The 123558-nt window shown below is 42.8% G+C and overlaps 5 protein-coding genes, 1 non-coding gene and 1 pseudogene across 11 annotated transcripts; 4 read left to right on the forward strand and 3 right to left on the reverse strand.

Moving 5' to 3' along the window:
- The first annotated feature begins 18897 nt into the window (after positions 1–18897).
- Positions 18898–20495, forward strand: LOC106590389 (corticoliberin-1-like). Its single transcript, XM_014181363.2, has 2 exons — positions 18898–19048; positions 19580–20495. The coding sequence occupies exon 2, from the start codon at positions 19599–19601 to the stop codon at positions 20100–20102; it is 504 nt and encodes a 167-aa protein (XP_014036838.1). The 5' UTR covers positions 18898–19048; positions 19580–19598; the 3' UTR covers positions 20103–20495.
- Positions 20496–22484: 1989 nt separating this feature from the next.
- Positions 22485–32266, reverse strand: LOC106590397 (tripartite motif-containing protein 55). 3 transcript variants are annotated; one of them, XM_014181373.2, is made up of 8 exons: positions 31347–32266; positions 30774–30943; positions 28668–28848; positions 28356–28451; positions 27418–27651; positions 27288–27310; positions 27047–27171; positions 22485–25175 (listed from the first exon to the last, which is right to left on the reverse strand). In XM_014181373.2, exons 1-8 carry the CDS (start codon positions 31464–31466, stop codon positions 25075–25077), a joined length of 1050 nt encoding a protein of 349 aa, XP_014036848.2. In that variant the 5' UTR covers positions 31467–32266; the 3' UTR covers positions 22485–25074. The 3 variants fall into 3 exon arrangements, with proteins under 3 accessions (XP_014036848.2, XP_014036849.2, XP_014036847.2); XM_014181374.2 differs by having other exon boundaries at positions 27418–27585; positions 28668–28851; XM_014181372.2 differs by having other exon boundaries at positions 28668–28851; positions 31347–32258.
- An 882-nt stretch (positions 32267–33148) lies between these two features.
- On the forward strand, positions 33149–33233 carry trnay-gua (transfer RNA tyrosine (anticodon GUA)). The gene is given in 2 exon segments: positions 33149–33185; positions 33198–33233. It is a non-coding gene; the product is annotated as a tRNA-Tyr (tRNA).
- Positions 33234–34815: 1582 nt separating this feature from the next.
- Positions 34816–39677, reverse strand: LOC106590388 (dnaJ homolog subfamily C member 5B-like; annotated as a pseudogene).
- A 4908-nt stretch (positions 39678–44585) lies between these two features.
- On the forward strand, positions 44586–74577 carry LOC106590394 (high affinity cAMP-specific 3',5'-cyclic phosphodiesterase 7A). 3 transcript variants are annotated; one of them, XM_014181368.2, is made up of 13 exons: positions 44586–45643; positions 65116–65176; positions 66691–66723; positions 67181–67270; positions 69954–70141; positions 70256–70319; positions 70607–70803; positions 70972–71103; positions 72004–72095; positions 72218–72362; positions 72489–72585; positions 72667–72747; positions 72856–74577. In XM_014181368.2, the coding sequence occupies exons 1-13, from the start codon at positions 45506–45508 to the stop codon at positions 73146–73148; spliced, it is 1611 nt and encodes a 536-aa protein (XP_014036843.1). In that variant the 5' UTR covers positions 44586–45505; the 3' UTR covers positions 73149–74577. The 3 variants fall into 3 exon arrangements, with proteins under 3 accessions (XP_014036843.1, XP_014036844.1, XP_014036845.1); XM_014181369.2 differs by lacking the exon at positions 66691–66723; XM_014181370.2 differs by lacking the exon at positions 66691–66723 and having other exon boundaries at positions 67184–67270.
- Positions 74578–74971: 394 nt separating this feature from the next.
- On the reverse strand, positions 74972–92557 carry LOC106590396 (mitochondrial fission regulator 1). Its single transcript, XM_014181371.1, has 9 exons — positions 92418–92557; positions 91395–91497; positions 79681–79782; positions 77878–78020; positions 77459–77697; positions 76813–77062; positions 76494–76689; positions 76246–76308; positions 74972–76130 (listed from the first exon to the last, which is right to left on the reverse strand). Exons 2-9 carry the CDS (start codon positions 91428–91430, stop codon positions 76083–76085), a joined length of 1077 nt encoding a protein of 358 aa, XP_014036846.1. The 5' UTR covers positions 91431–91497; positions 92418–92557; the 3' UTR covers positions 74972–76082.
- A 207-nt stretch (positions 92558–92764) lies between these two features.
- On the forward strand, positions 92765–105095 carry LOC106590393 (armadillo repeat-containing protein 1). 2 transcript variants are annotated; one of them, XM_014181367.2, is made up of 7 exons: positions 92765–93262; positions 94061–94269; positions 95883–95974; positions 99744–99936; positions 100559–100675; positions 100792–100866; positions 102522–105095. In XM_014181367.2, the coding sequence occupies exons 2-7, from the start codon at positions 94108–94110 to the stop codon at positions 102714–102716; spliced, it is 834 nt and encodes a 277-aa protein (XP_014036842.1). In that variant the 5' UTR covers positions 92765–93262; positions 94061–94107; the 3' UTR covers positions 102717–105095. The 2 variants fall into 2 exon arrangements, with proteins under 2 accessions (XP_014036842.1, XP_014036841.1); XM_014181366.2 differs by having other exon boundaries at positions 92778–93157.
- The last annotated feature ends 18463 nt before the right edge of the window (positions 105096–123558 follow it).

Genomic DNA, 123558 nt, shown 5'->3' on the forward strand with positions numbered 1-123558 from the left:
ACCCCACCCCCATATTATTACTTACCCTCTTGCTCTTTTGCACCCCAGTATCTCTACTTGCACATCATCATCTGCACATCTATCACTCCAGTATTAATGCTAAATTGTAATGATTTCGCCTCTATGGCCTATTAATTGCCAACCTCCCTACTCTTCTACATTTGCACACACTGTACATAGATTTTTCTATTTTTCTTTTCTATTGTGTTATTGACTGTACATTTGTTTATGTGTAACTCTGTGTTGTTTTTGTCGCACTGCTTTGCTTTATCTGGGCCAGCTCGCAGTTGTAAATGAGAACTAGTTTTCAACTGGCCTACCTGGTTAAATAAAGGTGAAATAAAATAAATAAAAAAATGTTGAGTAAGACAAAATGATTGTTCCACGTATGCATGGTGTGGAAATATCATTAATAATCATTAAGTCTGATTAAGACGAATGTAGCAATGTAACAATAGATGTGGAAATTGCCTTTTACATTGTAGAATAACCAGTTTATTGGTTGTAATTGCCAATTGGGTGCTTATATTATGTAGGTCTACCTGTTTGAGCTCCTCTGGTTCACAGATTCCATTTGGTTTCTCAAGGGGAGGCTGTACACTCTTGCCCTCTACCAGTGTCAGTTCAGATAGGACAGGTTCAGCCTGATACAGAGGCTATTTCTTTTGAGCTATTGCCCATGTATATTTGGTGAATCCACTTGTATATTTTGTATGATATGGTGTTTGTGACTTGACTGGACTTGGTCTTAGAATGCACGACTTGGACTTGACTCGATTTTTGACCCGTTCAACTTGGGACTCGACTTGAGACTCGAACCTTGTGACTCGAATAGTGACTTGTTCCCACCTCTGGCCCATAGTAAAGCTCAGCCATTCAATAAAAATAGAACTGAGCTCCACATTTCATCATATACCCTTTACCTGATACACAAATGACAGTCTTTATTACAATTATCCAGAATGCAACCAACCATGTCCCTTGACTGATCATTAAATCAAATTGTATTTGTCACATGCGCCAAATACAACAGGTGTAGACCTCACCGTGAAATGCTTATTTACAAGACCTTAACCAACAATGCAGTTAAAGAAATAGAGTTAAGAAAATATTTACTAAATAAACTACATTTAAAAAAATGTAATCAATCAAGAAGTAACACAGGAAATGTGCATAACAATAACGAGGCTATATACAGGGGTTACCAGTACCTAGTCAAAGTCAGGCTGCTTAGCTGAAAAAACAATGGATAAATATGGGCAGAAAACACAATTCATCTCCATCGTTCATTGAAGTTTATGGGTAATTTATAACAAAACCTTTAATAGAGCCAATCATTTCAGTAACCACTGGTAAAGTTGAAAAGCGGAGAAATAACATGACATTGAACAGTGAACCATCATACTGTATGTGGGTATTGAAGATCTAATAATTAAAGAGAAGTATTGCTGTTTTCAATTTGGTCAAGTATGTGTGGAAGAGGTGGAAAAACAATTGTTATCCATCAATTATGTTACACGACTAGGTATAGACAACCAAGATGGGAAACTATTGAGAATGGTAGTAGACTGTATTGCCACCCCTATTTGCCATGTCATTAACCGAAGCCTAAAGGAGTGTGTGTGTGTGTCCACAGTTGTGGAAGGAATCTAAAGTAATTCCACTACCTAAAAATAGTAAAGCACCATTTGCTGGCTCTAACAGCCGACCAATCAGTTTGCTGCCTGTTCTTAGTAAACTGATAGAGAAAATTGTGTTCGAACAAATACAATGCTATTTTTCAAAGAACAAGTTAACTACTGACTTTCAGCATGCATATAGAGAAGGGTACTCAACTTGCACTGCACTGACTCAGATGACTGATGATTGGCTAAAATAACTGGATAATAAGATGATGGAGCTGTATTGTTAGATTTCAGTGCAGCCTTTGATGTTATTGATCATAATGTTATTGAAAAAAACTCACTTGTTATGTCTTTACATCTCCTGCCATCTCAAGGTTGGAGAGTTATACAATACAACACAGAGAGTGTACTTCAATGGAAGCTTCTCTAACATCAGATATGTACAGTGCCGTGTCCCTCCGGGCAGTTGCCTTGGGCCGTTACTCTTCTCTATTTGCCTCTTGTCTTACAAGAAGCTAAAATGACTATGTACGGTGATGATTGCACACTTTACACATCAGCACCTACAGCCAGTGAGCTCCGACTCTCAGCAAGGAGTTCCAGTGAGTGTCAGAATGGGTAATTCACAATACATTGGTTTTAAATGAATCTCAAATTAAAAGCATTGTATTTGGTTCAAAGCATTATGTTAGACCTAAACCTCAACTGGAGTTGTTTATAAAGGATGTGACATTGAACAAGTTGAAGAAGCTGAACTCCTAGGAGTGACATTGGTTGGTCAGTTATCATGGTCAAGTCATATTGACAAAGTAGTGGAAAGGTGTGTCTGTTATAAAAATATGTTTTGTGTTTTTGACACAAAGAACAACTGTACTAGTTGTTCAATCTCTGATTTAGTCCCATCTTGATTACCGTCCAGTAATATGGTCAGGCGGAGCAAAGAAAGACCTTGCAAAGCTGCAACTGGCTCAAAACAAAGCAGCACGCCTTTCCCTTAACGGCACACAGATAACTAACATCAACAACATGCATGTCACGTCCTGACCAGCAGAGGGCGGAATTGTGTTAGTTTTGGTCAGGATGTGGCAGGGTTTTTGTGTGTGTTAAGTGTTGTGTTGGTGATTGGACTCCCAATTGAAGGCAGGTGTGTTGAGTTGCCTTTGATTGGGAGTCCTATATAGTAGTGTGTGTTTTTCTTTGGGGTTGTGGGTAATTGTTTCTTGTTTAGTGTGGTTGCACCTGACAGGACTGTTGGCTGTCAGTTTCCTTGTTTTTGTTTTTGTATAGTGTTCGTTCTAATTAAATTGAAGGATGAATACTAACTCTGCTGCATTTTGGTCCATTTCTGAAGACAGCTGTGACAATGCATGATAGTCTTTCATGGTTGAGGAGAAATTGACTACTTCTCTTCTAGTCTTTTTAAGAAACATTTGAATACACTTTCAAATAGACATACCCCACCAGACACATGAGTTTCTTTATTGTACCCAAACCAAAAGCAGATTTAATGCATCGCTCAGTTATGTATAGAGCCATGTCATCATGGAATGCTCTGCCACCAGAGGTTACTCAGGCAAAATGCAAGTTTAGTTCAGAAAACATATTGTATCACAGCTCCTCCCCTATTTCTAAAGATCTAATTTAACTGTACTGTATACAAGTGTGTAAATAGTATTTTTGTGTCTTGGTGTCTTTCAAATATATAACTCTTATGTGGTTCTTGTTCTTGTCAATAACTGTTCTGTACTTTGTCATTCATTTGTAAATGTACAATGCATTCGGGAAGTATTCAGACCCTTTCCCTTTTTCCACATTTTGTTACGTTACAGCCTTGTTCTAAAATGGATTAAATAAATGTTTTCCCTCATCAGTCTACACACAATACTCCATAATGACAAAGCAAAATCAGAAATAGTTTATTTCCATAAAGTTGAAGTCAGACGTTTACATAGACCTTAGCCAAATACATTAAAACTCAGTATTTCACAATTCCTGACATTTCCCTGTCTTAGGTCAGTTAGGATCACCACTTTATTTTAAGAATGTGAAATGTCAGAATAATAGTACAGAGAATGATTTATTTCAGCTTTTATTTCTTTCATCACATTCCCAGTGGGTCAGAAGTTTACATACACTCAATTAGTATTTGGTAGCATTGCCTTTAAATTGTTTTTACTTGGGTCAAAAGTTTTGGGTAGCCTTCCACAAGCTTCCCACAATAAGTTGGGTGAATTTTGGCCCATTCCTCCTGACAGAGCTGGTGTAACTGTGTCAGGTTTGTAGGCCTCCTTGCTCGCACACGCTTTTTCAGTTCTACCCACACATTTTTTATTGGATTGAGGTCAGGGCTTTGTGATGGCCACTCCAATACCTTGACTTTGTTGTCCTTAAGCCATTTTGCCGCAACTTTGGAAGTATGCTTGGGGTCATTGCCCATTTGGAAGACCCATTTGCGACCAAGCTTTAACTTCTTGAGATGTTGCTTCAATCCAGTCCCTCCTGCAGCAAAGCACCCTCACAACATGATGCTGCCAGCCCGTGCTTCATGGTTGGGATGGTGTTCTTCGGTTTGCAAGCCTTCCCCTTTTTCCTCCAAACATAACGATGGTCATTATGGCCAAACAGTTCTATTTTTGTTTCATCAGACCAGAGGACATTTCTCCAAAAAGTACGATCTTTGTCCCCATGTGCAGTTGCAAACCGTAGTCTGGCTTTTTTATGGTGGTTTTGGAGCAGTGGCTTCTTCCTTGCTGAGCGGCCTTTCAGGTTATGTCGATATAGGACTTGTTTTACTGTGGATATAGATACTTTTGTACCTGTTTCCTCCAGCATCTTCACAAGCTCCTTTGCTGTTGTTCTGGGATTGATTTGCACTTTTCGCACCAAAGTACGTTCATCTCTAGGAGACAGAACGTGTCTCTTTCCAGAGCGTTATGACGGCTGCGTGGTCCCATGGTGTTTATACTTGCGTACTATTGTTTGTACAGATGAACGTGGTACCTTCAGGCGTTTGGAAATTGCTCCCAAGGATGAACCAGATTTGTGGAGGTCTACAAATTATTTTCTGAGGTCTTGGCTGATTTCTTTTGATTTTCCCATGATGTCAAGCAAAGAGGCACTGAGTTTGAAAGTAGGCCTTGAAATACATCCACAGGTGCACCTCCAATTGACTCAAATGATGTCAATTAGCCTATCAGAAGCTTCTAAAACCATGACATCATTTTCTGGAATTTTCCAAGTTGTTTGAAGGCACAGTGTATGTAAACTTCTGACCCACTTGAATTGTGATACAGTGAATTATAAGTGAAATAATCGATCTGTAAACAATGTCCTAACCGACTTGTCCTAACCGACATGTCGATGTCCTAACCGACTTAACAAGAAATTTGTGGAGTGGTTGAAAAACAAGTTTTAATGACTCCAACCTAAGTGTATGTAAACTTCCGACATCAACTGTAAGTATTCAGACCATTTGCTATGAGCCTCGAAATTGAGCTCATGTGCACTCTGTTTCCATTGATCATCCTTGAAATGTTTCTACAACTTGGAGTCCAGCTGTGGTAAATTCAATTGATAGGACATGATTTCGAAAGGCACACACCTGTCTATATAAGGTCCCACAGTTGACAGTGCATGTCAGAGCAAAAACCAAGCCATGAGGTCAAAGAAATTGTCCGTAGAGCTCCGACACAGGATTGTGTCGAGGCACAGATCTAGGGAAGGATACCAAAACATTTCTGCAGCATCAAAGATTCCCAAGAACACAGTGGCCTCCATCATTCTTAAATGGAAGAAGTTTGGAAACACCAAGACTCTTCCTAGAGCTGGCCACCCTGCCAAACTGAGCATTCAGGGTAGTAGGGCCTTGGTCAGGGAGGTGACCAAGAATCCGATGTTCACTCTGACAGAGCTCCAATGTTCCTCTGTGGAGATGGGAGAACATTCTGGAAGGACAACCATCTCTGCAGCACTCCACCAATCAGGCCTTTATGGTAGTGGCTAGACGGAAGTCACTCATCAATAAAAGGCACATGACGGCCCACTTGGAGTTTTCCAAAAGCCTCCTATAGGACTTTCAGACCTTGAGAAACAACATTCTCTGGTCTGATGAAACCAAGATTGAACTCTTTGGTCTGAATGCCAAGTGTCACGTCTGGAGGAGACCTGGCATCATCCCTACGGTGAAGCATGGTGGTGGCAGCATCATGCTGTGGGGTTGTTTTTCAGTGGCAGGAACTGGGAGCCTAATCAGGATCGAGGGAAAGATGAACAGAGCAAAGTATCCTTGATGAAAACCTGCTCCAGAGTGCTGTCACGTCCTGGCCAGTATAAGGTTAATTGTTTTGTAGTTTGGTCAGGACGTGGCAGAGGGTATTTGTTTTATGTGGTTCGGGGTGGTGTGTTTGTGTAAAGGGTGTTTGATTTAGTATTTCCGGGTTTTTGGTTGATGGTCTATGTGTTTGTATTCTATGGTTAGTCTGGTGTGTGTGTTTCTATGTTTGGTTAATTGGGGTTGGGACTCTCAGTTGAAGGCAGGTGTTGTCTATCTGCCTTTGATTGAGAGTCCCATATATTAGGGTGTGTTTGTGTGTGTGATTTGTGGGTGATTGTTCTGTGTATAGCCTTGTGCCTTACCAGACTGTTTTTTGTCGATTGTTCGTTCTTTGTTATTTTGTATGTTCATTTTTGAAGATAATTAAAAATCAAGATGAGCATACACATACCTGCTGCGTTTTGGTCCTCCATTTCCAACGACAAGCGTGACAAGTGCTCAGAAGCTCAGACTGGGGCGAAGGTTCACCCTCCAACAGGACCCTCCAACAACCCTAAGCACATAGCCAAGACAATGCAGGAGTGGCTTTGGGACAAGTTTCTGAATGTCCTTGAGTTGCCCAGCCAGAGCTCGGACTTGAACCCGATCAAACATCTCTGGAGAGACCTTAAAAAAGCTGTGTAGCAACGCTCCCCCTCCAACCTGACAACACTTGAGGGGATCTGCAGAGAAGAATGGGAGAAACTCCCCAAATACAGGTGTGCCAAGCTTGCAGCGTCATACCCAAGAAGACTTAAGGCTGTATTCGCTGCCAAAGGTGCTTCAACAAAGTACTGAGTAAAGGGTCTGAATACTTATGTAAATGTGATATTTCACTTTTTGCTTTGTCATTATGGGGTAATGTATGTAGATTGATTAGGCAAAACAATTATTTAATCCATTTTAGAATAAGGCTGTAACGTAACAAAATGTGTTAAAATTCAAGGGGTCTGATTACTTTCTGAATGCACTGTATGTGGAAGAGTAGCTGCTGCATATACAGTAGCTAATGGGGAACCTACTAAATTAAACTAAACTTCAGATGATCACAGAGAGACTGTGGTAGAGAGAAAACGAACAGACGGCCCCAGAGTTAACGAACAGCAATTAGAGAAGAGAAGTAGCTCTGCAGTCTTTTACACCCTTCCACATGTCACCTTCCTCAAATTTTACCTGGAGTGGAAGAGAGAAAGTTGTACAATGTGTCATCATAAGACTTTAATGAAGTATAATACTATCTCTACGTACAAGGAAAGAGAAAGGAGGACCCATCATATCGTTTGATACACTAATAATGTCTCACCCTGGCCGAGAGGGACTGTAACTAAACTAAGTTCACCCTAGGATTACACCAAGAGCATAGGGAGTGACAGCTTTACCATAGATAACACAGGTTCTTTGAAAATGGGCTTGAGTGGAAATTCATGAAAGTAAAATCAGAGGCAGGTAATGGTTCATTTATTTCTCTCCCAATTTTGGCTTCCATCAACCAAGTAATACTTCTCTTAGCAGAACCAAGGCTTAAAAAAAATCTAAAAAGCTCTGCCACAGCCTCCATACAAATATAGTTAACCTCTCACCTGTACTTTCCCCTGGACAGCCACACCTCAACCAATGGAAACAAGGGTTATAAAGGGGCAGAGAAAAACAGGGAGCCCATCACATTACTCAATGAATCAAGAAATAAACAAGCGCTCAATTAAGAGCACATGGTTAGAGACATGCACAATAATTAAGAGCATTTGTCAGACCTGTGACAATAAGATCAGCACTAGATTGAGTACAGTTACATGCACACAATAATATGATTATTGTGGACAGTCAGATTAATATAATAGTTCGATTAAAACGTTTACATGCTTTGCAAGAACAACGATTTCCCTAATAATCCTGTTTACATGGACACATCTGAAATCAGGCTAGCTGATGGGACTTGGATGAATGCCGAAAATCTCAATCAAAATGAACGTTTTACCACTGCAACATGTTCTTTTTGGGAAGCCTATTTGATTCTGAGTTCTTACATAAATAACGTTTGTATGTGAAAACTATTTCTAAGATGCATACTTTCAGTTGTTCCCGAACTCACTTCACTCGCGCTAGAGGGACGCTTTCTCGGCTGGTGCTAGCACATGCGCAGATCAAATACACCGCTGAAACTCGGACGATTAAGGGGTTTACATGTCCTAATAATTCGAAAGATTTCTCAGAAAACCGGGTGTTTTAATCATCGTACGCTTACTTTGATTATGACCGTACACCGATTAAGATAAGGAGACTAAGGTGTTTACATAACCAATGCAATACTCGGCCTACTGCCATAATCAGTTTATTATTAGTGTGCGTGTAAACCTACTCAATGGTTCTAAGAATACCAGGTTTTCTTCTGGATGGTGTCAATCAAGGTCACTTTTGTTTTGAGCTTTTATATGGGCAATTGTGACTCTTAAATTCTCCTTTTGCTTGATCACATTTTGTCCAAAACAGTTAAAAGCATAACTGGCATCACCCACCAGAAGTTAAAATGACACCTTTATGGAGATAAAGAGGATTGTGGTCTCATGATGGATTGTCCCCCTTTGGCAGTGGTCATCAAACCTGATCCTAAAGCAATAGCATGCAATCCTACTGCATTCTGCTCAACTATGAAGTTACTGGGTCAAAACTCATTTGACTTTTTTAATGCAGTTTTGTTTTCAACAACAATGACTTTTGACCGTGTACTAAAAATATGTCCTTGTTTTCCTCACTGGGCAGCATCTTGTGTAACATGGCGTTGTGCAACCATTATGGGTACTGTGGGACAAATACTCACAGAGCAATCATCTGCAAAGACTGATGGGAATTATGCAAATGTTCTGTGACTGAAGGGGACACTAAGCATCTGTGGTCGCCTCATGAGTGTGAGACGGACTTAGCCTCTGATGTCACTTAGATGTTGTCTTGGCCACTCATGGCCAAAAAGTGTTACTTAAGTAAAGCTGACCCAGGAAGCGCCATAGGAGACATATAAACTTGCTACTAAGCCTCAAGGGCTGATACGTGGTCAGTGTTATGATTGGCCCCTTTATGGTCAAGGTTAGGGTTGAGGCAGGATAAACTAATCCTATATCTGTGGAAAGACAAGTGGTGTCCTATTGGACTGCAGCTGGTAAGAAAACAATCCCAGCTCTGATGCAGTTATCAGCCATCCTCAAGTCCTCTTATTACAGATTCAACTCAGCATTCACTGTTTGTTCTTATGGAAGCAAACAGAGATGGCAAACATGGTTAAGTCACAAGAGCGAGAACCTGGAAAGATAAATAATGGGAAGAGGCGACACGTGCAAATCCTAAACAGAATTAGTGAAATGCATTAAGATTAAAACTGTGATGTCATCACACAAAGACTGCATGGTTCAAGGCTCAAAGTTCTGAGATGGATCCTTGCTATCCGGGATCATTGGGACATCCAACTCTGACGTAAACCCATCGACGTTGAAATGTAAAATGGTTAAGTAAGGGTTAGGTAAGGGTTATGGAATAGGTTAGGTTTAGGGTCGGGGTTAAGGTTAAGGGTTTAGGTTAGGGATGTCCCAATTTACATTTACATTTTAGTCATTTAGCAGACGCTCTTATCCAGAGCGACTTACAGTAGTGAATGCATACATTTCATACTTTTAATTCGATCTTTTTCCCGTACTGGTCCCTTGTGATCTTGGATAACACTAATGGTACTGAGACGTGGTGGCAGCCAGCTTCCATTGTGGGTAGGATAGAAAAGGCCAAACGGCATCGACAGCCCTCACCAAGACATGATGGAGGAGCACAGGAACAGATGGAGGAGAAATATCTTTCTTTTTCCACAAACACTTCGTATACATTCTCATATACACCTCGGAGACTGAGAACTGTGAAAAACATCAAGTCAAATGAAATGTTATTCATCACATGCTTCGCAAAACAACAGGTGTGGACTAACAGTGAAATGCTTAACTTCCAGACTTTTACCAACAGAGCAAGAGAGAAAATAGAGAATTAATAGAAAAGTAAAACACGTAATAATAAAAGTAATAACAAATACACAATGAGTAAAGATAACTTGGCTATATACACAGGGCACCAGTACCGAGTCGATGTGCAGGGGTAAGAGGGAATTGAGGTAGATATGTACATATAACTAGGAATAAAGTGACTAAGCAACAGTTATGGTCAACAGAAAAAACACTTAGAAATCAACTACAATCACTTCCAGTGAATGCTTAAGTCGTATTATCAAGCCTTTCATAACAAAATTACCATATTATGAAATAAATCAATAAACAAGTTATGTAATACAGGAATAAAAGCAATCTCATTTGAATGGTGTTGATATGCTTTGACACGGACATCACTAGTCAAACGAGTCTCTGCGAATGCGTACCCAGATCAGACACTCAGTGTCCCAGGACTAAATCAGATTATTAGTAGTCCACTGCCCACCGCTGTGAGGCAGAAAACAGGCCTGACTGAAGCCACTCTGGGGTGGCTGAACAGGAGTCACAGAACAATGACGAAAAGAGGAAGACCAGCAATAGATAAATGTCTATTTTGGGGGAAAATCTTTTAAAAAACAAACTAGTAACCCGTCCATGCTCCACATTTTTAGCCGTAGATTCACATGTGAAGGATATGTGCAGCCACACATACAGTACCAGTCGAAAGTTTGGACACACTTAATTATTCCAGGATTTATTTTTATTTTTTTACTATTTTCTACATTGTAGAAGACATCAAAACTATGAAATAACGAATATGGAATCATGTAGTATCCAAAAAAGTGTTAAACAAATCAAAATATATTTTATATTTAAGATTCTTCAAAGTAGCCACCCTTTGCTCGATGACAGCTTTGCGCACACTTGCCATTCTCTCAACCAGCTTCATGAGGAATGCTTTTCCAACAGTCTTGAAGGAGTTCCTACATATGCTGAGCACTTGTTGGCTGCTTTTCCTTCACACTGCAGTCCAACTCATTCCAAACCATCTCAATTGGGTTGAGGTCGGGTGATTGTGGATCAGGTCATCTGATGCAGCACTCCATCACTCTCCTTCTTGGTCAAATAGCCCTTACACACCCTGGAGGTGTGTTTTGGGTCATTGTCCTGTTGAAATAAAAATGATAGTCCCACTAAGTGCAAACCAGATGGAATGGTGTATCTCTGTATAACATGTAATAGAAGACAGTGATGCTCTTCTTTTTAGTAAAAGAGGAACGATCTCAACCTGTCACACATAGCAGGAGTGAGATGGGGATAACTCCAACGTTAGCACACCCACTCCACCTGCATGTCACCCTATTCATATCATCAAGCTACACTTTATTTACATCCTTATTATCATTATTAGAATGACTGGAGATCTCCACCAATCCCCTGGGAAAATCAAAGAGACACATCTCTGTTTCCATTGATCATCCTTGAGATGTTTCTACAACTTGATTGGAGTCCACCTGTGGTACATTCAATTGATTGGACATGATTTGGAAAGGCACACACCTGTCTTTACAAAGGTCCCACAGTTGACAGTGCATGTCAGAGCAAAAACCAAGCCATGAAGGAATTGTGCGTAGAGCTCTGAGACAGGATTATGTTGAGGCACAGATCTGGGGAAGGGTACCAAAAGATATCTGCAGCATTGAAGGTCCCCAAGAACACAGTGGCTTCCTTCATTCTTAAATGGAAGAAGTTTGGAGCTCTTCCTAGAGCTGGCCGCCTGGCCAAACTGAGAAATCGGGGGAGAAGGGCCTTGGTCAGGGAGGTGACCAAGAAACCGATGGTCACTCTGACAGAGCTCCAGAGTTCCTCTGTGGAGAGGGGAGAACCATCCAGATGGACAACCATCTCTGCAGCACTCCACCAATCAGGCCTTTATGATAGAGTGGCCAGACGGAAGCCACTCCTCAGTAAAAGGCACACGACAGCCTGCTTGGAGTTTGCCAAAAGGCATCTAAAGGACTCTCAGACCATGAGAAACAAGATTCTCTGGTCTGATGAAACCAAGATTGAACTCTTTGGCCTGAATGCCAAGCATCACATCTGGAGGAAAAATGGCACCATCCCTATGGTGAAGCATTGTGGTGGCAGCATCATGCTGTGGGGATGTTTTTCAGCGTTAGGGACTGGGAGACTAGTCAGGATAGAGGGAAAGATGAATGGAGCAAAGTACAGAGAGATCTTTCATGAAAACCTGTTCTCAGGACCTCAGACTGGGGTGCTCAGGACCTCAGACTGGGGCAAAGGTTCACCTACCAATAGGACAACGATCCTAAGCACACAGCCAAGACAACGCAGGAGTGGCTTCGGGATAAGTCTCTGAATGTCCTTGAATGTCCTAGCTAGAGCCCGGACTGAAACCCGATCGAACATCTCAGGAGAGACCTGAAAATAGCTGTGCAGCGACGCTCCCCATCCAACCTGACAGAGCTTGAGATGATCTGCAGAGAAGAATACTCGAGGCTGTAATCACTGCCAAAGTTGCTTCAACAAAGTACTAAGTAAAGGGTTTGACTACTTATGTAAATGTGATATTTAATTTATTGTTTATTTTTTTAATTTGCAAAAAATTCTAAAAACCTGTTTTTGCTTTGTCATCATGGGGTATTGTGTGTAAGCGATTTAATCAATTTTAGAATAAGGCTGTAACGTAACAAAATGTGAAATAAGTCAAGGGGTTTGAATACTTTCTAAAGCGCAGTATAACAGATACTGACAGACAACAGGGAGTTGATATCTAGTTAATTCAGCTGATCAGTTGGCCTACCTGTGCATAATTAATGTACCTGTCCTCAAGGACACATGCGTAGTGTTGTATCTGTCACTCATTTATTTTAAGCATTTACCAAGTGTACATGTAATTAACCAAACAAAGCAGGGACTTGATGTGTAAAAAGTAAAAAATACTGGAGAGGCTAAAATGACAGAGAGAGGGATAACTAACAAACAAACAAACAAAAACACACAGCACAATGAGTTAAGTTTGTTCCTGCATATGCCAGCCTGGCTGTGCCAAAGTTAGGACTGTTTATATTAGTCATTAAATAAACCAAGATCCATTCATTGGCAGTAATACCAACTTGGAGGTAAATGTCTCACCACTAACATTTGGCCTATTTGTCTTCCCACTCCTCTGTAAAATAGATGTCAGAGTCCACCACCAGTGTCACCCACCTCTAGTACCTCGTTAAAGTGGAGGAATACATTCGAATACACTCTGAATTCAATTACTGTCTGTTTTAAACCAGGCCGTATCACTGCTCTCTATATTTCCTGGACACATGAGCTTTGCCCATTAATGTCAGGCATTGCCTCTGGGGACCCTTGGGCCTAGCCACCTCATATAAAAGCAGTGGGAGGAGGACCTGTTAACAGTCATAAGGCCACTGTCACCTCCTTTATTGAGATGAGTTCCTCCAAGTCGACCACAACACTGACTGCATTAAGTAAACGTGGTACGCGGTGGCTGGTACCAGGGGTGGCAGATCTAGTAATCCAGTTATTAGCATGGCACCACAGATAAGTTCATGTACCTGCAGGCTGTTCCACATTACAATTATGAAAGCAAATGGTCATCAATTAAAGGACATCTGTTTCCATGGCGAATTAGTGTCCTCTCTATGGGTCATTTACTGTAGCCGATGCTCTCCACAGACTTACAGCGGGCCAGTGTCTCAGTCTCACATAGTCATTTACTGTAGCCGATGCTCTCCACAGACTTACAGCGGGCCAGTGTCTCAGTCTCACATAGTCATTTACTGTAGCCGATGCTCTCCACAGACTTACAGCGGGCCAGTGTCTCAGTCTCACATAGTCATTTACTGTAGCCGATGCTCTCCACAGACTTACAGCGGGCCAGTGTCTCAGTCTCACATAGTCATTTACTGTAGCCGATGCTCTCCACAGACTTACAGCGGGCCAGTGTCTCAGTCTCACATAGTCATTTACTGTAGCCGATGCTCTCCACAGACTTACAGCGGGCCAGTGTCTCAGTCTCACATAGTCATTTACCTGTTGTCAGTCTCACTTTCTCATAACAGGACCTCATCACTGTGTTGGGTCAAATTCTACAATACAAAAAAGGATGGCTAGTGATTCCATCATCCGGGCCTTGAGCCCTTCCTGTTTTGCATCACACGATTTAGTGATTGGTTGAGCAGGGCGTTGATTTGACAGTGAGGTGACCGAAAGCGCTCACTCCCCCAGTCTGACATGGTAGTGTGTTCTATTTGTGTCGGACAGCATGTGCTTCTCATGATGGGACCTGACACCGCTCCTGGAGGAGAGGGGGGAAGGAGATGGAGAGAGAAGGGGGCAATCACTATTACACACAGTGTAGTATGATGAAGATGCTACGGGACAGTGACTCCCTTCAATGTTTTCCTTGGCAGGGCGCAGAGGTCCCCTAAGCAGGACTACATACACCAACATTTAAAATGTATAGTCAGTCAAGTCGGCTAAGATTTTTTTAGACGAGGGAGGACAGAGCTACGTTGGGATTGGGATCCTTCTACATTATTCTAAGGCAGGGGTGTACAGATCCAGTCCTGAATAACTACAGGTGTACAGGATTTAGTTCCAGCCATGTACCAATATGACACCTGATTCAGCTTATCATGGCTAAATTTGCAATCACGCTCTGCAACTGGAAATCCTCACATCTCCCATTTTCTCCAGCTATGCTGTCAGACTGTCACCTTAGTCAGAAGATGGATGCTGTTATCAAATGTAATAACATTAAGATATTCTGGAGAAGAATCCACTTCTTTCATGTTATTTCATTGCATTATTCCCTAGGATTCCTTGTAAACCACAGATATATTGTTTTCCCTGCTTTTTCATACCCAAGACGTCTGAATGATGTGAGAGAGATAGACATGGTATATAGAACATTGTCCTTTTCTCAAAATGTGGGGATGTAAGATGGATTTTCAAGATGGAGTGCAAGATGGATTTTCTATTAGGGTTCTAATGGAAATAGAGAAATGATAGAAAACTACAATGAAGGGAAACGGGCAACACTCGCTCACCATTAAAACATTTATGATTTATTTAAGCAAGGTTAAAAGATAAAACATTTCGGCCTACAATGGCCTTCGTCAGAGTCCATTTTTTTAAAAACTTTGTTTAAATAAAACATTGAATTTTTAATGCTGAGCGAGTGTTGCACCTTTTCCTTTGCAATGCTGATTACATTTCCAGAAAACTACTATGAACCAGAACTAAAAGAAATCCATGAGTGTGTGGGAGAGAGAGAGAGAGGGGGGAGGGGGGAGATAGATAGATATAAAGCGACAAACTGGCAGAGAAAATGAGAAACGGAGATAAGAAAGAACCAGAAACAAAGCGAGGCCTAAGCAGACAGAGAATGGAAACAGCGGAGTTCTACTCCGTGCTCTCTATGAAGCTGATTGGGATTCGAATGGCAGTCACTGTGAAACTTGGATCAAGTGCTCCATCTTGAGAGCATCACTCCAGGCCAGGTGCTTGTCTGGCAGGCATGACAGAGCTAGTGATGTGCAGCAGTAATGAGTCATTGATAAATGCTATTGATGGTCTTGGTAAACTGAACTGATCTCTCTGATCTCTGACACACTGAGATATTTTTATTTAACTAGGCAAGTCAGTTATGAATACATTCTTATTTTCAATGACGGCCTAGGAACAGTGGGTTAACTGCCTTGTTCAGGGGCAGAACAACAGTTTTTTACCTTGTCTGCTCAGGGATTCGATCTTGCAACCCTTCGGTTACTAGTCCAACGCTCTAGGCTACCTGCCGCCCGTTTGCAGGGTCACCTCCAGAAGGCAAGACAGGTCAGCTGGAAAGGTTAGGAGAACGTTAACAAACAGTAATGTCTTTGCTTAGTTGAGATGGGTGAGAATGGCTCTGTAGTGCAGCATGTATGCTATTTCTACCCACAGTAAATTATGGAGGAGACCTTAAGAAGAACCAGGTCATACAGTAGCTATTGAAAGTCTACACACCCCTTGTAATCTTCCCATTTTGCTGCCTTTAAATAATTTTTTCTTTGTTTTAATCTCTAATAATCTATAACAACATACTCCACATTTTCAAAGTGAAAGAAAGTTATAGAACATTTTCCAAATTAATAATCTAAATTAAAAACAATGTATTGATTGCGTATGTCTTCAAACCCCAGAGTTAATACTTGATGGAAGCGCATTTGGCAGCCATTACAGCTGTGAATAATTTTGAATAGGATTCTACCAACACACCTTGCACTTTTAGGGGAACATATATCTATTGTTTTTGTCAAAACTGCTCAACCTCCATAAATATGGTTGGGAATCATTGATGGATAGCAAAATTCACATTTTGGCTAAAAAGATTTATGCAGATTTTAATCAGGACAAAGAATGGATGTTCAGGAACACTCAACACCTCTTGGAAAGCCATTGTGGTGTATCTTTGACATTCAAATATGTGCAATTGTGTTGTGGAAATAAAACTCTATTCCAGGGTTTTCAGAAGACTGAGGCAGGTTTTCCTCTAGCTTTTTACCTGGGCTTTGCTCCTTTTGTCACGCCCTGATCTGTTTCACCTATCTTTGTGCTTGTCTCCACCCCCCTCCAGGTGTCGTCCATCTTCCCCATTATCCCCTGTGTATTTATACCTGCGTTCTCTGTTTGTCTGTTGCCAGTTCGTTTTGTTCGTTGAACCTACCAGCGTTTCCCCCCTTGCTCCTATATTGTCTAAGTTCCTGTTGTCTAGTTTTTCCCGGCTTTGGCCCTTCTGCCTGTCCTGACCCTGAACCTGCCTGCCGTCCTGTACCTTTGCCCCTCTACTCTGGATTACCGACCTCTGCCTGACCTGACACTGAGCCCGCCTGCTGTCCTGTACCTTACACCCTCTCTGGATTATTGACCCCTGCCTGCCTTGACCTGTCGTTTGCCTGGCCCTGTTTGAGGAATACACTTTTGTTTCTTCACCACTGTGATACCTTTCAAGTTTCTTTTGATCCTGACAAAATCCCCAGTCCCTGCCGACGACAAGCATACCCATAACATGATGCTGCCACCACAATACAAGAATATACAAAGGGATCAAGATGATTCACAGCTGTAATGGCTGCCAAAAATGCTTCCATCAAGAATAAACTCTGAGGTGTGAAGACATAAGCAATCAATACATTGTTTTTAATTTTGTCTATTAATTTGGGAAATGTTCTATAACTTTCTTTCACTTTGAAAATGTGATCTGTAGGGAAAAAATGAAATCCTTTATAGATTTAATTTTAGGACAGCAAAATATGAAGACTGTACAAGGGGTGTGTAGATTTTCACTAGACTTCACTAGCTTACATTGTGTACATCTACATCAATTTATTAGGTACACCCATCTAGTACCAGGTCGGACCCCCCTTTGTCTCCAAAACAGCCTGAATTCTTCGGGGCATGGATTCTACAAGGTGTGGCATTCAACTATTGCTCAATTGGTATCAAGGGAATTAACGTGTGCCAGGAAAACATTCCCCACACCATTATACCACCGCCTCCAGCCTGTACTGTTGACACCAGGCAGGATGGGGCCATAGACTTGCTAAATCCTGATTCTGCCATCAGCATGACGCAACTGGAACCAGGATTCGTCGGACCAGGCTATGTTTTTCCATTCCTCAATTGTCCAGTGTTGGTGATTGCGTGCCCACTGGAGCCAATAGGAGTGGAACCCGGTGTGGTCGTCTGCTTCAATAGCCACCGCCACCAGTCCACTCTGAGCTATTGAACCATTATTTGCCTGTTTGTAACAAACACAATGCTTGGTTATTATCACTTAATCTTATTAAGTTTGTCTCTTAATAAGACTTTACACTCTCTTTGGATAATTCTTTCCAATCATTTAAAATTTAACAGCAGGTATTTTGCATGTAAGTTTAAGTATTGTGCAAGCCTGTTAGCTTGCACAATTCATTCCATTCTCCTTCGACCTCTATCATCAACAAGCTGTTTTTGCCCACAGGACTGCCGCTGACTGTTTTTTTTTTGTTTGTCACACCATTCTCGGTAAACCCTAGACACTGTCATGTGTGAAACGTCCAGGAGGCCGGCCGTTACTGAGATACTGGAACCAGCGCGCCTGCCACCGATGATTATACCCCACTCAAAGCCGCTTAGGTCACTCGTTTGCCCATTCTAATGTTCAATCAAACAGTAACTGAATGCCTTGGTGCCTGTCTGCCTGCTTTATATCGCAAGCCACAGCCACGTAACTCACTGTCATTTTGTGAATGGGGTGGTGTATCAAATAAACTGGCCATTCAGTGTATGTTGGTGTGTAATCATGCTTAAGAAAAGTTGAGGAACTCTAATCCACAGACAGTGCTTGAAAAGGGCCATATATATATATATTTTTTTTTTAAGTTGAGCTAGTAAGCTCCTATAGCATTCCGAACATTCTGTTCAAGACATTTTAAGGGATTGCCATGAAATATTGGACAATGCATTTCAGACCAATCTGTTGTTCTTGAAGTTGATTAGTACAATTATATTAATTTAGAATGTACTCTGAGGTAATCTGTTATAAATATTAATAATGTCTCAGCAAAATATATTTATAATTTCTAATTCAGGGCACAAAGTCTGGCATTTGATTGTCTGAGTGAGAATCATTTTGACAAGTGCACCACCAAAATTACAATTCTGTCCATTTTCTGAACACGACTTGTGCATGACATAATACAGGTCTCCTTTTTGTAGAACAGACCAGCCACTGAGATAAAGAACAACTATGGACAAATAATTATGTCTGCATCCAAGCCTGTGTGCGTGTTGGAAAATATGTTATATTCTAAACACACACACACACGCACACAACCAACATTTATGACTCATCTCATTCAAACTACCCCAGACTTTCACAGATGCGTTCATTCAAGTTACACCAATGTAACTCCGCGCAGACGCAATCTCTGAGCTCAGAGCGTGACACTTGTCGCGGGTCTTGGCTATATAAATACAAACTCCCGTCCTTTATTTGAAGAACTCCTTATACACATTTCTTGATCCATCACTCGTGGAAAAGGAAGAGAGTTCTCAACAAATACCTAAAATCCAGGGACACAACGACTCAACTGAAGGTATGAGACCATATATACTGGCAACAAGTCCATGCATAGATCATACTTCATTTTAAAATGTTATTTTCATTTGTGTGTTAGCAGGTACCATTACATGTTATTCCTCAACATAGAAAGCTGTTCATAGATTTCCACATTAACTTGATGGATACTCAAAGATGCACGCATAACTCATATATTCCCTCTCTGCTATCTCGTTTTGATTTTGTGGACGTTTCACCAACCCCTGGATTTATGGACCACCAAATGGATTACTTTGCATGTACATATTCTATTTAATTTATTTCTGGCTGTAAATTCGTAGTCTGATAATGGTAGAGATGACAGGAATTTAAAATGATAGACAGTGTATTCTCATCACATTTGAAAACTTTAACTTAAGTCATGCATGCACATGTAGTTTATATTATCCTGCAACTTCATCGCATGCAACGAATGCCTCTCAACTTTACGAACAAATTACGCATCAACGTATTGTACAAAAATGATAATGATTGAGACGTGGAGTTAATTGTCTCCTTTCTTCCTCAGATCTCGTTGAACCCCTGACATGAAGCTCAATTTACTCGTCACCACCGTGGTTCTGCTCGTTGCTTTCTTACCGCGCTATGAGTGTAGGGCTATCGAGAGCCCTGGCGCTGTCCAGCGCGCCACCGTTCCACATCACGACGCGCAGCAACAGTCTCTTCCCCTCCTGACGCGACACGGAGAGGAATACTACATCCGACTGGGCAACGGGAACCGCAACTCTGCTGCGTCCGCACCGAAAGGCATGTATCCAGAGGGCTCCCCAGCGGTCTACAACAGAGCCTTGCAGCTCCAGCTGACGCAGCGTCTTCTACAAGGCAAAGTTGGGAACATCAGCCGGTTCATCAGCGGCTTCGCGAACCAGCTCGACGACTCGATGGAGAGGGGGAGGAGGTCCGATGATCCGCCGATATCTCTAGATCTTACGTTCCACATGCTCCGACAGATGATGGAGATGTCCAGAGCTGAACAGTTACAGCAACAAGCCCATAGCAACAGAAAAATGATGGAGATCTTCGGGAAATGAAAACTACATCCATCCATCCGCCAAAGATTTGTTTTTACATTTAGCACAAAACACACAATATTCTGTACCATAGTGCTGCTTTTCCATCTTTGTTTATAATTATTTATTTTATAGCTTTAACCTCCGACGGTGGAGACTAAATGGGCTTGTAGGCTACTTGTAATTATGATTGTAGCCTATATCGTGCAAGATGAAGTATGTCCTATGAATTTGTATTAGGCTATTGTTGTTAAAGTTCTACGTCAAAACTGTAGAATATACACGATTCTGTCTCTCTTTAAGATAAGAACATATTTTTTGGGTAGATCTTATAGGCGTAGGAAATTAAGTTTTATTGTATGTTATGTTATTTAAGTTTGTTAATAAACTTATGAGCAACCAGTACATTTTTTGTTGTGCAAGAGAATATCTTATACTTATATTTTTCAATAAAATCTGAAAAGTTGTTTGCACTTCTCTGTGGATATTTGTAGATTCTACAGTTTATCGCCCATATAGTTAGCCATTTGAATCTAAATTTGGTTTTGTATAAATACTGCACACAAACATTTCACTGATCTGAAGTGTCTAGCAAAAAAAACTAAGCATGATTATCTGTATAGCCTACAGTAGTCCGTGCAATAGCATAAAGTTTGAGGATGGAGCAAGAGCGTTTCTTTCCATCCTGCAGATGTCTAATTGCATGTCCTTTTCAAACCAACGGCAATAGTCGCTATACCATGTGACATGCAGTGAGAAAAAAGTCCAAAAAGAAAGAGAGATTAGGTCTACTCTTAATCATAAAGATAAACAGAATTTGTTTTTCCTGTCCTTGAACTGATTTAGGATCAGCTCGCTGCCACAAGTCTGAAACACTCACACAAAAGGATACAGAATTCAAAACAAAAAGCCATACAGTGAAATGACTATTGTTATTGCTTTTATATTAGCCTACTGATGATTTGTGCCACCAAATTGATCCAGACACGGTAAAGAAAAAATTACATTCGAATCAAAGTCAGAGAATCACTGGAAATGTGAGCAAAATAACAAGCTCAGAGGAGTTAGTGAGATGACCATTGCCTCAAAGGAGCCTCCTTACAATTCAAGCCTCCTCTACCTAGCTGTTTCAAAGCACTCCTCTATGAAGGAGCGCCACTCATTACACAGTCCAAGCCACTGCTTCGTTAGTGACAAGACAACAAAAACTCAGGAACTTGTTCTATGGCACCAAATGAGCTCTTTCTTGTGTGAGATGAGAGTGGCACGTGTCTGTGTGCCCTGATCCTTGATCCGTAGTGTCAACATAAACAAAACAACTGTGTCTGTGAGTCATTCGACTTATTGTATGCCCTACATAGCAACAGGGGGCTCATTACAGTGCAGAGCCTAAGTTGTAAATGTTGCAGTGAACCATGCTGTAAACAGTGAACCATTATGTAAACAGTGAATCCTTATGCAAACAGTGAACCATTATGTAAACAGTGAATCATTATGTAAACAGTGAACCATGCTGTGAACAGTGAACACTGCTGTGAACAGTGAACCGTTATGGGAACAATGAACCATGCTGTGAACAGTGAACCATTATGTAAACAGTGAACCATGCTGTGAACAGTGAACCATTATGTAAACAGTGAACCATGCTGTGAACAGTGAACCATTATGTAAACAGTGAATCATTATGTAAACAGTGAACCATTCATTATGTAAACAGTGAACCATGCTGTGAACAGTGAACCATTATGTAAACAGTGAACCATTATGTAAACAGTGAACTATTCTGTGAACAGTAAACCATTATGTGAACAGTGAACCATTATGTGAACAGTGAACCATGCTGTGAACAGTGAACCATGCTGTGAACAGTGAACCATTCTGAAAACAGTGAACCATTCTGAAAACAGTGAACTATTCTGTGAACAGTAAAGCATTCTGTAAACAGTGAACTATTCTGTGAAGCGTAAAGCATTCTGTAAACAGTGAACTATTCTGTGAACAGTAAACCATTCTGTAAACGTGATTGACAAGATAAGTAAATGATGGATCTGGATCCGGGTGTGTGGATTGTTAAAGCACCACCACAAGATTCACATCACACACACACACACACACACGCCCTCCACTGGGCTGGAAGAAGCTATTTGGATTACGCAATAAGCTCCCTGACATCGTTAGCTGAACTGAGGCAGTGAGATGTGTGAACTAATGCCTGTTTACTGCTAAGAAGGGGAGGCATAAGGGAAATACCTCATAGAGAAATGGTGCTGGAGGCCAACGGAAATGACTTTGGCCCACATGCCCTGAATGGTCTATACTCTGCTGGAATACAAAGTCTCTACAGTGAGGCAGTAAAGACAATGGTGCATTACGATTTTCTGCACAAAGGAAGAAGGACACCTGAACAAACAAGTTGTTTTATTCACACACTTTGTGCATGCAATATAATGTACACTGTACCAAATGCAGGCAAAATATCTTCTTGAAAAGTTATATTTTTTTAGGAGAAAAGTCTGCTTGCCATCTCTTACAGTAATTGAAAAACCTAGCCATATATATTAAACCTAGAGTGCCTTCAGAAAGTATTCACATCCGTTGACTTTTTCCACATTGTGTTGTTACAGCATGAATTTATAATAGATTACATTTCGATTTTGTGTCACTGGCCTACACACAATACACCATCATGTCAAAGTGGAATAATGTTTTTAGACATTTTTAAAATGTATCAAAAATGAAAAGGTGAAATGTCTTGAGTCAATAAGTATTCAACCCCTTTGTTATGGCAAGCCTAAATAAGTTCAGGAGTAAACATTTGCTTAACAAGTCACATAATAAGTTGCATGGACTCACTCTGTGTGCAATAACAGTGTTTAACATGATTTTTGAATGACTACCTCATCTCTGTACCCCCACATACAATTATATCTAAGGTCGCTCAGTCGAGAAGTGAATTTCAAACACAGATTCCACAGATTCCACAAACCACAAAGACCGGGGGTTTTCCGAAGCTTCGCAAAGAAGGGTACCTATTGGTAAATGGGTAAAAAAACAAAACAGACATTGAATATCCCTTTGAGCATGGTGAAGTTATTAATTACATTTTGGATGGTGTATCAACACACCCAGTCACTACAAAGATACAGGCGTCCTTCATAACTCAGTTCTCGGAGAGGAAGGAAACCGCTCAGGGATTTCACCATGAGGCCAATGGTGACGTTAAAACAGTTACAGAGTTGAATGGCTGTGATAGGAGAAAACTGAGGATGGATCAACAACATTGTGTTACTCCACAATACTAACCTAATTGACAGAGTAAAAAGAAGGAAGCCTGTACAGAATACAAATATTCCAAAACATGCATCCTATTTGCAATAAGGCACTAAAGTAAAACTGCAAAAAATGTTGCAAAGAAATGTACTTTATGTCCTGCATACAAAGCATTATGTTGGGGGCAAATTGAACACAACACACCACCAAGTACCACTCTTCATATTTTCAAGCAAGGTGGTGGCTGCATCATGTTATGGGTATGCTTGCCATCAACAAGAACTAGGGAGTTTTAGGAGGTATAAAAATAAACAGGATGGAACTAAGCACAGAGAAAATCCTAGAGGGAAACCTGATCCAGTCTGCTTTCCAACAGACACTGGGAGGAGAATTCTCTTATCAGGACAATAACCTAAAACACAAGGACAATTATACACTGGAGTTGCTTACCAAGACGACATTGAATGTTCCTGAGTGGCCTAGTTACAGTTTTGACTTAAATCGGCTTGAAAATCTATAGCAAGACTTTAAAATGGCTGTCTAGCGATGATCAACAACCAACTTCACAGAGATTGAAGGGTTTAAAAAAAAAAAGCTAATATTGTATAATCCAGGTGTGGAAAGCTCTTAGAGAGGTACCCAGAAAGACTCAGCTGTAATTGCTGCCAAGGTGATTCTAACATGACTCATACATTTTTCATAAATATTTGACAAATGTTCTAATTTTATTTTTCACTTTGACATTACAGAGTGTTTTATGTAGATCGTTGACAAAAATTAAATCAATTTTATTCCCACCTTGTAACAACAAAATGTGGAAAAAGTAAAGGGGTGTGAATACTTTCTGAAGGTACTGTATATATTATTATCCTATGTGAATTCAAAATGTAACCAAATATATATATATTTTTATACTTTTTCATTTAAAAAAAAGAACAATAAAAGGCAAAAAATCTCTTGGAAGTTCTTGTTTGAGATATTCTCTAATGATGTAGTTCAGACGGTGGCATCTTGCCAACTTCATTAAAGAAACACAACACTGCTGCTTAGACAAAACGCTACAACGGCAGTCTGAAGGAACACTAAAATTAGCCACAAAAAAACTACCTTGTTAGCATATTTCTTTAACAAATAAAATAAATAGGTAAACTCAGACGTCAATTTAATCAGGCTAAAAAGTCTTCCTATAGTGAACTTCCTGACTCCTGAAATGCACTCCTATTGGGAAAAAAACATGTCCACATCCAGCTGCATCCAGCCACAGCTTTGTCAGAAGGCTCTGTCCATCACCTGTGCAGGTGTGCTTCAGGTAGATGTTGTCCATAGCCACTGATCATGGATCAGCTTAGCCTCCCCCAATCCTAACCTTAACCATGAGGGAAAACTCAAAACTGACATTAGACCAATGTCTAGGGGCAACTTCATCCTACTCCTGCAGGAAGTATCTATGAGTCTGGACCAAAGATGGTGGATAAATTAAGATGTCCCTCTCAGGCCGTTTACCACTGAAAAAAATAGGATCAGTTCCGGTCTGCTTAACGAGGTGGCTCTCACATAGGCTTCAATGCATTAGCAGCTGGGTCTGGTCTGCTTAGTTCATTGACTCTATATGAACCAGAAAAAATGAGAGTGGGATGTCCCGCTTCCTCTCCAACTCTGTCTGGGCCATGGCTGATGGTTAGGTTGAGGCAGCAGGCTTGGCTGTGCTCTGTGGTTGGCTGAGTTAAGGGGCGGGGGATGGGAGTGGGGCAGCTGTTGAGGCTCCACCTCCTACTCCAGCCTCTGCCTTTCCCCCATCTACCTCCTCATACTCATCTTCGTCATCTACAGACAGAGGGATACGGAAGTGAGAGATAAATGTCTGATAAACAACAAAGCAAGAACTACATATACTGCCCATGGAAAGCTTAATATACAGTTGAAGTCGGAAGTTTACATACACTTAGGTTGGAATCATTAAAACCCGTTTTTCAACCACTCCACAAATTTCTTGTTAACAAACTATAGTTTTGGCAAGTCGGTTAGGACATCGGCAAGTCGGTTAGGGCAAGTCGGTTTGGGCATTGTTTACAGACAGATTATTTCACTTATAATTCACTGTATCACAATTCCAGTGGTTCAGAAGTTTACATACACTAAGTTGACTGTGCCTTTAAACAGCTTGGAAAATTCCAGAAAATGATGTCATGGCTTTAGAAGCTACTAATAGGCTAATTGACATAATTTGAGTCAATTGGAGGTGTACCTGTGGATGCATTTCAAGGCCTACCTTCAAACTCAGTGCCTCTTTGCTTGACATCATGGGAAAATCAAAAGAAATCAGCCAAGACTTCAGAAAACCAATTGTAGACCTCCACAAGTCTGGTTCATCCTTGGGGGCAATTTCCAAATGCCTGAAGGTACCACGTTCATCTGTACAAACAATTGTACTCAAGTATAAACACCATGGGACCACACAGACGTCATACCGCTCAGGAAGGAGACACGTTCTGTCTCCTAGAGATGAATGTACTTTGGTGCGAAAAGTGCAAATCAATCCCAGAACAACAGCAAAGGAGCTTGTGAAGATGCTGGAGGAAACAGGTACAAAAGTATCTATATCCACAGTAAAACAAGTCCTATATCGACATAACCTGAAAAGCCACTCTGCAAGGAAGAAGCCACTGCTCCAAAACCACCATAAAAAAGCCAGACTACGGTTTGCAACTGCACATGGGGACAAAGATCGTACTTTTTGGAGAAATGTCCTCTGGTCTGATGAAACAAAAATAGAACTGTTTGGCCATAATGACCATTGTTATGTTTGGGGGGAAAAGGGGATGCTTACAAGCCAAAGAACACCATCCCAACTGTGAAGCACAGGGCTGGCAGCATCATGTTGTGGGGGTGCTTTGTTGCAGGAGGGACTGGTGCACTTCACAAAATAGATGGCATCATGAGGAAGTAAAATTATGTGGATATATTGAAGCAACATCTCAAGACATCAGTCAGGAAGTTAAAGCTTGGTCGCAAATGGGTCTTCCAAATGGACAATGACCCCAAGCATACTTCCAAAGTTGTGGCAAAATGGCTTAAGGACAACAAAGTTAAGGTATTGGAGTGGCCATCACAAAGCCCTGACTTCAATCCTATAGAAAATTTGTGGACAGAACTGAAAAAGCGTGTGTGCGAGCCAGGAGGCCTACAAACCTGACTCAGTTACACCAGCTCTGCCAGGAGGAATGGGCCAAAATTCACCCAACATATTGTGGGAAGCTTGTGGAAGGCTACCCAAAACGTTTGACCCAAGTTAAACAATTTAAAGGCAATGCTACCAAATACCAATTGAGTGTATGTAAACTTCTGACCCATGTGATGAAAGAAATAATAGCTATAATAAATAATTCTCTGTACTATTATTCTGACATTTCACATTCTTAAAATAAAGTGGTGATCCTAACTGACCTAAGACAGGGAATTTTTACTAGGATTAAATGTCAGGAATTGTGAAAAACTGAGTTTAAATGTATTTGGCTAAGGTCTATTTAAACCTCTGACTTCAACTGTAGCTTTCACCTAGCCTGTTTTCAGATCAATAAAGATGACAGCCCGGAAACAAGGAAAGGAAGCCACACAAGACAATTGAGATGCACCCCACCCTGCAGGGGCAGACAGAAAGAGACCCAGTAAGATGTTTCACTACCAACTCTTCCTACCTGAGATGAAGTCAATGCTACGCAGGGCCCTGCCCTCTCTCCAGAAGTTAACGGTGTAGTGATCCATCGCCTCATATCCTTGCTCCACCTTCTCCAGGTGGGAGGTACTCGACGCCTCCCCAGTCCTGACACACAAACACAGGGAGAGAGTCAGGCTTTACCTTATTGTGTATAGTTTTTAGAGATATGTACATAATGTGGTACATGATACACACTTTGTTCCATCAGCATGTGTACTCACCTTTTAAGGAGGTCTTTTACAGTCTGTAAGACAAAGAAATGGAAAGGGTTACTATAAATTCCTGATTTATGTGAAAAGTTGAATCAGGATTCAAGCCTGAATGTTAAGGGAGAGTGTTTGTGTCAGTCACCTGTAAGAAGACGGCCATCTCTGGTTCCTCCAAGGTCTGTATGCCTGTCTCTACGGTCTTACTGCTCTGCTCCAGGTGCTCTTTGTACTTCTTGGTTAGACCCCGGATGTAGTTAAGCTTCTCTTCCTGCTCGGCCGCCACCTTAGAACTTAAGTCCCTCTTCCTCTCCTCCAAGATGGCGTACAGATGGTCAAACTTCTCACACAGCTGGGACTTCTGCCTCATGCCATTCTCCTGTGCGCAGGCAACCACACACACATGGACGGACAGACCGACGGACACAAACACACAAGCGTTTTCTCCCACTGCCTTGCCTAATGATCATGACCCAGCTCTGAACCTGACCCAGCTCTGAACCTGACCCAGCTCTGAACACGACCCAGCTCTGAACACGACCCAGCTCTGAACATGACCCAGCTCTGAACCTGACCCAGCTCTGAACACGAACCAGCTCTGCATGGCAATCCTGGGTAACACCACCACGGGTGACACAGAGGGGACTGGAGCAGCTTCCTCCCCAGCTTCCTCCCCAGTACAGTTGTTACTAGCTCATCAACCCCAGTGTGTGTGTGCGTGTGTGTGTGTGTGTGTGTGTGTGTGTGTGTGTGTGTGTGTGTGTGTGTGTGTGTGTGTGTGTGTGTGTGTGTGTGTGTGTGTGTGTGTGTCCGCTCTCTCCCCATCAACTCTCCTCCTGGTCTCAGTGTGAGAGAGAAACGGCAGAATAATTAGTGTGTTTCTTGGTATGTGTGAGGGAGGACAAAGTGTCCGACCTTATTAGTTTATTTTTGTGGGTGATAGAAACAAACAGACTTAGAACACCTTCTCATTTTTGTATAGGGGGGCTCAATACAGTAGCATCCTGGTTTTAGTTGGCTGTGTTAGTGAGAGGCAGACAGACAGAGACAGAAATACAGGTGCTGCCACACTGGCCCAGTCACCTCTACGGTCCGGCAGGTCTCCTTTAACTGACTGATGATGCCCTGGATCCTGTCGTTGTTCCCCACCATCATCGCTATCCCGTCAGTCAACTCCGTCTTGAGGCACACACGCACGCACACGCACGCACACGCACACACACACACACACACGCACACACACGCACACAGAGAGCCAAAACGGATCAGTCACTGAGAGAGTTGCAATGCACTGACATGCGCAGTTGGCAACTGTCCCATTTGACCTACTGTACAGCTCTTGAAGATGTTTTCCTACATCAGTCAAGACCATACAGCAGATAGTTAGGTCCTCACCTTCTGTGTCTGGTACATGCTTTTGAGCGGCGCCACCTCACAGTCCTGGTGGGCTCCAAACACCTTGCACATGGAGCAGGTGGGCACACTGTGGGTCACACAGTAGATGTTGATCTTCTCCTCCTCGTGCTCTTGGCACATGGCCTGCTCCTCTGTCCTCTCTGGGGTCGCTGGCTTGGCGCTGCTGGAAGGGGAAGGGAGACATGATGAGACTCCCAATACTAGGGGTGCATCTAACTGTTATAGTTTAGTGGCTTCCTCTTCTGATCAGTTTCCTTCCACTGGCTGTTATGAATCAGGCTGCCTGCCCATGATAACTGAACTTCATTCAGTCATGATAGCCTACCAAGGTCATGATAGGCTACATCACATCCTAAGCCTCAAGCATCTGTACAAACAGTATCTAAATGGAGTGCCGTGTGTGTCATACCTTAGTTATTAGTCACCCTTCCTCCCAACGCGCACGCTCGCTCGCACACACACACACACACACACACACACACACACACACACACACACACACACACACACACACACACACACACACACACACACACACACACACACACACACACGTCGGCTGGGGGTATATCATTGTGTGACTCGGACCAGAAACCTCCTGCCAACCAAATCAACCCTCTGACTCACTGTGGGACCATGGGTTAATATGGGCACCAGCGACTGAGTGCTCTGCCTTTAAGCATGCAAAACTACACAATAAGCAAGTGTACCTCTCCTTCTCTCTTTTTTCCTCTATCAAGCTAGCGAATGTCCTCAAACACACAGAACACCCCTCACCTCCATTCCACTCCATCCCTCTCTATGTCGAGCGAAAGAGTTTTGTCTCATGAATAAAGTTTGAAGCGTGATGTCGAGTGAAAGGACAGTAGAGAGCTAGATTACATTGCCTCAGGGTTCCTATTCTTCAAAGCAACACATTCATCTGATGGATTCTTATAGCACTAAACCCTCCAACAGACACCAAAGATAAGATGACACTCTCACTACAAAAACGCTGACACTTAGCTCCTTTTAGCTAGCGGGAGTTAAATATAAACAGTAATCCTTCATGTAAATGTGATGTTTGTGATCTACGTACTTCCTTGACTGTATTTAGCTCCAGCTGTTGTCATCGCTGTGGCTTCTGGAGGGAGAACATCTGATTGTAGGACGTCATCTACTACTGTATTTCATTATTCGTTTATCAACACTATTTTATGATCTACTACTAGTCACCTTCATCAGCCACCATTTGTCTTTATAAGGCACCCTGGAATACTTGTATACAAGGCCAGAAAAGTAGTCAAGATTGTAGAAAACATTCATTATGAGTGGCAGCAGGAGTTTTTCCACAGGACATGACATGACCAGTAAAGATTGAGGCCCAGCTTTGTCTTGGTCAGGTGTCAGGTCATGTGATGAAGAATCAGGAAAAATAACACGTTTCAACACTGGAGTTTCAACACTGGAGTTTCAACACTGGAGTTTCAACACATTTTTAATGTAGGCTGTATGTAGTTTTTCAGAGAAGAAAATCTCACATTGCTATCAGTATATATGTCACTGTTCAATGCCCTAACTGGGCGACTTTTACAATTCACTGTTCGTCTTCTTGTAAGCAATTCACTGATATATTGCAAGTATTAGAGCCTGGGAATGTAACAAGATGAGTGAATAAGATAAGGAAATGACACATAAAAAAGCATTTTCCCCTGAACTCACAAAATTGAGTAACTGGATGTTTGTATTTAGTCTGTGATACAGCAGGATCGTGATGTAGTGGTAGTGGAGGTAGTGATGGTGGTGGTAGTGATGGTGGTGGTAGTGATGGTGGTGGTAGTGATGGTGGTGGTAGTGGTGGTGATGGTAGTGATGGTGGTGGTAGTGATGGTGGTGTGTTTCTGAGACAGACTCTATTTATTTTATAATTAATACTTCAAATTATTCCTGTAACAAGTACTGTACTGTAACAAGCTAGTGAGAACATGGAGAAAATGGTTTCCCCCCAGTTTGCTCATCTGTTCATGCACCTTGGCTGGAAAGTCAAGTACAGGCACTGGAAGTATTCTTTTTCATTTGGACCCCTATAGTGTACAACTCTCTCACCTGGTGGACTCCTGTTTGAACATGTCGATGATGTTCTCCACCAGCAGGTTCCTCTGGAGCCCATAGACCCCATGGCGGTCCAGGACCACCTCGTGCCTGCAGGACGGGCACCGGAAACGGCCACCGGAGGTCACTGACCCCCCTCTGGTTGGGAGGTATGGGTTGGAGGCCTACACAGGAGAGAACAGACAGGGGCATATTAAAATGTATACCAAATGTAATACCTGTTATTGTCTATGCCTAAGATTTCATGTGTAATACTATAGTCACATTTGAGGCTACACAAAATGACATGGGTGCACATAGCTGAGATTGAACACTGCAATGGCTCATGGGAAACAACAACAACAAGATAAAATAAAGCACAAAATGAGAACAGTGCAGAGGTTTTGGTGTACATAGCCTATGGGCCTGGACAAGAAACAAACAAAAGCAATATCCCTGATATACAGTAAAACTAGTTGTTATAAATAGACCATCAAATAATATAGTTTATAGATTAAACACGGTTTAATCTATATGTCTACCAGAAAATACATAGCTATTACTTACGTTATTGCAGGACTACTTTACCTGAAAGATATCATTGGCACACTTTCTACACAGGTTGTGTTGACACGGTAAAATGACCACCGGTTTGGTAAATATTTCCAGGCAGATGGGACAAATCAACTGCTTCTCCAAATTGTCCATGACGTTTCTCTTCTGATACCCACTCTTCTCACACTCCGTTAAGACGTTAAAAGTGACAAATTAATAATAAGAAATGGTTAATTCGGCATTATAACGTCCCAAGCCGCTTATTTCGGAGTAAAATTGAAAGGTAGGCCCACGGTAATTGCTCCGGTTCAAGCTGTTCCTCACACAGAGTATACTGTGGCACCCAAACTGGCTGCTCCAGCGGGTGTCAGGGCTGTTTTTAGAAAGTGTCAGGTCGAAGGTTGCCATGTTTACTTGCCCATATATGAAAATGAGTCTAGATAGGGCTTGGGCAGTTGATGATTCCTCGCAGTAGTCTTCAAACTGACCCCATTTAATGTAACGCTGTGTGTCATCAAACTGTTAGCCTATATGCAAATATCATTGTATAACAAAAGTGTTTGAGGATGTGTTGTTCAGTGGAACAACATGAAAATGTGACATAATAGGCTATTTATATTGGCTATGGTAGGATTTACATTTTGGACTCAACTGATGTGCTGATGAGCATCGCAGTTCGTTGGTAATCCTAGGCGAGTTCAGTAAAACTACTAGAATTTCAGTGGGCGCCCTGAAACAGTGTAAAAATTGACGAACGCTCTACCATTTGAGCTGAATCCCCTTGTGGTTATTACATTTGCAAATTAGAATCCACCTGTTTCTCTGATGAACAGTGGCATACACACTATGTTTGAGTATAAAAGCAGTATAATGAGGCAACTTGATGTATTATGGTATTTTAAAATAATATCTACCCTTATAAAACGTATCAGAATATATTATCAGCATCATGAACAGTATCTCGTAGTGTAAAAAGTATAGTATCTCGCAGATCACGGAAGGAACGTTCATCCAGTTCATGTTTCAAAACATTCTGTTAATTTTTCATATGAATACATAGCAACACATGACTGGCTACAAAGTAATTTCAATGTTTATTTATGGAACATAGACAAGAACACCGATTAGGACAGTCGGGAAAATATTTGGAGAATGCGGGCATCGATCCCGCTACTTCTCGCATGCTAAGCGAGCGCTCTACCATTTGAGCTAATTCCCCTCCTATACTCACTAACAGCAGTAACTAAGATAAATGCATCAGGCTATTTAGAATGACGTTGAATGTGGGTGGTTGGTTAGATACAATGTTGCCACCTCCCTCTCGAAGTGCAACTTTTTAGGCTGTTCGTCGTCAGAGTAACAATGTTGGAGGCTAGCTTCTATGACACTTTAATTTAGGAAACAGTTCATTACCACCATGTCAACCTTATTAGAACACTTCGCTAACGTCGTTACAGCTAGTTTAGTTTTAGTCGAGGAATATACAGAGTACGGTCCTAGATTTTAGTAATGGTTGCACACGGCTTCGGTACATTTGACACGGCTCATGCTTGCTAGCTCGTAACGTTAAATCGTAACGTTAAATGTGTTGAGAATGCGAGATGTCTCTAGCTACCGTTAGCTATGTGCATATCTCGTTTGTTTTTATAATTCGCAATCTAAATATGTGACTGCTAAAATGTAGTCTACTGAAATATATTATTCGACGCTGAGTAATTAATTGCAGAAAGTTAACTAGGACGCTAACCAGCCAAATACATATACAAACATGTGTATATACAAACACACGCACTGCAACTTATACATAGCCCGCTAGTCAACAGTTTTATGTATCCCCTTCGATAGCTCAGTTGGTAGAGCGGAGGACTGTAGAGGTTTATAGCGATCCTTAGGTCGCTGGTTCAAATCCGGCTCGAAGGAGGAATTTTTTTGCTCACCTGATTTGTGAAACCAGACCTAACAACGTATTTAAGTATGATTTGTACGGCTACATGTTTGACAGATGCGTAATGTCATTACAAAAAAAAAGATGTTGAAGTAACTTTTCAAAAAGAGAAGTCTATTGCCATATGACACAATTCTAAATCTCTCAATCCTTTCACAGCCATACTTACGCCTACTATACTCTATAACAAACAACACAAAACAATAACAAACACAAAACACATTACATTGCACACAAACGAACACTGATTCATAATTTACAAAGTGTAGTCAAGGGGTGGAATGGAGGCCGTCTGGGATCTACTACATCAGGGAATGAATCCCCCTTAGACCTGGGTTCAAATACTATTTAGGGTGTTAAGGAAGTAAGCGTTTAGATATTTTTGTTGTTTTTGAAAAGACAAGTTTTTGAATATGGAATTGATTTGGAAATATACACTTGGAACGTCTGCATCCCATGCATTCAACCCAGGTATTTGAAAATAGTATTTTAAATAACTATTTGAAAATACTTTCAAATAGTAGGCTATTTATAGGGAATTATTTGAAAATACTTTAAAATACTTCCAATAGAAGTAGTTAATTCAGGCCACATTATTTGAAGATGCTAAAACACACAGAAAATAAGTATTTACAGTGCATTCGGAAAGTATTCAGACCTCTTGACTTTTTCAAACATTTTGTTACATTACAGCCTTATTTTATAATGGATTAAATAGTTTTTTTCCCCATAATCAATCTACACATAATACCTCATAATGACAAAGCAAAAACTGTTTTCAAAAATAAAGTTATTCAAAATAAAAAGTTGAAATATCACATTTACATGTACATACTCTGTTGAAGCACCTTTGGCAGCAATTACAGACACAAGTCTTATTGGGTATGACACTACAAGCTCGGCACACCTGACTTGGGGAGTATCTCCCATTCTTCTCTGCAGATCCTTTCCAGCTCTGTCAGGTTGGAAGAGGAGGGCCGCTGCACAGATATTTTAAGGTCTCTCCAGAGATGTTCAATTGGGTTCAAGTCTGGGCTCTGGCAGGGCCACACAAGGACATTCAGAGAATTGTTCCGAAGCCACTCCTGCGTTGTCTTGGCTGTGTGCTTAGGGTCATTGTCCTGTTGGAAGGTGAACCTTCACCCCAGTCTGAGGTGAAGGTGAACCTTCGCCCAACCACCATGCTTCACCGTCGGGATGGTGCCAGGTTTTCTCCAAACGTGATGCTTGGCATTCAGGCCAAAGAGTTCAGTCTTGGTTTCATCAGACCAGAGAATCTGGTTGAGTCCTTTAGGTGCCTTTTGGAAAACTCCAAGAGAACATTTCTAAAAACCTGTTTTCGCTTTGTCATTATGGGGTATTGTGTGTAGATGGAGCAGGAAAAATATTTATTTAATCCATTTCAGAATAAGGCTGTAACAAAATGTGGAAAAAGTAAAAGGGTCTGAATATTTTCTGAATGCACTGTAAATAACAAATACTTAAATACACGTATTTGAACCCAGGGCTGGAATCCCTATGACATCACCAGTCCTCTAATGTCTGCTCTCAGGTGTGTTAGGTATAGGCCCGTCATCCGTCACCAATCAACCTGGTATTCTCGCTGGTATTGGTTGGTTGCGGTATTATGGGGATGTCGTCAGCATCTGGCGAGGGTAAGATCAATTTATCAGTCCATTAGTTTTATGTTGTAATGTTACACAGAACTGTGAAAATATGGCATATCCTCCAAAACTCCTATCCTCCCTAGAAATAGGCCTACTACAGATGTAGGATCTTAATTTGAGCCAGTTTGATACAGCAGGAATAATCCTGCAGCAACAGGAAATGTGAATTATTATGTGGATTATAATGAATGGATTTTTTTTTTGAAGGGGCAAATCAAGTCTAATATTTAAATTACAAACTTTAGAAGCCTTTTAAACCTTGAATACTCTACAAGTTTGCAAAAAGAGTGATCAAATTAAGATCCTACATCTGTACACTAACTATAGGAAGTGACGTCTAGCCACCTGCCTCCTGCTGCCGGTTGTCCTTTTGGCACCACAGACTAGGCACACTTTGTCACAGCCTGGCTGGCTTGAAGGGCCGCTTTAATCACTTCAATTACACTGGGCTATGCCTACAGTAGTAGGTACAATTCCTATTGGTACATGCTCACAATAAATATGTTATCATAAGCAATGTGTTCTGAAGCCAAATATATGAGTAGGCCTTCTTATCATCCCCCCATGATGGCTGAGAGACTTTGCAGTGAGTGCTGGAAACAAAGGCCATTGTTTCCCTTTAATCGTGAGATGGGGCTCAAAATAACTGGTATGGAAACACATTTGGAGATGTGACTCAGAGGCAGTAATTATCAGTTATGTTGGAGAACTGCAGCAGACATGAAGAATAAAATCACACCCAACCTCCCACAGCTAACTGGCACCAGAGCAATGTATCATATCCAAATATCTGGCCCAAATATATCAAGTGTCTTTATTTTCATTAACAGGCTGACTTGGTGCGTTGGAGAAAACATCGTATTCAAAGTCTATGCCATTCCGCTGTCTTCGTGACTTTGCTTTCACATCAAAGTCACTTCGTAGCATCAAATGCTTTCCCTTTAATAGATGAGGAAGTATTGATACGGTAGGAGACTGATGTAGGAAGAGCTTATTAAAATGGTTGCTGCTGTTGTTTCAACAGAAGGATAATAAAACTGCGAACTCTAGGCTAATGGTGAAGCAGTAAGAGATAGTGTGTGAGGCTTGCTCAGGGTAGAAGTTGCCCTTAGGCACAGCATCAGCTTACCCTCCCAGAGTCCTAACCTTATTAGGAAGATGAAAGGCAAAACTGACCTCAGTTCAGTGTCAAGGGGCAATTTCATCCTTTTCAGTGGGGCTCACCTGGCTCTCTGTTACAAAACCCTGCTGAACACTGTAGTGTGTGCTGCTCACCTGTCTCCATGTCTGTGCGGATCTGCTCCTCCAGGTTGCCAGGGAAAATGTTGGTGTCGGGGTCCTCCTCCCCAGGGGTTTTGGTTTTTACACATCCCACAGCAGCAGTTCAAGCAGCAGCACAGGCAGCAGCAGAAGTAGCTGCCTATTAGCACGCTACAGACCACAAACAGGATGGACATAGACCACTCACTATTAACACATGAACATAGACTAGATTTCCTTTTTCACACACACACACGACACACACACACACACACACACACACACACACACACACACACACACACACACACACACACAATTTCTACCTGACAAAACCCACCTTTGCCTACCAACTGGAGAGCATGAAATAAACGTTGACGTTCTCTCAAAACTGCTGAGCCACGTACAGCCCGAGGGAGACATAGCTGTCGTAGATGTTCCTCATGGAAGCATCTGGCAGGACGGAGTGGGCATTGTTGAGCTCCTTGAATTTATCTGTGGCGTTCAGGTTCTCTGGGTTCTTGTCTGGATGATATTTCAAAGCAAGCTTTGAAAAAAAAAAATATTACAAAATTGAAAATATTATTCACTCCAGAAGGCTAAGCTAGCCGAAATGCTATCTTCTTCATTGTTACTATCTTGCTACTTTATGGTCTTATCTAACGCTTTCAGTAAGAGGCTGCACTATTATCTCTCATTTCCAAGTTGAGATCTTTTCCCATGTTTCAGTGTGTATCCTGGCATCTCTAGACGCATTCCTGTCTACACTCTCAATACCTGCAGATCACTCTCAATACCTGTAGATCACTCTCAATACCTGCAGATCACTCTCAATACCTGCAGATCACTCTCAATACCTGCAGATCACTCTCAATACCTACAGATCACTCTCAATACCTGCAGATCACTCTCAATACCTGCAGATCACTCTCAATACCTGCAGATCACTCTCAATACCTGCAGATCACTCTCAATACCTGCAGATCAGATCCAGTCAGCAGTCAGCACCTTAGCAACTAGTGACAAAAATGTGGTGAGAACCCTTAATCCTCACACCTGCCAGGCATTAGTACATTAGTACAATACTGATGGAAGCACAGTTATTGTTGGAATAGCACGTATAGCACAATTAAAAGTCTTCTAAGTCAGGCTAGAAAATGTGTAGATATTGTTGACAGACACCATGAAATAAATATAACTACAGTCAGCTTTGCATAAAACAATAAATATAACTAGTCAGCTTTACATAAAACTATAAATATAACTACAGTCAGCTTTACATAAAACTATAAATATAACTAGTCAGCTTTGCATAAAACTATAAATATAACTTGTCAGCTTTACATAAAACAGTAAATATAACTACAGTCAGCTTTACATAAAACAATAAATATAACTACAGTCAGCTTTACATAAAACAATAAATATAACTACAGTCAGCTTTACATAAAACAATAAATATAACTACAGTCAGCTTTACATAAAACAATAAATATAACTACAGTCAGCTTTACATAAAACAATAAATATAACTACAGTCAGCTTTACATAAAACAATACATGTAACTACAGTCAGCTTTACATAAAACTATAAATATAACTACAGTCAGCTTTACATAAAACAATACATGTAACTACAGTCAGCTTTACATAAAACTATAAATATAACTACAGTCAGCTTTACATAAAACTATAAATATAACTACAGTCAGCTTTACATAAAACTATAAATATAACTACAGTCAGCTTTACATAAAACTATAAATATAACTACAGTCAGCTTTACATAAAACAATAAATATAACTACAGTCAGCTTTACATAAAACAATAAATATAACTACAGTCAGCTTTACATAAAACAATACATGTAACTACATTCAGCTTTACATTAAAAAAATTGTTCTCGCTCTCTTTTTTTCTGTATATTGTAATTTGTCATTAACATTTGATGATGCTCCGAAGCACGTCTGCTTGTTCATTTTTCATGATGCCAACAGGCTCGGAAAATGCCACTATGATTACATATTCATTAACAACAAACAAGGGCTGCTCAAAAGCCAACCATTTGGATGGTTCCTGAAAGCGAATTCCAATTAGACTAATTAAGAACGACTAATTGTGATGGCACCTGTATGCATCTGAAGTGAATTCATATTATAAGTCATTAGATTCTGACTTACTACTGTACGTGTCGGAGTGCTTCGAATGGAAACGTATTGGTGAAATGAGAGGTATAGGTATAAAAGAGGTCTTGACAGGCATATTTTGATTGAAATGTAGGATACAGTATGTAGGTTGAAATAGTTATCCTAAACAAAATCTACATTAAAATGCAGAATTACATTGCAAAATATAATTGATAACGGCTCGGGTTATAGCTGAGTGAATTGATATGGAGTAAGCATCAAAGGCCCCTGTCATACTAATGTCATGACACAATAACTAGATTAAGGTTGAGTACAGAGACCAGTAGGTTTTTATCTGCAGCTCTTCATGTCGTAGGAAGTCTGTTCTTCTGTTTAATTGTAAGGTTCAGGTACTACTTGTTGTGTGGGTACATAGAAAGTGGGGCTGCAGCCATAATGCTAGGGTCTATTCCCAACGTGTTCTGACAAGCTTCCGAGTACACCCACCCTTGCATATGGGGGGCACACACACGCACGCACGCGCACGCACACGCACACGCACACACACACACACACACACACACACACACACACACACACACACACACACACACACACACACACACACACACAGGAGTCTTTTATAAGCCCTGACCTGAGTACAAGGGGTACCATCTGTTCTGTAGTATTAATATTTTAGTTTTATGGAAGTAATATTGTATTCATGCAGCTGTCTGACAATAATTGTCTGTGATTATAAAAGGTCTTGTAGCAGTCAGTCAGAGTGTCTGTCTGACTCACAAAGTCTTGTTTTTTGTCTCTTAAAAAACGGCCCATGAAAATCATTCCCCCTGACCTCCATAGACATTGGTTGTTACGTGACATTTGTTTGCGCTTTCCAGCACACGTTGCATGGTCACAGATCAATGTAGAACCTGCTTCTGTGGAGAAAATTATCTTCGTATACTAACAAAAACAGTGTTTAGAGTATATAGAGTTAAATGGATGGAACTTTTTATATGGGTTAACATGCTCAAAGGGTTGCTGTCAGTGATGTAATATGCAGTTCAGTTCAGTTACGGTTATCTGTTGTTTGTCTGGTTACTCCACTAACTAGCCCAATGACTCCCAAATTGTGTGTCCTATAGAAACAACCTGATGGGTCGGCCCAAATATTTAAGTGGGTCACCCAATGGTTTAACCAAGCACACAGCTCAAGAAGTGAGGTGAAAGTGTGTGTGTGTGTGTGTGTGTGTGCCTGTAGGACTTATTGATGTCATCCAGTGTACAGGTCTTTTGGAGGCCCAGGACTAAATATGGGGCCTCTCCTGAGGTGGACAGGGAACGCTGCCTTTGTTCCGACATATTCTCTCACCATTACCTGCACAACACAGCAACCACAATGATTTTCATATGATTCCTGATATTGACTGTGTGGTTGTTCAGCTGGTCCACTGACCTATCAGTAATGGTATACTGTTCACACAGCATCTCTATTCATTATTGATAGAACTGCTATAAATAGTAACAAAGAATTTTCCACAGGGATTGTACCGTTCAATTGTTTTATCACTATGTTATCTCCAACACTCTATTCGATCTAAGAGTCGCTAAAGACATTGTCAAAATTCATCAGAGAACACCAACATGAGAGAACTTGTCACCTTACTGTTTTAACATGGACTACGAACGCAAACACCAAACAACAGAACTCAAAAAACTTAACTAAGAGAACTTTTAGCCAATCACATCCTCTGCATTTGTCCAGTTATTCCTCTTTCTGTGTGACTTTCCCGTTCCTCTCTTTCCTAACTGTTCCTCTGTCCAGGCCGTCAGCTCCAGTGCTCCAGTCGTCCCTGGGAGAGACAGACAGGTGTCTGCTCTGTGGAGGACTAGATCAGCGGATGAGATGAATAAAACATACAGGCAGATAGTCATGTGCTCACGTTTCAGCAGGCCCGGCCGTCAGTGGCCCGGCCGTCAGTGGCCCGGCCGTCAGTGGCCCGGCCGTCAGTGGCCCGGCCGTCAGTGGCCCGGCCGTCAGTGGCCCTAACATGATTAGCTGGATGTTGGGTTGGGTTTAAAGGGGAGTTGGAAGTAGGTCTACTATACTGCAGGATACTGAGGTGTCTGGGTGGAATAGTAGTAGTGTCAACGGATTGATGACTTTCTGAGAGAGGGTGAAAGATAAGGTCAAATATTGAACGTAACGCTGTGCTTTTTAGTCTACTATCTTTTTAGTAGGCTTGATAGGATTACACCATGGGTTTCACAAAGCCTCTGCATTCAGTGACAGAAGACCACCACCTAGTGGAAGATAGAAGAAACGTAGAAAAAAAGTATTCTCCTGAATACTCTTCTTCCACAAGATGGCGATACATACATGCAGATTTTACAGAGTGACATGACAAGGGGGTAAAAACGTAGGTCGAAAAGGGTTTGCAAGAGGACACAAAGTTTACCATAACCAATATGTATTATATTCACCTCAGCTCCATGTATATAAAGACTACAGTAATGATAGTAATATTGTATCTTATAATTTAGTTTGGGTAAAGTTTGCAAACCAGTAATTATCTCAAGGAGTGGCATATCGCAGTTGTAATGTATTGTTTATGGTGTTGAAAGTCCATACAATACAACAGATTGGAATCACATTTTATTGACGGTTTATTTCCTGATCTGCAAGAAGATACTTGTGGCCCCTGGGGAAACAGCAGGTAAGCAGCACACCTGTCCCTGGACCCCCTTCTCTATACTCCGTGTCTCCTGGGCTAGCACACTGACTTGTGTGGCTAAGCATGTCTACCTAGGGACCAATATGTGTGTGCTTTAAAGAGACCGTAGGAGGAATTAATTAAGAAATGCTTTCCTACCCTTTCCCACAGACAGTCACACTCATGGGAGTGTGCACACACACCCACATGCGCACACACACACCCACATGCGCACACACACACACCCACATGCGCACACACACACACCCACATGCGCACACACACACACCCACATGCGCACACACACACACACGCACGGGCACGCACACACGCACACACACACACACACACATCTAATTTTAGAATGGACAAGTGTTTTGTTGAAAACATTTTGTAAAACCTACCAAATCAACACCAACCTCCACTACACTTTTAGAAATGTCTATAAAAAAATGCAGCTTAATAGCCACCACAGCTTAACCCGGTCCTTCTCAGTTGATATCCAACCGATTGAGGCGAGATTGTCTTGTCCTTGGCTAAGGGCAATATGGGGTTCCACTATCATGTGCCTAGCCTTCGCCAAGGGTGAGTGACTGGCTGGTGGAGTGATTTGGCACAATGTTGCTTTGGTTGCCTGGAAAAGACGCAGGACCTCGTGGCAGGGAGTGTGGTTGTGTGGAATTGCATTCAGAGTGCCGTAGAAGAGAGGGAGGGATGGAGGGATGGAGTCGAGGAGAGGGGGATAGCCCTACTCATTATGCCCTTCAACTGGCATTCAGCCTGACTGTTGCCATGGTGCAGTTTAGGATTTCCCCCCCAGCGCTCCTACATAAGGAAACCAAAAAAATTGTCTAATTGGAATGTAAGTAGAGGTGGTTCTTAGAACAGTGTTTTCAGGGGAGAAATCTGGAATGGAATGGTGCGTTCCTTGACTTCCTGGAAATAAGGTCTTATTTACATCTAGCCTACTACTCACACAACCGGACAATTTTTTTTTTTTTTACCTTTATTTAACCAGGAAAGGCTCATTGAGATTTAAAATCTCTTTTTCAAGAGCGTCCTGGCCAAGATAGGCAGCGCCAAGTCATTACAAAAATTAGACAAACAACATGAAAAACTACAAGTAATCTAGTAAAAACCATAGAATTCACAAGAATATAACAAAATCAAAAACAGCAAATTAAAAACATTGACTGGTCAGGGAATCAGTCTCAAGATCATTCATCAGTGATTTAAAAACACCAATCGGGACAAGTTCTTCCAGTTTAAAAGTATTTTGTAAGGCATTCCAAGACGATGGCGCAGAGTACATAAAAGCCCTTTTACCAAATTCAGTTCGGACATTTGGAACAGTTAGCAAGATAAAGTCCCTCGAACGAAGAGAGTACCCACCACATTTCTGAACAATAAAAATGCCCAAATAAAAAGGTAGTAAACCCAAAATGGCTTTGTAAATAAAAGTATACCAGTGACTGAGCCTACGAGTGACTAGAGAAGGCCAGCCAACCCTGGTATACAAAGTGCAGTGGTGCGTAAGGGTTTTGCAATTTAAAATAAATCTCAAAGTGCCATGGTAAAGGGTGTCAATTGATCTCAAACACTGAGCGGAAGCATTTATATATAAAATATCCCCATAGTCTAGTAAAGGCATAAATGTAGCTGATACTAGCCTCCTTCTGGCTTCAAAACAAAAACAAGCCTTATTCCTAAAATAAAATCCTAATTTCAGCTTCAATTTTTTTGTAATAGAGACATACCGGACAACAGAGACACACCGGACAATAGAGGCACAACCGGACAATAGAGACATACCGGACAACAGAGACACACCGGACAATAGAGGCACAACCGGACAATAGAGACATACCGGACAACAGAGACACACCGGACAATAGAGACACACCGGACAATAGAGGCACACTGGACAATAGAGACATACCGGACAATAGAGACACACCGGACAATAGAGACATACCGGACAATAGAGGCACACCGGACAATAGAAACACACGGGACAACAGAGGCACACCGGACAATAGAGACATACCGGACAATAGAGACACACCGGACAATAGAGGCACACCGGACAATAGAGGCACACCGGACAATAGAGACACAACCGGACAATAGAGACATACCAGACAACAGAGGCACACCGGACTATAGAGACACACCGGACAATAGAGGCACACCGGACAATAGAGGCACACCGGACAATAGAGACACAATGGACAATAGAGACACACTGGACAATAGAGACATACCAGACAACAGAGGTACACCGGACTATAGAGACACACCGGACAATAGAGGCACACTGGACAATAGAGGCACCCCGGACAATAGAGACACACCAGACAATAGAGACACACCGGACAATAGAGGCACACCGGACAATAGAGATACACCGGACAATAGAGATACACCGGACAATAGAGACACACTGGACAATAGAGACACACCGGACAATAGAGACACACCGGACAATAGAGGCACACCGGACAATAGAGATACACCGGACAATAGAGACACACCGGACAATAGAGACACACCGGACAATAGAGACACACCGGACAATAGAGACACACCGGACAATAGAGACACACCGGACAATAGAGACACACTGGACAATAGAGACACACTGGACAATAGAGACACACTGGACAATAGAGACACACCGGACAATAGAGACACACCGGACAATAGAGACACACCGGACAATAGAGACACACCGGACAATAGAGACACACCGGACAATAGAGACACACCGGACAATAGAGACACACCGGACAATAGAGACACACTGACAATAGAGACACACCGGACAATAGAGACACACCGGACAATAGAGACACACTGGACAATAGTCACTGTCTGCAGGTACTAGTTGTTAGGTCAGCCTGACATTGATGGAGGAGTAGTATGAATTCCTCTCTCTCTCTCTCTCTCTCTCTCATACATTTGTGGGAAGTTCTCCTCCCTACTGAGTGTGACAGACATTCACTGTGATCTCAAATTAATTTAATGAATAATATGTGTATTTGATAGGGGGACTGTTCAAATACTGTTCCTACCCAGACACCTGTCTAGGAACAATAAAAACCTTTCAGATAATTAATGAAAGTAGGGTAGTCAATAAGTCACTTTTCAAGTAAGTAGCCTATTATTATTTGTATTATTAATGTGAACTATCCGACACCATAAAGCTTTTATTAACAGATCATAAAACATTTTTGAAGAGTATTCCACTAAATTCCACCATAGCCTCACATTGAAAACTGTTGAGTAGTACTTCTCAAGTACAACTGGGTGACTCATGCAAGAAAGGTAATCACAGGCAATGATGTGGACCGCTCTAGGGCAAACCCCATTCTGGTGGAATACCCTTGTGGAGGTCTGCGCCGTCGGTGTACGACTGCTCAAATCGGTATTGGGGATCGCCCTGGACATGTAGCCAATAGTGTGGCTTGTTGCAAACAAAATCTACGCCGTTGTCCAATCACTATAGATGTGACACTGGTAGCCATGCTGCAATTGGATAAGTCGGGCAAGGGCGTCTTGTTCTCTCTCTAACAGCTCCATCTCTGGCAGGTGGTGTTTCGAGAGAAGACTAATGTTTAGAAAGGTAGCTAGGTAGTTAAAGGAAATCATTTTACCTTGGTTCACATTTTTTCTTTTTCGTTGCAGTTTATTTTTGCTTGATGCCCCAATATACTTTACCCGGACGACGGGTTTAGGTGAGATGGACGTCGGGTTTCCCCTTGAGCCAGCCACTTTCTTTTGAAATCACACAGTGCTGCATTGAGTGAGACCGATGTGTGGTGAATCACGGGTGCTATTTATGCTTGCATTGAGGAAAAAAAAGATAGATATTGATAGTTTCTTGTCGCACCGAAAATCTTGAATGAATACCACCGAACCACTGTAAAGGCAAGTGCTCCAATATGTTCCTCGTCTGATTCCTTTCACTTCACCCACTAGTGATGTACATCGGTAGCTGTTTTTTTGAAGTGGTCTTGCCTTTTTGTTTTGATTTGGAGACAATGCGGAGCCATATCACGACGAAGCACGTCTGAGACGAGTTTTGGAGAAAACAATGAGGAAACGTTTTTATGAAGATAGAGAAAATATAGAGGCCTCGTCCTTTGAGGGCCCAAATCTGTGTAGAAAAAGGTGCTAAGTAGCAGCATGAATAAAATCCCCGGATAGAATGGGAACAAACGAGACTAGCGACATAGACAATGTATTAATGACGGCGATTTTGGCAAGTTTAAAGTCGCCTAGAACAAAAATAAGTAGCCTTCTTCACTGCTGAAGTATTACAACGGATTCCCTCCACACAATACAGGAGGAATACCGCTCTGCAATCAACCCTCTTATTTTCCTGCATTTTACTTTCTATTTGATCAATTCATTTCCACTTTTAACTTATTTTTATTAGTTTTTTTTATCTGGATCCAACTCTGACTTTGTTCAATGGAAGTATGTTATCAGCTGCCGGTTTTGCCTCTAGACAGGCCGGTTCCTAAGCATGTCCTCAGCCGGAGAGGTGCCATCAGTTTCAGCTCCAGCTCGTCTCTCTTCGGCGCTCCTGATCCAAGGCAGCTGTCACAGGTAATGCCTCATTACTTCAACTGGATCCGTTTCAAATGAACTGTCTCGGCTCTCCATAATGACACTACATAATCATTTTGATGACATCTCATGCACTACCTAATAACGAACTATTTCTTTCAGATTCATGAGTGGTATGGGAATCCTGCAGGTGATAGCCTATCAATTTGCAATGTCACTCTGAAACTACAAAATGATCAGTAACAATGTTCAAGTGCTTAAATGCAGTCACTCTTCAACGCAATGTATTATTAAGCTACATTGTCTGAATTGTTGCAACGCCTTCAGTTGTTAGTTGCAGCTTGCAACAGCTGTCTACTTGTTACATTGTGCGCCAAGGAACGTGCTGCCTGTATACTTTTGTTTGTATTCGATCTAGTGTGTTCCAGTCTAGACACATTGGCTACTCCTTGATTTCTCATCACGTTGTATAGTAGGCCTATTCATGGCATAGTTGTGCAATGTAGCTTAGGCTCATGAGTTACAGTATTTTGTTAAGCAAACTTTGTCGCACGGAAACCAATAATGATATGAGCGGGAACTGAAAACACAATCACCAAATGAGGACATTGACTCACATGTTTGGTAGTTGCTAGTTAGCCATCCTACAGAGTAATTGTATGTTAAATTAGGGGTGAATAACTCTTGTCCCACGTTCACATGTCATTGTATACCTAACACATTAACCAGGCAGTGAGGTGTGTGTGTGTGTGTGTGCCGCATCCCTCTTCGGTGGGATATCCATTAGTCTTTTGTCAAGCCCACTGCTCCACGTCACATAACCATCCCTGTGTCTGCGTTCAAATGGCCACACCATTACCCTCCACTCAACAACAGATATACAGCCCCTCTGTCAAAGGCTATCAATGTCCTGGCATAGAATTGGTATTACTAGATTGCATAAAGTCCTGGTTAGTTTTCTGATGCGATGATCATCAGTTTATGGAATATTCCAAATGGCTGCCATGTTGCACTATGGAATGTTGTTTTGAACGGGGAACGCTGGTTCTATGTGCCCATGTGAAACCTGTAGACAGCAGGGCGCTAGATCAGACGGGCACTGTGTACAAATACACTGTAGGAGCCATTGTGCTCCTGGGTCGTGTTTGCCCCTTGTTTCTCTTGAGTGTGCCACAGTTCATTTGTAATTGGTGGGCTGTGTTTAAATTATTATCATTTTGGCCCTTTTGTTGGGAGAAACGGCTCACTTGCAACGAGCCACAGGCTTTGTAGTGTTAAGTGGGGTTCTTTTTAAACAATGATTTGCATCAGGTTTTGGTTTGTGCAGCAGATGAGAACGGGTGCAAAAGTGAAGACTTTCCCACTGTAGTTGGACACCAGGGTATGGAATGGAGACGTGTTTGCTATATGGGTTTTTTCCACACACACTACTTGCCATGGAGGGACTACTGTCCCTCTCTAAACATCATTTCTCTCCCTCTGTGTGGCCATAAGGGTGAGTCTTTTCCTCTGTGGTCGCTGCTGTGCTCTGGTTCCAGTGTGCTCGCTTCCTGGTGTTTGTGTAAGCGGGGACAGGGGACGGGCCAGAGCTAGCATTACTGAGGGAGCCGGTTCAACATGTGCCTGAGGGTAGTGGTTTGGCTCTCCGCCAAAATCCCAGATGGCCGGAGTTTCAGGCCCTCTTGCTCTATGATGAAGACATTTCCTCTTGTAAACAGAGGGTGAAAGTGTAGGGTTTAAGAAAAGATGACATCAGAGAAGTGTGTTTTTGTGCTCGCCGTCTGCATGTGGATGGGTGTAAAATGTGCTCTAGTAGAGGACAATGGCCAAAGGACGCAGCTGGTTTGTCTGTAGGGCTTCCAGGTTTTTTTTTTCTGGGCTCGACGGCAGAGTGGCCAATGGCTAGGTCGCCCACTGAACATTGAGGAAGTGTATGTGTGACACACACGCAGGCAGGATTGCCTCATCTGACTCCTGAGTTGGTGTTGACATCCAGAGAGCCAGGCCAATGCAGGGAAGAGTGCAGCTGTCAGTACCATGTGCCTGGTGCATTGATTGATAACTGAAACACACACCTCTCCACTGATAAGGCCAGGCCACAGAGCCAATTGACATTTGTCTTGTGTGTAACCGAGATATATAAAAGTCAATATGTAAACAGAAACACAGTATTGATGAGTTGGGGCGGTTAGTCCCATGCTGATTTACGACAGGAAAAAGGAGATTTGGCAAATATGATCCAGCATGCTACGCAACAGGACGAGACGGCACCACTTGTTGTTCTGCAGGCGGAGGGGATCACATGAGCACGCGCGTTGATCTTAACTGAAGCGATAAGGTTTTGACGTAGTGTTGTGCGTGGCTGGATTGACGTAGTTTCAGGATGTGGTAAGAATGCTGAAGGAGCTGTTAAGAGTCTTGCTGCTATTCTTTCACAACCACATGACTTTAACCCCCGAGGTGCCACACTGACACAACCTTCATGAGAATAGTCTCTCTGAATCAGTGTAGACCTTATAGGACTAATGCATCGTCTGTGCGCTGTCCCTTTTTCATTAGATTTGTCTTCACATGACTCTTCTGCTTGTGGTTCCTTGTCAGCTTTTGGTGAAATGCTGTACTCACCTGATCAAGGCATTCAACTGGAAAGGTTTGAGATGGGTCTAAACTCATTTAACAGTCATCTCTATCTATCCCTGGAGGAGTGTAGGACCTAACTTCAGGAGCTCCTTTATAGTTGGAAGGAATGGACCTTAACAAACCATACAGTTCTCACCAAGTCTCTGTTATTTGGCCAGGTATAGACTAAGTTGACTGACACTAACACATTCTGGAAACATTAGTGGTGGAATGGAGGTTTTGAATAATTCAATTTCTACCTTGATTCACTTCACATACTACAGGTGTTTCAATGCCTGAGCCACTTCCTGCCTATGAAATCACCCCCCCCATCTCTGATCATGCTTAGATATGGCTCGACACAGAGCACATTTACAACCCCGTTCTAAACCTCTCCCTATAAAAGTATTTTCAATGACTGACAGTTTTCCAGAGTAAAAAGCCCTGGTTGACTATGCCTGTCTGTGCAGTGGTCTCTCACCATGGGTCTGGAAGTGTTCTACAGGAACACCATGACCTGGCCTATAGTAGGATGACCTGATCCCAGATACCCGGTGCACCTCTTCTTCACAGGCCAGTGAACCCTTCTAAACCCACCTAATGACCTCTGATGCTGGAGTGGAGTGTGTCCCCATAAACCAGTGTTAGTAGGTAGACTCAATCTGTGGCTTTGTGTAAGCAGTGGCTGGCACACACATGCAGCAACCTGCGTTGCAGTAAAGTCCAGGTTTATGGCTTTAGCATTGCCTTACTGGAATGTGCCATGGCGTATTACAGCATTGCACCGCAAGGGTATAACTCTTAGGAGGAAGTTTTCACGTTATGAAGCTCTGCTGACTCCAGCTGCTTTTAGCTCTCAGTTTACAGACACTGTTTGTGGCTGATATTCCTGAATGTATTGGCATACTGCTGGCTTCCTCTGTAGTTTAACGTGCTGTCTCGCTGGACTGACCTCAGCTAGGGCTGGGTGATCTGGACTAAAAATAATTTCTTTAAAAAACTTTTTTTTTTTTTACTTTTAATGATTTAAAAAAAATGTTTTTGTATTTTTTTTTCTATAAATAAGCTTGGTTGCACAATTAAAGATCAATACACTGCATTTCAAGCAGTCGGGAATAATCAAATGAATTGGGGGCTTGTCATTTATTATTATTTTTTATAACTATGCTATATATAAGCCTTCAACCCTAAGACCCCCTCCAAGTGTTTTAACAACATGGCCTGTTCATTTTGTTTAGATGTTGAAATCAAGTGGCCTACCTGGATAAGATGCTTATCACATTTTATTTGTCACAGTCTACACCTGTTTATGACGTATAACAGTGAAATGTTTACTTACGGGCCCTTCCCAACAATGTAGAGAGAAAGAAAATAATCAAAATCCAGATTTTCAAAAATTATATATTTTTTAATTCTGTTCTACTGCCATCCTGGGATTTACTGTATTGCTGGCATTGCACACAAAGGGGCGCTAAAAACACCAACATGGACGAGTTAATAAAAAAGCCCTTTGGCCGTCTACCAGTAATAGCTAAATCACAGACGCTGTTAGCTATTTGCTAACGAGCAGAAACAAACAAATGTATTGCAAATCCAGCACACAGTTATACAAGCATTGCTAGTAGCTACTGAATGTCATTTTACGAGAAATTGCACAAAGCGAACAAAAGTTGTGACGCATGCTTTTCTGAATGAAGAGCAGCAGGTGTACACGGAGCATGGGGGGAAAGTATTTTGCTACACTACAAGTGTTTCACAACACCTGCAATAACATCTGCTTAGTATGTGACCAAAAAAATTTGATTTGAAGGTGGGGAATGGCAGCTGTACAGAACTCATCCAGAGCTCTTGGAAATGCATACAAGTTTATCAAATTGTATTTGTCACATGCACGGACTACAACGGGTATAGACCTTAATGTGAAATACTTACTTACAAGCCCTTAACCTGCAATACAGTTAAGAAAATAGTTTATAGTTAGTAAAATAACACAATAGAATAATATTGAGGCTATATGCAGGGGGTACCGGTACTGCGTCAATGTGCGATAATAATAGAAAAATCCTGATTTATTTTTTCCTATTTTTTTTTATTATTTAAAAAAAAAAAATTAATGAAAAGGGAAAAAAAAGAAGTGTTTTTTTAAAAATTCCGTTCTAGGTTAGTCGAGGTAATTTGTACATGTAGGTAGGGGTAAAGTGACTGCATAGTTGATAAACGGTGAGTAGCAGCAGTGTAAAAACAAAGGGGGGAGGGGTCATTGCAAATATGTTAGCTGTTCACCGGTCTTATGTTTTGGGGGGGGTAGAAGCTGTTAAGGAGCCTTTTGGACCTAGACTTGGTGCTCCGGTAACGCTTGCTGTGCGGTAGCAGAGAGAAGTCTATGACTAGGGTGACTGGAGTTTTTGACTATTTTTTTTTTATTTTTGGGGGGGGAGGCCTTCCTTTATTAACACTGCCAAGTGTATATACAGTACCAGTCAAGTTTGGATGCACCTACTCATTTTTATCTTTATTTTTTACTATTTTCTACATTGAAGACATCAACTATGAAATAAGACATCAACTATGAAATAACACATGGAATCATGTAGCAGCCAAAGAAAGTGTTGAACCAATCAATATATTTGAGATTCTTCAAAGTAGCCACCCTTTGCCTTGACAGCTTAGTACACTCTTGGCATTCTCTCAACCAGCTTCACCTGGAATGCTTTTCCAACAGTCTTTAAGGAGTTCCCACATATGCTGAGCACTTGTTGGTTGCTTTTCCTTCACTCTGCAGTCCGACTCATCCCAAACCATTTCAATTGGGTTGAGGTCGCGTCATGCAGCACTCATTACTCTCCTTGGTCAAATAGCCCTTATACAGCCTGGAGGGGTGTTGGGTCATTGTCCTGTTGAAAAACAAATGATAGTCCCACCAAGCGCAAACCAGATGGGATGGCATATCGCTGCACAATGCTGTGGTAGACATGCTGGTTAAGTGTGCCTTGAATTCTAAATAAATCACTGACAGTGTCACCAGCAAAGCACCATCACACCTCCTCCTCCATGCTTCATGGTGGGAACCACACATACGGAGATCATCCGTTTACCTACTCTGCGTCTCACAGACACGGCGGTTTGAACCAATAATCTCAAATTTGGACTCATCAGACCAAAGGACAGATTTCCACCAGTCTAATGTTCATTGCTCGTGTTTCTTGGCCCAAGCAAGTCTCTTATTGGTGTCCTTTTAGTAGTGGTTTCTTTGCAGAAATTTGACCATGAAGGCATGATTCACGCAGTCTAAAAGGTGTTGTCGTGCCCTCATGACTTTCTTGGTGTGTTTGGACCGTGATAGTTGATGTGGACACCAAGGAACTTGAAACTCTCGACTCGCTCCACTACAGCCCTGTCGACGCGAATGGGGGTGTGTTCGGCCCTCACTTTTCCTGTAGTCCACAATTATCTCCTTTGTCTTGTTCACGTTGAGGGAGAGGTTGTTGTCCTGGCACCACACTGCCAGGTCTCTGACCCTCTCCCTATAGGCTGTTTCGGTGATCAGGCCTACCATGTGGTGTTACCTACCCTTACCACCTGGGGTGGCCCGTCAGGAAGTCCAGGAACCAATTGCAGAGGGAGGTGTTTAGTCCCAGGGTCCTTAGCTTAGTGACGAGTTTTGTGGGCACTGGTGTTGAATGCTGTTCATTGAATACAGCTCAGTGTTCAAGTCCCCGGCCATTAGGAGCGCCGCTTCTGGATGAGCAGTTTCTTCTCTTCACCTCATGTGCACGGCACAACAGACTTGCTGATGGATATAACTCTATGGACTCACTAGCTCCTGCTTTCTTCCGTTGCGCTATTTACAAACACGTGACTAGCTCATCTGGTCTGTGGAGCTACGGTAAGCTTCATAATGAAAAACGCAAAATGCTTTATGTCCTAACATATTGTTGACTTCAGGTATTAACTTAAGTAGCTACAAATATTCAAATTTATTGAAAAACGTAAGATTGTTTTGTTTTGACATAGTTGTTTCCAAAAAATAACTATGTACATCTAGGTAGGGCTGGGTGATATCGGCTAAAGTATCATATCACAATTTTCTTTTAAATTTATTACGTTATTTTATGTATTTGAATAATACAATGAGTAGTGTGACCCTAGGGTGGCAATACATACATTCTAAGTGATTGCAATGGGTCTGTCTCCATTCTGATTGGTTTATACTGTTTATCGGGCTGCATGATATTGGCAAACAATCTAGACCTTATTTTTAACGAAATGTTACAATTGATCTAAATCACAAGTCAAATCATAAAACACTTGGGTGAACTGTTGGAATCATGGAAATAGAATGATTATAATTCTATAGTTAGATTATAATAGTGGGCACTTTGAATACGTGTTTGACAGGACAATGAATGAAAATGCCAGGGAGGAGTTACAGTGTCGGTCAGTGTTTCCTAGGGGACCTTATGATCTGTGGCTACATTAAATGTTTTCTCTTAGTTATTTCATGTAGCTAACATATTCATGCATCGCCTAACCATCTTTTGGTTTAAAAGTTACTGTTGCACAAACATGCTGATTTTAAGCCTACACCAACACTTGTATCGGGCTGTATAGCTAGCTACGTTTGTTCTGACTCAGTACTTTTTATTAGCTAGCTATCAATTTAACATTAGCAGCTAACACAATTTTGCCACAACTTGTATTAAGAAACAAAGGATGTGGTTTCTACTTATCAACATTGTTGCATATGTTGCATTGACCATGCAGACTGAATGCAAGTTTTTAGTGGTCGAGCAACAACAAATGCGCTTTGAGTGGCGGGGCTAGTTCTATGTGGTGAGTGAACTCAAGTAGAGGATTAAATAAAAAAAATGGACATTACACACGGTTTATCACATTTAACAAACCAGACATTGAAATACCGTTTATATAAGGTAAAGTAAAAACTAGAGGTCGACCGACTAATCGGAATGTCAAGTTTTCATAATTGGTATTTTTGGACACGGATTTGCAGACTATTTTTATATTTTCTTTAACTAGGCAAGTCGGTTAAGAACACGTTCTTATTTTCAATGACGGCCTAGGAACGGTGGGTTAACTGCCTTGTTCAGGGGCAGAGCGACAGATTTTTACCTTGTCAGCTCGGGGATTCGTTTTTGCAACCTTCCAGTTACTAGTCCAACGCTCTAACCACCTGCCTTATATTGCACTCCACGAGGAGCCTGCGTGGCAGGCTGACTACCTGTTACGCGAGGGCAGCAAGAAGCCAAGGTAAGTTGCTAGCTAGCATTAAACTTATTATAAAAAAAACAATCATTCTTAACATAATCACTAATTAACTACACATGGTTGATATTACTAGTTTATCTAGCGTGTCCTGCGTTGCATGTAATCGATGCGGTGCCTGTTAATTTCTCATTGAATCACAGCCTACTTCGACCAATGGGTGATGATTTTAACAAGCGCATTTGCGAAAAAAGCACTGTCGTTGCACCAATGTACCTAACCATAAACATTAATGCCTTTCTTTAAAATCAATACACAAGTATATATTTTTAAACCTGCATATTTAGTTAATATTGCCTGCTAACATGAATTTCTTATAACTAGGGGAGTTATGTCACTTCTCTTGCGTTCCGTGCAAGCAGTCAGGGTATATGAAGCAGTTTGGGCCGCCTGGCTCATTGCGAACTGTGAAGTCCATTTATTCCTAACAAAAGCCGTAATTAATTATGACATAACATTGAAGGCTGTACAATGTAACAGCAATATTTAGACTTAGGGATGCCATCTGTTAGATAAAATGCGGAACGGTTCCGTATTTCACTGAAAGAATAAACGTTTTGTTTTCGAAATGATAGTTTCCGGATTCAACCATTTTAATGACCAAAGGCTCGTATTTCTGTGTGTTATTATGTTATAATTAAGTCTATGATTTGATAGAGCAGTCTGACTGAGCGATGGGTAGGCACCAGCAGGCTTGTAAGCATTCATTCAAACAGCACTTTTGTGCGTTTGCCAGCAACTCTTCGCAATGCTTCAAGCATTGTGCTGTTTATGACTTCAAACCTATCAACTCCCGAGATTAGGCTGGTGTGAAATGGCTAGCTAGTTAGCGGGATGTGCGCTAATAGCGTTTCAAACGTCACTCGTTCTGAGACTTGGAGTAGTTGTTCCCCTTGCTCTGCATGGGTAACGCTGCCTCGAGGGTGGCTGTTGTCGATGTGTTCCTGGTGCGAGCCCAGTAGGGGCGAGGAGAGGGACAGAAGCTATACTGTTACACTGGCAATACTAAAGTGCCTATAAGAACATCCAATAGTCAAAGGTATATGAAATACAAATTGTATAGAGCGAAATAGTCCTATAATAACTACAACCTAAAACTTCTTACCTGGGAATATTGAAGACTCATGTTAAAAGGAACCACCAGCTTTCATATGTTCTGAGCAAGGAACTTAAATGTTAGCTTTTTTAGATGGCACATATTGCACTTTTACTTTCTTCTCATACACTTTGTTTTTGCATTATTTAAACCAAATTGAACATGTTTCATTATTTATTTGAGGCTAAATTGATTTTATTGATGTATTATATTAAGTTAAAATAAGTGTTCATTCAGTATTGTTGTAATTGTCATTATTACAAATAAAAAAAAATTGTCCGAATAATCGACTTTTTTTAGAAGTTATTTAGCTCGTCTAATAGGCTCGCGCCACTGGGCACCTCGTGGCTTGTTTTCCCTTTTGTAATTCATGATTGTTTGCAAGCCCTGCCACATCCAATGATCGTCAGAGCTTGTGTAATAGGACTATCTTGGTCCTGTGACGCTTTCCCTGTTTGATGGTTCGTTGGAGGGCGTATGCAGACTTTTTTGACCCGCTCCTTAAAAGCGGCAGCTTTAGCTCGGTGCAGATGTTGTCTGTAATCCATGGCTTCTGGTTTGGATATGTAGGGATGCATGGTATATCGGTGAACATATTGGAATTGGACGACATTAGCTAAAAATGCCAACATTGATATCGGCCCGATGTCTAGTTTAATGCTGATGTGCAAAGCAGACGTGCATACCTTAATGACGCCACGTTTGCGCTACATCTGCAACACGGCATTCCTAACCTTGCCCACAATGTCTGCTGTGTGGAAAGAGTAAGAATATCAGTGCGACAACTCAAAGGCGAAATCCATTAATGCCAATATAATGGAATTCATTGCCCTTGACAATCAAACGTTCTCTGTCGTTGGTGATGTTGGCTTTCGCGACTGGTCGAGCATCGGTACACACTAACGTTACCATGTGCGCTATTGTTCAATGTTGCCCTACCGGAGTTCCACAGTAATTGCGTCACTGCTATTAGCTTCACGACATACTATGGCACGCTGTTTGGGTCTTTGCGTGTCAAAAAAGATGCACGTCAAATAACACTGACACGTTATAAGCTTTTAATTTGACACGTCAAGTAACACTGTTCTATTATAGAATGTTGTGTGTTCTGAATTTGCACGTGCAAGCCAATCACAGCCACTAGTATGAGTAGCACTGTCAAAGCTGTACAAAACAATTCTGCAAACACCGACCACGAACAATGTGTTTACAATACCGCGTTGGTAATAAAGCATTATTTGTTCGACCACAACTTCTGGGGTAGCTAGCTTTAGCTTGGTACCTAGCTAGCACCAATACAACCAACCTGAAAAAATGACCAGTAGAAACTGCAATCATTTAACCTCTCTGGGGTATGTGGGACGGTAGCGTTCCACCTCGCCAACAGCCTGCGAAATAGCAGAGCGCCAAATTCAAAACAACAAATCTCATAATTCAAATTTGTCACACATACAAGTATTTTACATTTTAAAGATAATCTTCTCATTAATCCAACCACATTGTCCGATTCAGGAAGGCTTTACGGCGAAAGCATAGCACTAGATTCTTAGGACAGCACCTAGACAAAAACCACACAGCCATTTTCCAAGCAAGGAGAGGCGTCACAAAAAACAGAAATACAGCTTAAATGAATCACTAACCTTTGATCTTCATCAGATGGCACTCATAGGATTTCATGTTACACAATACATGTATGTTTTGCTCGATAAAGTTCATATTTATATCCAAAAACCCCATTTTACGTTGGCGTGTAAATGTTCAGAAATGTTTTGCCTCCAAAACTACCGGTGAATGAGCACATCAATTTACAGAAATAATCACAGACTTTGATACAAGTGTTATGCACAGAATTATAGATACATTTCTCCTTAATGCAACCGCTGTGTCTTTCAAAAAAGCTTTACGGCGAAAGCAAACATTGCAATATTCTGAGTACAGCGCTCAGACATCAAAACAAGCCATACAGATACCCGCCATTTTGGAGTCAACAGAAGTCACAAATAACATTATAAATATTCACTTACCTTTGCTCTTCATCGGAATGCAGTTCCACAATAATGTTTTTTGTTTCGATAAAGTCCATATTTATGTCGAAATACCTCCTTTTTGTTCGCGCGTTCAGTCGAGTAATCCAAATGCACTGTGCTCGCGCAGTAAGTTCAAAGTCAAAAAAGTTCTATTACACTTCGTAGAAACATGTCAAACGATGTATAGAATCAATCTTTAGGATGTTTTTATCATATATAAAAATATATTCCAACCAGACGATTCCTTTGTCTTCAGAAATGAAAAGGAACACGCCTAACTCACGGGAGCGCGCGTGATTGAGCTCATGTCATTTTCTCAGTCATCTGACTCCATATGCTCATATTCTCTCCCCATTCACAGTAGAAGCATGAAACAATGTTCTAAAGACTGTTGACATCTAGTGGAAAACTTAGGAAGTGCAAAATAACCCCACAGACACTGTATTAGATAGGCAATCACTTGAAATACTACAAACCTCACATTTCCACACTTCCTGGTTGGATTTTTTTTTTCTCAGGTTTTTGCCTGCCATATGAGTTCTGTTATACACAGACATCATTCAAACAGTTTTAGAAACGTCAGAGTGTTTTCTATCCAAATCTACTAATAATATGCTTATCTTAGCTTCTGGGCCTGAGTAGCAGGCAGTTTACTACAGGCACGCTTTTCATCCGGACGTCAAAATACTGCCCCCTACCCCAAAGAAGTTAAACTATTCTTAGCAATGATTTAGGAATCCTTGTAAGTATTGTTGTTCACCTATTGAAATTCAGTTCATGACAATAAATAGCTTGCCAGCTACTTAGCTATGGGCAACAGGGTTAACGTTATAAGCAGCCAGCTAGCTTCATCTGGCTAGTGAGGGTCGACCTGACCGGGTTATGTTGTGAAGCTAGCCACAATAAGGTTTGGGCACAATTGTGGAATTTGTGGTTTGCCTTCAAAATAAAAGTACCTCTTTTTTAAAGGTGACGCAGAAGGTTACAATTGGTGGAATCATGCCATATTTAGACTAGATAATGTTAAACAAGGTTGGAATGTGACGCAATGAAATGGGGTATCAGTCTACTTGGTGACACCCACAGAACACAACTGTGAAGAGTTTACGCAAATATTAGCGTTGTAGCTCTTATCGCGTGACTGAAATCCCCTCCGCAGTCAGCCTATTATTCATAATGCACTGTACAGCATTACCTAAGGATTGGGGGTCAATGAAATGGGCTAACAGTCTACTCAATACCAAATAAAAAAAATTCCTAACGTCCTCTGCGTTATCATACTCCGACATCCACACAGTATTGTTTTTCCTCAGGAATAGTGTTCAATACACATAGGTTGACAATAAATGTGCCTCAATTCAGTTTCAGAGTCCTGCAATAAGAGCTACGACGCTAATGTTCTCGGTGTCACTGAGTAGACTGATACCCCATGTGATTGATCCACAATCCATAGGTAAGGCTGTACAGTGAAATGCATTACCGTTCAAAAGTTTGGGGTCACTTAGGAATGTCCTTGTTTTTGATAGAAAAACACTTTTTTTGTCCATTTAAAATGACATCAAATTGATCACATACATTGTTAATATTGTAGCTGGCAACGGCTGATATTTAATCTGTTGGGGATAGGGGGCAGTATTTGCACGGCCGGATAAAAAACGTACCCGATTTAATCTGGTTACTACTCCTGCCCAGTAACTAGAATATGCATATAATTATTGGCTTTGGATAGAAAACACCCTAAAGTTTCTAAAACTGTTTGCATGGTGTCTGTGAGTATAACAGAACTCATATGGCAGGCAAAAACCTGAGAAGATTCCTTACAGGAAGTGGCCTGTCTGACAAGTTCTTGTTCATCTTGGCTCTGTTTATTGAAGACTGAGGATCTTTGCTGTAACGTGACACTTCCTACGGCTCCCATAGGCTCTCAGAACCCGGGAAAAAGCTGAATGACATCGAGGCAGCCCCTGGCTGAAACACATTAGCGCGTTTGGATAGTGGCCTGTCAGAGGACCATCAGACTGGGGCTCGTGCACGAGATGTTTTTATTTTCTCTCTCTTTGAACGTAAACACGCTTTCCCGGTCGGAATATTATCGCTTTTTTACGAGAAAAATTGCATAAAAATTGATTTTAAACAGCGGTTGACATGCTTCGAAGTACGGTAATGGAATATTTAGATTTTTCTTTGTCACAAAACGCGTCGGGCGCGTGACCCTTATTTACCCTTCAGATAGTGTCTTGAACGCACGAACAAAACGCCGCTATTTGGATATAACTATGGATTATTTGGGACCAAACCAACATTTGTTATTGAAGTAGAAGTCCTGGGAGTGCATTCTGACGAAGAACACCAAAGGTAATCAAACTTTTCTAATAGTAAATCGGAGTTTGAGTGCCAAACTTGGTTGGTGTCAAAATAGCTAGCCTGTGATGGCTGGGCTATCTACTTAGAATATTGCAAAATGTGCTTTCACCGAAAAGCTATTTTAAAATCGGACATGGCGAGTGCATAGAGGAGTTCTGTATCTATAATTCTTAAAATAATTGTTATGTTTTTTGTGAACGTTTATCGTGAGTAATTTAGTAAATTCCCCGGAAGTGTTCGGTGGGAATGCTAGTCACATGCTAATGTTAAAAGCTGGTTTTTGATATAAATATGAACTTGATTGAACAAAACATGCATGTATTGTATAACATAATGTCCTAGGGGTGTCATCTGATGAAGATCATCAAAGGTTAGTGCTGCATTTAGCTGTGGTTTGGGTTTATGTGACATTATATGCTAGCTTGAAAAATGGGTGTCTGATTATTTCTGGCTGGGTACTCTGCTGACATAATCTAATGTTGACATAATCTAATGTTTTTCTTTCGTTGTGAAGCCTTTTTGAAATTGGACAGTGTGGTTAGATTAACGAGTGTCTTGTCTTTAAAATGGTGTAAAATAGTCATATGTTTGAGAAATTGAAGTAATAGCATTTCTAAGGTATTTGAATATCGCGCCACGGGATTACACTGGCTGTTGAGTAGGTGGGCGTCCCACCTAGCCCATAGAGGTTAATGGAATATGTACTTAGGTGTACAGAGGCCCATTATCAGCAACCATCACTCCTGTGTTCCAATGGCACATTGTGTTAGCTAATCTGAGTTTATTATTTTAAAAGGCTTATTGATCATTAGTAAACCCTTTTGCAATTGTTAGCACAGCTGAAAACTGTTGCTCCAGATACTCAACTAGTCTAAAGAAGGCCAGTTTTATTGCTTCTTTAATCAGAGCATCAGTATTTGTGGGTTCGATTACAAGCTCTAAATGGCCATAAACAAAGACCTTTCTTTTGAAACTCTTCAGTCTTTTCTTGTTCTGAGAAATGTTGGCTAGTCAATGTAAGAAACTGAAGATCTCGTACAACGCTGTGTACTTCTCCCTTCACAGAACAGCACAAACTGTCTCTAACCAGAATAGAAAGAGGAGTGGGAGGCCCCGGTGCACTACTGAGCAAGAGGACGAGTACATTTTTAGTGTGTAGTTTGAGAAACTGGCAGCTTCATTAAATAGTACCCACAAAACACCAGTCTCAATGTCAACAGTGAAGAGGTGTCTCTGGGATGCTGGCCTTTTTTATATGTTGGACCAAACCATAAACGCAAATAGCGAGTTGAAACTGCTTGTTGTCAGAGAGGAAGATGATCTTTTGTCGTTGTGAGTGCCAGGGGGAGGGGCTTGGTGTGCGAGTGGAAAGGTGCACCGAAGGAGCGACTGGGATGAGACTAAAAAGACAACCTCGATTCTTGGAACATCGTGCTAAAACATTAATTCGATATCACCCAGCCCTAGCTAGCACCCAGTGTTTTTATGCTGTCTATAGTCTGTCCTCAGCTAGCACCCAGTGTTTTTACCACTGACAGCGCAAGGAAGCATAGTTTTATCGCTGGGGGTCATTTCAATGTAAAATGAGCACAAGTGAAGTTTATAGGAGCATATTAAATTGGGTCTAATGCTATGCTTTCACCGTAAAGCCCTTTTGAAATCGGACAAGGAAAGGTAGAGTTTTCAATTAGTTAGTGTTTTTACTGATATCAATTTTGTTTATAAATTAAGTGAATAAAACAAATTCTGGTTAAAGAAAATGGGTAACGGAATTTCTGCATTTGAATTGGCTACAATGGGAAATCGTAGTAGTCACAAACCACAGTTTGGTTTACAAGTTTGGACAGTACAGCTCAGAGTAGTGTACAGAGCACACAAGTTGAGTACACTAATGTGCTGTACTTTGTTGTCCAAACTTGTGAAACATAGACGACTATGATTGGTTCAGATTTGTTTCCGGTCCGGATAACCCAAATTTGGTCTTGTTTGGGGACAGAGTTCATTAAAACAATTATCCAGTGTGGAGAATGATACCCAAATATGCAGAAGAGGATCTTGCATATTTATACCTTTTTTGTTTACCTATTTATGATCCATCACCATGACGCTAATGACATTCATATCCATAATTATGCATTTCTGTGTAGTACAGATCAGGGACCCATGATTAAATTCAGTTAACGGGTGTAAATCACTTCACTTACTCTATTTCAATAACCAAAAGAGGTTTTTCAAAGTCGGTGTGTACGTAATAGCTGACACACCATTATTTCTGCAAACATCATTGAATCTTCATTTGGAACAGATATTTTAAGAGTTTCTGGAATGCATGGACACAAGATTTTACAGAAATGATGTTACCAAATGTTGCATCTGCACAGCTCTTCCAGTAAATGTGTTGTAAAATCGTCAGTGTAAATTGTTAAAAGTAGTACTTGTTCATGAGTTGTATGGTTTGTTCAACTTTGAAATCAATGGTTTTTGTTTGGCATACATTTTAAGTGACACTGCCCTGGGGCTAAAACAGGGAAGTGTGGGTGGATGAGCTTTGACCAGGCTCTACTTAACACCACTTTAAAGGCCTGGAGCTGCTAGACTTGGCATCAGTGATCATTCACAGGGTTAGCTGTGTAGAGCTGTCTGGTTGGGTTTAGATGTAAGTACACCTACAGTAGTGTCAACTAGGCTACACATGATCACCTCAATGTCTAGATGTGTTCCACTTGCATTCCACCTAAAAACGTTTTGTTTTAAACTCTTCTCTCAGACAAAAGGTACGTTTAGGACACACCTTTTGTTGGTTTGTCATTTACTTGTGTAAAACTGAACAAACTACAGACACTAAGCTGACCTCTGGTTTCACAGGCAGCCCTCTACACCTCTGATTCAGAGGGGTTGGGTTAAATGTGGAAGACTCATTTTAGTTGAATGCATTGTTGGGCAACTGACTAGGTATCCCCCTTTCCTTTCACATGGTCCGAGGTTGATGCCTCAGGTCAGAGGTCACTGGACTATCTTGGAGAAGTTGCCTGACCCTGGCCTGAGGGGGACCTGGTAATCCTGCCCGTTGGCTGGTAACTGACACTGAAGTGATGAGTGACGGTACAGGCCAGATCAGACACGCCAGCAATAGCTGTCAGCTAAGGGGGGGGGGTCTGTGATTTGAAAAGGTTATATGCAGTAGTTTAGGGTCTTTCTGCTTATGGTTATGCCTGTCTGTTTATCCCCACGCACACAGGGGGGATATTACTCACGCTAAGCGGCGGTGCTGTGTGTAAACACAGCGGCGTGTTGACAGTAAAATACTGCACCACATGCCTGTTTGCAAGCCGGTCAAATATTATCTTGGATTGGCCGTCGCCGTCATGGGAGCTTAGAATTAGAGGACACTTGGGGTCAGAGGGAGATGGACACACCCAGAGAGGGTGTCTGTGGCGACAAACCCTGATCCTTATCTGGGTTTCTAAGTGGTTACAGTTGGACGGGTGTGCGAGACAGTGGTTGTTAAACTGGTCACCAGACCTCTGGACTGTTCAGATGTGATCAATCCCAATGGGACTAGGCCATAACAACCTGTTAGACATTTTGTTAATAACTCTGTCACCTTCAGTTGACACCCGTAAGCATCAATAAATGTATGTTTTCATGGCCTCTACACTGTGAGAATATGGCTTCAAAGCGTTTTGTTTTTCATTCGAGAGTGGAGCTCAGAGGGGATGCAAGGGAGAGAAATAAACGGAGTGAGGGAATGAAAATGGGTAAAGTATCATGAATGCAAATGAGGCTGAGCCGATTGACGTCACGGGCCTGAGTGATGTGCCATCTGGGGACACCCTGGCTGGAGGGGAGGAGAGCCTGGGAGAGCCAAGGCAAGCTCAGCCCAGGGAGGGTGGGGGAGGGGGAGTCCTGTGGGGAAACTAGCTCTGGAGACACCACCCTCCCCTCTGGATCGTGTGTGTGGCGCAAGGGGAGGTGAGCCAAGGCCGTGTACAGGCCTGAGCATCTGTCTGTGGATGACAGCAGGTTGAGGATATCCCCTGGTTAGATCCTCTGTTACTGCAACCTTCTGATTAGGGCCAGGCACCAGTGTACACCTACTAGGGGTATATATATCTATCTCTCTCTCGCTCTCTAGTATTGTCCTAGGTCTACAATTGTGTGCATTTTTTAAACCATGTTTGACTTGGCTGTATGAATACTCTTGCCCTCCCTCTGGGCTGTATGAATACTCTTGCCCTCCCTCTGGGCTGTATGAATACTCTTGCCCTCCCTCTGGGCTGTATGAATACTCTTGCCCTCCCTCTGGGCTGTATGAATACTCTTGCCCTCCCTCTGGGCTGTATGAATACTCTTGCCCTCCCTCTGGGCTGTATGAATACTCTTGCCCTCCCTCTGGGCTGTATGAATACTCTTGCCCTCCCTCTGGGCTGTATGAATACTCTTGCCCTCCCTCTGGGCTGTATGAATACTCCTGCCCTCCCTCTGGGCTGTATGAATACTCTTGCCCTCCCTCTGGGCTGTATGAATACTCTTGCCCTCCCTCTGGGCTGTATGAATACTCCTGCCCTCCCTCTGGGCTGTATGAATACTCCTGCCCTCCCTCTGGGCTGTATGAATACTCTTGCCCTCCCTCTGGGCTGTATGAATACTCTTGCCCTCCCTCTGGGCTGTATGAATACTCCTGCCCTCCCTCTGGGCTGTATGAATACTCCTGCCCTCCCTCTGGGCTGTATGAATACTCCTGCCCTCCCTCTGGGCTGTATGAATACTCCTGCCCTCCCTCTGGGCTGTATGAATACTCCTGCCCTCCCTCTGGGCTGTATGAATACTCTTGCCCTCCCTCTGGGCTGTATGAATACTCTTGCCCTCCCTCTGGGCTGTATGAATACTCCTGCCCTCCCTCTGGGCTGTATGAATACTCCTGCCCTCCCCTCTGGGCTGTATGAATACTCTTGCCCTCCCTCTGGGCTGTATGAATACTCTTGCCCTCCCTCTGGGCTGTATGAATACTCTTGCCCTCCCTCTGGGCTGTATGAATACTCCTGCCCTCCCTCTGGGCTGTATGAATACTCCTGCCCTCCCTCTGGGCTGTATGAATACTCCTGCCCTCCCTCTGGGCTGTATGAATACTCTTGCCCTCCCTCTGGGCTGTATGAATACTCTTGCCCTCCCTCTGGGCTGTATGAATACTCTTGCCCTCCCTCTGGGCTGTATGAATACTCCTGCCCTCCCTCTGGGCTGTATGAATACTCCTGCCCTCCCTCTGGGCTGTATGAATACTCCTGCCCTCCCTCTGGGCTGTATGAATACTCCTGCCCTCCCTCTGGGCTGTATGAATACTCTTGCCCTCTCAGTACCAGCCAGAAGGAATGCCTGGTCTGTTGGTTAGTGGGTTTGCCTAACTTTCTCTTTTTCCGTGTGGTTGTCTCGCTGCCACTGTCCCCCCCCCTCCCTCTTTCTGTCTTGCGTGCTTGGTAAGCCAAGAGTGTTGTTGGGAGTGTTGTCCGCTGCTGTCCTAATCAGCAAGCAGCTTTGCTCTATCGTCACGGTAACAAGGAGCCTATTACTGGGGAAATGAGGTGTGATTAACTCTTAGGTTTTACCAGATGGACATCTCATCCCAGGCTGTCAGGAGCAGCATGTTCCCCCTACATGTAGTACAGAGCTTCCCACACATATATCCCACACATATATCCCACACCATATATCCCACACCATATATCCCACTACACGCACCGTGCATATGTCATGTGTACACACGCGCTCGCACATGCTCCGTGTGAGTGTTTGCGTGTGCTTATTCAGCATGCATGTTTCTCACACTAGCTGATAAATAGATGGGTTTGTGTGTGTGTGTGTGTGTGTGTGTACCATCACAAAGATGACGCACCTTGTGAGCCTGTGTGAAAAGTCTATCAGTTGAACCCAACCGTTCAGCAGCCTAACAGTCCTCAGCGGAATGAAATGGATGGTTGAACCCAGATGACGTTAGTAGACGAAGGCCAGCACCACCAGTATTATTCAAGTGTATAACATCGCTGCATATTTCTCTGGTGCTCTTCTGATTTGCCAATGTTTTGGAAACATAAATGTATTTTTTTTTTGTCTTTCCTCTCCTTCAGAGACGAGGGGCCATCTCGTATGACAGCTCAGATCAGACTGCTCTGTACATTCGTATGCTTGGTAAGTACTGCCCCCTGTCACATACAGTACACACCAGCTAGCGTTATGCTAGTTACTGTAAGTACTGTCCCCACCCACCCACACTCACTCAGCAGCACAAACAGCCATTTTGTTGTAGCACAATTAGCATTTCAATACTAGCAACTGTAAGTACTGTCCCCACATTCAGAATGAACAGGCATCAGGCCTTTAGATTGCACATCAAGGAAAGGGTTGAAATATTGTTATTTTTCTTGTCACATTATATAATGGCTTAAGTAACAACGTAAAAGGGATAAATACATTTTAGAAAGGGATGGAGGAATTCAGGCAGACTGAGAGATGGATGCAGAGGGACTCACTCGTCTAAGCTCTTTGATAATCTCTCCATCACATAAGGTTTAAGTCATGTCTGAGTCCGTCCAGCCGGCCAGGCCAGCCGTCCAGGCCAGCCATTGGTCCACAGAATTAAGCCTCTGAATTTTGAGCAGATTTACTGAGGGAGAGGTTTAATTCTGTGTCATGCTGGGCCCATAGGTCTGTGGAATGTTCTGGGTCCTCTATGTGGATGCTAGGTTTAGTCCAGTATGTCCGTGGTTGTTTGTAACAGTCTGTCCTGTCTTGTTGGTTATGTGTATATATTCTGTTGTCTGCAATGCCATGCAACATTTGGAGATAATAGTTTATTGAATTGGATTTAGCCCTGCCTACCCAGCAGTCAGTCTAGCAGACCAGACCAAGACAGATTAGACCCTTATGCCTGTTCTGTTGTCATGGGAGATGATATACATAGGGCCAGGAGTTTTCCAGGAAATACTCTGGGGCCCTGTTTATAACCTACAACTGGCCAGGTCACTGACCTCACTTCCTGTCCGGTGGAAACTGATGGTTTGTGCTGCAAATAGTTTGATGTAACTATTTTTGAATAAACTTCCACAGAATTGTACTTAGATTAAAAAAAATAAACAAATAATGAAACACCAATTACTGATCCCTTCAGTAGTTCAATCATCTCAAGAAGACAATCTAAATGACCATTTTACTTAATGACGTAACAACAATTTGCTGCTACTAGCGTTCCCCTGGTTAGCTCTGGTATTAGCCTCATTTGAGAGCATGTGTTTTTGTGGAGTTGGTGGATATTAAAATTCATAGTAAGAGGTGCTGCAGCATCCCAGTTCAGGACATGTAGGCTATTTTCCAGGGCCTGTGATAGTAACTTATGTTGTCATACAGTGTGTTTAAAAGCATTATAGCGTATAGGTCAGTGCACATTGCAAATCAACTGTCTGACCCATATTCCCCTGACGTCAAGGCCCGCTGGCACACAGAATGGGAAACGTGACTCTCCACATCTCATCACACATTTTAAACGTGCAGCTCACATACAGACACCAAATGACTTGGATGTGTGATTGCATGCATGTGTGAGTTTGTGTACATCATACATACCTTTTTGTATATTTAAATGAAATCTGTGAAAGTTGTATGTGACCATTCTTTAATGGTAATGCCCAGTTTTGCTATTTTGCTAGGGGCTTGTGTTATATTCAAACAGCTGTTCCCAAGTAAGTAAAGCTGGTGGGAGTGAGACTGTACTGAATGACTGATCTGATGTACAAATCAGTGCTGAAGAGCTGCATTAGCCTGTCAGACTGTGCTGCTGAATGACTCATCTAGGAGACCAGTATTGACTGGGTTGCCTGGACCAGTGCCATAGTACCATAGCAATAGTCAGTGTTCGCCTCTGAGTATGAAGCACAAACCTGTCTACTGTACTCTACTGTAGGTTGCTCTGCGCCTGTCTGACTACTAATACTAGTGTTACTGTAGCCTTGCCTGGCATTGCATGCTCAGCTGTTCCTAGTTATCTTAGTGGTCTACATGCTGCTGCCCTTTGGAGAGAGGGAGAGTGCATGTGTGTGAGTACAGCATGTTGGTGACCTGTGTGTGTGTGTGTGGGAGCGCTCTTTCTCCACTGTATGTTCCATGACTCTTGAGGACGTGTGTGTTGCTTCCCTCTAGGAGATGTTCGCGTGAGAAGTCAGGTAGGATTTGAACCAGAAGGAAGAGGTTCCTATCCGTACCTGTGCATTGACTTCCGGACCCTACACTGTGAGTATGAACCATGACGAAAACAAAAAAACGTATTTCCTCAGTGCGTAGCAGTGGTGTGAATTTTCTCTAGTTACCCTCACTGATCAGTTAAGAGATAGATGATACAGCCCTGCGGGCGCTACCTGTCTTAACTCAGTAGATCTGCTACACCTGACAGATGTTGGTGAATATCTTATTTATTTCACACACTGATTAGTCGTCATCATTGTATAAATAAGTCAACCTGAATAATCCTTATGTGGCTGAGCAGAGTGGGGTGATATTTCATTTGGTCACAAAGTCTTGTAGAGGAAATGCTGTACAACTTTCTATTCATGAACTGAATGTCAATCTCCTAAATGTTTTAAATTGACCTCCAACCCTGAATGTGAGTCCTGCTACGTTAGTGACTCCCAGCCCAGTGGAGTTCTCCCTGACAAACGTTCTGTGTGTTCACTTCCTGGTTTAAAAGTAATTGCCCTCCTCGGAATGCTGACATGCTTCCTGAGTTGTACCATGTCTTTCCAGCCATGGGGTGGGTGTGTGTGTGTCCACTGACAAAGCATGACTTGTGACGTGTGTGTGTGTGTGTCCAGGCAGTAGGCTACGTGTAGGCAGTGTAAGTGTGTGTCCAGGCAGTGGTGTTCATAGTCGACCAGTCTTGAATCCAGTGTGACCTCACAGGAATGCAGTGTGTATATACATCATTTGGCCACGTCTTTCTTTCATATTGATTACATTTTTATTGGTTTCATCAATGTTCTTATTGGTATCAAAGTTTTTGTCACGTGCGCCGAATACAACAGGTGTAGACCTTGCAGTGAAATTCTTACGTGGGGGGGAAACATGGCACAATTCATCAGTGTTCTCATTCACATTTTGGACATTTGGATAGCCCTTAGTCTCAATTATAAGTCCACCCAAACATTTGTTGTGCAACATTCCTGATTTAAGATTTGGAGCAGATGTCTGAGACTCTTGTGCCTGGGGATTATCAAGCAGAGTACATTACTAAATGATTAGATAGACCTCTACTGTTTCTTTCTGTACAACAGGAAACTGTTGAATCTATGCATCATATTTCTATCCACGATGTTGTAAACCTTGTACTGCAAGTGGTCCTCGGCCGTATCTGTGTTTTTGACGACAAACATTTTATGACCATTACTAACAGATTAAAAAATATATATCTATGGAATAGTTGAGGGTGTAATATAATATTAATCCACAATTCATGTTCTTAACCCTTGGTAACATGGGCCTGGGAGGCTCACAGGGATATTGGTATCCACTGTACGCCATACATTTTTCAATTTAAAGGCCCAGTTTAGTCAAAATTGATTTTTCCTGTGTTATATTTCCACACTGAGGTTGGAATAATACTGAAAATTATGATGCTCTTTTAGTGAAAGACCGGTTTGAAAAGACTGCTTGAAATTTCATCCGTTTTGGAGGGCTAGAGTTTTGGCCTGCCTGGTGACATCATAGGTGGTACATTAGAAAGAGTTCCTAAACAGGAGGTTGGTGGCACCTTAATTGGGGAGGATGGGCTCGTGGTAATGGCTGGAGTGGGAATAGGTGGAATGGTATCAAACATTCCATTCGCTCCGTTCAAGCCATTATTTTGAGCCGTCCTTCCCTCAGCAGCCTCCACTGCTGCCAACAGCTAGTGTTCAGTTTTCTCCTCCCCACTCACACCACTCCCAGACAGTCCTAGCTAAATTCTTGCTTGAGAAATTGTACTTCGCTAAGAAGGTATGTTTATTTCTTACCATTTTTGTCATTGAAAACAGTCACAGTAAGGTACTTAATTCTTTCAATATTTTTTGGGGCAATGCACTAATTTTAAGCTTTAAAACTGCAACATGTTCTGTCTCATGACAAAATGTGTAGAATTGCAGGACATTCGCTTGAAAACTGCACATTTTTCTCTCTGCTAAGAGGTGGGCCTTTAAAATGATCCTTCCCAGGGCCTGAAGGTTTGTCTGGCCATGCACTGCCAAAGTCATAGTCAGTGGTGGAAAAAGTAACCAATTGTCATACTTGAGTAAAAGTAATGACACCTTAAAAGAAAATGACTCAAGTAAAAGTGAGTCACCCAGTAAAATACTACTTGAAAGTATTTTGTTTTAAATGTACTTAAGTATCAGAAGTAAAAGTATAAATAATCTCAACTTCCTTATATTAAGCAAACCAGACGGCACCATTTCATTTTTTTTTTCAATTTACGAATAGCCAGGGGCATACTTCAACACTCGGACATAATTTACAAATGAAGCATTTGTGATTAGTGAGTCCGCCAGTTCAGAGGAAGGATGACCAGGGATGTTCTCCTGATAACTGTGAATTAGACAAGGTTCCTGTCCTGCTAAACATTCATCATGTAACTAGTACTTTTGGCTGTCAGGGGAAAAGGTATGGAGTAAAAAGTACATTTTTCTTTAGGAATGTAGTGAAATAAAAGTTGTCAAATCTAAATGGTAATGTACAGATACCCACAAAAATACTTTAAAGTACTACTTAAGTACTTTATACCACTGGTCAAAGTAACACTCTTTGTATACTGGTTTTATATCACCTGAGTTATGAGGGGGTCCCTGATGAATTTGCTATAACAAAAAGAGTCCTGGACCCAAAATGTTTGAGAACCACTGTTTTTAAACAACTCCAATGTTCTGAACATACCTTTATGTGTTTTCAGCCTGCTCAGAATCAACCTCTAGTCTTATCCCTGGTCCTGGCTTCATCTCGGCTGGGCCCGTGTCTGGTAGGCGGCTCCGCAGACTGCTCAGCTTCCAGAGATACCTGCACTCGTCCCGTCTGCTCTGGGGAACAACCCACCTCAACCCCCTCCACATCCTGGATGAGGACTACATTGGACAGGCCAAGGTCTGATGCTCACACAGACCATACGCTCTGAGCCAATCATGCACTCGTATGCATACACAATTCATGTTTATGTGCATGGCTTAACACACATTTCCGTGTGTTTTTCTCTTGCAGTGTATGCTGGAACGGGTCGGGAGCTGGAATTTCGACATTTTCCTCTTCGACAGATTAACGAATGGTATATTTCTAACAGATGTCCATCTTTACTCCCAGAGATTTACCTACATTTTTGTCATGTCATCATCCTCACAGAATGAGTGTGACATGACTGCACAGGCCTGCTTTCAACACATCAGACATTTATAGACAATGATGCCCTCTGGTGTTTGTTTAGCTGTATAGAACTGGGATGTGGGGACTCGTAAGTCATTCTCCATAGATTTTCACTGCAATGCTCAACTACCCACACCTGAACACTATTCCTGACCGGCTCTTAAACTAAATCTCACATCCCTCTCCATGCAGGAAACAGCCTGGTGACGATGACCTTCCACCTCCTGAACCAGTATGGTCTGCTGGAGCTGTTTCAGCTGGACATGGTGAAGCTGTGGCGCTTCCTGGTCATGGTGCAGGAGGACTACCACAGCCTCAACCCCTACCATAACGCTGTGCACGCTGCTGACGTCACACAGGCCATGTACTGCTACCTGCGAGAACCCAAGGTAGCAGACGGATTGACAGTGCTAGTTTTCTGTTGTACAGAAAGTATTCAAAAGTAGCTTTCTGGGTGTTGAACTGGGCTTTTGACAACATTATCACACTGAGCTAAAGCCTAGTCATTTGCTCCTGAAGCAGAGAAAAGTGAGCTGACATTCCCTGTCTCTCCATAGCTGGCCAAGTCCCTGACGTCCTGTGACATCCTCTTGGGCCTGCTAGCAGCTGCCACTCATGACCTGGACCACCCGGGAGTCAACCAGCCCTTCCTCATCAAGACCAACCACTACCTGGCCAAGCTCTACAGGGTGAGAGCCCATAGCTGGAGCAGTCCACAGCTACTTTAGAAGCCATATTAGACCAGAGTGTTATACTACAAAGCAGGATCACTGAGTTGGCTAACCATTGATTTTTCTGGTTAATTCAAAAGATAAACTTGGGCCTCCTGAGTGGCACAGCGGTCTAAGACACTACATCGCAGTGCTGAGGCGTCACTACATACTGGTTCGATCTCAGGCTGCGTCACAGCCGGCCATGACTGGGAGACCCACGAGGTGGCGCACAATTGGCCCAGCGTCGTCCGGGTTAGGGGAGGGTTTGGCCGGCCGGTATTTTCTTGTCTCATTGCGCTCTAGCAACTCATTGTGGCGGGCTAGGCACCTGCAAGCTGTTGTCAGTTGGACGGTATTTCCACCGACACATTGGTGCAGCTGGCTTCCGGGTTATGCGAGCAGTGTGTCAAGAAGCAGTGCGGCTCGGCAGGGTCGTGTTTCAGAGGACGCATGGCTCTCCATCTTCAACTCTCACGAGGCTGGAGGGGAGTTACAGCGACGAGGCTGTAACTACCACTTGGATACCACAAAATTGGGGAGGGGGAAAAAGGGGCATAAAGATTAATAATAAAAAGCTCATCTTAGATATCATTTGTTGAAACAATTAGCCCAAACCCATCTTTCCTAAAAAATCAAATGTTATATCAGAATATTTAGGGCAACTTTTTGATCCGGCTTTGTAGTATAACCCTCTGGCTCACGCCACGCTGTCATGTTGGCCAAGCTCTAGAGGGGAGAACGTAAAGCAATCCAAGCTCCTGTAGCTTTAGACCTGGCTGGAGATCGCTAGATGGCCATGTAATGTTGACGGCCATGATTGAATGCAGTAAGTAGCTCAAGATGACAGCATTCTCAAAATCTGTCTCTGGTCTGTAGAACTCCTCTGTTCTGGAGAACCACCACTGGAGGTCTGCAGTAGGTCTGCTCAGAGAGACTGGCCTGTTCTCCCACCTGCCTGCTGAGGAAGGGTCAGTCGAGTTCTTTTTCCAGTGCCAAGCGTTTGATTAATAAATGTTACTCTGTTGTTAAAGAGCAAGGTAATGAGTTGGTTGTTGTAGTATAAATGTATTTAAACTCATGATCTCATCAGGCTGAAGATGGAGCGCCAGCTGGGTTCTCTGATCCTGGCCACGGACATCAGCAGACAGAATGAGTACCTGGGGAAGTTCAGAACACACCTGAACCAGGATGACCTGTGCCTGAGCAACGCCAGCCACCGACACTTCATCCTCCAGGTCAGTTACCAGCTGGGCCATATGCTTAGAGTTGGGCCTTGGGAAACTGTGTAGAACTGGCCATTTTGGCTCTTACCAGCTGGAAACTGTGGGGTCTAACTGGCTGTTTTGTCTAACTCTTTGCAGATGGCTCTGAAGTGTGCGGACATCTGCAACCCCTGCAGACCCTGGGAGCTGAGCAAACAGTGGAGCGAGAAAGTGACTCAAGAGTTTTTTCACCAAGGTAGCCTCTTGTTAATCTCTCATTCTCTCTTCACCTATCCTGTTGATTTCTGATCACTGTGTGTTGTCTCTCCCTCTGTAGGAGACATTGAGAAGAAGCACAAACTTGAAGTCAGTCCACTGTGTGATAGCCAGAGAAACTCAATGGGAAACATTCAGATTGGTAAGTTATGATGACTTCTAGGTAAATACTAGCTACATTCCATTGATAGAACCAGAAGCTCTAGGCCTGCCTTTCTAACCCTGTGTCTCCCTGTCTTCCCTTCCCCAGGCTTCATGACGTACGTGGTGGAGCCTCTGTTTGCCGAGTGGGGTCGGTTCTCTGACACGCGTCTGTCCCAGACCATGCTGGGCCACCTGGGGCTGAACAAGGCCAGCTGGGGTGGGTTAGTACAGCAGGAGCGGCCGTCGAGCCCCGACGAGCTGGAACCTAGCAGCCCTGCCTCCGCCACCGAGTCAGAACCAGAGTCTGCCTCGGCTGCGGAACCCACAGCCGACACCACGGCAACAGCCACGGGAGCAACCAACTCCAAAGAAATACCTCAGGGAAGCAAAGAGTCCTGACACTCTACGTTTGCCCTTACAACCCCGACCCTTAACCCCTGGCCTCACCACACACTGGGTAGAGGGTGGGAGGGGCAGGGTGTGGACTTCAAACACCACCCCACCTGAACCTTAAGTTTGTTGCTTTTGTGTCCCGTCTTTGACAAACCACTGATTTTATTTAATTTTTAATTCCTTTCCTTGACATGGAGAAACACCTAGATACCTCATTTGGCTACTGCTGTATTTGTTGTTTTTATTAGCTTGTTTTATTTATTTGTCCTCACTAATTTGACACTATTTTGGTGGCCAAGTGAATCTAAGGGAATGGCAGTAACTGAAGAATACACTTTTCTAGTCGAAGTGCCATTTTCAAACCAAGTTCTGCAGGATGCTAATTTGAAATGCATTGAGTGTTGAGAAGAGGCTCTCTAAAGACTGCACAGAAATTACATGGTGTGTGTTGCTTTTATAACGAATCTTCTTCCTCATGTAAAAAAGTGACAAGCCCAGTCCTTTTGCTGCCTCTACGAAGACTGTTTACAGACGTCTTTGTTGTCAAATTGAAATGAATCATTTTGGTTCTGCGATATGCCTTCTAAGCACAGATGCGAAGAAACATTAGCGTTTGAACGATCGCCCCACTGCTGAAGTCGAGCACAAAGCCTCCGTCTGACAGACGGACAATCACCAGGTGCCATAAAGAGCACAGGTGGTGTTCATTGTATGCCTCTTCTCCTTGCACTCTCAAAAGACTGAAATGTTGGACACCGCTTCTGTTCTGAAAGAATTTGGGACATAATGGTATTGTAGAATGGAACCAACATGAAAAGCATTGTGGACTCTGACTGTAGAGCATGGGTGATCTGTCACAGCACACGCATCTAAACTCCATCACAATGCAACTCGCTCAGGGTTTTGCCATTCTCTATCCCGAGGTATAGGTTGGACTGTAGTAGTTTAGCTACCTGGTAAACATGTTTACTTCTACTGAATGGGACTCTCTCTCTGAATGTCTCTAATCATCATAGCCACATGCAACCTAGAGGACTGCTCTACCGATGCCTTAACTATGCACAAACTACGCTAAGTGACCAAACCAGCTTCTACTACTCATTAAGTGCATCGTATGCTTGCACTCTCTGATCTCCTTTGCCTTGTGAGTAAACTCGATCCTTGTTTTATATGGAAACATTCCATCTAATTTAGGTGGTTTTCTGATTCTGTACAGACGCCACAGATGTTTTGAACAATAACGGGTGCTTTTTATTTTAGCTGATTTGTAATTTTGCTGTAAGACTGTTGATAAACTGTTTACAATGTTTTTGCAACAACCATTTGGGGAAGATGACTTCATCAAGCCATTTTGTAAAGGCTTTGCTGTATTGACCTTTTGATACATGCCTGTTGCAGTTATGTTTTTGATTAATAAACAGTTGACAAATGTAAATGATCCAATTGAACTTCAGTGTCAAACAGGGCTGTATTGAGTGAGATACTCAACATTGCAGCTTGAAATGTAATGAAGAGCTGACATGACAGGCAACACTGTTCTACATCATAGTTCTGATCTAATGTGGAGCTGAGGACAAACCGAAGGAGCTTCAGGGCTGGACAATGTAGACTGAAAGGCAAGGCTCCCATGTTAGCGGAGACTGCATTCACGGTAAACGCTGCATATTGACTCATTTGGAATTGACCTTAAATCGATCGTTGAAGTGTTACAGAAATTTAAGAGCCCTCGTTCAACCACTCAAGGTCTCTGCTTGGGCACAGCTTACTCTCACTGTACAAACAGATCCTATTTACCTGAAATGTATCTTGAAGTGATTGAGAATTGGAGAAACACTTTCATTGGTTTTATTCATGAATTTGATTCTAGGTTTGTCAAATGTGGATGACATTTCCCTTCACACAATCCCTGTTTGAGTTAGGGATTTACATCAAGTATTACTGACAGTTGTCCATGTTCCCTTATACTCCCACCATTCAAAGCGTATTTTTCCTGCTCTGTCTTCACTTTAACCAGTTCCACTGATGGTAAACACATTTTCTGTGGTTTAAAAAGAGGGCTACAGTCAGCTGGTGATGGAGTAGCATTACCTCACAGAATGAAAACGGGCTTGTCATGGATCTGGAATACACACAGATTGGAACTAAACATTCTCCTGCCCAGCAATGGATAAAATGACTGGTAGAGTCTCCCTGTTTTACAGCAATGAGCATAGTATTAAGACTCACCATATTGTAGATTAGTGTAAGTTTGGTCCACTCTGCATAGTGAGGTACAGAACTAGTCCCAGTGCAACTCATTAAATCAACCATGGATGCTTTGACAATTGGTATTAACTAGAAATAAATTAAACCGACTAGGATGCAATTTACAAAAATAATAAATTGCCTAATTAAATAAGTGATCCATCTTCTGCCCCAAGTAAGAAGTAGACAGCAAAGACCCAGTGGGGCAAAAATAAATACAACTGCCTTGAAAAGGGCATGCAAAATGGGTAAGCCTTTGTCGCTGTGCATTTAGATTCAATCCCATAAATCCCCTTTAATACACATAGTTGAGAGGAATGTATGGATTCTGTAGTGTTACAGCCTATATCCAGAACACACACTTTGGAATTTAGTTGTGGTACAGAAATCTACATTAAAAGAAAATCTGACAACCAATCTTGGACTGTCCTAATTTAAGATCAAAGACTTTGAAACTGGCATCAATTTAACAAAAATAGCACATTTAAATGAAACAAAAGTAAAAAATGTTTTACATGGTACACCTGAAAAATGTATACTGAAGAAGACTGAGGCACTGCAATACTGTTGGTGAGTAGGAATGGAGAGCAGATTGATTGCATATCTAGTCAGAGACAGCTGACAAACAGATTGATAAGGCACTTGAGTGTCCATGGGTGTCTGGAGGTCCAGAACTCAGACCATCTCTGTGGGTGCTCAGAGGAGCTTTCTCTGGCCAGTAGACTTCAACATGTGCTGCCCAAACTACAGGTCAGGTAAAAGAGAGACAGGAGCAAATTAGTTTCCAAACTCGCATCAAATATTCGATCAGATCGCTTTATAAAATTTAAGATTTTAGTCATGCTTGCACTTCTCTTACCAAGGGTGTGTCTGGGTGTAGTTTCACTACAGGGGCTGGGGTTTTCAACCGGTGCTGCCTTACCTAGAGGCCAGAGAAAGTTAAGCAAATGACAACCCAGACACACAACAGCCAGAAATTCATAGATCTAAGGTTTTACACATCTTTGTTGTTGCTGAACAAACACCGTGTAGTTTGAAACTATAAGGCCCAAACTGGGGATTCGTGGTTGATGTAATAGACTAATGTAGTATCAGTGTTGCTCTTACCAGGGGAACCTCCACTTTGTCGGTCTTGGGGAATTCAGAACAGAAAGGTTTCAGTTCAGAGGCTGGGAAGTCAAACTCCTTGTCCTCATTGCTGTTGTGGCGATAGCGATGGGCAAACTTGCGTTTCAAGGCATTAGCGATGAGAGACGCAGCATCTGTGGCCACACTAGGCTTGGCTTGGCTCTCCTCTGGCCGGCTGGACAATACACAGGAAGTAAGGAAAATCTGTTTTAGCTGGAAATTAGTCAAGTTTTCAGTTAGTAAAACAAAGTTGTGCCCATCTTCTGTAATGTAGAAGTCAGATGAACATGGTGCCCACCTCTTAGCGGGGCGCAGCTTGACTTTGCCGATGTCTTTAAGCACATCCAGCATGTTGGGGACCTCTGCCTGCTTGGGCCTCTGGTTCAGCAGTGTCTGGCTGTCTGTCTTCTTCCCACGGCGCTCCTGGATGAGGTCAATGACCGAGAAGCTCCGCTGGAATCCCATGAGTGGGGGTGGAGGAGGGGGAGGTGGAGGTGGAGGGGCGCAGGGTGGTGGAGGGCGACCTGGGGCAGGAGGACCACCTGGTGCTGAGGTGAAGGAGAGAGCTTGGTGAGACATGTATAGCAATTATGCCATGAAAAGCTTCCATCTTCAGGCAGATGGGTCATTAGAGGAACATGTAGAAGTACTGTATCTTACCCAGCAATTTTTATTTAACTAGGCAAGTCAGTTAAGAACAAATTCTTATTTACAATGACGGCCAAACCCCAACGACACTGGGACAATTGCGCGCCGCCCAATTACGGCCGGTTGTGAAACAGCCTGGAATCGAACTAGGGTCTGTAGTGACACCTCTAGCACTGAGATGCAGTGCCTTAGACCACTATGAGTTGTTTGAACTTTGTGTGTTTGTTTTGAGGATTCTTCTTTACCCTTTGTGTGCGCGCGCATGTGTGTGTGTTCCTGGGTTCTCTGTTCCATACCTGGTGTCTCTGCGTTCTGCTCCTGGGTCAGTACTATCTGTGCGATCTGGGCTCTGAGTTTGGCCAGCTCCGTCTCCAGAGCACTGATCTTCTGGATGGCCTCATCGTTGCTGCGGGTCTGACCCTGGGGCTCTGGCTCGGCCTGGTGCAGGCTGGGTAATGATCTACGTCTGGGTAAAGGTTGTTGTTTGGGCTGAGGCGGGTGAGAACGGAACATGAGCCCTGACGGTGCTTCTGACCTGAATGGGACCAATGGTAAACAAGCACCATATTAGAAGAGGGGAAGATGTTATAGTTAACACATGAGCAAAGGAACTGCCTAATGAGCACAGTGTGGGTCAATAAACAGTAGCTTTCTAAGGGCAGCATCACAGCTTGAGAATGTCTGGTCGTTCCGCGGCCCACTCTGCTCTTCTTACCTCGGTCTCCCAAATCCAAACCAGTCATTTTCAGCTTCCTCCTCTTCCCTGTCCATCCAGACGACATCAGCCAAAGAGGCCACCAGTCCATTCTGTCTCCCAGCACTGTTCAGGACACTACGGTCTTCAGCGTAAGGATTGAGCTGAGACACAGGGCAGCCATATTAAACAATACACCTAAACATTCTCCTTACATACCAGAGGATTGGGTCAACAACAAAAAACTCAACTGTAAAACACGGTCCTGTTTAGCCACACGTGTGCCATTCTCATCTTATGACTCAAACTGCATTCACACTACTTGGAAATGTATTCTGACAGACATTTGATTGGCTTTGGTTGACTAAGAAACAGAGAGCATGCAGGGTACAAGACGGCAACAAGGCCGATCCCTATGCTGTCTATCAATAGCCTGTCAAGGCAGATTCTTATGCTGTCTATCAATAGCCTGTCAAGGCAGATTCTTATGCTGTCTATCAATAGCCTGTCAAGGCAGATTCTTATGCTGTCTATCAATAGCCTGTCAAGGCAGATTCTTATGCTGTCTATCAATAGCCTGTCAAGGCAGACTCTTATGCTGTCTATCAATAGCCTGTCAAGGCAGATTCTTATGCTGTCTATCAATAGCCTGTCAAGGCAGACTCTTATGCTGTCTATCAATAGCCTGTCAAGGCAGACTCTTATGCTGTCTATCAATAGCCTGTCAAGGCAGACTCTTATGCTGTCTATCAATAGCCTGTCAAGGCAGATTCTTATGCTGTCTATCAATAGCCTGTCAAGGCAGATTCTTATGCTGTCTATCAATAGCCTGTCAAGGCAGACTCTTATGCGGTCTCTTAACTCAGCATAGGAAAGGTAAGAAAACAGAAGAAATAAGGACAGTGGAAACATTTCAGCGGACAGTCCTAATAAGAGGACGTAATAAGAGCATGTATGCTACCAGAAATGTCAGCAGCACAAGGTTACTGTTACAGGTTTCCAGGTGAACTGACCTAAAGCAGACATAATGCATTCCTCACAGGAAGGAAGGACAGCTAAAGAGAGGGAGAGAGAAAACAGTGTTGAAAAGACAGAAAAACAGAATCTAAAGATTGAGAACAGGGAACTAACATGACTACCTGCGACTAACGCACATTTAACAGACTTATGTTCAATCTAAACATTCAAAAGGCCCCGTAATATGTTTTCACCAAATTGGAGCAAATAGCAAAAACAAAAAACTCTTTGGTCCTTTAAAAACCTTATGAATGTAAAATAGTATACTATAACTTGGAAAATAAATAGGACTCAGAATGAGAACATATTGATGTTTCCAACATTAGGGCTGTTTTTCTAAAGAAGTTAAATCCGGTTTGTGTTTCATTTCTTTTGCCATGAAACTAATGAGTATCGCGATACTGGCATCGTCCCAGTCCTACTAATAATCCCAAGTAGGTTCATGTTTTCCATTCTGTTTAGAGTTGGAGCATCAAAACAGATGAACAAGCAGGAAAAGACTCTTGATGAGAGTGACTTGACCATTAAATCAGAATACATCAGGCCAGAACGCTAAGAACACATGACACTTGAGCACAAGGCTTAGAGGGAGAGAACAGAAAAAGGCAGAGGACAGATAGTCACTGTAGCAAGTGCTGACTAACAGTGATAGATACTGAAACATCACACACAGATCATACTCTGTCAAAGTATGGCAGCAGACCGTCTACAAAGAATATTATCACTTTTAGTTCTATAACATGTCATAGATCATTGGAGACTTCCGACATAGTATGCCTGCCTTCTCTGTCGCAGATACAGTCTTACCTGAAAATGGACCCTGGGGCATGGTTTAAGGGGAAGATTGGTGGCTATTCTTCTCACAATACTCCTTGATGACCCATACGCCTTGCCTGAAAAGCCAAAGGCCTGCCAAAAATAAACACATAGGCTTATGGTTACGTACTACAACCAAGATAATGGGTACGTCACAATTAAATCCTGCCTTAAAGACAGTATAGTGAAAGAGCCACGAGGACAAGATGTACAACGTGGAGACTTTAGTGATCCACAAATAACATACAGTTGAAGTGGGAAGTTCACATACACTTAGGTTGGCGTCATTAAAACTATTTTTTTCAACCACTCCACAAATTTCTTGTTAACTATAGTTTTGGCAAGTCGGTTAGGACATCTACACAAGTAATTTTTCCAACAACTTTTTACAGACAGATTATTTCCCTTATAATTCACTGCATCACAATTCCAGTGGGTTAGAAGTTTACATACACTAAGTTGACTGTGCCTTTAAACAGGTTGGAAAAATCCAGAAAAAGATCATGGCTTTAGAAACTTCTGATAGGCCAATTGACATAATTTGAATCAATTGGAGGTGTACCTGTGGATGTATTTCAATGCCTACCTTCAAACACAGTGCCTCGGTTTGATATCATGGTAAAATCAAAAGAAATCAACCAAGACCTCAGAAACAAATTGTAGACCTCCACAAGTCTGGTTCATCCTTAGGAGCCATTTCCAAATCCCTGAAGGTACCACGTTCATCTGGACAAACAATAGTACGCAAGTATAAACACCATGGGACCACGCAGCCGTCATACCGCTCAGGAAGGAGACGCGTTCTGTCTCCTAGAGATGAACGTACTTTGGTGCGAAAAGTGCAAATCAATCCCAGAACAACAGCAAAGGACCTTGTGAAGATGTTGGAGGAAACGGGTACAAACGTATCTATATCCACAGTAAAACAAGTCCTATATCGACATAACCTGAAAGGCCGCTCAGCAAGGAAGAAGCCACTGCTCCAAAACTACCATAAAAAAAGCCAGACTACGGTTTACAACTGCACATGGGGACAAAGATTGTACTTTTTGGAGAAATGTCCTCTGGTCTGATGAAACAAAAATAGAACGGTTTGTCCATAATGACCATTGTTATGTTTGGAGGAAAAAGGGAGAGGCTTGCAAGCCGAAGAACACCATCTCAACCGTGAAGCACGGGGGTGGCAGCATCATGTTGTGGGGGTGCTTTGCTGTAGGAGGGACTGGTGCACTTCACAAAATAGATGGCATCATGAGGAAGTAAAATTATGTGGATATATTGAAGCAACATCAAGACAGTCAGGAAGTTAAAGCTAGGTTGCAAATGGGTCTTCCAAATGGACAATGACCCCAAGCATACTTCCAAAGTTGTGGCAAAATGGCTTAAGGACAACAAAGTCAAGGTATTGGAGTGGCCATCACAAAGCCCTGACCTCAATCCCATAGAACATTTGTGGGCAGAACTGAAAAAGTGTGCGCGAGCAAGGAGGCCTACAAACCTGACTCAGTTACACCAGCTCTGTCAGGAGGAATGGGCCAAAATTCACCCAACTTATTGTGGGAAGCTTGTGGAAGGCTACCAGAAACATTTGACCCCAGTTAAACAATTTAAAGGCAATGCTATCAAATACTAATTGAGTGTATGTAAACTTCTGACCCACTGGGAATGTGATGAAAGAAATACAAGCTGAAATAAATAATTCTCTACTATTATTCTGACATTTCACATTCTTAAAATAAAGTGGAGATCCTAACTGACCTAAGACAGGGAATTATTACTAGGATTAAATGTCATGAATTGTGAAAAACTGAGTTTAAATGTATTTGGCTAAGGTCTATGTAAACTTCCGACTTCAACTTCACGCATGACTAAGTTGGTTTGGATAAAAGAATCTGCTAAATGGCATATATTATTATTTTGATCTCAAGAAGCTTTAACTTTGTCTTTAGCCCCATGCTGCTTATGAGTATACTGTAAAAATAAAAACGTGAAAAAGTCTGATCGGTGACAGTTGAGATGACAGATATCTGGTCTGACCACGATAGGGCTGTGGCGGTCACGAAATTTCCTCAGATGGTGATTGTAAAGCAAATAACTGGTACTTGAGCGTTAATTAACAAACGCATTTAGCATCTCCTGGCTTCCACACATAGCCTACAAGCCACTGATGCAGACCTTTGGAACAGCTACATTTTAAAAAGTGATAAATCCATATAATATAGCCTACACCATCACAATAAATCCATTATTTTTTTTAGACAAGTCTAAAGAAACATGATATGAAGAAAATGTTGTCCATTTCAGAAGAACATACTCTTGAGTTGTCCTTATATGTTCGGGTCCTGATCTGGCTATGCCAAATGGCTGTGGGCTACACTAGTTCCTTTAGTAGACAAGATTTGCTTAGAATTCCATGGAATTATTTTCTAGAATGGAGATATAGGTATTCCTATATGCTTAATTTAGAGTTATTAATGTAACTTTAGTTGTTCTACAAACATTGGGCTATATGTTTTGATTTTTAATACATTGCAAGACTGCATGAAGCAACTAATGATGATTTGAAAAAAAGTCACTTGAAAGGCATAAGCTCTGCTTTGTTTTTTGCGCAGGCTGTACACACTACATCAGTCTCTCATTCACAATTTGACAAGCACTTGATAATAGCTTGAATTTCATGGCCGCATACCCTTTGTGTGGCTGTAATGTACACACAAAAAAATATCTATGCCTTTTGCAGCCAGTGGCTGTTAAGCTCCCTTCTCCCTGAGTGCTCCAAAATCACCTCTCACTCACATGGCTCTCCATCACGTCTCTTGACACATCTCCGGTTTGGAGCGAGCAGTCGCACTACGCTTCGCTCCACAGGTAATATTACACTTCACTACATTACAACGGCTTGATTTGTTTGATCTGAGCAATTCTTCTTAGCTAGCTAGCTACATAGCCGTCTTTGTATCAAAGATAATTGTGTAGTTTAGAGTAATTAGAGTAATTATCGAGGCTAGCTATCTTCGTCCTCCTAACGTAGTCAACACTGCTAGCTAGCTAGTCATCACTGCTAGCTAGCCAACTTCTACCGACTAGCAGCACTGTAGAAACTATTACATTACAACGTAACGACTTGACTTGTGTGGTGTTAGTGTTAGTTAGCCAGCTACATAGTTGTCTTTGCTGTCTCTGTATCTAAGATAATTGTGTAGTTTGAGTAATTATCGAGGTGAGCTAGCCAGCCGCGACGCCAGACTTAGTCAACACACCTAGTCATCATTAACCCACTGCTAGCTAGCCAACCGTTACCGACTAGCAGCGCTGTAGATACTAATACTTTACAACGGAACGATTTGACTAGTGCAGTGTTAGCTAGCAAGCTACTTAGTTGTCTTTGTCATAGCTTGATAATTGTGTAGTTTAGTAATTATCGAGGTTAGCTAGCCAGCCATCGAGGTTAGCTAGCCAGCTATTTCCGTCCCCCGCGACGCCATTTCTCCTAACCCAGCCAACTATTACCGACGAGCAGCATTGTAGAAACTAAATACATTACAAGGAACGTCTTGATTAGTGTTATGTTAGCTAGCTAGCTACAAAGTTGCTTTGTATCATGACAAGGTGTAGTACTGAAACTATCAAGGTTACCTAGCCAGCTACACGTTCAAAGTCAACAACGCAGCCACTGCTAGCTAGCCTACTCCACCAGCCAGCAGTACTGTATCATTTTCGTCATTTTAGTCAATAAGATTTTTGCAACGTAAGCTTAACTTCCTGAACATTCGAGACGTGTAGTCCACTTGTCATTCCAATCTCCTTTGCATTAGCGTAGCCTCTTCTGTAGCTTGTCTACTATGTGTCTGTCTATCCCTGTTCTCTCCCCTCTGCACAGGCCATACAAACGCTCCACACCGCGTGGCCGCTGCCACTCTAACCTGGTGGTCCCAGCGCGCACGACCCACGTGGAGTTCCAGGTCTCCGGCAGCCTCTGGAACTGCCGGTCTGCGGCCAACAAGGCTGAGTTCATCTCAGCCTATGCTACCCTCCAGTCCCTAGACTTCCTGGCGCTGACGGAAACATGGATTACCACAGATAACACTGCTACTCCTACTGCTCTCTCCTCGTCTGCCCACGTGTTCTCGCATACCCCTAGAGCATCGAGCCAGCGGGGTGGTGGCACTGGAATCCTCATCTCTCCCAAGTGGACATTCTCTCTTTCTCCCCTGACCCATCTGTCTATCTCCTCATTTGAATTCCATGCTGTCACAGTTACCAGCCCTTTCAAGCTTAACATCCTTATCATTTATCGCCCTCCAGGTTCCCTTGGAGAGTTCATCAATGAGCTTGACGCCTTGATAAGTTCCTTTCCTGAGGATGTCTCACCTCTCACAGTTCTGGGTGACTTTAACCTCCCCACGTCTACCTTTGACTCATTCCACTCTGCCTCCTTTCCACTCCTCTCCTCTTTTGACCTCACCCTCTCACCTTCCCCCCCTACTCACAAGGCAGGCAATACGCTTGACCTCATCTTTACTAGATGCTGTTCTTCCACTAATCTCATTGCAACTCTCCTCCAAGTCTCCGACCACTACCTTGTATCCTTTTCCCTCTCGCTCTCATCCAACACTTCTCACTCTGCCCCTACTCGGATGGTATTGCGCCGTCCCAACCTTCGCTCTCTCTCTCCCGCTACTCTCTCCTCTTCCATCCTATCATCTCTTCCCTCTGCTCAAACCTTCTCCAACCCATCTCCTGATTCTGCCTCCTCAACCCTCCTCTCCTCCCTCTCTCTCTGCATCCTTTGATTTCCTCTGTCCCCTATCCTCCAGGCCGGCTCGGTCCTCCCCTCCTGCTCCGTGGCTCGACGACTCACTGCGAGCTCACAGAACAGGGCTCCGGGCAGCCGAGCGGAAATGGAGGAAAACTCGCCTCCCTGCGGACCTGGCATCCTTTCACTCCCTCCTCTCTACATTTTCCTCTTCTGTCTCTGCTGCTAAAGCCACTTTCTACCACTCTAAACTCCAAGCATCTGCCTCTAACCCTAGGAAGCTCTTTGCTACCTTCTCCTCCCTCCTGAATCCTCCTCCCCCTCTGCGGATGACTTCGTCAACCATTTTGAAAAGAAGGTTGACGACATCCGATCCTCGTTTGCTAAGTCAAACGACACCGCTGGTCCTGCTCACACTGCCCTACCCTGTGCTTTGACCTCTTTCTCCCCTCTCTCTCCAGATGAAATCTCGCGTCGTGACGGCCGGCCGCCCAACAACCTGCCCACTTGACCCTATCCCCTCCTCTCTTCTCCAGACCATTTCCGGAGACCTTCTCCCCTACCTCACCTCGCTCATCAACTCATCCTTGACCGCTGGCTACGTCCCTTCCGTCTTCAAGAGAGCGAGAGTTGCACCCCTTCTGAAAAAACCTACACTCGATCCCTCCGAAGTCAACAACTACAGACCAGTATCCCTTCTTTCCTTTCTCTCCAAAACTCTTGAACGTGCCGTCCTTGGCCAGCTCTCTTGCTATCTCTCTCAGAATGACCTTCTTGATCCTAATCAGTCAGGTTTCAAGACTGGGCATTCAACTGAGACTGCTCTTCTCTGTGTCACGGAGGCTCTCCGCACTGCTAAAGCTAACTCTCTCTCCTCTCATCCTTCTAGACCTATCTGCTGCCTTTGATACTGTGAACCATCAGATCCTCCTCTCCACCCTCTCCGAGCTGGGCATCTCCGGCGCGGCCCACGCTTGGATTGCGTCCTACCTGACAGGTCGCTCCTACCAGGTGGCGTGGCGAGAATCTGTCTCCGCACCACGTGCTCTCACCACTGGTGTCCCCCAGGGCTCTGTTCTAGGCCCTCTCCTATTCTCGCTATACACCAAGTCACTTGGCTCTGTCATATCCTCACATGGTCTCTCATATCATTGCTATGCAGATGACACACAATTAATCTTCTCCTTTCCCCCTTCTGACAACCAGGTGGCGAATCGCATCTCTGCATGTCTGGCAGACATATCAGTGTGGATGACGGATCACCACCTCAAGCTGAACCTCGGCAAGACGGAGCTGCTCTTCCTCCCGGGGAAGGACTGCCCGTTCCATGATCTCGCCATCATGGTTGACAACTCCCTTGTGTCCTCCTCCCAGAGTGCTAAGAGCCTCGGCGTGACCCTGGACAACACCCTGTCGTTCTCCACTAACATCAAGGCGGTGACTCGATCCTGTAGGTTCATGCTCTACAACATTCGCAGAGTACGACCCTGCCTCACACAGGAAGCGGCGCAGGTCCTAATCCAGGCACTTGTCATCTCCCGTCTGGATTACTGCAACTTGTTGTTGGCTGGGCTCCCTGCCTGTGCCATTAAACCCCTACAACTCATCCAGAACGCCGCAGCCCGTCTGGTGTTCAACCTTCCCAAGTTCTCTCACGTCACCCCGCTCCTCCGCTCTCTCCACTGGCTTCCAGTCGAAGCTCGCATCCGCTACAAGACCATGGTGCTTGCCTACGGAGCTGTGAGGGGAACGGCACCTCCGTACCTTCAGGCTCTGATCAGGCCCTACACCCAAACAAGGGCACTGCGTTCATCCACCTCTGGCCTGCTCGCCTCCCTACCTCTGAGGAAGCACAGTTCCCGCTCAGCCCAGTCAAAACTGTTCGCTGCTCTGGCACCCCAATGGTGGAACAAGCTCCCTCACGACGCCAGGACAGCGGAGTCAATCACCACCTTCCGTAGACACCTGAAACCCCACCTCTTTAAGGAATACCTGGGATAGGATAAAGTAATCCTTCTAACCACCCCTTAAAAGATTTAGATGCACTATTGTAAAGTGGTTGTTCCACTGGATATTACAAGGTGAATGCACCAATTTGTAAGTCGCTCTGCATAAGAGCGTCTGCTAAATGACTTAAATGTAAATCACGTGATTGGGTCTTTCTCACAGGCTACAAAAGACAGACACAAATACATTGGGGACGCAACTGCACGCGTCCTAGGTGCATATTGAAGATATTGGAAGAACTGTCCACATTTATGTTTCGTCAGCCAACAAGATGAGTCGGCCTAACGAACAGCAAAAGCACTATCCTATGTCAATCTACTATCCCCCATAGTACAAAAGTTGACCTGCTCAATTCTGTGCGATAAAAAAATATTCCAAACATAGTCTGAGACAGTTGTGGGATGCAATAGAGCCCAAATTAATACAACCACTAGCATTAAAAAAAAAACGTTTTTATGCAATGTGGCTGACGCAACAGATCAGAACATTAATCTTAAAAATGTTGTTAAACCATTAGGCCATTTCTTCACATTATAAGCGCAGCAATGCGCACACGGTAGCGCACACATAAGCGCAAATGTTCCATTAGCGTAAAACACCATTATCAAATGTGACCGTAAATGTAATTATACATGTAATGTTTTTATTATAAAAAGGTGCATTTTGTTTTTTTATATTTGCCCCCCCTTTTCTCCCAAATTGTTTCTCTCGTCTCATCGCTCCAACTCCCCAACGGGCTCGGGGGGAGGTGGAGTCATGCGTCCTCCGAAACATGACCTGCCTAACCGGCACGCCACAAGGAGTCGCTAGAGAAGGATATGCCAAGTAAAGGCCCACCAGTCAAACCCTCCCCAACCCAATTGTGCGCCGTCCTATGGAGCGGTGTTGCAATCTACTGCAAAGATAGTAATACAGAACTCTGCAGGCTATCCAAGTCTGTACACAAACAATTCGAGCTTCTACTTCCAAAAATGTACCTTTCCAGAAACAAGTCTCACTGTTGCCGCTTGCTATAGACCACCCTCTGCCCCCAGCTGTGCCCTCGACACCATATGTGAATTGATTGCCCCCCATCCATCTTCTGAGCTCATGCTACTAGGTGACCTAAACTGGGACATGCTTAACACCCCGGCCATCCTACAGTCTAAGTTTGACGCCCTCAATCTCACACAAATGATCAATGAACCTACCAAGTACAACCCCAAATCCGTAAACACGGGCACCCTCATAGATATCATCCTAACTAACTCGCCCTCCAAATACATCTCTGCTGTTTTCAATCAAGATCTCAGCGATCACTGCCTCATTGTCTGCATCCGTAATGGGTCTGCGACCAAAACGACCACCCCTCATCACTGTCAAACGCTCCCTAAAACACTTCTGTGAGGAGGCCTTTCTAATCGACCTGGCCGGGGTATCCTGGAATGACATTGACCTCATCCCGTCAGTAGAGGATGCCTGGTTATTCTTTAAAAGTGCCTTCCTCACCATCTTAAATAAGCATGCCCCATTCAAAAAATGTAGAACTAGGAATAGATATAGTCCTTGGTTCACTCCAGACCTGTCTGCCCTTCACCAACACAAAAACATCCTGTGGCGTTCTGCATTAGCATCGAATAGCCCCCGTGATATGCAACTTTTCAGGGAAGTTAGGAACAAATATACACAGGCAGTTAGGAAAGCAAAGGCTAGCTTTTTCAAACAGAAATTTGCCTCCTGTAGTACAAACTCAAAAGTTCTGGGACACTAAAGTCCATGGAGAAAAAGAGCACCTCCTCCCAGCTGCCCACTGCTCTGAGGCTAGGAAACACCGTTACCACCGATAAATCCACTATAATTGAGAATTTGAACAAGCATTTCTCTACAGCTGGCCATGCTTTCCACCTGGCTACCCCTACCCCAGTCAACTGCCCGGAACCCTCCACAGCAACCCACCAAAGCCCCCACCATTTCTCCTTCACCCAAATCCAGATAGCTGATGTTCTGAAAGAGCGGCAAAATCTGGACCCCTACAAATCAGCCGGGCTAGACAATCTGGACCCTCTCTTTCTAAAATGATCTGCCGAAATTGTTGCAACCCTTATTACTAGCCTGTTCAGCCTCTCTTTCGTATCGTCTGAGATTCCCAAAGATTGGAAAGCTGCCGCGGTCATCCCCCCTCTTCAAAAGGGGGTGACACTCTAGACCCAAACTGCTACAGACCTACATCATCCTACCCTGTCTTTCTAAGGTCTTTGAAAGCCAAGTTACACAGATCACCGACCATTTCGAATCTCACCGTACCTTCTCCCCTATGCAATCTGGTTTCCAAGCTGGTCATGGGTGCATCTCAGCCACGCTCAAGGTCCTAAACGACATCATAACCCCCATCGATAAGAGACATTACTGTGCTGCCGTATTCATTGACCTGGCCAAGGCTTTCGACTCTGTCAATCACCACATTCTTATCGGCAGACTCGACAGCCTTGGTTTCTCAAATGATTGCCTCGCCTGGTTTACCAACTACTTCTCAGACAGAGTTCAGTGTGTCAAATCGGAGGGCCTGTTGTCCGGACCTCTGGCAGTCTCTGGGGGTGCCACAGGGTTCAATTCTCGGGCCGACTTTCTTCTCTGTATACATCAATGATGTCGCTCTTGCTGCTGGTGGTTCTCTGATCCACCTCTACGCAGACGACACCATTCTGTATACTTCTGGCCCCTCTTTGGACACTGTGTTAACTAACCTCCAGACGAGCTTCAATACCATACAACTCTCCTTCCGTGGCCTCCAACTGCTCTTAAATACAAGTAAAACTAAATGCATGCTATTCAATCGATCACTGCCCGCACCTGCCAGCCCGTCCAGCATCACTACTCTGGACGGCTCTGACTTAGAATACGTGGACAACTACAAATACCTAGGTGTCTGGTTAGACTGTAAACTCTCCTTCCAGACTCACATTAAGCATCTCCAATCCAAAATTAAATCTAGAATCGGCTTCCTATATCGCAACAAAGCATCCTTCACTCATGCTGCCAAACATTCCCTCGTAAAACTGACCATCCTACCGATCCTCGACTTCGGCGATGTCATCTATAAAATAGCCTCCAACACTCTACTCAACAAATTGGAGGCAGTCTATCACAGTGCCATCCGTTTTGTCACCAAAGCCCCATACACTACCCACCACTGCAACCTGTACGCTCTCGTTCGTTGGCACTCGCTTCATACTCGTCGCCAAACCCACTGGCTACAGGTTATCTACAAGCCTCTGCTAGGTAAAGCCCCACCTTATCTCAGCTCACTGGTCACCATAGCAGCACCCACTCGTAGCACGCACTCCAGCAGGTATATTTCACTGGTCACCCCCAAAGCCAATTCCTCCTTTGGTCGCCTTTCCTTCCAGTTCTCTGCTGCCAATGACTGGAACGAACTGCAAAAATCACTGAAGCTGAAATCTCCCTCAATAGCTTTAAGCATCAGCTGTCAGAGCAGCTCACAGATCACTGCACCTGTACATAGCCCATCTGTAAACAGCCCATCTATCTACCGCATCCCCTTACTGTATTTATTTTATTTATCTTGCTCCTTTGCACCCCAGTATCTCTACTTGAACATTCATCTTCTGCACATCTACCATTCCACTGTTTAATTGCTATATTGTAATTACTTCGCCACCATGGCCTATTTATTGCCTTATCTTACCTCATTTGCACTCACTGTATATAGACTTTTCTCCCTATTGTATTATTGACTGCATGTTTTGTTTATTCCATGTGTAACTCTGTGTTGTTGTATGTGTTGAATTGCTATGCTTTATCTTGGCCAGGTCGCAGTTGAAAATGAGAACTTTTTCTCAACTAGCCTACCTGGTTAAATAAAGGTGAGAAAAAAACAAAATGGGACTCAGCCACGGCCGGTTGTGGCACAGCCAGGGAAATGAACCCAGATCTGTAGTAACGCCTCTAGCACTGCATGCGATGCAGTGCCTTAGACCACTCCGCCACTCAGGAGACCCATAAAAGGTGCATTTTTATGGTGAAAATTATCTTCCCCAAACTTGAAACTCACACGCTGTTTATGTATGTCAGTTAGGCTCTACACCCTTTGTAAAGTGGATTAATGTGCATAATTTTAATAAGTTATTTGGCCACTTTATTTGTGATACAAACCTTATCAAACATATAGGCCTAAGGGTTTAGGCTACATGAGGTGTGCGACTAAGTCAAAAAATTGTTTTCGAAAAAAAGCCTGGTTTTTTTATACCCCGCATCATTTACAAGTGATAATATATAATTCATAAGTGATAGGCTAATATTGTCACCCATCAGACTATTCTTGATTTAATCTCGTCTTTACATAAACTAAACAATATATAATGTGTGAAATTAGTTTTGATTTAGAATGGACCATTATCATGCACCTGTCTCGAAACAGGGTCAGGGGGTAAAAATACATGTCATCTATGCACTTAAATAACAAATGGAGGACGCTTTTCCTGTGGTTCATTTTCATGCCAGCCAGGTAGGCTATACTCCTGTTCTAAATATAAGCAATGTGCATATTAGAAAACTTTAGAAATAAATATAGCAGGACTAGCCTATAGAAAGCTGATGGGACCCTCTTCTTTTTAATAGAGGCCATCACTCTGTTCTCACACACAATTGTATAGCCTATAGAAATGTTGCACAACATGAGCTCTCATGAAGTGTTTGATTAGATTTTCAAATACATTTGCATTGATGCCAGAGTGATTAGAGGGACAATAGAGAGCTGAGTACCAGGCAGTTAGCAAGTTCAGTAGGCTACTAATGACCAGCATCAGAGCTTGGAGAAACCTAACTACCATGACTAAACGCTCACGTGGAATTTGACTGCCTTCATGACCACTGGTGTGGCGGTAATACAGTCACCGCACCAGCCCTAACCATGACAGCAGTCTATTTTTTTTAAAGCACATACCAGGTTCTTTTCTATCCTCGTATTTTCTTGACTCATTCTATCGATGCGTTTCAGAGAGACAGTTGTAGAGTAGTCCGCAAAAAAGCATCTTCTCTGAGGTAGTCTGGGGAAACAAGAGGAAGACAAAACAGGGAAATACTTGTAGTTAGTTTGAGCAACAACACCAAGGCAGCAATATGTGGAGAAAACACAGGTCAGGGTTAGAGTCCGTTCCATATTCTTAGGAGTACTGACCCTCACAGATCATTAGACAGAGACTCAAGCTGTCATTACAGTCAAAGGTTTTCCCATGTGATAGATTTTTGCCTTCCTCCAGTTATTTTTTATTTGTTCATTTTAGCTTATCCTAGCATTCAATTTGACTTCTCTTTGTATTCATAGTGATGACAAGTTTTATACCTGCTTTTTAGGGCCCCCTGGCTTAAAGCTCTCAAAAGGCCCCCTGGTTGAGAATCAATGAAAATGTTGATTTGACGGTTCATATTCTTGTGTGGCTACTGCTTGTCTGCAACGGCTGACATGCAATAATGTACTCTACACATCATTGCATATGGACCAGTGCAGACTGTAGCTAGTTATTGTGTGTAGACAGACAACTTGCCAGCCTCCCTGACTAACGTTAGCAAATTGCTGCGTGTAAATAGCTAACGTAAATCCTAAACTGTCTGAAGTAGCGAGGGATGAAAGAGAGTAACTGTTATTGTTTTTCTGTAAATATATATTACATGCCAAACAACTTTTAGTAGTTAAGTATCTTGCCATAAACCTCTATTTCCATATGTAAGCAAGCATAGTGAATGGTTTGGGTACCTATAACACGTTAGTTAGCTAAGTTCGCCATGTTAGCTACCGGCTAAACTAACTAGCAGTAGCTAGCGAAACTGCTTCCTAACCAAGGCGTTGAGTGTTCAGTGGTGTACAGTTGGTTAACGAATCAAACAAAGGCTCACTGGGTTTTTAGTAGCAGCAAAGGCTAAATCATAGCTACGTTCTTAGATCGAATTTGATCAAATAAAAACTTACTAGTGTCCTTACGACAAGGTCCAATAACAGCTTTCTGTTCACCTCAAACAACCCTAAATGTCCACTTTTAAGTCCCCTTAGTCCTGGCAAAGTGAGTGGGCGGGAAAATGTTTATTTCTTGACGAATGGGTTGGTAGATTTTTTTTATAAATCAATGGGCATTGAGGAATCGTTTAGGTTGGGCGTGTACAATAACTTTATGATTATGTTATTGGTTGATTATAATGAATAGCAGGCCATCAACTGACCACCTGCAGTATTTGTCAGAAAGGAGGCGGACCCACCGTCTTTGTCATTCGTTTTACGCCGTTAATGTAGCAAGCATTGCATAACGTGGACAGTTCTGAAATGTCAAGTAACATTAATGAATTGTCTGTAGAATAATTTGGTCAAATATATTACATTCTTGAATACCGCTACATTCAATCAAGGTCGTGACAATTTGTTAACGTAAAACCTTCGATGAATGGCTCTTCGCCTTGTCGGTCACGACTGAACTGTCCAATCAGCTGTCTTCAAACTGAGACCGTGATGAATTCAATATGGACGTAAAATGTACCAGTTAGCCAGCTAGCTAGCTGTTTTGCCGAAATTTTGTTAATTCACAAGCTTCTGTTTTATTTCGATGTTGTGACGGAAACAGCTGTCTCTGCTTCTCACAACTGCTTAGTTTCTTTTCAACCGCATTGTATTTGCGGTCATTTTATAATTCAAACCGGGGGAGATCACTTGGAGAAAAGGTAATAATATGCTAACGATAACTAGCTAGATTTCTAGCCCAGAGCCTGCTTGTCCTGGGCGTGTTTTCAGATGTTCTGCGTAGACAACAATGCTACACAAGCAAGGTGAAGTAGCCAGCTAATTATCAACTCTTGCAGTTCTGATAATAAACATGGATGGCCCTTCACTGTAATTATCCTGACAGTCTTAACCTGATAACTAGTAATGTGTTGTTGTTGGCTAGCTTGCTAACTAACTACTTTAACCATTGCTTTTAGCGATTGGTCTTGCTTGCCACGCTGTTTCATGTGCACTGAGGAGTGCAGCTGCCTGGTTTATCAGAATAAAACCACGGGCATTCTCATCAAAAAAAGATCAAGAACACTATTTTCACTTTGTGTTGGCCCATGGCATTAACGTTAGGCTAGTTGGGCCTTTTGTTGCAGCCATCTATCTTCACAATGGGCAGGGCCATATAGCAGGACACTCTGCTGATACCATATCAGTAGCTAACTACATTGCTTTAACCTCTGTTATCATGTTTCAATGTGGACTCCCACGCTTTACTTTTCAGCCAAGTGTCCAACGAAAGAAACTAACGTTAGCTAACCGCTGTAGTTAGCTAGCTAGTTGACATAGTTAGAAATGTCGATAGGTCTACACACCTGGATGATAATGGTAATGCATGTCAAGTGACCTGTCAAACTGATTGTTTTTCACAAATCACAATATGTTGCTCATACTGATTACAGTATTTGAACAGGTTGATACATCATTACCATTTAATATTGGCAGGTTGTTTTGGTCATGCAGTTTGCCAAAAATAAAAGCATTTAAAGACTTGTCACTGAAATGGATGTCATTGTAATTAATAGGTTCGGTACTGTACAGCTACATCTGACTTGATCCTATTATGTACACAGTGTGAAGAGGCTGGTTTGATGTGCACGGCACTGAGAGAGGAGGCACCATGAGTGGGGAGCTGGATGCGCTGACTGTGGTGAACCAGCTACGAGATCTTGCAGCTGACCCCCTCAACAGACGAGCCATAGTACAGGACAACGGCTGCTTACCGGGCCTCATCCTCTTTCTGGACCACCCCAACCCTCAGGTCGTCTACTCCGCGTTATTGGTAAGGCTCATCCACCACCATTTGACCGTTTTGTTGGCTATGCATGAGGTCAGGAGATTTTCCTGAACATATGATCTGGAAAAACTCCAGGCCCTATTATGCAGAAATGTGGCCTGCTCCTATGATACAATTATCAAAAGTAATTGGAACAGGGAAGAAGGACAGTCTAATCTTGAGTGTACCATGTAGCATGCGGTAAGTCATTCATAACCTCTGTCCGGTGGTGTCAGGACAGGTTAGGTTAGAGTGACTGTGCGAAGGGCAATACCTCCCACTGTGTTGGCGCCAGGCAGAAACATTGATATTTACCCAGCAACATCTACAACAGGGTTTCCCAAACTTGGTCCTGCCCCCCACCCCCGGATGCAATTTTAGTTTTTTTGCCCTAGCACTACACAGGTGATTCAAGTAACCAGCTCATCATCAAGCTTTGATTATTTGAATCAGCTGTGTAGTGCTAGGACAAAAGAACAAAACGTGCACCCAGGGGAGGCCTCAGGACCGAGTTTGGGAAACCCTGTTCTAGAAGAACCCTGTAGAGGGACCAGGGGATTGGTGTTGTCTGGTGCCTGGTGTGGCTCTCTGATGCCAGGCTGTAATAATATTAATTAAAACTAGTTGCAAAATAAACAAAAAATATCAACAGAAAAAAAAGAAAAGTGGTAGGTTGCATCCCCCATATCTGAGACTGCAACAAAAATACAGTTGTATTTTCTTGTAGCTACATGATCAACAATGTCAGTGTTTGAAGAAGTGTTCTCAGGCACATCTCCTAGGATGTACACACACACCTGAGTGCTTTATATAATAGTTCTTATTTAGTGGTGACCTGGACAGTGTACACTCAGCCTGTACTTGTTGCATTGGTTATGCAACACACACACACACACACACACACACACACACACACACACACACACACACACACACACACACACAGTCCTAGCTCTCACCAGTGGTGTAAAGTACTTAAGTAAAAATACTTTAAAGCACTACTAAGCTGCTTTTTCAGCTATCCTTTTCAGCTACATCCACATTCCTAAAGAAAATAAAATACTTTTTACTCCATACATTTTTGCTGACTCCCAAAAGTACTTATTCATTTTGATAGGAAAATGGTCCAATTCACTCACTTATCAAGAGAACATCCCTGGTCATTCCTACTGTGTTTGTAAATAATGTCTGAGTGTGCCTCTGACTATCCGTAAATAAACAACAATTGTGCAATCTTCTTTGCTTAATATAAGGAATTTGAAATAATTTAATCTTTTGATACTTAAGTATATTTTAGTAATTCCATTTTCATTTGATGCTTAAGTATATTTATAACCAAATACTTAGACTTTTACTCAAGTAGTATTTTACTGGATAACTCACTCTTAATTGAGTCATTTTCTATTGAGGTATCTTTACTTTTACTCAAGTATGACATTTGAGTGCTTTTTCCATCACTGGCTCTCACTGCACTTAAGTGGCTGGTTGGCTGCTCAGCTGTGATTGTGTGTATGCATCTTTGCCTGGCTGAGTTTTAACACACACACACACACACACAACCAGAGATAGTGATAGCCCTAGGTTTGTTTAAGCTGTAATGGCTTCCCATGTCCTTCCAGGCAGTGCGCTACCTTGCAGAATGTCGGTCCAACAGAGAGAAGATGAAGGGAGAGCTGGGCATGATGCTGAGTCTGCAGAATGTCATGCAGAAGTAAGTACCCTACCTGTCACTGCACTGTATTGGAATGAACACACACTGTACTTTTCACTGAAAACCTGATCCTGATATTTCTCTTGTTTTCAGAGGACAATAATTGCCTTAATGCCTGTCTGCAAATTTTCTTGACAGGAAGGTTGTCTACGGTTGCCATGTCAGGTTGAATTTGATTAATCCTGAATTAAAGTCTGCCGCTAAACAATTCATTCGCTGTTTCTGTACATTTAGGGATTTAATGCAACCTGCCACTTGTTAATTTTCAATGACGGCCTAGGAACACTGTGTTAACTGCTTTGTTCAGGGGCAGAACAACAGATTTTTACCTTGTCAGCTCGGGGATTTGATCTTGCAACCTTCCGGTTACTAGTCCAACACTCTAACCACTAGGCTACCTGCCGCCACGATCTAGTCAGTATCCCCACTGGTTTTTGTTAAATTCTGAATAATGTTAGGGTTGCCAGGTATTTTTCTCAAGGACAGTTATCGGCTAAGCAGCTAAGTCTACACTTTCATCGCTGCATCTGTCTCTTCAAATAAATACATGTTAATGTCCATTAAATGCCCTTTAGTTAGGTATAAAACATTAAACATTTAATTTTCCCTTACTGAAAACTAGGCCTGGGAATTGCCAGGATCCTCACGATACGATGTTATCACCATACTTATGTGCCGATACGGTATGTATTGAGATTTTATACTGCGATTTTTATTGCAATTTGATGTTCCAAACATAGTGCTCACTATATGTCTGCTGCAGAGGGATATGAGAGGATGATTAAAAAATAAAATAAAATCAGTCATGGACACAAGTGCTGAAAGCAACATGTTGGCTCACTATTTAAAAAGAAGATGGGGAACCAGCTATAGCATGAAAAATAGACTTTTGGCGCAGGTACAGCCCACTAGCGTTAGCTAACGCTACCTAGCGGCAACAAAAAGAAATATTTGTTTTTACTAATCGATACTCAGTCAAAGTATGAATTTGTAATATCGTCCCCCCCCATCCATCACTACTAAAAAAAGATGGTTAAAAAGAATGGCCTCTGTTACCTTTTGGGTGCCTTGCTAAATCAATATGGCTTCCACATTCTGGTCACCCAGTGGGGTTGCTAGACCTCCGAGGTGTGTGGTGCTCCAGATAGGGTTGTTGTGTGCTCCCCTCTCCTAGTGAGAGTAACTGGAGGGTGTGTGGTGCTCCAGATAGGATTGCTGTGTGCTCCCCTCTCCTAGTGAGAGTAACTGGAGGGTGTGTGGTGCTCCAGATAGGGTTGTTGTGTGCTCCCCTCTCCTAGTGAGAGTAACTGGAGGGTGTGTGGTAAGTGACTGCTGTTTATGATTGGCACTCAGAAGTGTGCCAGCGGTTGGCAGGCCTGGTATCAGGCTGTATGATCTTCTCCCAGGGCATAACTCTCTGTGAGACTGACCCTGGGCTAACCAGCCAGTCACTTCAGCTAGCAACAGGCCCTATCAAGAAGGGTCCTGCGGTCACAACGACTCCCTCTGCTCCCATTCCACACAGTGACTTTGGGTGGAGGTCATTAATGGCTGGAGAGACTGTGAACACAAGACTGAAGGGAAAGTCTAGCCAAGTTACCACTCCCAAGGCTCTGTATTATTATTATTATTATTATTACTATTGGTACAGAGATTTAGATTGTAAATGGAGCTTTGTCTAGTCCGTTCACACAGAAGAACAATGCCTATAGCGTTCCTTAAGCCTGTTGCATGTCCCCCCCCACACACACATTCTGAAATGACATTTTTGACACATTGCTTAACTCTGGGTCTTCCTTTTCTGTGGTTTTTCTCATGAGAGCCAGTTTCATCATAGGGCTTGATGAGTTTTTGCGACTGCACTTGAAGAAACTTTAATAGTTCTTGAAATCTTCTGTATTGACTGACCTACATGTCTTAAAGTAATAATGGACTGTCGTTTCTCTTTGCTTATTTGAGCTGTTCTTGGCATAATATGGACTTGGTCTTTTACCAAATAGGGCTATCTTCTGTATACCACCCCTACCTTGTCACAACACAACTGATTGACTCAAACGCATTAATAAGGAAATAAATTGCACAAATGAACTTTTAACAAGGCGCCCCCTGTTCATTGAAATGTATTCCATGTGACTACCTCATGAAGCTGGTTGAGAGAATGCCAAGAGTGTGCAAAGCTGTCATCAAGGCAAAGGGTGGCTACTTTGAAGAATCTCAAATATAAAATATATTTTGGTAAACACTTTTTCGGTTACATTATTCCTTATGTGTTATTTCATAGTTTTGATGTCTTCACTATTATTCTACAATGTAGGAAATAGTAAAAATAAAGAAAAACCCTGGAATGAGTAGGTGTGTCCAAACTTTTGACTGGTACTGTATGTATGTGGACACCTTTTAAGGAATGAATGCCAGAATTGGAAGGCTGGTTTGCACAGCTCAACTATGCCAGACAACATACGTCCTATCTGGTTATATAGGCTGAATGATGGCTTGGTGACATGTATAGTATTAGCCTGCAGGGGCATCCAGGAGCCGTCACAGTATGGCAGTACTGACCACGTATGTCTGTGTCAAGGAATACTGCTGTCCTCTAGCCATGCTCTGTTGTCTCCACAAAGGAGACAATGTACTTAGCTCATGTATGCTTTATAAATCACACTGATTTACTGATTTATCAGTCTCTCTGATTCGACAGGGATGATTTACTTATGTCTACATTTCTCTGTTAAAGATGCACTATGTAGAAATTGCTCCGCCATTTCCTGGTTGCTAAATTTGTAGTAGTTCACCTAATTTCAGTTTGACAAAACAAACATAGTGTATATAATAATTTTACCATCTAAACCACTGTGAAATATATTTTCCAGAACCACACACATTGTATTTCTAGCTGTTTTGAAGCTTGTTTACAAAACCAAAGTAGAAGACGCAAAAACAAAACTTTATCACGGGAAGCATAGACACCGCACACAGAACAGATCTACCGATTCTTAGACTCACGTTCAATGAGTGACAGATCTATAACACACATTTCTATGTGAATTTGGTCAAAAATAAATAAATAAAGTGACACATTGCAGCTTTTAAATGACATTAGACTACTACTTTTATTAACAGTGTTATTATTGAACCTTTTAGAGACGGACGGAGACCTTAGTGAATGTATGGTCGGTTTTATGAGTGTAGTGTGGTCATTTCTCCTCCTACGAGGCTGGCTATTTATACAGTGGAAAGGTTAGGTGGTGACAGGCCTGTCACACTGGCTCTCTTTAGGGGACCACCCCCCCCATCCCACTCTACCTCCTCCATGCAGCTGGACAGCTCTCTTACTGTGCGTCTGGCAATGAGACTACATCTAGAAATATCAACCACTCAGCCCAGTGGGCTCTGGGAGAGACTTGGACAGGCCCAGACCACAGGAGAGGACACCCAGCTGTAATGGAGACCACCGTCGTCGTGTTGCACAGAGGGGAAGAGTAGACATGAAATCTTTACTGTTTATGCGTCCACTTCCTTATTGACTTGCATTCATTGGTACCATCTTGCCCTTGTCTGGATTTGAAGAGAGGACTTGGACATGACGAAAGTCAAGGTTATTGAAATAACATGTGTAAAATGAAAAATCTCACACAGCAAGTATGCCTTTGTTTGCTGAGACAACAGTCCACACAATTATTTTAATTTAAAACTTTTGATACTTAACCTCTTTCTCCCGCCCTCTATTCTCCCCCCCCACCTCTCTCCTCCCTAACCCCCCCCCCCCCAGGAGCACCTCCCCAGGAGAGACCAAGCTGCTGGCGTCTGAGATTTATGAGATTCTGCAGGCGGCTGGTAATGACCAGGCAGAGCAGGCCGAGGCTGAAGCCGCCTCCTGTAGACGCAAGGCCCACTTCTTTCTGGGCTCCACCAACAAGAGGGCCAAGACTGTGGTGCTGCACATCGACGGCCTGGACGACTCAGTGAGTGGATGGTGGTTTTTCCACATTGTACACACACACAATCCCATAACACACCTGAGGAGAGCAGTTTGCCAGACCAACGGCCCAGGCTCCATTCCAAACTGGTTGCTTGCTTCATGACTTCTTGCCTTTTAATGTGTCTCCTTGGGATGAAAACTGTTGAAAAAATAGAATCTCTTTCTTCGTTATTGTGATAGGTTAACACAGTCGATAAGTCACCACCTCTAAGAACCCTTGAGTTGGGCATATTGTCGCCCTGTTGTCAATGTGACCACACAGTCTTAACACACATTGTCAAGTAATGTGGGTCAGTGTTGTAAATGTCAGCCATTGAACAGCAGGGTGTTGAGATGAAACCTGAACATCACCCCACAGGAGAGCTGTCCCTGATCACATTACCCCAGACAGACAGCCTCAGTGACCAACACTCATACCGCAAGACAATGGAAGATGAGCTCTTTTGACATTTCATGTCTGTGACCGTGTTGTATATGTATGTAACATTAAACCCCTTCATCTGAATAGAATGTGAAGGTTTACAGGGTTTCTGGGTGACCATTTTATTTAAGACTGAATTGGTCTTGTCCTCTGCACAACTTCCCTGTCTCTCTCCATCCCTCAGACTCGTAGAAGTCTGTGTGAAGACGCCCTGCTGAAGATCCCAGGGGTGATCAGCTTCACCTTCCAGATGGCTGTGAAGAGGTGTGTGGTCAGGATCCGCTCTGACCTCAAGGCTGAGGTGAGTTACCCTCTCCACAATGTCATTCCACGGCACTGGGAAATGGATGAAGCACATCCCTTTTTTCATTACTTTGTGATCCTGTGATGAAGCGCATCCGTCTTTGTGTTCCCCAGGCGCTGGGCACGGCGATCAACTCCACCAAAGTGATGAAGGCTGCACAGGTGGTGAAGGGAGAGGATGGAGGAGAGGTAAGTGGAGGGAGGGATACTACTGTCAAATGAAATTACAACTCACTTTACAGTAAAACATTAAAATGAAGGTGAACAGAAGCTAATATAAAACAAAATAATATTGACATTTTTGATTCAAGGCTGTGCTAAATAACTGTAAAATAATGTATTAATCTTCAGGCTAAAAGGGTAGGTTTTGAAACGTCATTTAAAAACCTCCACTGTATCTGTCCCTCTTACCTGACAGGGCAAGTCATTGGGTTATTGTTGTGCTGTTGCAGCTTTGGCTAGGGCTTATTATTTTTCAAAATGTCCACACCCAGTGGGAGTAGGCATGGTAGAGCTCTTTGCAAACCCGAACGTCTGTGTAGCTGCTGCGTGCTGGGAATATGTTTATATCCTGGTGTGCTTGGGATGGTAGCTTGATCACAGATGAATCTGGGTTATTTGGAGTGACACCATTAGCTGGTCATCTCTCTCTAACCTGAGGGGATTACTCACCGCCAGGTCACATGACCAATCCCAGCATGCCCTGGGAGCAGTGTGGCACTACACCATGTATCTTTGGGAAACTGCAACCCCCATCAGAGGAGAAGAGCCAGCAACAGAACTCCCACTCCCGTCTGAAGTAGTTAGATTAGGGGGAGTTTTCTTGAGGTGCTCGATCATGGCCTGAAATGTCCCTCTCCAACACAAGCCACCGCTCCTCACTGACCTGCTGTTCCTGTTATGTCCATCAGGGGGCAGAGCTGGTTCATTTATGTTTCAGAGATGACACTGGAGAAGTAGAGAATAGCTTGAAATTGCCTGAGCCTGGTGTTGTTTTGTCTGCACTGTTTTTGTCCCCCACAATGAAATCGGGGAGGGGACTGTGGATCTGTCTACGTCCGTATATTCGTCACATGCAATATCTTAGACAGCACTGGCCCGATTTTGACGTAACTTCTGTGAATGATGCGTCTTGCCATAGAGATCTTACATTTACATAATTACACACATTGTCAAGATGGTGGCGCTATAACAAGCGATTGCAAATGCCAGCCTTGAAAGGTCACGCCACTCACCTCGTTTGACCTAAAGTCATGAAATTTGGTACATGGGTCCCTCTCCTCACAAAGGAACACATTTACCTCAGGGACCCATATGGTCTGCCATGATGGATTCTAGCCTTTTAGAATTTTGTGGAAAAAAATGAAATGCCGAATGACTGATCTGCATGAAACTCGATATGTTGCATCTATGGACAAAGGTCGACCTAAAACAACATGGACACTATTGACCAATAAACATTAACGTGGGCGTGGTCTGGCACATAAATGCATATATTTCAGTCACAGATATTCATATTGTAATAAAATTTGGTAAACATGTTGCAAAAACTGTCAAGACTCAACATATGCAAGAACATTCATATCGACCACATGGTGGCACTATAACGGGGACATATTTTGTTACTACCAGTATAGTCTAGTTTGAATTGTTGTCACTGATTGGCCCAAGGGGTGGGGGCTGTATCATTTGTGGGGGATGACATGTTTACTGTTGCCTTGTTTAATTAAACCAGTTTGCCACTAGGCAGGGATTCTGAACAATTGTTGTCTATCTCTCTCTCTGTCCCACCCTCCCTTCCTACGTCCCACCCTCTCCCTCCCTCCCTCCGTCTGTTTCCCCAGCTGATGCTTCCATTCCAGGAGGGTGCGGAGGTGGTGGTGGTGGAACACAACGTGGACGTCCCAGACTACCTCCCTGAGGAGGAAAGCCCATCTCAGGAGCAGGACAAGGCCGTGACCCGCGTGGGCTCCATCACAGATGGCGTGGGCTGGCTCAGCACCGCCGCCAACTTCCTGTCCCGCTCCTTCTACTGGTGACCACTTCCTGTGTCAGTAGCCATCGTCACAACCCGGAAGTACCAACTGACGGTCGGTCGCCTTAGCCCACCAGCCCTGCCTAGCCCCTTCCCCGGTCATCCAGCCCTTCTACTCTCTAGTCCCTCTCAGCAGCCACACAGAGTAGCACTCTGCTCAGTGTCTATATGGAGCACTGGACTGCCATGCGCACCTTGAATAGGGTTGCAAAATTCCAGGAACTTTCAATAAATTCCCTGGTTTTCCAGATATCCCGGTTAGAAGATTCCCGGAATCAGGAGGGAATAAGCAGGAAAGCTGGTAGCCTCCTACCAGGATTTCTGGAAAACCAGGTCATTTATTGAAAGTTCCTGGAATAACCTTCACTTGTATATAAGAGGAAATAAGCTAAGAACATGCTAGCTACTGTACCACAGGTAAAGCGCTGCACACTAAATACACATTCAATCATTACACATTATGCACCTCACAAGCCATCGACGGAGGACTTCAGAATCAGCTTCTCTTCTTTTCCTTTAGAAAATGAGCTTACTCTGGTGCCCGACGGTCCATCATCTCTTTGAAACCAAATTGCATTGTGGGAATGCATGGCATTGCGTAGTCTTCTGAGTTGGAGCGATTGCATTGGATGACGCTGCGCTTGTGGAAATAGGTTATTTTTGTGCATGAGTTTGAGTTCTCATCTTTTCCTCATTTTTAAAAAGGCCTTTTTCACTTTTTTTGTTGTCTTTTGCCAATCTCTAAATCACTTTTGGTTCCTTCACGTGGGGAGCCTGTTTAAAGCATGCTGTAATTATTTTGTGTGTGCCGATCTTGCTTGTTGCCTTTCCTCAATCCTTTGTGTGTGCCTTTTTTGATGCTTTGCTGCAATTTATTACTATTTAGTGGTCCATTTTAACTTTGCTCTAAACCTCTGAAGCCTTGTGAATAATGCAACCTCGGTTCTCTGCATCCGGAGCTTGTTTGCCCGTCATGTCTCTCACGGTGAGACGTCATGTCTGTTGTAAGGAAACGAGACCCCAGCGACGGCTGCGGTCCAGTCAGTCACATGACACTAGCTTCCCCATAGAGGACTGTTGATGCAGAAAGAAAAGGGACATTGCGAGGGTTACTGTTAGTCTCCTAGGACCGTTGTTGTGATGTATTGACTGACATCCTGAATTTACTTCTTAGTTCTTTCCCCTTCTTCACGGTTTTCATATAGCATTATCATATGGCCTTCTGAAAGGTCTGAGAGTAGTCAACTAGGCCTAAATCATTGTAGTGGAGAAAAGTATCTCGACCTAAATGTGTCTCTCAACCTAAAGCTCATCAACATCTTCACTATTGTGGCCCAGCCACTTTAAATGTTTGTTTTACCCCTTTAGCCAGCAGTGTCCTTAAAACAAAGTACACACACACACCATCGCTGCTGAGAGGAAGACCGTCGAGGTGTAAGCAGCATCGGGGAGTGGATATGTACATTTTGTAAATGGTTCCTGGTCTCCAAACTATGTTAATCTCACTCCTGATTTCCGGAAGAAATCCTTTTTTCTTTTCTTCTGTTAGACAGTTCAACTTTGTCTCCATTTTACTTTGTTGAAAAATGGCACGGAATATAATTTTCTATGTAGATAACACCCTTTATCAAGACGCTTTGACTAATTTCCGATACATTTAAAGTATGATGATACTGTAGGTTCTTGCAGAAAACTGGTTTTGGATTGACTTAATTTTCTTTTGAGAGCCCTTTCATGCCTGTAATCCTGCCTTCATGATTTCATCTGATTTGAGTGTGATTGACATGCATTGTGTAAAGGAAGTGCCGACCAGACAATGAATAGTCTCCTGCTGGAGGCCGTACTCACAGCTCACATGGCTAGTCGAATAGCATGATTTAAAATGACCTCAAAGAATTAGCCTAATAACATATATCCACTAAAGTGAGTTTCTCTTATCTAGCACCAGCCCTCAAAAGTAGTGCTTACCAACAACAACAAAAACGACACCAAGTCATAGGATGAAGTTGAGAAATCCTCAGTGTTATATTTAATCCCAATCCTTAGTCTTCCTATTTTCTCTAACATCCACAGAATCAGTCAAGATTTGCACCATGTGGAGTTAATTGTATTATGTTATACCCCTTGTACTGTTTATCATAGATACTTGAACACGTTATTTTGTCTCTGTTTAAATCCCCCATGTGATATTCAGTTAGTTTTTAATCCCACCCTATCCTTTAATAGCCACTACATCAGGATGGCTGACAGAATCGTGTAGCAAGTCCTCAGAATAGTAGCTTCTTCTCATATACAGTGTTTATCTGCCATCTAATGTAATATAATCTATTGCAGATCTCAAAACGGTTCACTCCCAATTCAAATATTAAAAAGAATTACAATTGTTTGCGTCTGTTGTGATGTCAGCAGTATGTGTTGTGATGTCGGCCGTGTGTTGTCAAATCAAATTTTATTGTCACATGCGCCGAATACAACCGGTGTAGACCTTAAGGTGAAATGCTTACTTACAAGCCCTTAACCAACAATGCAGTTTTAAGGAAAATAAGTGTTAAGTAAAAAATAGATAAGTACAAAAAAACGAACATAGTTAGAGCAGCAGCGAGGCTATAACAGTAGTGAGGCTATATGTACATGTAGGTAGAGTACAGCAGCGTGTGTTGTGATGTCAGCAGAATGTTGTTGTCAGTAGTGTGTGTTGTGATGTCAGCAGAGTGTTGTTGTCAGTAGTGTGTGTTGTGATGTCAGCAGAGTGTTGTTGTCAGTAGTGTGTGTTGTGATGTCAGCAGAGTGTTGTTGTCAGTAGTGTGGGTTGTGATGTCAGCAGAGTGTTGTTGTCAGTAGTGTGTGTTGTGATGTCAGCAGAATGTTGTTGTCAGTAGTGTGTGTTGTGATGTCAGCAGAATGTTGTTGTCAGTAGTGTGGGTTGTGATGTCAGCAGAATGTTGTTGTCAGTAGTGTGGGTTGTGATGTCAGCAGAGTGTTGTTGTCAGTAGTGTGTGTTGTGATGTCAGCAGAGTGTTGTTGTCAGTAGTGTGTGTTGTGATGTCAGCAGAGTGTTGTTAGCAGAGTGTGGGTTGTGATGTCAGCAGAATGTTGTTGTCAGTAGTGTGGGTTGTGATGTCAGCAGAGTGTTGTTGTCAGTAGTGTGGGTTGTGATGTCAGCAGAATGTTGTTGTCAGTAGTGTGGGTTGTGATGTCAGCAGAATGTTGTTGTCAGTAGTGTGTGTTGTGATGTCAGCAGAATGTTGTTGTCAGTAGTGTGTGTTGTGATGTCAGCAGAGTGTTGTTGTCAGTAGTGTGTGTTGTGATGTCAGCAGAGTGTTGTTGTCAGTAGTGTGGGTTGTGATGTCAGCAGAGTGTTGTTGTTAGCAGAGTGTGGGTTGTGATGTCAGCAGAGTGTTGTTGTCAGTAGTGTGTGTTGTGATGTCAGCAGAGTGTTGTTGTTAGCAGAGTGTGTGTTGTGATGTCAGCAGAGTGTTGTTGTTAGCAGAGTGTGTGTTGTGATGCAGTATTTGGGGGTTGTGATGTGGTGGGTTGTGATGCAGTATAAAACGGCATTGTTGGTTAGGAGCTTGTAAGTAAGCATTTCACTGTACACATTGTAATCCTCGCATTGACAAATAAAATTTGATTTGATGTCAGCAGAGTGTGGGTTGTGATGTCAGCAGAGTGTGGGTTGTGATGATGATCCTCATTGGAAGAGAATACTTTGGCCTAGGCACACAGTCATCTACCATGGCCATAGTAGCTGTAAACCTGCTCGTGTTTCCAGATCAAAATGCTGAGGGTAGCAGAGAGAAAGAAGGAGATATGATCAAATCTGTTTTCCTTGCAAGTGCAGAAATGTACTGCCATAGGACCTCCCCCTGCTGTTCTCCCAGCCTGGTCCACCTCCCCCCTGCTGTTCTCCCAGCCTGGTCCACCTCCCCCTGCTGTTCTCCCAGCCTGGTCCACCTCCCCCTGCCGTTCCCCCAGCCTGGTCCACCTTCCCCTGCTGTTCCCCCAGCCAGGTCCATCTACCCATGCTGGTCCACCTCCCATAGGTTCTCCCCCAGCCTAGCCAGTCTACCTCTCGCTGCTGCTCCCCCAGCATAGCCAGTCTACCTCTCGCTGCTGCTCCCCCAGCCTAGCCAGTCTACCTCTCGCTGCTGCTCCCCCAGCCTAGCCAGTCTCCCTCTCGCTGCTGCTCCCCCAGCCTAGCCAGTTCATCTCTCCAGCCTAGCCAGTTCACCTCTCCAGCCTAGCCAGTTCACCTCTCCAGCCTAGCCAGTTCACCTCTCCAGCCTAGCCAGTTCACCTCTCCAGCCTAGCCAGTCCACCCTCCCAGAGGCAGTGCTGCTGGTGCACATCTCTGGGTGGCTGTGCTCCTGTGTTCACCATGTGGCAGAGGGCTTGTCAGGCAAGTAGAGAGGTGTAGTTAGTGAATCTCACAGCTATCAGCTGGCTGGAGAGGAGACTGGGTATTTCCCTGTTGATTTTCATACAGATCAACGTGGAAGGATCTGGCCTTAATTTCACCCAACTTTATATGAGGTGAACAGTCCTGAACACAGAAGGCTCAGTGAGGGAAGGATCGAGAGTTCGAGGTCATGCAATGCTTTCAGTAAAACATTGCAATAATGTAACATATTGATTTTCTGTTGTTATACATACCGGTATGTAATTTGACCTTAAACTAAGTTCCTGTTATTATGAACCCACCTATCATGGCCCCACCTATAAGCCATTCTGAAGAAACGACCGTGTATAGAAGACTCTGGTTCTCAGGGTAATGTGATGTGCTCACCACTAGAGGGAGTCTCTTAGCTGAGAAAAAATGGAAATGACATATTGTGACCAACAAATGTGAAAAACGACTCAAAATTCACCATTTATTGTTCAATCTCATGTCAACGGAGAGGACATGGACAAACATACTGACAACTGTGTTTCTACATTAACAGAATAGATGCCTGAAAACATAGTTACAGTCTGATTTAAGACTAGCAACTGTTTTAGCAGTAGAGTTGTAGAGCAGTTCTCTGAAGTCAGGCCCATGATTCTATTAAAAGATCTGGGATGTATTGTAGATTTGGGATGTATCGTTTCACCCACCACCCCCAAAAAAAGTAAAAGGTAAGTAGAGCGAAGCAGTAATTGAACAGGGTAGCCGACGCGTTCAACCTTGACTAACATGGTTTCATAATTATCATTTAAAAATACCTGTCCTCTGGTTGTAGGCAATGCAGCATTGAGGAACACCAAATATATTATATTTTCTACCAGGGTTTTTCTTTTAACAAGTCTCATAAATTCTCTAAATATTCTTCCAATATTCACTCACAAACTCCTACGGATACACCCACACATTCTGAAGAAAGCAACTATTTGCCAGGGAGAGAAGTACCAGAGCCAGCTCCACCTCCCTGCAGATCTAGAACTGTGTGTGCTGGGATTCTGGAATAGTGGAGAGAACTAGCTGCTTATCTTATTTTCAGAACGTTAATTCCACAAAAAGGTTTTAATTTCTTGGATATTTCAAATAAGATTCCCTTTCCACTTCCACCCACATCTTGTCTGATCAAACTGCACCAGTGCCCTTCTAAACACTCCTTGTTCGTCTGCGATATCAGCCCTCTTGCATATTTGTGCATACGTGTCGTCCATATCACTAGCAGCAGCGCTATATGCGTTTTTAATCTATGCTTGCCGGGGATGAGGATGTGAGGAGATGGATAGGGAAGAACGGTGTTTCTGCGGAGCCGCTTTGACGATTTGATTCCAGGTTCAGCATCCAGTCAGTGAGATCAGCTGTAAATCCTCCCGCGCTGTGCACGGCGTGAAATGATGTGACTCCTGTAATTTATGTCAAATAACTTTTCAGGATGTGTGAGTGTAGCAATCAGCGTTACAGAGGCGCCATAACTCTTGGGCTGAGGGCCCCGGTGGAGATTTAATTGAGACATTTTTCTTTATCTTAAGCGCTGTTGTTGTATAACGAGATGTAATGCCTCTCTTTAGGTGGGGGGGGGTCAACAGCCTGGATGAGGGAAGGTCACAGGCTGACTGGGTTGGAGATCCAATTTTCTCATGCAGGGTTCAGTCTCTATGGGGAATAAAGAGTGGAAAGACACCGGAGGAGCAGAGCACTGAGAGGCCATTGATGTCATTATCATCCTAAACATTCAACGCTTATCTTTACAGTTACTCCAGGAGCAATGGAGTCATGGCACTTTTAGTTTGGCCAGGATGGGCCACACTGGAGCGAATAAATAAGTGTACTTGTCAGCCAGAAAAAGCCACAGAGAAGAAGACCATCACTATGTACCTTTGTTATTTCGAATGCTGTGTGGGCCCCTCCCTCCGCCTATGGAGGATGTATTGTGGGTATTATGATTATTATGATTGCGTATATATCTACTGCCTGTGTGTAAGTAGTCCTCCTTCCCTCCCTGTGAAATGGTCCTGATGAGATGCATGACACACACACACACACACACCGAGTGAGAGAGAGAGAGGCTGTAGCTCATAATTGTGGCCGTAGTTCATTATGACCCTCAGATGATTTGGAGCAGCCAGGGGAGCCTTGTCCTCTGACACCGCCACGTCCGCCCGGCGACAACCACTCCAGGCACTGATTGGTGGGATGAAATGTTGCCGTCGAAAATTAAAAGGTCCCAGTGTCAAAATAATTCATGATATGCATAATCTTCCTGGCCTGATGAAATGGCGGATATCTGGATTAGGAGGATAATAAAAGCGATCAGGCTGCAGTTAAAAGTCTTTAGCAGGCGGAGGAGGGAGGCGGCTGTTTTATCAGTGTCAAGAGTGCTGGATTATGGGGTCAAGATACTTCAAGGGTGTGTGTGTGTCCATGCTTCAATGTGTGTCTGTATATTCCAGTGTGTGGTGGGTCTCTCCACACCCCACCTGTGATTTGAATATCTGCTGTAATTGTCCCAAAACCGCTCATCAGAGGATCTGCCGTCCACCATTAGGGCTCAACAATATGGTGTGACATTCGAATTCCCCCCAATGACAGGTTATTAGGAGAGCCAAGCAGCCGGCACATAATTAAGCACCATAACATTGACCTGTAATGTGAAGTAATGCTGAGAATGAATGGCAGGGAATGAAATAGGCACTTTGTTATAACACAGGAAAAGTGAGAGGGGTAGTTGGGCTAACCTTGTTGTATCACAGCAGGATCATTTTTACAACTACTTTCCTCTCTGGATTTGTCTTTGTAACAGGTGGGTAAATATGGGGAGGATTGAGGAGCTGAGGGTTGGCTGTGTTCGTTATAGGAGATTGTTTGACAACTGAGTTTATGCGATAAACTAGTATTCATTGTTGACCAGTTGTACTTAAGCTTCTCTTTCTCCTAAACTTAAAGATGAAGTTGATGTAATTTCATGCACTTTACTTCCAGTGCTCTACATATGTGTGATATGAACAATGCCAATCTGCCATGAAAATAACCCCAAAAGTACATTTTACTTGTTTTTTTTACCATTGAACTTCAGATTGTGAATCAATCCATTACATTGAGCATATCAATCACAGAATCTATTTGAAGCTGCAGTACATGGCTGATATAGGACAGCAAAGAAAACGTGTACATTTTCCATGTGGCACTGAAGCCTGTTACACAACTCAAGGCATGTTGGCTGCGGCCTCCGTCCGCCTTCTCTCCAACAGCTAGTGGACGTCGCGATGAGCAATGGGTCCATCTGGTGTGTCCTCTCCTCCAACTGGTGTGTCCTCTCCTCCAACTGGTGTGTGAACATGAAGTATAGATGACATTTTTACCAGCCCAGAGCCACTGCTACCTGGAAGATATGGCATATACACTGAGTGTACAAAACATTAGGAACACCTTCCTAGTATTGAATTGCACCCCCTTTTGCCCTCTGAACAGCTTCAATTTTGGGGGGCATGGACTCTACAAGGTACCAAAAGGGATGGCATTGGACATGGGAAACTGACCTCTGACCTCATTTGATTGTGTAAGGCCCTAATCAGGTCAAAGTAGTATTTATACTGAACAAAAATATAAATGCGTCATGCAACAATTTCAAAGGTTTTACTGGGTTACAGTTCATATAAGGAAATAAATGAATTAGGCCCGAATCTATGGATTTCACATGACTGGGCAGGAGTGCAGACATAGGCCCACCCATTTGGCAGCCAGGCCCAGCCAATCAGAATTATTTTTCCCCCACAAAATGGCTGTATTACAGACAGAAATAACCTAATACTGTACAGTGTAGGTTAATGTAGTCAAGACAGTGTTTTTCTATAGGCAGGAAAGCATCATTTTTTAAATGAGACTCATTACCTATTATTTTATATACACATTAAATGTGGTTTTATGGATGAATTCACGTGTTAATTTACACAGTTGTAGAAGTCTTAGCCAGCCACCTGGTTATCAGTGTTGATTGAATGGTAGTCTCTCCCACCTCCAGACCTAGATGTAAAGTAACACTGTATGCTGAGGGCCTGTGTAATGTTGAACAGAAGGTCTACACTCTTCTTTCCCTGTCTCTCCTTCCCTCTCTCTCTCTCCCCCTCTCTTTCTTTCCATCCCTTCCTCTCTCCTGGTCTCTCCCTCCCTCGCTACCTCTCTCCACCCATCCATCCCTCCCTCCCCCATCCATCTCTCTCTGTTAGTCCTCCCTCGCCCCCTTTTCATAACGGTGACAGATGGCTTCAGAGGAATCTCTCATAATCATGTCAGGACGGGTCCTCCGATCCCAATTCAACACATTTCATCAGAGGGAGAATTACATACAGATAAAGCCTGCTGCTAGAACAGACAACAAAGGCACACAAAGATGGGCCTGGTGTTCCTTCATGTGAGACTCCTGTTACACCACCTCACCCTCTTACCACAACACAATGAACCCTGTTACACCACCTCACCCTCTTACCACAACACAATGAACCCTGTTACACCACCTCACCCTCTTACCACAACACAATGAACCCTGTTACACCACCTCACCCTCTTACCACAACACAATGAACCCTGTTACACCACCTCACCCTCTTACCACAACACAATGAACCCTGTTACACCACCTCACCCTCTTACCACAACACAATGAACCCTGTTACACCACCTCACCCTCTTACCACAACACAATGAACCCTGTTACACCACCTCACCCTCTTACCACAACACAATGAACCCTGTTACACCACCTCACCCTCTTACCACAACACAATGAACCCTGTTACACCACCTCACCCTCTTACCACAACACAATGAACCCTGTTACACCACCTCACCCTCTTACCACAACAGAATGAACCCTGTTACACCACCTCACCCTCTTACCACAACACAATGAACCCTGTTACACCACCTCACCCTCTTACCACAACAGAATGAACCCTGTTACACCACCTCACCCTCTTACCACAACACAATGAACCCTGTTACACCACCTCACCCTCTTACCACAACACAATGAACCCTGTTACACCACCTCACCCTCTTACCACAACACAATGAACCCGCTGACATTTGACTTCTCCCCAAGTTCCTCTGGGTCCAAGTCTCTAAGGACTTAAAATGGTCCACTCACACGCGCACATTCGTGAAGAAGGCGCGACAGCTCCTCTTCCCCCTTAGGAAGTTGAAAAAGTTTGGTGTGGCCCTCAAATCATCAAAAGTTCTACAGCTGTCTCTCTGTCTCTCTGAGTCTCTGTATCTCTGTCTCTCTATCTTTATCTATGTCTCTCTGTCTCTATCTCTATCTCTGTATCTCTGTCTCTATCTATGTCTCTCTGTCTCTCTGAGTCTCTGTATCTCTGTCTCTCTATCTTTATCTATGTCTCTCTGTCTCTATCTCTGTATCTCTGTCTCTCTATCTTTATCTATGTCTCTCTATCTCTATCTCTGTATCTCTGTCTCTCTGAGTCTCTGTATCTCTGTCTCTCTATCTTTATCTATGTCTCTCTGTCTCTATCTCTGTATCTCTGTCTCTCTGTGTTTCTTTATCTCTGTCTGTATCTCTGTCTCTCTGTCTCTATCTCTGTCTCTCTGTCTCTCTGTGTCTCTTTATCTCTGTCTCTCTATCTTTATCTATGTCTCTCTGTCTCTATCTCTGTATCTCTGTCTCTCTGTGTCTCTTTATCTCTGTATCTCTGTCTCTCTGTCTCTATCTCTGTATCTCTGTCTCTATCTCTGTATCTCTGTCTCTCTGTGTCTCTTTATCTCTGTCTCTCTATCTTTATCTATGTATCTCTGTCTCTATCTCTGTCTCTCTGAGTCTCTTTATCTCTGTCTCTCTGAGTCTCTTTATCTCTGTCTCTCTATCTCAGTGTCTCTCTGTCTCTATCTCTGTATCTCTGTCTCTCTGAGTCTCTTTATCTCTGTCTCTCTATCTTTATCTATGTCTCTCTGTCTCTATCGCAGTGTCTCTCTGTCTCTTTGTGTCTCTCTGAGTCTCTGTATCTCTGTTTCTGTGTCTCTTTGTCTCTGTCTCCGTCTCTTTGTGTCTCTATCTCTGTGTCTCTATCTCTGTGTCTCTCTGTCTCTTTGTCTCTCTGTCTCTCTACTTCTGTCTGCCTATCTGTTGTTCTCTGTCCATTTCTCTCACTCACTGTGTCTCTCTCTCTCCCCTGTCTCTTTCTCTGTAATAAACAGATGTGTATAAATACTCGTTCTCCTCCCTCTGCATGGTCCCAGTTTCTCATGGTTGTGCTTTTTGCGGGGTGATAATTTGACACACAGAGAATTGTAATTTCTCCCTCCCCTGCTGTGACCCCCATCCCCCTCAGCCCCCCCCCCCTTGCCTGTGCGTGACACTGTTAATTGTGGATCAGGTGAAGTTTCTATCACCTCATTTCAGGGCCATGCTCTGCTAGGGCCATTCTCCCCACTCAAAGGCCACGTAATTTCACAGCTTCCTACTCCTCATTTATCCCCCTTGAGTGGCTGGCTCCGGAAAGTTCCACATCACAGATTTGTTTTGCTCTTGTTTTCTGACTCACTGCCTCCCCTGGTTCCCCCCCTCCTTCGCCCTCACATTAACTAGACCCCCTACCCTACCCATCCATCCATGGCGTGCCCCCACACCCATACTACAACATCGACTCCTACTGTACCCCTTCTTCCAACCCCCTACAGTAAGTGAGCTCCCAATCTGGCCACTGTGGAGGTGAGAGTGTATTGGTATTTGGTATTTTATTAGGATCTTCATAGAGCTGTGAGGAGGAGGAGCTTCGTGGACACTTAGTGTCCGGAACAAATTTTGCCATTCATTGTAGTCATTGCGATCCGTAGAGTTGCTATTTTCTCGAGTTTTCTCGTGTCAATTAACTCGTGATATTCCTGGATTACTCATTATATAAAGTCAGATTTAATCAACAAATACGATAGTCAGTTGAAAAAAGGTTAAGGGTATAAGACTGTGTACGTACAGTGCCTTCAGAAAGTATTCACACCCCTTGACTTTTTCCACATTTTGTTGTGTTACAGCCTGAATTTAAAATGGATTACATTGAGATTGTGTGTCACCGGCCTACATAAAACCCCCCATAATGTCAGTAGAATTTTTAGAAATGTTCACATATTAAGAAAAAATTAAAAGGTGAAATGTCTTGAGTCAATAAGCGTTCAACCCCTTTGTTATGGCAAGCCTAAAAAAGTTCAGGAGTAAAAATGTTCTCAACAAGTCACATATTCATTTGCATGGACTCACTCTGTGTGCAATAATAGTGTTTATCATGATTTTTGAATGACTACCTCATCTCTGTACCCCACACATACAAATATCTGAAAGGTCCTCAGTCGATAAGTGAATTTCAAACACAGATTCAACCACCAAGGGAGGTTTTTTAATGCCTCACAAAGAAGGGTACCTATTGGTATGGGTAGAAAAAAAACGACATTGAATATCCCTTTGAGCATGGTGAAGTTATTAATTACACTTTGGATGGTGTATCAATACACCCAGTCACTACAAATATACAGGCGTCCTTCCTAACTCAGTTGCTGGAGAAGAAGGAAACCACTCAAGGATTTCACCATGAGGCCAATGGTGACTTTAAAACAGTTACAGAGTGTGATGGCTGTGATAGGAGAAAAACTGAGGATGGATCAACAACATTGTAGTTACTCCACAATACTAACCTAAATGACAGTGAAAAGAAGGAAGCCTGTACAGAATACAAATCTTCCAAAACATTCATCCTATTTGCAATAAGGCACTAAACTGCAACTGAAGAGACCAAATATACACTGGAGTTGCTTACAATGATGACATTGAATGTTCCAGAGTGGCCTAGTTACAGTTTGGACTTAAATCGGCTTGAAAATCTACAGCAGCAAGTCTTGAAAATGGCTGTCTTGCAATGATCAACAACCAACTTGACAGAGAAGAATAATGTGCAAATATTGTACAGTCCAGGTGTGAAAAGCTCTTAAAGACTTACCCAGAAAGACTCACAGCTGTAATCACTGCCAAAGATATTTCTCCATAAATGTCTTAAAACATGTTTGTCATTATGGTATTGAGTGTAGATGGGTGAGAATTTATTTTATTTAACCCATGTTGAATTCAGGCTGTAACACAACAAAATGTGGAATGAGTCAAGGGGTATGAATACTTTCTGAAGACACTGTATCTGGCTGTGTTGGCAAAATCACTACATATCCCATCGAGCTTAGTGGGGAGACGCTGCCTGTTGTCACAGTTCCAAGACCAGTCAGAAACGCCCATCTAACCCTATGCCAATGATGCCGGTGAATCTCAAAACTGAACTTGGATCTGAGTTGATATTTTTTTGCCACCGTCGTCTTACGACAGATATCTTGAACCAGTCAAGAGCATTTAACAAAACAATAAAACAATACATAATTTAAAAGTTTCTTTCCAGCTAATTTCTTAGTTACATGATTGTATAACTAGCAAATTTGAAGTTGAGGGTGCAGTATTTATGAAGTTTGGCAATGAGGACGAAAACTAGCCAGCTAGTTTAGCCAGGGAAAACTGGAGAACACGAACTCGGGCCTAGTGCGCATGTGTGCCAGCTGAGCACTAGGATAATTCAGGAGACAGATTGTAGTTTTTATGCTCTGATATCAGGAGCTGGCTGTGAAAAGTGTGATTAAGCAATTCAGAGACGGAAACTAATAAATCAGATGACTCATATTTAAGGAGAGCAAATTGATATACAATTCCAAAATCAGCTGTAACAGTCAATAGTAAAACAAAGCTTAAAACGATGTTTGAGTGAATCCTGAATACAAAAATGTATGGTGAATTTGCCACCATGAGTGGGGGTGAGGAATTCGACTCCTCGCCACTCAAATAAACTGTTGTGAGAGTAGCAACTATCAACTGTCTCTACGGTGACTGACCTGCCTCTCTCTGCCTCTGCCTCACAGAGGGGCCTTGAACGTTCTGTCTCTATAGCTAGTACTGGACACAGAGGGGCCTGGATCTCAGCTCTCTAGCTCACACAATCATCAATAACCCACAGCCACCCAAGTCCTCACCATCCTATGGAAATACTTACATAGTATGGTAACTGATGGAGAGCTGTGTGCTGTTCGGGTGTGCATGTGTCTGTCAGTGTGTGTGCACGTGTTTCTCCACCTACATTAGTAGACAAATTGTGACTTTTTTTTTCTTTGCGTTAAACTTTTTGTTCATTCATAAATTATTCATGAGTAAAACTGAAGCTCTCTCATTAACATAACATAAATAACAATTTGCTAATTTATGGAAACTACTAATTACTCGCCTTATTTGCCATGACTATGATGTAAAATATGCATAAACGTGTGATTATTTATTTGATTTCCCTGCGTTTCGGTTTAATCTACTATAATCATTAAACAATAGCAGCCTACTGGAGTGTGCTGTCTATGCCACCAAAAACTAAAACCAAGGAGGAAATTATAAAAAAAGATTTGGAATCAAACATATTCCCTAACCCATTCTCTGAAATAAGATTAGCTTTTTGACTAAAAATACTGTTGGGATTTTAGCAAAATAATAGTATTGTATTTAGGGAACAATGAAATAGATAAGTATTGATCATGGTCAGTCCAGATGCCCCTTGAAATACTCCCATTTTTCTTTTTAGATGCAAAGGTGTTCTGGAATGAAAATAGTTTTTCTTTCTGCTCTAGAATCAGACACAAACTGACCGATAAAGTTCTGAACAATCCTCGAGTGCAAAGGGACTTTATCTCAGTGATTATCTCAAACTCCCAGACTCCCAGCCAAGATACCAGAGTATTGGGTCCCATCTGGGAACATCAGATGTGGTCCTTCCTGTCAGGGCGACTGCCACCGAAGCCGCATTTAACCTCAAATTTATGATTTTGTTATATCGGAATTAATTACCGATATTTTCCCCCAAACGTTGACGAAAACGTTTGACGTTGACGAAAACGCTAAGTGCAGGCAATTTAGCTCTATTTGTAGATTAATTTGGGCCCACCTGTGTGCGCTAAGTAGGTACATCAGTTTTAATTACAGACCTCGCAGAGTAGGTTTAGTTAAATTACAGTATTAATTATCACATTTACCAGATATCAGAGTGACGAACGGTTGTGGATAAGCTCTTCCCTCAAACCTCCTGTTTCTCCTGACGACACACTCCCGTCCTTCACACCACCTTCAAACAATTGGACCTGGAGGAGAGCTGAGGCAGTGAAGTAGCCTGAATGTGACACACATGAATTCTAAACACAATGAAAACATAAACCACTGAATCATGTCAGTCCAAATGCAGTGAAAACTTAAAGCCAATCACAGAGCTAGATTGTGAAATCCGTATATGACAGGGGTATTGAACTCTGACCCTACGAGGTCCAGAGCCTGCTGGTTTTCTGTTTTACCCGATAATTAATTGCACCCACCTGGTGTCCCAGGTCTAAATCAGTTCCTGATTAGAGGAGAACAATGAAACAATGCAGTGGAACTGGTTTTGAGGTCCAGAGTTGAGGTTGAGAGTTATATGTGGTGTAAAGATAGCCTAGCGTTTAAGAGCGTTGAGCCAGTAACTGAAAGGTTGCTGGTTCAAATCCTGAGCCGACTAGGTTAAAAATATGTTGATCTGCCCTTGAGCAAGGCACTAAACCTAGTTTCTCTGGATAAGAGCATCTGCTTAATGTATTAAGACATGATATAACCTGGTTAGGTAATGGTTCAGGATTTGATGAAGCATAGCTAGGCATTCTCTGGTCCATATACCTGAGCTTAGCCACAGTCACCATTAGCACTGTATCAGGTTCCAAGACAGGGTCTGAAATGTATCAAGGGTTGGAACTGAGAGAGAGGAGGGCCTCGTTTAGCCCTTGGGCACTGTAGCCACGTCCCAAAGTACTATATTAATCATCGTCACACAACACTATTAGACTATGTCATTCTATTAAAGAAATCACATTATCATACATTTCATTAATTAAAACCTAACCCAGTCAATCTACTCTGAGGAGGACTGCATCATCCATGAGGTGGAGAGGAGTAGAGTGGAGGGGATTGGTTAGGTGGCAGAGGGCAGCGGCGCTCCACTCCACTACTCCACTCACTGTCTCTCCAAAGTGAAATAAAGGGGACAGATTTGCATGTCAGGGGCTTTTTGGGGGGCTGGGTTAGACAATAGCTACTGATGAAGGGGACTGCGGAGAGCGGATAAGTGTGTGTGTGAGTGTCTGCATGCGCTCGCATCAGGGGGTAGTGCAAGAGGCAAAATTCTTCTGACAAGTGTCCTCTCTCTGTGGAGCAAACAACCGTAAGAGAGGGGGAAGGGACGGAGGAAAAGAGGAGAGAGAGGCTTGATGTCCAAAACAGATCGAGAGCACAATTACCTCCTGCGTCAGGGCAGGGAGGGGGTGACGTGGACTGAGGATGGTTATCCCCCGCGACACAAACAAACATGGAGAGGCTGTGATGAGGCGTGGGTGAGATGTGGGTGTCATGGACTCCTCTGTTATAATGTCTGGGTGGTGAATGGAGAGCAGTTTCTGGGTCTTTCTGGGTCTTCTCTTAACCACGCTGCACTGCCACATCTGTACTTATCATGTACAGATTACTCTTCAGATGGCCACAAAAAGTCTCACCACACAAGCTTACATAGTGTACACACACACACACGCACACACACACACACACACACACACACACACACACACACACACACACACACACACACACACACACACACACACACACACACACACACACACGCGCGCACCCATACATGCGCACACACGCACACACAAAAGACAATTGTACGTGCTCGCTTGCAGATATGAAAGAAAAGGTGTTATTACATGCAAAACAATTGTTTTTTAGAAATGATTGATAGATTTTTTGTGTACATTTATTTTATAGTCTACTTTTTCTCTCTTATCTTTCTCCCTCAGTTACTCCCTCTCCCCCTCCCTCCCCCTCCCTCCCTCCTCCCTCCCTCTCCCCTCCCTCCCTCCCTCCCTCCCACCAGAACTGATTAGTATGTGTGCTGTATGTTCCGTCACGCTGTAGTGTTGACCTGTAGCTGTCATCTCCCTGATTACCTCCCTGATTCACTCTCCTTGTTTAGTAATGTGCAATCAATCATAATCAATTAGCCAAAATGTTGAATAATTAAATCCATTATCATTAATTAAAATAATGATCACTTTCTGCCAATGCTTCATTACCAGTGTTGTGTAAGGGGTCTGCCACACAGCAGACTTTCTTTCTCCCAGCTCTTTTTGTCTTCTTCTGAAGTAAAAGATGTTTTAATGGGGCAAAGAATTCCGCTAACAGTTTTCTGAATGATATTTGGACTTTGAATATTTTTTAGATTGCCTTTATTTTTTAAATCGTATATATGATTACATTGAGTAAACATTCAACAACCACAATAAATATCAACTAATATTTTAATAGAAATTAAAGTACAGAATTTTCTCCCAAGTAGTTTAATATGAGTTTAAAAGAGAAACAGTCAAATGGAATATCCCATGATTCAAAACGTCAAGTCTAAAACGGCCCAGCGACATCTCCCATAACTCTGACATAAACTGTCCCTTTGTCTCACTGTCTTAAGGACTCCGTTCGTTCCTCTGTAAAATAATCACCCATAGCTACAGCTCTCCTTTCTGTCACGCTTGACCAGGAACTGTCTATTGGTACGCCTTGGACTCACATCGCTTCTTTTTAAAGGAGTAAAGAGAGGAGAGATGGAGGACCATTAATGATGGGTAAACATCCAGGAGAAGGCTGCATGGGGAACACTCGTTCAAAAAGCCCGGAGGGAGGAAGAGAGAGAGAGAGAGAGAGAGAGAGAGAGAGAGAGAGAGAGAGAGAGAGAGAGAGAGAGAGAGAGAGAGAGAGAGAGAGAGAGAGAGAGAGAGAGAGAGAGAGAGAGAGAGAGAGAGAGAGCGGGAGAGAGAAAGAGAGCGGGAGAGAGAAAGAGAGCGAGAGAGAGAGAGAGAGAGAGAGAGAGAGAGAGAGAGAGAGAGAGAGAGAGAGAGCGAGAGAGAGAAAGAGAGCATGGGTAGTCCAGGACACTGAGGCTGGGAAGTAATTCTATCTTTCCAGACGATTGTCATTCCTGCCTCTCCTCTTCGCTCCTTTTGAAACCTGGAATAGACCTGTCATTTCCAAGCCCCCAATAATTGCTTGTGTCAAATTTTCCTTGAAAGTGGGCTGGAGCCCTGAGGGTGTGAGCGAAAGGCTGACTGAGTGTGTGTCTATAAGATGTGTGTGTGGGTGTGTGTCTGCTTCGGTGTCTGCTGTGTTTTCAAGCCTGGACAAATGGGTGGAAAGCGGTCTGCTCGCTCCCCTGCTCTGGGGGGGTAGCCACCAGGATAAAGCAGCCGTCTCATTGGGGTCACGGCGCTCCTGTGGAATGTGAGTGGAAAGGAAATGGGCCTGAACATTGTCACAGTATCCCCGGCTGCATGGGCTCCATTAAACCAGCCAAGCCAGCTGGGATGGATGTAGATGATTATAGTGAGACCAGGACCATTCATCCTGTCATAACATAACACCATCATGATTATAGTGAGGACCAGGACCATTCATCCTGTCATAACATAACACCATCATGATTATAGTGAGGACCAGAACCATTCATCCTGTCATAACATAACACCATCATGATTATAGTGAGGACCAGGACCATTCATCCTGTCATAACACCATCATGATTATAGTGAGACCAGAACCATTCATCCTGTCATAACACCATCATGATTATAGTGAGACCAGGACCATTCATCCTGTCATAACATAACACCATCATGATTATAGTGAGGACCAGGACCATTCATCCTGTCATAACATAACACCATCATGATTATAGTGAGACCAGGACCATTCATCCTGTCATAACATAACACCATCATGATTATAGTGAGACCAGGACCATTCATCCTGTCATAACATAACACCATCATGATTATAGTGAGGACCAGGACCATTCATCCTGTCACATAACACCATCATGATTATAGTGAGACCAGGACCATTCATCCTGTCATAACACCATCATGATTATAGTGAGACCAGGACCATTCATCCTGTCATAACATAACACCATCATGATTATAGTGAGGACCAGGACCATTCATCCTGTCATAACACCATCATGATTATAGTGAGACCAGGACCATTCATCCTGTCATAACATAACACCATCATGATTATAGTGAGACCAGAACCATTCATCCTGTCATAACACCATCATGATTATAGTGAGGACCAGGACCATTCATCCTGTCATAACACCATCATGATTATAGTGAGACCAGGACCATTCATCCTGTCATAACATAACACCATCATGATTATAGTGAGACCAGGACCATTCATCCTGTCATAACATAACACCATCATGATTATAGTGAGACCAGGACCATTCATCCTGTCATAACACCATCATGATTATAGTGAGACCAGGACCATTCATCCTGTCATAACATAACACCATCATGATTATAGTGAGACCAGGACCATTCATCCTGTCATAACATAACACCATCATGATTATAGTGAGACCAGGACCATTCATCCTGTCATAACATAACACCATCATGATTATAGTGAGACCAGGACCATTCATCCTGTCATAACATAACACCATCATGATTATAGTGAGACCAGGACCATTCATCCTGTCATAACATAACACCATCATGATTATAGTGAGACCAGGACCATTCATCCTGTCATAACACCATCATGATTATAGTGAGGACCAGGACCATTCATCCTGTCATAACATAACACCATCATGATTATAGTGAGGACCAGGACCATTCATCCTGTCATAACATAACACCATCATGATTATAGTGAGACCAGGACCATTCATCCTGTCATAACATAACACCATCATGATTATAGTGAGACCAGGACCATTCATCCTGTCATAACATAACACCATCATGATTATAGTGAGACCAGAACCATTCATCCTGTCATACGATAACACCATCATGATTATAGTGAGACCAGAACCATTCATCCTGTCATAACATAACACCATCATGATTATAGTGAGACCAGGACCATTCATCCTGTCATAACACCATCATGATTATAGTGAGACCAGGACCATTCATCCTGTCATAACATAACACCATCATGATTATAGTGAGACCAGGACCATTCATCCTGTCATAACACCATCATGATTATAGTGAGACCAGGACCATTCATCCTGTCATAACATAACACCGTCATGATTATAGTGAGACCAGAACCATTCATCCTGTCATAACACCATCATGATTATAGTGAGGACCAGGACCATTCATCCTGTCATAACATAACACCATCATGATTATAGTGAGGACCAGGACCATTCATCCTGTCATAACATAACACCATCATGATTATAGTGAGACCAGGACCATTCATCCTGTCATAACACCATCATGATTATAGTGAGACCAGAACCATTCATCCTGTCATAACATAACACCATCATGATTATAGTGAGACCAGGACCATTCATCCTGTCATAACATAACACCATCATGATTATAGTGAGACCAGGACCATTCATCCTGTCATAACATAACACCATCATGATTATAGTGAGGACCAGGACCATTCATCCTGTCATAACACCATCATGATTATAGTGAGGACCAGGACCATTCATCCTGTCATAACATAACACCATCATGATTATAGTGAGACCAGGACCATTCATCCTGTCATAACATAACACCATCATGATTATAGTGAGACCAGGACCATTCATCCTGTCATAACACCATCATGATTATAGTGAGACCAGGACCATTCATCCTGTCATAACATAACACCATCATGATTATAGTGAGACCAGGACCATTCATCCTGTCATAACACCATCATGATTATAGTGAGACCAGGACCATTCATCCTGTCATAACATAACACCATCATGATTATAGTGAGACCAGGACCATTCATCCTGTCATAACACCATCATGATTATAGTGAGACCAGGACCATTCATCCTGTCATAACATAACACCATCATGATTATAGTGAGACCAGGACCATTCATCCTGTCATAACATAACACCATCATGATTATAGTGAGACCAGAACCATTCATCCTGTCATAACATAACACCATCATGATTATAGTGAGACCAGGACCATTCATCCTGTCATAACACCATCATGATTATAGTGAGACCAGAACCATTCATCCTGTCATAACATAACACCATCATGATTATAGTGAGACCAGGACCATTCATCCTGTCATAACACCATCATGATTATAGTGAGACCAGGACCATTCATCCTGTCATAACATAACACCGTCATGATTATAGTGAGACCAGAACCATTCATCCTGTCATAACACCATCATGATTATAGTGAGGACCAGGACCATTC

This window comes from Salmo salar, chromosome ssa29 (genome assembly GCF_905237065.1).
Source record: "Salmo salar chromosome ssa29, Ssal_v3.1, whole genome shotgun sequence".
Lineage (NCBI taxonomy): Eukaryota > Metazoa > Chordata > Actinopteri > Salmoniformes > Salmonidae > Salmo > Salmo salar.

Bases quoted from the DNA above. Each gene is read 5' to 3' on its own strand.
- LOC106590389 (XM_014181363.2), top strand. From the start codon at position 19,599: ATGAAGCTCAATTTACTCGTCACCACCGTGGTTCTGCTCGTTGCTTTC.
- LOC106590397 (XM_014181372.2), bottom strand. From the start codon at position 31,466: ATGGACAATTTGGAGAAGCAGTTGATTTGTCCCATCTGCCTGGAAATA. The intron at 27,172-27,287 runs GTGAGTACACAT...TTTGTGTGTCAG, and splicing joins GTAAAAGACCTCCTTAAAAG to GACTGGGGAGGCGTCGAGTA. The intron at 25,176-27,046 runs GTAGGAAGAGTT...CTCTGTCTGTAG, and splicing joins TAGCATTGACTTCATCTCAG to ATGACGAAGATGAGTATGAG.
- LOC106590394 (XM_014181368.2), top strand. From the start codon at position 45,506: ATGGAAGTATGTTATCAGCTGCCGGTTTTGCCTCTAGACAGGCCGGTT. The intron at 70,804-70,971 runs GTAGCAGACGGA...GTCTCTCCATAG, and splicing joins GCTACCTGCGAGAACCCAAG to CTGGCCAAGTCCCTGACGTC. The intron at 72,096-72,217 runs GTCAGTCGAGTT...TGATCTCATCAG, and splicing joins CACCTGCCTGCTGAGGAAGG to GCTGAAGATGGAGCGCCAGC.
- LOC106590396 (XM_014181371.1), bottom strand. From the start codon at position 91,430: ATGAGTCAAGAAAATACGAGGATAGAAAAGAACCTG. The intron at 77,063-77,458 runs GTATGGAACAGA...CCTTCACCTCAG, and splicing joins GCAGAACGCAGAGACACCAG to CACCAGGTGGTCCTCCTGCC. The intron at 76,131-76,245 runs GTAAGAGAAGTG...CCTGACCTGTAG, and splicing joins TACACCCAGACACACCCTTG to TTTGGGCAGCACATGTTGAA.
- LOC106590393 (XM_014181367.2), top strand. From the start codon at position 94,108: ATGAGTGGGGAGCTGGATGCGCTGACTGTGGTGAACCAGCTACGAGAT. The intron at 94,270-95,882 runs GTAAGGCTCATC...ATGTCCTTCCAG, and splicing joins TCGTCTACTCCGCGTTATTG to GCAGTGCGCTACCTTGCAGA. The intron at 95,975-99,743 runs GTAAGTACCCTA...CCCCCCCCCCAG, and splicing joins CTGCAGAATGTCATGCAGAA to GAGCACCTCCCCAGGAGAGA.